A 142340-nucleotide genomic window follows, 5' to 3' on the forward strand; every position below is an offset into this window, starting at 1 on the left:
ATGGTCTGTCCTGCACGGAGACATGGATTCTATTCCCAGAACCACAACTGTATCTATGTGCCTGGGGACCAGCTCTTCCACCTTCACCCCATGGGCAAAGTGAGGTCCCCCTGCTCTGGGACACCCCATCCCACTGTAGTTTTCCCCAAGTCCTGCACACTGGAAAGAGATGCAGTGGCACAAAGTCAGGTCTCAGCCACTCTGTCATCACAGCTTTATATATTCCTTTAGATCCACTCACTTGGCTGCGAGTAGTCAAGGATAACATGGTCTCACAGCACATACAGCTGTGTGCTACCAGGGCTCCTCCTGATTGCTACAGCATCATCAGCCCAAACCTGCAACACCCTATATAGGGCAGGAGCTTAGTGATGTGGTCTTGCTGGCCAAACACACACAGCATCAAGCCAGGCACTGCTGGGGTTTGGCTGGGACAGGTTCTTCACCGGGCTGACTTTGCAATGTTCCAGCAGCCAGCTCCTGCAGTGCCCAAATGGGACTCCAAATCCAAGACCTGCTTCACCCAAGTGCTTGTATGTGTGTGTGTTTGCTGGGTAGTAGGCAGGCTGTGCAGGCAGCTGGCTCTGGGAGAGCTGCAGCCGGCTTCCAGCAGGGAATGTGCTCACAAGTTGTATTTTGTGAAATTGCTAATTCCCACCAGCCTTGTGGTCCTGCTGCCTTCCCCCAGCGCTGGTTGTCCCCGGCTCGCAGCTTCCCTTCGGAGCAGGAGCACCTTTCTAGACTTCACACTTGTGGAGATGGCCTGGGAACCATGCTGAGAACAAGCCTGAACGCACAGAAGCCCAAAGGCAAATACTGAGATTGCAGAAGATGTGATTAAAACACAGAGACTCACAATCTGTCTGCTTTGAGAGGAGACAAGATGCTCTGCCTCGCTTCGCTGGGGCAGTGCTGGGCCATCTCCTCCCTGATGGATGTGGATGCTGCTTTCTGAGGGTCTCACAGAGCGTTTCCACCAGGTCTCTGCCGGCTCTTGACTCCCTGCAACAGCTTCTGCCTTCCCTCATGAGGCCGGAAGCCAACAGTCCACATGTGCTGACAGCATCCCAACATGTGCAGAGCTGCAGGCAGGCTGTGGAGCTCCTGTACTCAGGAGACAATAAAACCAGCGTCACACGAGCATCTTCTTGCTGCTGCTCAGAGAAACCGTGCTGGCACATTCTCCTTTTTCCCTGTTTTTCCCACCTCCAGCAGCACAGTGGGAGTTTTCTTGCTGCTTCACCTCCCACAGCCAAGAGAAGGTGGGGTGTTGTGTAATGGGGCACCCTCGGGGAGGGAAACTGAGTCACGGGGGGGGTCAGGATCAATCCCCCACTTCTAGAGGGTGACAAGGGAGGGCAGTGAGTGAGCCCAGCTCAATCAGGGCTGCATGGTCCAAGGATCCCACTCAGAACAGGGGCTTGGGTGCAGCGGGTGCCTCTTTGCAGCAGACCTCGTTGCCATGGTGGGGAATAAACCTGCCTGGAGTGAAAGAGAGGAGAACTGTGTAAACAGCCATCGCATCCCTGGGAAGGCTCATGCTGCGAGGTGGGAGCATCACATGGAAGAATATATGGCTGGGAATTGGGAGGGAGCATTTTGTGTCAAAAAAAAGCCTGGCTGCAGGGTCAGAGAAGGAAATGATTAAAGCTCTCGTGGTTCGATGGTGAAATGAAAGCAGCAGTTACAATGGGAAAATGTATATATAGCCAAGGAAAACTAGATAGCAGTTGTTATGTTATAGACAATGTGAAATGTTAAGAATGAAAATAACCCAAGATGAAGATACCAGGGAAAAAACATGCCTGGAAGGGCTATGGGCAATAAGAAAGGAGTTTTTATAAAATGGTATTTGTATTATTGCAGACAAATGCTTAATAGAGAGAGTAAAATTGCAAATGATGATACATAACAGGCAGAAACAAGCAGCAAATATTTGTTTGGTATTTGGAAATGAGCAGGCAGCCAGATTTGTCTCATGTCAGGCTGCTGAGGCGCTTTCTAGTTCATTAATGATTTGTCCTTATTAAATATCATCTGCCAGGCATAAACATTGGAGAAGCAGTGGGCCAGGGTGCCTTGGCCCTGTGCCCTGCCTGAGCCAGGTCCCGGGGTGAAGCCTGGAGCTGGAAATGCTGCAGGATGTGAAGGAGGTGGTAAAGGTGAGTCAGTTCATGGAGAAGGGATGAGGGATGACCCAGATCAGTGCTGCCTGCTCAGCCTGGCTTTAATCCTAGGCAAAGTAAAAGATAAGCTCATGTAAGATTCAATTAACAAAGAATTAACAGATAGAAATCTAATTAACGCCAGTCCATGTGGTTTATGGAAAACAATGTCATGTCAAACAAAGCTGATTCCTTCCATGATGGAGTGATGAGTTGGGTGCGCTTGCACCAGCACATGATTTGCAGCGCCCTGGTGTTGAACTGGAGGGTGTCCTAGTGCCCCAGAACTGAAGTCATGCCTGTTAGCAGAAGGCATGTGGCTGGGAGGAAATGTGGGCTACCAGCAGCTCATGGCATGACAGGGGTGCTGGAGGGGAGCACTTCCTCTCTGCATGTGGAACTGGGATGCAAAAGGATGCTGTCTGCAGGGACGAGGACTGTGATGCTGGCAGCAGAGGATGTCTGTCCACAAGCAGTGATCAGTCCCTCCTCTCCTCTTACCCCACCAGCACACATACAGCCAAACTACAGACTCACAGATGAGGCATAGGGAAGGGGACAGGCATCTGTGCTATGTCCATTAGTGCCACACACATCTGGTAATTGGCACAGAAAGTCAACCCTGTAGTTGAGCTGCTCCTTCACCAGCGTGAAGGCATATGGGATGCTGGTGCGTACTGGGCGGGCATTGCTCACAAGCTGCCTCCGTGGGCAGTTGGGTTTACCAGGGAATGCATATTTCTGGCATGCTGAACATCACTCTACTTTCATTCTGGAGGAGGAATTATCCTTACAGGAAAATACAAAGGTGAGCTACACCAGCTGGCCCCAGCTCAGCCGGTGCATCATCCTGAGGGATGCAGCACAAGAGGGGAATGTGAGCACTGCTTGCAGGACAGTGCAGGCTAGAGAATTCCCTATATCAATGGGAAGGGAACAGGAATCTTTTGTCCAAGGCTCATGAGCAGGGGGGAAGAGGGAAGCATCACAGAGGTCCCAGCGTACATGGGAGCATCCTGGTGCCATGAGCCCGGACAGCTGCCAGCACCAGGCATCCCTGTGGTCCCATCCCTGATCCCTGTGTGTCTGTCCCCTCCTCAGAGACCGTGTCCCCAAGGCGGGAAGCACAGAGGTACATCTGCGTCGGTTTGATCTGCGCTCCGATGCTCAGCCCATTTCAGCCTCATTGTGATTCTACATCATCGTGGCATCTCCTGACACTGGATCATTTACAAAGCCCAGGAGGCAAATACAATGAGTCATTATTATTACTTAATGAAGCATCCAAGCACTAAACCCACAGTCTGCCGAACGGATGAAGAGCTCAGGCTGAATCCGATTTACCATGCATCTTGCTGGCTCCTCTAAGCAGCGATGGAGCTGCTGCCCAGTGCAGCACCCCCCAGCCCCTTCCCTGCTGCTGTGAATGCAGGGAGCAGGGCCAGGAGCTTCCACCCCACTGCAGGAGCTGAAAGTGGTGCTGTCTGATCCCACTGTGTCACTTCTCAGACCAGAGACCACCAGTAAGGCACCAGCACCTCCCCTCCTGCAGTGTCATGGGCTTGCAGGGGAAAAGCCCTGACAGTGCTGGCTTCACCAGCCCCAGGGGACAAGAGACCCTGCTCTGCATTTTGCGCCTGCACCAAGGGGACTGGAGGGACATAGGGATAGGGGGAGGCATGAAGGATGTGGCACGTCCTTGGCTGGCAGCACGGATAACTCAGGATCTCTGAGGCTGCATCGCCCTTCCCAGAAGGATAAATATTTGATAACGAATTACTTTGAAGATAAGCCACTTAATCCTTTGCCATGTCTCCACGTTTCACTGTAATTACAGTGTGATTAATTTTCTAAAGAAAAGCTAAACCCCCATGCCTTTCCTCACCCTCTCTCCCCAGGGTACAAGAGATGGGCTCAGCCCTGTGACAGGGGTGATGGGGTCCTGCCGAGCCCACTGATAGTGGCTGAGCAAAGCCCAGAATTGGGCTCGCACACATCCTGCACAGTTCAAACCACCAAGCTTGGAGCAAGAGCATGAAAGCCAGATGTACTTCTGAGGCTGCAAAGGGCTGATACAGGCATGCAGCCCCCCTGGGCTGGGAATGGGCTTTTGGCCCCATGTCAGCTCCTCGCAACATCTTGCCTCAGCCCCTCACTTCCCTTAGCTCTTGTCCCCTGCCCAGAGCAACTGATACCCCATTGGTGTCCCCATTTTAAGGTTGGGGTCTGCAGAGCTGGTAGGATGCCCACCTTATGCTCTCCTGCATCTCCCAAAGGCTGGTGCAGCTCCATACTGAGGGTTTCAGATCTCAGCCCTTTAACCCTCACTTTCATAGAGGCAAAACTATATTATAGTGACACAAAGCTGCTGGTGCAGAGCCAGTGTGGGCCAGGGAGTGGTGCAGGTGGGAGGTGGGGTGGGCTGTGTCCCACTGATCACAAGGATGTGATCAAGAAGTGTGTCCCACTCGCACAAGAAGCAGCATCACCTTTCCTCTCCTTGAGCACTAAACCCAGGGTTGACTCAGTTGATCAAAAATAGAGAGTGAGGGGAGGTGTGAAAGCCAGCAAAACAAAAAGGAAAAAGTGAGAAAAAGAAAGAAAACCCAACCAACCTGACTGAGGCAATCTGCATCCGCCTCCCTGAGGTCCCACAGCCTGGGAAGGGGGAACGTGGCTCATGATGGGGTATTTCAGAGCTGAGCAATAGCTCCAGGGAGCTGCGCTGACATGTCCCTGGTGCTCCCAGACACGGCAGCACTGGTCTTCATGGGGCTGGTGGCAGCTCTGACTCGCTGTCACACCTCACAGGAGGCAGCTGAGGGGTGGGGATGGGGGTGCTGGCAGTGATGCTGTTAGAAGTGGAGGGCAAGACCCTCCCTCTGTTCCTCACTTCCAACTGAGGGGATTCAGACACCCAAAGACACCATGAGGTGCATCCCTTGTTCCCAGCTGTGTCCCTTGTCCTGGAGCTGGTTGCAGTAAAACCAGGTTGGATTTTCTGCTTTTTGCTGGTCAGCATTGACTGGAGTGACCCAGGAAATCCCAGCCTCCCTACGGACCATCTCTGCCCCACATTCAGGCAGTGTCCCTGGGGCAGCACAGGCTGAGTTTCCCCAGCCCATGTGTGCCCTGTGGTCCCACCAGGGTCGAGAGGAGGAGAGGATGGGAACATGGGCCTTGCTGCATGTCACCCTGACTCTAGGTTCTGCATGACCAGTATCATTCATGATAGAGTAATGCTCTCAGAGAGCTTGGGAGAGCAGTGAAGAGCCGTTCTTATCAGATAGCTCAGGCCAGCACAGAATCTAAGGATGCAGATGAGGCTGCATTATTCAAAATATCAGGTTTTGCTATTGAATCCCAATAGCTGGCCAGCACTTCTGAAGCAGAAAACAGAGTGGGCACCTCGCTGCAAGTTGGGATGCTGCCCTGGAGCTGCTCCTGTAGCAGGCACACATGCATGGACATGAAAATCTGCTGAAGAGAAAGAGCCAGGTGGCGAAGGCTGCCAAATTGTCAATGGAAAAAGAGTAATGCTGCTGAAGGATCAGTAATTCAACAGAGACGGCAGCTTCATTGCTGGGATGAATCGAAGAGCCGTGCAGCCCGTGGTGGGGACTCTGACTGCTTGGCTGGCAGAGGCAGTGCGGCCATCGGGATAGGGGCTGCTGGAAGCTGTCGGCACAATGCTGCGCTCTAAGAGCACGGAGTTCTTCCCAATAAAACCCCACTAGCTTTCACATCACAAGGCCCAGGCTTTTCATTAAATCACAATGATAAGGAATAAAACTCAGCACGTTCCCAGTTTTTCCCTCGCAGGGATTCAGCACAGCGCAGTCTGCAAGGTAAGCGAGCTGTGCTCTGCATGCTTTGCTTTTGCTGTACCCCAGGGTAGCCCCGAGGAAGGGAAGAAACAATTGCTTTCATAAGCCTTCCCCACTTCCTCTTTCCTCCTTCTCTTCCCCCCATTGAATTCAGATTACCAAACAAAACTATGCTAGGAAACTCCCACAACGGTCACTGACCAAGCCCTCTTCATTCACCCTGCTGCAGCAGGGAGCTTGTTTTAGGAGCATCCCACTGATCTTTCTGTGTTTTTCTCTCTCCTTACAGCACCTGGATGAGCCATGCAGGAAAAGACTAGAGGAAAAGGGGTTGAAATCAGCATCTGCCTCCACCAGCACCTCCAAAAGCCTCTTGGCAGTGCAAGAATCCCAAAAGCCCTTCCATGACCTTGTACCCTGCCTGGCAGTGACATGCAGGGGACAGGCTGAGCATCCCCACTGTCCCCTGAGTACCTAGATGCCCCAAGGGCTGTGTCCACACTGAAGCACATGGGGATCCACCCAGCAGGCAAATTTTGTATTTATTTCCCTTGGAAACATCTCCTTAACGTAAAGTCCTTAAGGGGCACTTAACATTATGCTTAAGTGACAACGAATTACGCATTTTATTTAAGAGCAGGCACAAGGAACGGAGCAATTCTCTATAGACTAATGGTGCATTTCTCCTCACAGACAGCCAATTAAATATTTAATCAGCACAATAGTCAGTTAAGTATTGTGTATGGGTATAAATACAGCCCAATACATTTCCACGCCACATTAAGCTGAAGCCTGTAGACACTTGTCTCCCCAGCTCAGGCACGACAGCTCAATCAACGCACCCTTCGAAAGCAGATTCTGTTATTGTCTGTAGTATTAAGTAGGCGTCATTTCTATCCTGTCCCAGCCAGGTATATCAACTCTTCAGCATCACAGTATGAATAATCTGCATCAAATGGTGGATTAGGGGAAGATTGCTGCCTTCCTGTTCAGCGGCTGTCTGTGAGCTGGCTGCAAATCTCCACAAACAATTTCTCTTTGAGTCTCATCCTGGAGCTGCAGCAGGCACTGGAGGACCATTACTCCCCATACTCCTCGAATGCTTTAGGAGAGAGAGAAGATTCAGCAATTAAAGACACAAGCTTGAGAAAAAGGGGGAAAGAATCTTGCTTCTCTTCATTTAACGGAGCAGGTTGAGGTTAAAAAGACATTAAAAATTATGTTTTCAAATAGGGCATTGCCACAGGGAGGGAGGGATGGAGCTTATGGCACACTCCAGGGATGCACTAGAGCGCTCAGCATGGGCTCCTGGTGAAGGCACAGCATGGGCTGGGGCTGTGGGCACAAGTGAGGTTTCCTATGGGCGAGAGGAGCCAGCCCCAAAGGACAGCAGAGCTGGATCCGTGTGTGCAGGGCTATGCCCAGTGCCATGTACAGAGAGAGAAACATTCATTCTGTTTTCCCACCATCTAAGAGATCTATTCATTCCACAAGAGTCTTCTTTTGGTCTTGATTTCTATTCAGCTTGCTTTCAGTCTCCACCTCCCAAGCTCTCATCGGCTCGATTATAACTGTAAGAATAAATCCATTTACAGTGCATTGTTGCAAAAATGAATCAATAAGCCTGAAGCAAACGCAAGGCCAAACCCTCAACAACTTGAGCGGGTGGATTTGCGTCTGCTGCAGCAGATGCTGCCTCCCACACCCCCCCTGCATTTCTCAGGTAAGTGCTGTCTGCAAACAGAAGGGTCATTGCTGGTACAGAAAGCCAAGCACGATGGATTATTGACAGTTGATTTACTTTTCCGGCTCCTAAGCAACTTAGTTCTTAGTTCTACAAGTCATGATGATCAGTGCTGATAAAGTAACAAGAGGAGTAAGAGCCCTTGCTTGCGGAGATGAGCTACTCTTGGAAAAGGGGGCTTTGCGTGACTTCAAGACAAGCATGTAATATGGGGCATGCTGTGATATGGCACCTAAACATGGCAGAGATTGAGCAAAAGCAGTTGTAGCATTTTAACTACATTTAACTAGAGGGGCACCAGGGAAAATCCAGCAAAATGTCATTGTAAAGAGGCTTTTCAAGGTTTGTGAGCCACTCTTTGGAGAACTAGAGACTGTGAAAGGGTGGTGTGAAGAGAAAGGTAAAACTATGGGAGGGACGGCATGTTTTGGTTTATTTGAGCTATCTTAGAATAGTTTCTATGGGAATCTGTTACGTTACATGAAGTTTTTGGGAAAGCAAAGGCTGTGTAACTTCCTGGACACCAATGAACAGACTAGGCCAGCACCATCGTGGCCCCATGACCAGTGCTGATGGGCTTGGCTGGGCTGAGCTGGTTCACACCTCCCCAGTGAGCCGTGGTGTCCAGCTGGGGCCAGGATAACCGGCTTCCTGACCTCATGGTGCTTTAATCTGACACGTTATTCCATCCTTGGCTAGGTTGTGAGCATGCTTGTGCTGATTACATCACCTCAGCTTAAGCACAGTAAGGCTTTAAGCCACATGAATGCTCTTGGTTCCATGCCTGTTACCTTAATTGCAGCCTGAACTTCATCAAAGGTTAATTTGATCCTAGACATGTGGAGCAATGGAGCTGGGAATCTGCCCCAGCCACCCCCATTGGTTTCCTACTAATAAATCTCCTTCCATCAGGAAACAACAGACAAGAACTAAGGGTGGTTTCCACTTTTCTATCTGTGTTGCTCTCAGTTCAACCTCTGCAACGGCTGCCAGGAGCCATAAATCACCGAGCACAATCCTGGAGCTGGGAATCACTGTCTTGTAAAACAAATATCTTCCAGATTTTGTAGTGCCTGATGCTTGTTACAAACTGTTGGTTGTTGGGTTCTTCCTTTTCCATTTCTTTCCCAGCCCCGCACGTCTGCTCCTCCTTGTCTGCTATATATCTCCTGTTTATTGTTATTTCTTTGCCCCCTTTGTTTTAATAACTCTTTTACTGTAGATTCTTGTAAAAACAGCTGCTCTAGACAGTAAAAAAAAAGAAAAGAATATCTGGAAACAGATGCCCTGGCATTGCTTCAGCTGTAATCTGCTAGATTTATAATTCCTCTTCAGTTCAATATTGATTCAGAATAAAGCAACTCAAAACACAATGGCAGCTTGAAGCTTTTTGTAGTCTTCTTCTATCTTTCTTCTCTGCCATGACATTTATCTTCTCTTCATCCACACAACTAAAACGTACAGAGGAACAAACCAATACAAGCTGATGAGAGACACCCAGATGCCTGCAGAGCAGAGGGTTTATGTCTGTGGAAGCTCGAAGGAATGTTGTCAGCTCATTTGTTATTGTTATAATTTCTTTCCTGTTTCCAGCATTATCTATCTCCTCTCAGCATCCCTCCTTAAGTTATTCCCCTGTGTTTCAGGGGCTTACAGAGTCCCCGAGGCTCACACAGAGGGGATGACAACCCCGAGCTAGAGCATGGTACCTGCCATAGGGTGCAGTTGTGGCTGTCCCCTTGGTTCTGGGTGCAGGAGCCCAGGGACCAGGCACTGGGGCTCCTTCTCAGCCTGTCTGATGCTGAATGGCTGAACAGGGTTTGGCGAGTCCCTTGACACCACATGGAAATGGAAACACTAGCATTTCCCTCCCATAAAGCACCTCGCGAGCCCTCAGAGAAGGGCAGGAACAAACTATTAGCAGATTTCTTTCAGGTCTATAACAAAAGGCCCATTTAGGATGCATTTATTAAATATACTGCTTATATCCCCACCAGCAAGCACAAGCACCAGGACTCCCTGAAGCCTGCCTGCAGGTGGCTCGAGGGCCACACCATCCATCCACCAGCATACAGCTTTGTTCTGACTTACCCCACACTGACAAGACCTACCTAAGTGCAGAGCAGCAGGGTTGTTTGGAGTGTAAGAGGGGAATCTGCTCCTTTGCACATTTTCCCGCTCATCAGACAATGCCATCTCTCTTTTACATCTCAGTTTGTCTCAGGGCTATTTGGTTTGAATTGTTGGGACTATTTATGGCTGGCTCTTCCCTTCCAGGCCCAGTCCCCCCCTTACTCTCTCCTGACAAAGCTTTGCCAGTCCTGTGGCTGTGTTTTCGTGGCAGAGCTCTCATTTGGGTACCATAAATTAGCCTATAAATGTCTTCTTCAGCAGAAGAGGTAGCCTGGGCTCTCTTTAGCTTGCGTGATCCCAAGAGGTCTCCAGTTATGTCACCCAGACAAACTACCATCTGCACTCTCCAAGCCCAGCACACCCTCTGGGTTCCCCCCACATTCTTCCCTGGTTTCCCCTGCCCCTCTTTTGCCTCTGAGGAGCTCAAGGGCAGCACTTGAAGCCCAGCAGTCACACATCTCTGTGCTTACCTACAGCCAGGCACTAAGAGGCACAAATTTAGGAAGTGGAAGTAAAGGGTCAGTCCTATGATAGGGTAAGAAACATCACTTCTAGCAGAACCACACTGCTGCAGGGCATTCGATTTGGGGAAACAAGCTCAGCCCTCGCAGCCAACAGCCAGGCTGGCTGTCTCCACTGGGCAAGTTCATCAATTCCCCTGCCACATGTCAGTCTGGGACTGGGAAACCCTCAAGAGATCACTTATATCACTCTGTCCGGAATAGCAGACATGCTCCTAGAGATGCTCCCAGAGGTTCTACATCGACATGAGAGCTGCTCTTTGTGCTGTCTGTGTAGGGACTGGAGTGTTCTTTTTCCAGCAGGCAGGAGGGATGGGAAGGTGCATGGTTTTAGCAAGCTCAAAAGCCATCTTCAGCACATTGGCTCAACCTGGAATATGTGTTGGATGGGGAAAATGTCACAGTCACGGGTTGCTTCCTGTGCCGAGAGTCCCCGCGGTCCCCAGCCAACATTGGACACAGCCTGCTGTAACCAGTCAATGTCTCCCATTCTCTGCCCTGTTTGCAGCACACGGGTGATCCTGGAAAGCCATCAGAGAACAGCAACAGTGAAGTAACTCAGTGCTTCAGAAAAGCATCTCAAGGGGCAGAGGTGGTGCTGGCTCTGGTGGTGCACATCAGCACATCTTGAACATGTCAGCTGTGTGACTCCGGGAATGCCTCCCTGGCTCTATGCTCAGCTCTCAACAAAAACGGTGTATTGCATTTTCTATTCTGTCCCCTCTTTCCCATAGGAACAGCTCCAGGATTGAGCCCATATGTGAAGTCTGAGGTCTACCAGCCTCTGAGCAGGACGCGCACATGGGTTTGTGACAGAGATTCATTAAGCTTATTGCATACCCCATTAGACACGGTTACAAGAGCAAGTGGTTCTGATGCAGCTTTCTAGTAAGATTTGCAGTCATGATGCTCTTTCTCGCTCTGTCTTTATTTCTGGGAGGGAAGGGGGAGCTGGGCATGATGGTGGCTGGAGAAACAGCCTGTTTAAGTTCACAGCATAGTTCATGCTTCTGTAACCCCTGTGTGAGGAGCAGGGAAACATGATTTACCAGCTGAGAGCATCTCTTCTCCAGCGCAGGACACATTTACTGCGCGTTTGTGAGGTCCTGCTTCATCGGCAGCAGGTAAAGCACGCTCCAGGGAAAGGAAGGGCAGATCTCTCCAGCTCTGTGTCAGTGGGGTCGCGCAGTGATGGGGCTCTGCCAGGAGCTGGCAGGGACCCAGGGTGGCTCTCAAACCCTGATAAATCACAGCAATTCTTCTCCCTTCTTGGACAGCCCAGCAGCAAAACAAGATGCTGCTCTCTGAACTCTGGTTCACTCCATTCCTCCCTCTCCCAGGCAAATCCATGTGTCAGCTCCAGGCTGGAATCCAGGAGCCCCAGCACTGACTTCTTATTTTTTCCCAGTTTTCAACAAATTAAGCAATCAAACACCAGATTTGCATCTGGATGTGCTGGAGCACAGCAGACCATGAACACTTCCTCTTTGCCTCTTCCTTGGTAATAGGGGGACACCGACACCACCCCTTTGTCCCTGGCCTACTGTGATGGTGATCACACAGCTCAGCGAAGGGACTTCTGGCTGTTATTTCCCATCTGCTGCCTCCCCATGATACACTCAGCTCCCCATGGGAGGATGAATTTTCCTGACTCAGAAGCTTTTAGGTGTGTTTTCCCAGGAGGGAGAGTCTGGGGGATCCCCATGGGAAATGCTTTGTCTTGCAGTGTTATGTACTGCAAGATGATGGTTATTAGCACACTTGAAGAAGCTGCCAGTTATATTTCATCCTGCTGTATCTACTGGGAATAAGGCAGACAGCTCTGAACAGCACCTTGCTCAATAGGCTCAAGTCTAAACAATAGGGCTGCTGAATTATGAATCCTCAGCAATAGCAACAGCGACTGCAGACTGCAGGGGGAGGAGAAGGAAGAATCTGGGATTTTCAGGAAGAAGACAGCACTCTGTGTGCTGAACTTCAGCTCTCCAAGTCCAAGCAACCATTTTATGTAGTTAGAGAAGGTAAAAACACCTCCAAAAGAGCTGTTAGAAATGCCTGTTGGGACAGGGCCTTCCAGAGAGACGAGTGCCTCTTCATTGACCTCCACACTGTCTGTGTGTACTTCGTTATATTAAAGAACAATGGGATTTTGGTCAAACTACAAGGTTCAGCTGATGGGAGGGGAGCTGTATAATTCTTTACACAATGTCTTTGTGCGTCTCAGAGGCCAGAAGCATTAGTAGATTCTGAAGCAATAGGAAGAATGAGAGCAACCCTGGGGACCCTGGGCAGGAGAAAGGAAAAAGGCTTTATGATCCGTGTTCATCTCTAAAAGATAAAAATCAGAAAATATACCAAGCAGCTGAGCAACTCCATCTTTGACTGATGGTTACCCAGAGCCACAAGGCAGCCTTGAGGTGTGAAGCTCCTTGAAGGAGGGCAATGTCTTTGAGACACAGCAGAAGTGCTGACCTGATCTAGTATAACCCATGGTGCAATTATAACCAAGTATATAACTTGCAAGTGACCAAGTATAACCCAAGGCCTGAGCAGCAAGTTCCCAGTGGCACAAAGCTCTCAGCATTCCCAGCCACAGGTCAGCATCACATTGTTGGTGGGCATCTGCCTTCCCAATCTCTTCCTCTCGTTCCATCCCACACCCCATCTGCCTTGCTTTTCTGCTTCTCAAACACTGTTATTCTGCCTTTCTTTTTAGAAATGAAAAACAAAGGACAAAGGACCTGGTTTCCTTCTGGCTCTTGAACACAAGAGCCCTTGGAAAGGACCTATTTTAAGAAAGGAGAGCCTTCCCCCCCCGCTGGAAAAGCAGCTCAGCAAGGGCACGCACAGTGCCGTGCCCTCCATTTGGGCACTTGAGACACCTGCTAGCAGCCACTTCAACCACCAAATGCTCCTCCAGCAGTGGCAGAAATCAGTGTCTGCAAGACATGCTCCAGCAGGTTTCATGGGGAAGGTGGGGAAATTCATGTCCTGGGAAGAGGTCCCCACCACACACCCCCTGCACTGGCTCTCATGCAATGCCACTTTCTCCCTGGTGATGGGAAAGGGCCCTTGATGTGTGGCTCAGACCCTTCCAAGGCTGAACATCTCACGCTCTCAGTTCACAGGGCTGAAGCAGCAGGATGTTCCCATGAGAAGGGCTGACCAGGCTCCCCTCGCAGATGGCAGTCGTTTTTTGGTTTTCAGCATGAAAAATCCTGAAGCTGATTTTATGTCAGATGCAGAAGGCAGGACAGGATCCCACAGAGGCCATTTGGCACATCTCACTCTGTGCTTAGCCCCAGGCTTGTGCTCCAGGGACACATCTCACCTTGGAAAGCCGCAGTGAGCAGTGTGCCCACTCCAGCCTTGCGTGGCAGGTCATTCCCTGCCTCTTTGATTCTCCACTTGGGAGAGCGCTTCTTGACATCTGCTCTGAATTTGATTCTCCTCTATTTATGTTTTATAGCCCTTGTTCCTCTCCCCTTCATGGGGTTGAGCACAGTAACTCGAGATGATATTATCCATATCACTCAAGTTCTTATGCACTTCACTTAAATTTTCTCATAACCAGCTTTATTTTTCCCTTTCTCCTGGCTACCTTCAGCACTAGATTGTTCAGTGCCGGGTTAAGCATCTTTATTCTTCTTTCTCTTTTCCATAAGGTTATTTTTTAATGGTGCAAGCAGAGTTTATCACACTTATTTTAAATGAGATCTTGAGCATGTATGTGTTCTTGATCCACCCTGAAGAATACCTCAGACCCAAGTGATGCTACTCTTGTCCCAGGGCACATCCAGTGAACTGGAAGAAGAGCAGACATCTCCTCCAGGCTCAGCTCAGTGATGCACAAACTACTTATGTTCACAGTAAAGCCTCAAGCCTCCCTTGAAATCAGCTCTGTGTTGCTCTCATGTATGTATTGGACAATCTCTTTAAGTTCTTTTTGCTGAAACCATGCAAGCCCATGGCAAGAGCATTGTAAAAGCCAGTACCTGTGCCAAGCACTAACGGCTGCTACAGGAAACAGTCAGAAAAGTGTGGCTGAAGGCTAAGATGTTCAAAGCTGCCTTAATTATTAGAGCGTGAGCTTCCAAATCCCTCGAGAAGCACAGAAAACATTGGCCTCAGAATTTAAGCTGTGCTCAGAGAAGCAGGAGCCAGGGAGTTTTGGGGACATCTTGACTGCAGTCTGCCTGGCTGGCTCTGCCGGACTTGGAATCAGTCCGATTCATTGCAGCAGCTCGGAATTCAGAGCAGAGGGAGCAGACAAGGCTCATTGCCTATTCCAGCCAGAAAGACTGCAACAACAGTTGTGGTTTTCTTTTTTTCCTTTAAATAAGGTTACTTGAGTAGACAGCCAGGAATAGACCCTCTGTCTGCTCATCACCAAACTGAGCCCCACTGACAATTATGCACAAACTAAGGCTTTGCCTGAAGAAGCAGGGTCCTCGCTGACCACCAAAGCACAGAGGGGAGGGCAGGGACCGTTCAGACCCTGCAAAGTGCAGCTTTGGACTTTTTCTCCTCAATCGCTAATGGTCCTGGCAGTTGGGCATCCAGAGGTGGGCAACAGATGCAGGTCCCTCCTTATGAAAAGCACATTCCCATGCAAAGCAAATCTCCAGGTATGCTGGTGCATCTGTTTGCAGTGCAGAATGCATGAGGCTCACATCCCCCCCTTGCTTCATGCTCTGCTCGGATATTTATTCTCCCAGCAAGCCATCGCTGCCTTGTCCTCCAGGACTGTGTTTCAACTTAAACATCAGCAATTTCCCCTGCCACAGGCGATCAGCGAAATTACCAGCCTGATTTAAGGCCAGGGGAGATAAGAGAGTGTTACACTCCGTGAAACTCTTCCAACGACTTAGTTGCTCTTGTACTGCTCCAGGCTGCAGATGGACGCAGCCACTCCTGCCACTTTGCACCAGGCTGGAGGAGCGACCACTGGTGATGGCACAGCTTTCCACACAAGACCCTGAGCATCCTCCATCAGCATCCCGCTTCAGTCACCTTCTCCTGCCCCGCACTGCTGGGCTCTGTTTATCTACAGTAATTGCAGGCAGATTTCCCTGTTGATCGTAGGGATTTTGCTTGCTCAGGTGGATCCACTTGGAATATCAGTGTTTTTATTTTATTTATTTTACTGCTAAAAGCTGTGCATAGGTCTGTCCTGTGCAGATAAACACCCAGCTCAGCCATGCCACAAATAACTCTCTATCTTGCTTCCCAGCTAGGGGACAAGGATTTATGGATGTTGGTGCTGTCTCTCCACCCCTGGGAGAGATGGGGAGAGGGTTGGATGCTCTCCCGCAGTGCCAGGACTCGCAATTTTCTTCTAAAAGCCTATAATCATCCTCACTTCTGTGAGCTATTGAAGCATTTGCATTGTTTCACAGCATCTCAAGTGTCGGCTGGAGGCAGCTCCAGGTTTGGGGGAGTCCGCAGGATCACTGCGGGATGCGATGCCGGCAGGCATCCCCCCTGCCGAGCAGCAGGGGAGGGCTGTGCTCCTGCCTGCAGGTGAGCCGGTTCCTGGGCATTGCTTTTTATCAGGAAAGAAACCCATAACAAATCAATTCTGTTCACATGAGACTTGAGCTGAACTTCAACCAATAAACACTGAAGGATAAAGAAATGCCAAGGGAAACAAAATCCTGTTGTGGACCAGCCACGGCTGAGGTTCGTCCATTTTTTGAAGATTGTTTTTCCTTTTCTCTTCCTGGTTAAAAATGAGTTTTGCAGAAAAGAGGAAGCATCATCAGCACACAAACATCTGTCAAAAAAATTGACCAAAGGTTAAGTGAAGGAGTTGGCTTTCCCTACGGTGAAGCCATCTTGACACAGGGCACAGTGCAGACATGGAGACCTGGACCGGAGTTTCACGCTCCATCCCTGTAGTGGCAACATGTATCTGCAGCATCCATGAACCCAAGAGAAAATAGGCTCTTGGGTGGTATTTTGGCCCCTATTTCCCCGTTGCAGTATTTTCTTCCCCTAGCCTGTGCTGTTACGCTGGCAGAGTAGCTGGGGCCGTGGAAAGCCAGGTCTGTCTCACTTGTGACCACTCAGCAGGAGAGGGAATCCCATAACCATTCAGCTCTCTTGAAGGGATGCAAAGGACCTTCTGCTTTCCACTACCCACCCCTGCAGGAGTCCCAAGGTCAGAATCCAGCCCTTCACATGAGTCAGTCCTTGCCCCAAGGAGCTGCATCCAGAGGAGACCAGAAGGCAGGAGAGCACTGATTCCCTATGTCTCTGCCATCTCGTTTCCATGCTGTCATGCCATCTGTGGGCTTTATTCCAGGAACTCCTGTCACATTTGCTCCCATTAGCAATTTTTTCTTGCCCATTCCCAGCATCCCAAGTACCTCTGGTCACCCCTGCTCCTCACCCAAGGCTTTATGACACCACTGCCCATTTTTGCTGCACTCTGCCCTGCAGCAACTCAACACATGAGCTGCAAGCAGGGCAACTCAGCCTGCTAGCAAAGAGAGCTTCCAAATGGGGATCGAGCTGCTGTTAATTGATCCTATATTTGTTTTGAAAAGATGCCTGGGGAAGGTACACCATTTCCCTTTCCACTTAGATGCTTAAAAGCCACAGGCTTTCTTCTTTCTCAGAGACGTAAATCCATGTTTATTTTGCATGTACCAAATTAATCCCCAAGGCACTGCATCCAACAGGCCCAAATCAGAGCTCTGTCTGCACCAAAACACTTCAGGAGAAAGAGGGGAGGGAGAAATGCTGGACCTTTAGTAGAAGAAACACATCTATTTGGGAGCTGCATGGCGTATAAATGACTTGGTAATCCCAACAATGCTTTGTCTTAAAGTGGGAAGGAAAGACCTGGAGCATCCATTTCCATTTCAATTCCTATGCGGCTCTTTAGAGGGTTTGATCATTCAGGATGCTCTCATATACAAAATACTAATCTACCTGCAGCATGGGGCCATATTCTGTTCCCAGTTACAACTTGTGCGACTCTGCCGAAGTCAATTTATGAGGCAAACATTTAATTAGCAAGCAGGCTCACAATCCTAAATTTAAACATATGTCAAGCCAGCGAGTAGCTTTGTTTTAATTAACTCTCAAACTTTGTGGCTGTCATTTCTTTATATAAATGAGGATGCTCTGCCAAGGGCAGGCTGTAATCCTATGTGCATACCTAGGAAACCGCCTGCTATTTCACAACCACTTTTCAGAGACCTCTTGCAGAGGCTAGGGGATGGGGATGTTATTAGAAGGGTCCATACGGCAGCGCGCTGGCACTGCAGTATTAAATCAGAGCATTGTAGTTTTCCAGCCTCGATTCTCACAGTACCAGGTAGTGTATATGTAGCTTCATTGTTGTACAATTTTAGGGGCTATGCATTATTCAACAGCAGCCAAAGTCTCCGCGCTGCCGGAGGTGATTCAGTGATGATAAAAGGAATACATTTTGCTCCAAAGGCAGAAGCAGAGAGATTTCGTGGGTCAGTATCTTCTCCACCCACAAAGGAACAATGGAAGCATTAACATCTCTAGTAAAGAAATCAGCTGGCAGCAAAACCTCACTGATAATTAAAATAAAAGTACAAGCTGCCTCAACATGTAGTTAGACTTAGCAAGCGTAACCTGCTCTCAAATGCTTTCCTTGATGATTTGGCTCTAGCAGCAGGCACTGAAATCTGCTGGAAGATGCCATCTAGCGGGTTATGGAAGTTTATTTAAGTTTAAATCCACTTGCTGGTGTGGGGCGACGGTGGCAAGGACTGCAGATGTGGGGTGTGCAATGTTTCTTTGTAGATTTCTGTTGTTGTTGTTGTTGTTGTTCAAGGAAATAAAACATTTCTCTGCGGGAGTTTACACTGGAAGAGATAATATTTATTTCACCGGTCCCGCAGCAGGGCTCGGGGTTGTCACAGCTTTGCTGTTGACACTAGCCGAGCCGCACGGCTGTTCCCTGGCAGAGCATCTTCTCAACGCCAGGGCTGTTTGCTCTCCAGTTAAGGAATTAATGCGTTTCCTCGTTTTGGAAAAGCTGTACCACTGTTGTTTCCTTCTTAAAACACCCCCCTGCATCCAGTGCCTATACATTATCTAGTTTATGATACAGTAAAAGCCACTTAATTGGTACCCCGATGAACAACATTCCTTTATAATGGCAGCCACTGCTGCGGAACTGATGGGAGCGATCCCATCTGTCGGAAGGCCAGGCAATGGGATGTTCATCCATGGAGCACTGTGGACAGTAGCCTTGTCCTGCCGTGTGCCCATGCATCCCTTTGGGAAGCCCATGCATCCCTTCGGGGAGCCCATGCATCCCTTCGGGGAGCTCTGCCCCTCCGCAGAGCCCGACTAGGTGCTGCTGCAATACATTGCTAATTGCCGTGGGCATTGCTAATTGCGGACCCTTCCCGGAGCAATTACCCACTTCGTTTGCCCCCGCCCCATCCCGCTGCGCCCACCCAGGCCCCCGCGGCTGCCAGGGCATCGTTTTAGAGTCATAATTAGAGACTCATTAAAGGAAAGTCATTAGCGAAGGGAGCGCTCGGGGGGTGGGGGGCAGTGGGCGGAGCCTCCCTCCGGCGGCGGTGGGCGGGGCGAAGGAGGCCACGCCTCCCCGCGAGCGCGGAGCGGAAGTGCCGGAGTTGCCGCCCGCTCCCGCTGCCGCCGCCGCCGTGTGCGGGGCAAAGTTGGGCTCCGTCGGGGCGGCGGGGCCGGGCTGCGCTTCCTCCTCCCGCTCCAGCCTCCTCGGGCTCCGATGCGGCGGAAGCAGAAGCGGTTGCTGCAGGCGGTGGGGCTGGCGCTGGCCGCCCTCGTCTTCTTACCCAACGTGGGGCTTTGGTCCCTCTACCGAGAGCGGCAGCTGGAGGGCGGCGGGGCAGCCGGCGGGGAAGGGGCTGTTGCTGCTGCTGCCGCCGCGGGGCCGCCGGGGGTAGCGGCCGGCGAAGCGCCGGTGAGTGGCGGCGGTCGCGGGGTGTGGGGATGTGTGGATAGGGGGAGGTGGGTGCCGCGGGGGGCGGTGAGGGGCTGGGGGCGTCCCTCTGCCTTGTCACAAGGGGGGAGCCTCAGTTGTACGTGTGGGAGAAGCAGCAGCCGCCCCCTATAGAGGAGGGGGTGAAGGAGAAGAGTGCAGGGGAGGGCTCCTGTGCCCCTGAGCAAGGAGCCGCTTTTCCGTAGCGATGTCTGGGTTGGAGGGGGAACGCGAGCGCTTTCTTGCCAGTTCACGGGTGCGCGGACTCGAGGGTCTGCTCGCCTTTTTGGGCTGAGTTTGGTAAGGGAATAACACAAGGTTTTTGGCTCCTTGCTCTAACGAGTAAGGAAGGGGAGCTTGCTCCCTCCTTGCATACAAGAGGACGGTGATTCTGTCTCCCAAGGGTGTGCCTCTTTACGTGCCATTTCCCTTTACCTGCCTTGGGAAGGGGCAGGGAACAAACATCACCTGTTACCTCCGGGTCCCCGCAGCGCTTAAGGCAAAGGCTGGCAGCAAGTGCCAGGTGGAGCTTGGGGATTACGTCTGTGTGCTGAGCCTCCTTTAGGAAGAGAGGAGTGGATAACTCTTCCTGAGAGGCAGAAGATGCCTGCTGGGTACGTGGCCTGACGATATTGCAGCACATGACTGCATTCCTTTCTTGTCCCACTGGAGTAGTAGTAAATTTAACAGCCAAATCTTTCTGCTTAGTGTGTGAGACAGGGAGACTAGATCACCCAAATTAGACGTTTGGAAGCTCGGTTTAGCTGCATTTACTCTTAGCTATGCAATTGCTTTGTCCTCTTCTGGGTTTGGCTTTGTACCATTAGGAATGATTGGGACTTGAAAGCTTGAAATGCCAGTGTGTAACTATCGGTTCGGCTGCTACTCTACAAAGCTCTGCTTGTTCATAACCACTTGAAACTCTTAGTTGTCTAATTCTTTCCCTCCTTGGAGACTTGCCACTATGACTGCATCGTAAGGGTGGTGAAACCTACTGTGGCAATTTATGCTCTGAGGGAAAGAAGGCTCTCGGGAAGTGTTGTAGTCAAACTGAGACTGAGCTCTTCCTTCCCAGAAGAAATGTGTTCTGAAATTCAAGCAATCAGTGCAAGTCTAGTATAACCATTATATCCCTGTAATGCCAGCAGGGAAAGGCATCAGTTGTTACCTGCCATAAAACATCGATTTGTAGTGGATCCTCAAGCCTGCGCAGAAATCCCTTTAACCTACACAGTGATCATGACATACCTGGAGTTCCTGATGTTACTGCCTTATGCTTGTATTTCTATTCGATGCAAGGAATCTGTTTTGCGTGATGAATAAAAATCAAGCCCTGTAGTCCACTGCTCCATAGCTTCCCATGGTATGGTGTTATGGTGAAATGAAGGCCATTGTAAAATCATGCATCTTCCAGAGGTGGTGAGGAGAAAAATGGTAACTATTCTTAGGAGGCTTCAGAGTTCCTTTTTGGAAATAGCAGTTAATTCTGGTCAAATCTGTAGAGTGAAAAAATGGTGAAACTGACTTTGTTGCTCTTCAAACATTGTCCTTTTACTGTGGGCTTTGGGTAGCTGTAAGCCAGGCAGTTCCTACAATGCAGTTCATCACTGCTGTTTTCTGTGTGTTCAGTGTTCTCAGTATTTAGATAGCTCACATTGCCCATGTTGCACAGAATGTTGACTCTGTTTTCTTTATGTCTGTTTAAAGTATGGCAGCTGCCAGTAAATTGAGATCTGCTTTTGTTTTGATGTGTTGAGCTGGGCAGGAAATGTCTGTGCAGCTTACAGGAGAATTCGCAATAAAACCTCTCTGCACTTGTGTAAATCAGAGTTACTGAGGTTTAGGCTGAAGTTTTCATCTTCCAGTCTAATTAAGGTGGAGTTAGAGGCTGCAGTGGGTCTGCGAGTGAAGAAATACTTGTATCATAGGCCTATTTTTTTGAAGGATTTGGCCCTGAAATGATAGTTCCTGTTACACTGAGCAAGGGAAAATATGCTCTAAAGGACAACTGGCTGTCTTGGTAAAAATAACTTCAGATGAAGCAGTATAACGACAAACCAAATGGGTTTGGTTTGTTGTTTTTTTTACTGTTGTCGTAGAGGTATCTGTCAGCTGACTGCAGAGAGGGTTTTGGGCATCCTCAGATTCAATAGTTCCAACCTCTCTTCCTTGTTTTTTGTACTTACTAATCAACTTCCAGCTTGTAAATGAATATGCTGTTTGTCTGCTTGTTCATAAAGCCGTTCTGAAGAGCTGAGTTCTTAATACCAAACCCCTAAATGATAGGAGGCTATCTTATAAAAAATAATACTTACAGCAGTCAGAAAAGATTTTCTTCTGTTTCTGGCTTTAATTTGCCTTTTTGTGCAGGCTAATTTTAAATTGAGGACATTTCGGATGTGATACAGAATTGAGCTCTTCAATGAAATCTCTGTCCAGGCTCATTCTTTTTCTTTAAATGGTGTCTGCTGTTTCAGTCAGTGATTTTTATCTTTCAGAGTTACAGTGAAAGGCGAGAGGGAAGGTTTTAAGGAACAGCAGAATTAAAGCTGGAACATAGAATTGTGATGCTAAAATCTGAAGTTTAAAAGCTGCTAGGAGTTTTTGTACTGCGTGTTACCTTCAAAATGGTGATGTATCAGTGTAGGCGATTTTTGCCTTATTTAATCTTTAGAGTGCCTGAAACAAATGTGTCAGAAAATTAAGCAATCAGAAGCCATGTAAATATATTCTAGGAAAGATTATGCTAAAGGCTTTCTGCAGAAGTGCCTGGGTACCTAATTGCTCCTGTATTTACATGTTCAGGGGAAACATTATGGTGGCTGAAAATAATGTATTGCTTTAATAAGGTGGATTAGGTCTGTGTTCTTCCCTTTGGCCTTCGGGTTTGTTCTTCTGGAGCACCGTTGGGTGCTTCTGGCTCTGCAGCAAAGGGATGGCCATAAGTCATCAAGGTCTTGTCCTCAAGGTCATGCTGCAGATCTCTAGAAAAGCTGATGTGTTGAGTTACTCTTCACTACAGCTGCATGCTAGGAAGTGTCCTTTGTTAGTGTATGTACAGCTCTGCAGAAGATATGAATAGGAGGTCCTTTTTCCATGGCATATGTAACAGGTTTGGCTAGTGTCGTGGCTTTAAATGGGGATGATAGTATCAAGGTACTGAAATGTTTCTGCAGACAGCAAGAATATAGCTTAGAAGCTTCTTTATGCTTCATGATAGCACATTTTTGCTCACCAGTATGTGTATATTGGTGTGCTCATGTAATGCGGATTAACTTTTGTGTAGTTTCATCTTTTTCTTTTAACAAGTATTCAGTAAGTAAAAACACATGATCTGTAGGAATAGAAAAAGCTGGAGAAATGCAGGTGGTATTCTTTTTGTCTCTTGAATCTCTGCTGTCTGCCTCAGAGCTGCTGTGCATCCTCGGCCGAAATGTTTAATGATGTGCCCTGCAGTATGTAAACCACAGATGAGTTAGTTTGTGGGCTAGTGGTTTATGCCTGGGCTAATGCGAGTATTTATGTGACTCTGCAGAGATACTACTCTGTATCTGTGTGGTGGGGCTGGAGATCTGTGCTCTGCATGATACCTGCCATTATGGGAATGTGGCATTTGAACTTGGAGAGATACTAAGCTTGAGCATCTCTTTGAATTGCTGGCTAAAAGCATTGTAGCAAATCAGCTGCCTTTTATTGCATGTGTTTTCATCTGATATGGTGCATGCTTTATGGAGTCACCCTGTAGCTTGTTGTAGTAGTAATTTGTGCTCTATAAATTAACCCGTGAGCATGATGGAAGTATATAAATCACATAGGTGATTGTGTGGTGCCCTCTGCTGCCAGCCGGCTGGAGTGAAGTGGGATGTACCTACTCGCTGGTATGTTCTGAATGAGAAACCAACTGCAAACTTGTGATGGAAAAATGGTTTGCGAGAATGCCCCTTTTGGAAAGTTTTGGATTGTAAAATGACTTTAGTGAAATTAAGCTTAAAGTTTCCAGCTGGTGTTGCTGAAAACAGCAGCCCTAATGGTGAGCTGAGTGGGGAGCGATGCTGTGCTGCCTTCCAGACTGCTGCTGCTCATGTCCTCCTCAGCAAAGGAGGATGATTGGCTTTGCCATTCTGACCTGGGGGCAGCTATGAAGCTGTCAAGGATTGTCAGCTTCATGTTGTGGTTGGCAAAAGCTAATAAGGAAGAGGGTGGTTTAGCAGCCTCTGTGCTGCCAACACTGGGGAGGGAGGAGAAGGGCTCAGGAAAAGTGAGAGGAAAAGCTTTCAGCTCTCTGCCAGCCAGAAGTAAATAGAACAACCAATTTACCATACTCGATAGGCGGATTTCTTTAGCAGCGAAGCTGGTTGTGCACTAAACCTTGCTGCTGCCGTTGGACTTTGGGGCCTGGCTCCTTGCAGACCTCATGGAGCAGCTGTATAGAAAAGCGAAGTTTGAGAAGCTTGTTTTGGTAAGCATAGTGCAAAACAATGGGCACCTAAGGACTGAAGTGCAAGTGCTAGAGCTGAATGAGCCTGTTCTAAATAAAGAGTGACTGATTTCCAGTATGGGCTACTCTGAAGTTGATCACTTCAGTGCTCTGGTGAAATGAACAGGTTTTCCTGTGCTAGATAAGCATGGATCACTCTTCTGATTAGCAAAGTGAGCTGAAGTGAACATGAAGTGGCCAAAACCATCTCACAGCTGTGAAGTGCAAAGTAAAACTTGGAAAATATGTTTCTAATAAACTGGAGCTTTTAGTGTTCTTCGCTCAGTGTCTTGTTATTCCTTCTGGTGATTTTCATTGTGATGGCAGTGAACAAATGGGCTGTGTTTTAGGTCTGTGCTGTGTGAAAGTAAAAGGTTTATTATACTTGCTGTTCTTTAGGGGAGGTTATCTCTGTCATGGAGCAGGTGGTTCTGTTTGACATTCAAACATGCTCTGTATGCAGCTCTTAATAGCTGCAATGATTCCCTTTCTTTCTGGAATGAAGATTTGAGCAGCAAAACTTTTTGGCTCCTGGCATCTGGGCTACTTTTTAGGTCACCAATGAAAACTATAATCATACAGTGATCTCCAGAGCTGTGTGTTTTTCCTGTATAAATATGGATCAAATCATGAAAGACAACAAGATTTAAGAGCAACTATAGTTACGAATTTTGTGGCCATTAGCTGCCATGAATTTGACTAAATGGACTGATTAATGGAAAGTTTCTTACCACCAGAAAAATGCTATTGCCCAGACTTTCAGTTATATAGTATCACCTTCCACTCCCTGTTTAAGTACAGTTACAGGCATCACTATAAAAATGTAAAGAACTGCAGTTTGCCTTCCTGTCACTTTTATACCTTTCCCCGTGGAGCCAACTGTAACCTTACATTGCATAAGAACAGATCCTGTCTAGCTTAATCTTCGAGGAGATTGTTCTTCTGGTGTAAAAGCAATCTGCATGCAGCTCCTGTTCCTTTGCAACCTTCTCCTATACCAGGCAATGCAGGCAGGTAGCATTCAGCTTCTTTCTGGAAAGTAAAGAGCTGGTGGGGTGCCATAAGGAGTTTGTAGGAGGTATTCCACTGTGTGTTTGAAGTATCACTGAAATTCATTTAGATCCTCTCTGGAAGCAGGCGTTTCGACCTGCTGGCTTGGAGTCCTGTTGACTTTAGCAGAGCTGTTGTTCTTGGGCTTCTGTGGAGCGCACCTTAACCAGGGTGATGGTCACGGCGCTTCGGGATTGTGTAAATGTTTATGTAGACAAAGCTGCTGTGGTATTTACCATCAGAGGACACACTTTCTCTAGTGCCCATCATGCTTCATGTTTTCCATCCTGTTAACTCTATAGTTAACAGGTACTCTGTAGAGTAACCTTGAAGCTATGCTGCTTTAAATTGTTTGATAGTAGATAGTAGATGATACTGGGTAGGCACAGGGAGAGAGGTGGCTTCAGTGACTTTGTGCATGTGAAATTTTTTCATAGTAATAGATACTCTCCGGTTAAGTGACCTGAATGTATGTGTAGATTTTCTTCTCCATCACCTTTACCAGAAAACTGAAAAGGAATTTTTCCATGGCTGAATGGGTTAAAAATCAGGTATTCTGATGGGATATACTGCAATGGAAACAGGCATTAATGATTATTTAAATAATCATTAATTTAAATATTACTTAAATGTTACTTCAGTCAGACTGAGGTAGATTGGGTTAAAGCTGAATAGTTACTTTTTGTTAATTTTGTACCTGTCTGTTCCTGTTCTGGAATCCCATTGGGAATGGCTTTGTTGCTCTACACTTGCACTTTGTCCTAACCTGAGCTCATGTCCCTGGACAGAACGGTTTTGGTCAGTCCTACTGTGGTTTGGCCACTCAATCTTTCTAGGTGCAGCTTGGCCTGGGATTCCTCTGCTTCCAGAAGAATGTATAAAAGACATTCTGACGACTTCAGGTCCCAGATTGTTGCAAAACCGATAGCTGCCGGTGGGGATTTTTAGCAGTTAACATAAGGTGTGAATGTGTTTATCAGATTTCACAGACTCCTGAAGAAATCCTTATGCTCAAGTCACTTTCAGGAGTATAACAGCGTCATGCTTTAATTCCAAATCCAGGGATAATAGCCCCTTCTTCCCCCTTTCTAATTTTAAATCTTTATGTTCTACTTTTGGACTGCCTTTGGCCTTGTTTGTGATGAATAAACTTTTTCTAGTTCTCTATCTCTTTACAAGTCTACTTGTGGTTTTAACTTCAGATCTGGCATGCTGCTCACGACTTCTTACAACTCGGGGAGCTAGGAAGTGTGACTGGTCCTGCTTTATTCAACATGAAGCCTAACCTCTCAGTGGTAATGGTATCTCTTCTATCAGTGTGACAAACGCTTGTGGTAGTATTTCCTGCATTTTGTGTTACCGTGGCTGGATGATGAAAAGGTAACAAGGAAGGGGGTGTTTATCTATGCAGCTTTGTTAAGAATATAAGTAGTACTGGATATCAAATTATGGCTGGCTTGTCAGACTGTGCCTCTTTTGTTAGATGTAAAGGGTCTGGCAGACAATTGGAGAAGGCTACAGATAAGTAAATCAATATGTAGCACAATAAGTTGCCAGACAGCTCTCCTTTTCAAATGCCTGGGTAGAAGAGTAACTTGTACTGTGTCTGAGATCTGCTGGCAGCTCTGCATCCAAAGTCCTGTGCACTCCCTAAAATACAAGAAATATGTCATTTGACATGTCTCCTTATGTTCATAAACTTGGTAAAGGCTTTAAATCACAGCTTCAAAGAATGGAGGTCTACCATTTCTTAGTCCTTAAATTTGCTTTTCTTTCTAGATAATTAGTTTTTTGGTTTTTTTTGTCTGCCCTTCTGTGGTTCCTCCATTTTCTCTAATCTTAGCTCCAGGGTTAAAAGAGAGCTCTCTGGAGCATATATCTATAATTAGGGCTTTTTAACCACAGTTACAGTGGAGTACAAGCACTGCTCCAGTGCTGCTAATACCCAGGGAAGAAACTTGCTTCGGTAGACAAGCTGTTGATTTTATTATAACTGAACTCTGCTATCCCAGTCATGGAGTTCCTTCTGATGCTGCTTCATGCCTTCCCACTTGGTAAGTTATCTTTCTACGGCTGATGACCACTAATGGCATATTTTCTGTAGCTCACAAGAAGAGAAATATTTATTCTGCCTGTCATTTTCTTGGAAACACAGGCTGCCAGCTATTGCAAGGAGTGTTCCTCATGAGAAAGCTTGAGGAAATGTCATTTCTAAGGTCTGACTTCTTCGGGTCTTGCTGCGACTCTGGGTATGTGAACCAAAACGCAGCATTCATTGACTGTACCAATGGTTGGTGGTGTTCAGCAGCCTTTCCTCTTTCGGAGGTCATGATACAGACACGTGAACCTGTTGCCACCAACGTGAGGCAGGGATGAAATTCCTCACTTAATCTAGGTGCTCTTGGAGGTCTTGCAACTACAGTGGACAGGAGCACACTTAAAAGCAATTACTGAACAGCAGCTGATGGCTTAAGTTTGCACTCTGAAAGACTTGGTTTATATTGCTGTGTCCTTTGCTTTTCTGTACTACCGAGTCAAACAGAAATAAGCAACTTAAATATATTAAAGGTTTAAAGTGGAATCTGTATTTTAAGCGAGATGCTGTAACTTCTGTGGGTATTATTCCTTCCTTGGCCAGAACTAGAAAGCAAAGGAAGGAGAGGAGGATGAAGCCAGTGAAGGCTTGACTGTGTAGCAATGCCCAGTCCGGTGGAGAAGTTCACTCTTGATCTTTATTTTGCAGCTGTGTCTCCCAGTTTCTCCACTCCTTATTCATTTTTCAGCTGTAATGCTTTTTGTATTACAATTAGCACAAGCAGCAAAAAGCAACTTCTAAAAAACATCTTTCAGAATGGTGAATGATGGCTGAGCATTGCCTCTGCAGCGAGGTAACCAACTTCTGTTCAAAGTGTCTCCCCTCAACACTAATGTGTTTCTCACATGTATGTTCTTGTGTAGCTGATGTAGCAGTGACCTGGCATGTTCCCCTGATGTAGCTTTCAAATAGGGAACTTGGCCCATTCTGCGTGGTTGTGGTTCACAGGGTGACTGCTGAAGTCAGACTTCCAAAAGGCATTTCAGAGTATTCTTTTAAATGCACAGAAACTGCAGCTGTTTACTGAAATACTGGCCAACCAAGGGGTTAAATTGCAAACAAATATTGAAGGGTGGTTTTTCAGGCACAAATGCTTGTGTCTTAAACTTGAATGTCTGTAATTGTCTTCCTGCTGCAGAGTTGTTTGTCCATAAAAATAAAGGATTTGCAGAATAACAGTAAATCACTCTGTCTCCTGCAGGAACTTTCTGGATGCATGAAGTCTTCCTTCTTGCTTGACTACTGCCCCTCTCCAAAAATCTGATTAGAATGACATTTTGTCTTTGTTAGCCTTGTGATGTTTTGGAGCTTTATCAGATCTTACCTGGAAACGCTGTCAGCTGTCCCTCCTACACGCAGAGCTGCTTTGCTTCTGCCTTCTTGAACAACTGTTTTTACAAGATGAAGTTGTTACAAGAAGTTCTGCTCTGTTTGATCTCTAAAGCTGGAAATCCTTTGCTTGCAGTTACATGTGCATGCTAAGGTGACTTTTCAAAGGGAAGTCATCCTCTTCTCCATCCTTGATGATTATTATTTGGAAGATTTAACATTTAAAACCTCTAGTAGCCAGTCTTGTTTGGAAGGTAATACAGGCTTGTCTTTGTATAAATTACCTTGACTTGTGTTCAAATTCATTTAGGAAGTTACTTTTACCTAGTTCATGATGCTAGCGAGAAAACTAGCATCTCCCTGATAGAAAAGAAGTAGGTTGTTTTTTTTTTTCTAGAGCTTACCTAACATTTCTGATCCTTCAGATGAAGTCCAAAGAAGAAATGTTCGCAGGGACTAGTAAGCATGAGCTGTTGCTTAATAAGTGAAACAGAGTTTGAGTGTTCTTAATGTTTATACCAAAGTTTTCAAAGGTGTCTTGGAGTGTGATGTTCCTTTGAAAAGTAAGAGTCGTAGTGACTTTGATCTAGGGTATGATACAAAAATAACCACGTAACCAGGTCTGGCATCCCATAAGATTTTTTTCTTGGTTTTCTCTTTTTTTTATAGTATTATTTTTAAAGGACTGAGCAGCTCCTTCACTTCTGCTCAGACTGACTTTAATCTTAACTCTGCTTCCTTGGAAGGGGTTTTCTTTAGGGACTACTTTCAGCTCAGATAAGTAACAGCAAAATATATTCCCTCATTAAAGAAAACTAGAACCCCCAAAACTAGAGAAATACAGGCATAACTATGTTGTAAAGGGCTTTGGTTAGGAAAGTAAGTTATTTCTTGTGATGTTATTGAAGGTCACTTAAATTTAGCCCAACTGTCAGTTCATGTTAGCCACTGTGTAACAGGCTTATTCTGGATCTCAGAAAGAAGTGAACCCTGTGATTATCTTCTGTCTTCTCATTTATCTTCCAGGTGGCCTGTTCCCAGGGTTTACTCTGTGATAGCCAAATAATAAGGAATAACCCTTTTTCTCCATTCCTGCATATGTTAGTTTTGCTGATCCACCAAATAGACTCTGGACTCCCCATTCTCTTTGATTTTCAGGCTGTGGGTTATTGTGTTAGATATACCTAAAACTCCTATTGATGTTTTGCTGTCACCTGCTGCCTAATTTTTTTGTGGCTGTTTTGGAATCTGATTCAAGGTACTAATTTAGCCTGGGGGGAAAAAAGTCTCCCTTCAGAAAACCAACATCTGTTCACAGGTCTTGTTCACAGCAGTGAAGACATTAAGATTGGTCCAATTAAAGTGTTTGGAATGAGACTTCTCAATTATTTTGCTTGCCTGATTCTGAAGGCATGGAAGTAAGCTGCAAAGCCACCTGCAAAGTACTGGAAAATGTGGGATTTTGATCTAGAGACTGGCAGAATTGTATCTGGTTAGGCATATGGGGACCAGAGGACTACCCAGGTTATGTGATTCTTTCCCTGTTATGCCCCAGATTGTTTCTCATATTCAGCTGTGGGTTATGTGCTCTGCAAATGGGAGTGCAGAAGGTTGGAAAAGTCTTATCTGCAGTGTGTGAAGGTCCTACTTGTGATGTCCTTGGTTTTGATTGCTGCAGACTATCTGTGTATATAACATAATAGGTTTTCTTTCACCGTAGTTGCATATTTTCTGCAAATAGGAACCTGGGCCAGCTGATTACAGGAAAAGAGTCCTTGGCAAAGCAATTACAAACTAACAAGAAAGTGTCTCAAACCTCAATCTGTGCCAAGACCCTTTTCTTTGCATTTTGGCCAAAGCTGTTATGAGCGTTAACTGATAATGGTTACTGTGGGTGGAAGGCCTAAGCTCTGGAAACAAGTGGTGTCTTGTAGCTTCCCAAGTGCTGATATTTTTACCATGAGAGGCTGTTTATAGTAGAAATACATCTGAGAAGCTGCGAATTGATGCGTGTGAGCAGAGAACACTGGCATTGTTGATAAATTAGCTGTCAGTCGTGTAGAAGAACTCAAATATTGGCTTAACCGGAAAATGTTAAATGAAATCTAAACCTACAGATTTTTCTCTCTGGATATTTGAAAACAATAACAAGTCATCTGAAAATATGTATTTTAAAATTATTTCTAGAGGGTATGAGTTTTCAAGCCTAATGTGGTGAAGTCTATTTTTATAGTCCTTGAAAACAAAATCTGACAGACCATATTTGCCAGCACTTATATTGCTCTAGTGACAGTGCTGCTTTTTAAAGAATGCCAGAGGAAATGCTCTGTGCTGGAGCATATGTCAGTGATTAGTGGGACCAGTGCTGCAGGATGAAGTAGGAGAAATATGGTTGTGTATAGGAAAAAAGCTGAATGGACAGAACATGAGAAACGTAGTGGTTCATGGATTGGGTTTACAGTAGGAATGGAAAATAGTTATTTTTAGGGTTATCTATATGTGGATAACGTGCTTTCTTCCAAATCAGCTGAGGTTTAACTAAGGACAACTGGTGCCTGTCTGTTTCCTGTAATTTCCTCTTTATTTAGAGAACTGTTTGCCCTTTGAATCTATCACTGTTTATATAATGCAGGTATTTGCATGCTTTGTTTATGCCAGAGTGAACTGAAAGCCCTAGGAAGTGGGAGACTTTGGAACCCAACTCTTTTTGTGGATGTAAGGGCTCAGGCAGAGACTGATCTGCACATGGGTATGAGTGTTCGATTCTTATGTGATGTAGAAGCCACCCGGTATTTAAGGGCCACATATCTAAGACCTGGAGAAATTGGAAGTTAAAAGCCTGTCTTAATTGTTTTGAATTTGATCCTGAAGGTGCCTACATATCTCACTCAAGGACATAGATCCCACTGTGGGAATGACAAAGCTGGAAGTTGAGCTGCGAGACAAACAGCATTGCAGTATCAAAGTTTCTTTGATAGCAAATTTAGCCCTCAACATCGTAGATGCAGTCATGGCTCAAGTGCGGTAAAAGATGCTCTCCTGCCTTACCCTGTTCTTCATATCTTGTCAGTTACATTGGAGTACAGCAAAATTTTTCTATTCAATATAAATGGGAGCAAAATGAAAATGTACTGTTCCCTTTGTCACAATTGATGGCTGTATTTGAACTTTGCCAGTATTTGTTTGTGAAAGCTGTTTTCCCCTTTGAAGTCTTTGTCAGAGCAGCTTAATACAACTTGGATTAAGGGAAGTCACAAGAGGTTAGAGAATCCCTGAAAACTAGAAAAACAATGTATTAGACTGCTACATTTTGTAGAGTAGACATTTGGCTATTAATGCCCAAAGAAATCCTGCAAGAAGCCGAATTATTTCCAATTAAACCCAAGTTATGAAATAATTGACTTGAGCTTACTACAGCTGTGACTTACCTGTCTTATGCTTTTTTGTATAGAATTTTTCTTCACATTTAAGAGATTTTTAAAGCTCTTTTAGGTCTGTTTTTTTGCTAGTCTGTAAAGTTCTTGCTTTTATGCACCTCTTAGATAATTAGTAAACCAGAATGAAATTTTATGGGCCCTTTAGGGACTGATGGCTTTGTGAGGATTGATTTGTATTTCTATAGCACACAGGAGGCTCAGTCAGAAATCTGCAAGGAGAAAATAAAACACCCAAAGGAAGACTGCTTCCCATAAAGCAACATCTCCTGAAAGTATATTTATTTTCCTTCCCTAAAATTGCTCTATAGAAAATGCCTTAAAAATTAGATTGTTTGCTAGTGCTTGTATCAAAAAAAAAAAAAAAAAGCAGCTTCTCAGCAGTTCAATAACTTGATTTTTATACTGTCACAAATACTGCACAGCTTTCTGAAAGGGACAGATGGATTTTCACTGGTGACTGAATCCGGTGTTTAAAGATCTTGGGTGTTTTCAGTCTTGTGGTGTGTGTAGTCTCTAGGCTTTGTATTTGATTTATACTTGAATCTGCTAGCGCAGGCATGAGATTTCTGGATGCAGTTGCTTCTTCCTTAGCTTGTCAGAGCTGTGAAAGGCTCTGACTTTGAAACCTTGATTATTTTTAATCTCTTCTTAATTCCTCACAACTGTTAAAGGTCTAAACTTTTAAGAGGAGCACCAGTTTACGTCATTTGTGAGTTGCACTTCCACAATAACAGGACATCTTCAGCAAAATGTTTTCAAGCTTATTGAAGTTAGATCCATTAGTAATGCGTTCGTGTGGGGTTTATCTGCAGATAAATCTGGGGTTTTTTAGCAGAAATATGTGTACAAGTGGCTCTTTGAAAGCTCCTGGGTACCAAAGGAAAGGCAATGCCCTTGACTGGAAGATGAGTGGGACACAGTGTTCGTCCCTCCCCTTCTGATGGAAGGCTATTAAAAACTATTTGTCTCTTGCTCATGAAGTGTTGTGATTCACTGTTAAGGTAGACTTGTTCACTGACTCTGACCATCTCCTCCATTCAGGAGGTGGAAAAGAATACCAGAGAAAATTCTCTTCCATCCTATTTATAAGCTTTGTCATCTTAATATGAATGAGTTTGGGCACATGTTCAGTGCTGCTGGATTATGCAGTTAAGATTCTATTCTGGCTTCCTAAAGGAGAACAATGTGTAACACATCACCATTCCGTATGTGTTTATGTGTGTGTGTGTAATCTGTTCTTGCTTCTGTGTTGTGTGCAGTCAGCTAGAAGGGTCAGGAGTTAAAAGAGAGGAGATCAGTTCATGCGCCTGGATCTTGTCTGAAATCACAGGGTGAAAAGCTTATAAAGCCTCTAAAAACTCTCAGTGGCTCCTCAAAAGGGGAAGCTGGTTGGCAAAGACCCTGAAAGCTCCTTGGTTATAGAGTACTCTTCAACTTTAATGAAATGTAATCCAACATTTTAATTGCATGTCTGGGCATATGCATTTCGTGTTGACTTTAGTAACTCTGCTTAGTAACTAATGGGGCTAAACTCTTTGAAACAATGAATCTCCTCCAAAAGATCTTAATCTTAAGAAATACTAATACTACTTTTTCAAGTGGGAAGGGAGAGGCAGCATTTGCAAAGATATCACCTGGTTTCTTGAAGCTCCTCAAGTTCTAAGTGTCTTTGTGGTTTAAAGCAATCTTGGCTTTAGCTTATGTTATGAAAATTTCTCCTTACTAGTCTGCAGAATGGCTTGGACAAACCTACAGCGAGTATGTAAGATTACTGTGGTCTGCAGCCAAAATAATGGAAGCATCAAACAATGCTCTTTAGCAAAAGAACTGCAGAGCAGCTTTCCAAAGGGATTTATTGTACCTCAGCCAGTAGCCACAAATGCTGGCTTGTGTCCCTGGAACGCTGAATGTTTGAGGAATGACAGCAGGAATTAGTCAAGAATTAGTGTAGGTGCATCCCTGCCTTGTAATGCCGTACTGTCACTTCAGCCACGTTACAGGGTTTTAGTTTCTTTACTGTCGACTTTTGCTTACCAACTCTGCTGAGAAGTGGCAATAAGAGAACACAAGGAATGCTGCTGGACCTTTTGTCTTCTGACTGCTGCACATGAGATCTTCATAATTCATCTGTTTGGGGTTGAAAGGGTAGGCAGGGAAGGGCATGTTATTTCTTGGATAGTCAAACTGTTAGAGCTTTTCCTTTTACACCTTTGGTGTGTCGCTATGTGCCCAGTATGAAATTGGATGCTGCTTCAGTGATCCTTGCTCTTCATGGTGGTTTACGTTTAAGGCCAACATAGGACAGTATGAAAACTGATGTGCTCACCAGTTGTATATTCACTGACCACAGGAGAGTCACTAGCTGTGTAGACTGATGTGGGAATGAGGCTGTTTCTCTGGAGCAATGGACTTCAAGGAGAAGATGAAGTAAACATCCATTTCTTCATCTAGATCTCAGACAGCATTCTATCCCAAACCCAGCTGGCAGAATAGGCTGTTTTGCACTGGGCAAAACACTTGGCACTATCTCTAGCAAGGCTGGTGATTTTGCGCTAGACAGCTGGCATCCTATGGATCTGACAGTACTTGGCAGAACTATTAATCTGTGTTAATGGCATTGCCTGAGTGGCCTTCACTTTTCATTGTGGAGTCAGCAAGCTAGATGCATCAAGTCCATGGGACTGAATCTGTGCTCTCAAGGCACCCATGCAGCTCAAAGGTGGGAACTGCATTCTGGAGCAGCAGGTTAACGTGCAGCTGATGCAGGAAGCGCTTGCACTAAAGCAGCTGTCTTGGAGGTGGTAGGTTGTGTCCTGTCTTGCTTTCATGTGTCAGAATAGTTCTGGTTTCTCTGGTGGTCTGTGGCTTGAGATTGAAAGAAAATGTCTATCATGTAGACACCTTTTGCATATATAACAAAGGTGTTTTGCTGTCTTGCAATGTAATATACCATCTAGGCATAGAGTGGCATCAGTTGGATGGGCAGCTTCCAGAAAGAGGGAAAGGTGTGTCTGCTTTTGCAGTAGCTTTGGCTGCTCCATCTTTGAGTTTCTGTTGCTAGAAAGAGACCTGCTGTACTTTGGAAAGGTTTTTACAGTATGCCAGCAGGGTTTAATATTCTCAAAGTAATCTCTTGGGAACTGCATGTATTTGATAGACATTTTCAAGGCATAAGCCTTCTCTAAAGAGTAAAGGAAAGTTCATTGGTATCCAGACAAAGACCCTTTGGCCATCTGAACTTGACTTAGATGTTGTCTGCTCCTTGCTTGTGGGTGAGGAAGTGCTGTCTGAGCTGTGGATATAAGGTCCTAAACAACATATTTTACTAGATCTTAAGCTCCCTTGACCTAATTCTCTTGCTTTTTTTACTGGCGTGCAGATTAGCAATGGCTTGCTAGTGTGAAAGTAAGCAGCAGTAAGTCAAGTCCTGTGTGACTGTGATTTGAGTTATGCCATAGTTTTGGGGAAAAAGTGGGCCATACTCATCAAATGAACATGATAAAGGATAGGTAGGGGTGATCCTGGTGCCAAATACAGGCAAACAGGCAAATTGCATGTTAAGACTTGGGTGATGCTGGCTCCTTCTGACTGCTGCTTCCCTTCTCTGAGTCACGCCTGATCTCAGCTCTTGGCCAGAGCAGGCTTTCCTGGAGGTCTTAACACATTCCACAGGATGCCAGATTGTTCTGAAAGTACTTTCTAAATGCTGTCTTAATTAAAGATTTCTTTAAGTCAGAATTAAGTTATTAAAATGTTCCAGGCATTTTCTAGGAGTCTTTTGAGAGCTGACTGTACATTCCTTTCAGAGTTGATCTGCTGTCTGTTATGGGTTACAAAGTAAGATTGTGCTGCTTGTGGGTTACAGATAAGTTCAAATAAATGTATGATTATCTCTTTTTCCTTGCAGGAGTCTGTCTTTTTGTGAACTGCCATTGAGTCACTCTTTAAGATTTTGCAATTGTGTAGTCGTGGTCCTTTAGCAGCAATGGAAAAAAATATCTAGTGCTCCTGGGAGGGCATTTCCAAAATCCCTGGGTATGTCAGACGAGATAGTGCTGCATAAGACAATAGAATGACTGCCATCTAAACTGCTTTTGTTTTGCTTTGCAGAACCTGTGGCTGCTTCTATAACACTGGCTGATCATACATGATGGGGTTTGTACTTCACGGGAAAATTGCATGGTGTGGAGTTGTTGGCAGCTCATGCAGCTGTGGTGCTGCAAGTATTTAATATGCTGCTTATGTGATTTGAAGATAACAAGTGCTTGAGAGATGTGCTTTTAATGATAAGTTGCACTGTTCTCAGTCTGTCCCTACTAAGATCTGTGAGAAGAGGTGGTTCTCTGCTATCAAAATAGTGATTAGAGCCTCGAACACAAACCCTGTCTTGACTTTTTTAGGTATGTGTACTGACATGGATGGAGTGCTGCTGTTCTGGGGTTTTAATTAGGATTTTAAAGGCACACTGCAACTAACTATTGTGTGTATCTAACTGAAAAGGCTGTGTGTGTTGGAGGGAAGTGAATTTCTGTGATGGTAAAGCAGAGTTCTTAGCTTGAAAGATGTGTTGGTAAGAGAGCTCTGGGTCTGCTCTCTTTCCAAATCCATGTCATGCATAGATTATTCTTCGCATTGTGCAGGTGGTTTGGAGGAGTCAGTGGCTTCAATAGAGCTGTCACCTCTTCCTTGTGAGTGCAGCTGACTTCTGCAGAACATTATATTCAATCTTCCCTTTACTCAACCAGCGTTAGGAAAGCTTGGTTGCTGGTTTGAAGATGAAGTTCGTGCAGAGGTGTCTTTCTGAGCTTGCAGGTGGCCTTTGCCAACTTGCTGCTCGGTTCCATAAAGTTGCAAAAGGCGTGAAAAAAACCCTAAAATCTGAACCTTTGCCAGTTCATGTTGCTTCTGCTGGGACTCACGAGCAGCTGTGAAACTGGTTACCAAGTTGATGTTCAGATCCTGACTGAAATTGCAAAAGCATGTCAGACTAATACTCAGCCCCAAAACAAATGTGTGGTTATAGAGAGCACTCTTGTCGTGCAGACAATTCCAAAATTCTTTACAATAACTGAAATGTTAATAGTTTTCTGTTTGCTTCACAATCTTCTGATGTATCAAAAGCCATGTAATTATCTATACTTATTAAAGGTTCTGCAGTGGGAATGGGTGACTCTCTCTATATTTGCTGTGCAATTAGTGTTAAGTAACAGGAAAGCCTGCTAAATGGTCAGTCAGCGAAAGCATTACTGGGAAACTACGTGGCTGTTGAGCACTTAAAAGCTGAAGACAAATCTGAAGTGTCTTTTGTGTTCTGAAAGAAGGATGGGAGGCAATTCTTACCAACTTTGCGCTGAGATCGGAGATCAAGCAGTGAAGGCAATAAATGAGTGCATTAATCTGTGGGGCTAAGGAAAACATTACTTTCCTAAGAGAACAAAGTATGACAGGGCCATTTATCTGCCTTAAGTTTCCCAGGAGATATGAACTCAAAATATGTTGCATTCAGCCTCTTCTATCACCGTACTAGATAATTTCTTTGTTAAAACGTCTTACCTAGAGAGGTCAGTTTTTCTATCACAAGCCTTGCTCCTCAGCTCCTGCTCTGTGCTGGAAAGCATTCTGCAGATTTGTGTTGGCTGTGAGAGGTGCTTCCTCCAGAGCAGCCTGGGTAAAAGAGGTTTTAGTGCTGTTTGCATGTAAAAGACAAGGCAATAATATAGTTGTGTGACATTTGCTTCTCTCTGACCCACAAAACCACGTGCTGGGACAGAGCAGATGGGGAGGTTTACATAGGTTTTGGACCACTTCACTGCAGTCTGAGCACAAGTGATGTGATTATTCAGAGGATTTCCACTTGCGGGTTATCATTCTCCCAGTGTTCTCACTCTAGGTCTGTGCATTTGACTGTCCTTTAGGGTTGTGGGGCTCTTTGCTCACAGACCACGAAGTTGTGCTTGAGCATTTGTTGTTTGTTTGAGTTGGACACGCTTGCCTGCTTATTGGGCAAGTTGTTTCGCTTGGCTTCAACCACTCCATACGGAAATGCCTGTGTGGGCCATAGGAACAGCTGAAATAGCTGGTTTTCCAGAATGTTTTGCTTGAGTTGTCTCTAAAGCCAAAGCCATGGAAGACTTTTAAATACAGTAATTTGGCATGAGCAAATGCGAGGTTAGGAAAAGCGTGTTGAGCTGGTGGCATTTGGAGGCTTGTGTGGAAGCACTCCCTGAAGGAAGGGAGAGGCTTTCCAGAGCACCCTGGTTGCATGCACAGTGGTGAGACTTTTCCCCCATTGTGTTGCTGGGAGTGAGTCCACAGCCCTGTAAGTCTCAGCTATACCTGAGATGCAAGTTGCTGTGCTTTTCCAGCCTCAGTGTTTGTGTCCCTTAGATCTGTGCTGATTTATATAGCTCAAGAACCTTTGAAGCAGGAAAGCAGTGTCACTGCCTTTGAATGGTTTTCATTCAGGGAGAATGGAAGACCTGGCTCAAAATTGAGTTTCTGACTGGGTTAAAATCTATGCTTTCACTCAGTAAGCCACTATTTATTTGAGATGGAGTTTAAACTTAAAAATCACAATGTAAATTCCTAAGGAAAGGATGTCATTGTGTGCATTGGTAATGGGGATAGCCTGGATAAAACAATCACAGGAAACTTATTTCTGGGGGAGAAGTGAAGAGAGTTATTCTGGGAATGGCACTTTTATGATAACTTCTGGAGCTTACGCCTCTTACCAGAAAGATTTTGGATGTTTGACTGGTACAATCAAAACCGGCTGGATTATGGGAAATTTAAGATTTATTTTAAAAAGCATTTTTAAAAAAAGCCCAAGAAGTGCAATTAGTAGAATTCAATTCATGGGAGTTTAAAAATTAATGGTAAGTTACCTTATAAAATATAGATCACTTGGGACTAAACTAAGAGCAGGCATATGGGTTTGATTTTTCTTTTCCCCTTCAAACATTGGCATGGTGCTGAGGCCAGACAACTTTATTTTCCTGATGCATTATAACCAGCTGCAGATGTTTTAGGCATTATCGCTTCTAAATGGGCTTTGACAAATGTCTCCTGGAAGCCAGCAGCTCTAAATATTACATGCAGTATATTCTGAGGAAATGTTGAAAATAAAGTTTTAGGAATTAAATGTTCAGTGTCTGAATCAAGAAAATTTACCTTCTTCCCTTGTTGGGGGATTTGCTAGCTGAAAGCATTCTTTCATGAGACATGCCCAGATGTTAGCTGGGATGCATATAGAGACTGGAACAAATATTACCACAGATGGTCTTGCACAGTGTGTTATTTACTGGCCCTCTGTTGCTAGTACTGGATGGTGGACACTTGCTTGAAAGGGTACTTCAGTTTATGTCTAAATGCTGAACTGAAATTTGGAACAGACATGCGGCTTATCATAAAGGCAAAAAAAATGGAAGCATGTATTTGAACATATGGAAACACTGTGGTTTGTGCATCACTGACAACAGCATAACCCCGTACTGCAGAAACTTCTGTGATATTTCAATTACTTTGTTCAGGGTTAAAGCCAAGAACTTCAAGTAAAGAAGTTTCTGTGCTTTTTGTCCTTCCTCCATAGCTTTGAATTGGACACCTGGCCAGAAGGGCATTTTCAAATATAGAGAAATATACATATCTATGGGGTACAGAATGTTGCTTGCATGTTCAAATGTATGGCTTTGGGGTGGAAAAGTGACTATATGATTATTGACATGGGAATGGCATCAGATGTCTTTGACTTCCAAAATTCAGACAGCTTGATTCATGACTACATAAACCAGTCACTCATTTTTCCATACCCCGAGAGGCTGGGAAATACTTGTGCTTTGCTGACACCTCATTAAAATGTGACTCAGTACAGAGCACCCTGAGTCCTCAGTGTGGTCAATGCAGGAGGAGAGAAAAGATGTCCTGAGAGCACAGCCTGAGCGCCTCAAGGCTGGATGCTCAAAACTAGGTAGTGGAAGTGCCCCCTTAGGCAGGGATGTGCCAAACTGGCAATACATCTGATTCTTTATGTGTTAGCAGTTCATCAAATAATGATGGTCCTAATTGTTTGACATTGTTGGGGATTTTGCCAAAAATCTTTATAGAATTTTGAAGGGAAATGGGGATGGCTTAAGTGTTATCAGTAGCTTTTTGTGCAAGGATTTCTTTTTTCAATGTAAAAAGGTATTTCAAAACAAGGTGTGTGTCTTTACATATGTAAGATATTAACTGCATATATTTTGAACCACGCAGGGTAACCAACAGGAATCTTCTTGCCAGTCTGTGTTACCCTCAAAGAGCCTTGGTCCAGTTTAGATACAAGCCAGCTTGTGCTCATTGAAATCCCTAGAGTCTGCCTGGCACTGGGGAGCAATTCCAAGAGAAGATTAGAGATGGCAAGCATCAATGGGTAACTACTTGAGCAGGGACCTGCATGCTTTACTTGAAGGGGCATGGCACACTGCCCTGCAGCGGGGAGCCAAACCAAGCAAATGCAAGTCTAATGGTTTGGAATTTTTGCTACTTCACATTAGTGTTTAAAACTGCTTAGATATAATCCTCCTAGCAAATCCCTCCTTGATTTGAGATGGTGAATATTCACTGCTGCCCACTGATTTTGGTATGAACTGGTTATGCTGAATTCTTATGCAGCTGAACAAAGGCTCTCACTGATGCCTGGCAAAGAGAAGAAGTTTTCATGTTCAATTCTATTTGTGCAGGAGCATAAAACAGTTGTGTTGATGTGCTATAACAAATGAAACATCCAGCCAAAGGTTTGGGTTTGATACTTGCCAGTTGTGTAGTGACTCTGGAAAATATATATATCAAATACCTGGGGGGGTAGTTCTGCTAAGTTGCTTTAGAACTACTTGTTATATGTGTTTAGTTGGACATGCATAAAGAAAGTTTACATTGAAGGTTGGCTGTTATCTTTTCTTAGTGGTGTCTCACCTGAGCAATGAAGATGCCTTTTCCCCACTCACCCAGGATGTCTCTGCTATCTCCAGACCTTGCTCTGGTTTCTTGCCATAACTTCTTCAGGAAAAAGAAATCTCAATGATAGCATGTGCCCCTCGGCTGCAGTTACCTTAATGTACTTACACACAGAGGTCCCTTCTCTGAACTGGATATGGAGCCTGAAGTCCTCATGTTTCTGATTAAAAGACAAGCCACAGTTCATCTTCTGAAACATCAGTCAAAAGCATGCAGTATTTTTCTGCAGCACTTGGAAGATTGATCTGAATACTTTTAAATCCATAGTAGTTACGAACTTTGGCTTGCGTCGTCTTGTAAGGGAGAGAAAATGGTCCTACTTTTAATGGGAACTAACAGAAAGTTGGCTTCTGTTTAACTTGAAGGAATTTGGGGTGGTTTCTCATCCCTGTGGTCTAAGTGGAATATCTTGGCTTGTCCATAACAACTGCCGCTTTTTGAAAATGTGTTTAAAGGAATGTTGGAGGTTAAAGTATTGAATTTTCCCACATCACCACCATGTACTTTAGTTTCTTCATACTTTCCCTTCTTGGAAATGAAATGTTTAGCTTACTGTAGTGAGAGCTGCTACGTAAATTGTTCCAGAGTAGTTCCTACTGAGGATGGAGGATTAAGTGATCAAGGCTTTTAGCTACATGAGCATTGGCAGGTTGTTTTTGCACGCAGTGATCCTTCTGAAGCTTGCAAAGAAGATTACTTAAATAGAATGGTGTTGCTGTGGTGGTGTTGTTTAATTGGGATCTTCTTTGGCTGTCACTGAGATTAAAACGTTAGCGTGGGCTTGATGCAGTTCTGAAAATTAAAGCAAGTGGCTGCTTAAAGTTTTATACAGGGAAGGTGGTTTAACGTTCAGGAACCAATTAGATTCAGCTGTTTGGAGATGTTAAACATAGGTGTACTCAAGCAGTCAAAAATGTGTTGAATTTCCCACTGACTAGTAAGCATTGATTCCTTTGAGGCTGGCACTGAGGTTTCCATTCTGTTTTTACAGAAGCAGCTTTTGGCTTTAGAAAGTTTTTTAACTTCTTTGGTTCCGTAAGCCTGAAAGTTGGGGGAAAGTTGAGATTGAGACATGTTCCTGTATGAGGGAGTATGAAATGTGAATTTGAGTTAGAGTGGTAGAGATAGCAGGAAAAATAGTAAATTAGTTGCCTGGATGTGCTCTCCTGCCTGACGAATAATGATCCAGTAACCAAACGGGGTGTGTTAAGGAGGACTTTGACACGAGTTGTCTCAATAATAGAGGCAATTTGATGATGTTACCCCCACTTTGCAGCTCACTTCCCTCTCCATTGGGCTTGTACGGCTCTGGATGGGGACCTACTGTAAACTGACTAGATGAGACAAGCTAGATTTGAAACAAGTAAAAAACCTTTCAACCAAGCTTTGCTCACAAAGATGATGAGTGTAGAATAGCAGTCTAATTCAGCAAACTGATTTTACTGAGCTGTGTAGAGGAAAAAGACTGTTTGTCTCACCTATTTGAAGAATTTGCAAGGATTTACTTCAGACCATGGACAGAAGTGTCAGGATTTATCAATCTAAGGTTAGTATTACTGGAAAGTATGTAGTAGCCTTGATTTTTGTTTGGTTTTGTTATACAAATTGGAAAGTAATTCCACCAAATTATATTTATTAAGATTCTTATTTTTTTACTTTTAACAAGATTGCCATCTCTTCATTACAGTAAGTGTTATGGTCCTTCCTCCTCCTAATGTAACTTGTGAAAATCCAGTCCTATGGAGGCTGCTTCTGAGCAGCTGTCCTAAATGGGGTTGCTGAAATGTTGACATTTATCTGAGCTTTTTACTTTTATAATTCATAATAACCAGCTGCTCTGGCTTCTGCTTTTGGGGATGGTGAACTTTGCACAGTGGTAAGTTTATGGAACTACATAAATATTTCCTAATCTGGGAGCATCATATGGACACTTAAATGTTGAAGTCTCTTTGCTTGTTACTTCAAGTTTCAAGAGATGTTCTTAGAAGTAAGAAAGACTAGTTCATTTACTGTGCTGCCCCTAGAGTATTTTATAACATGAGGCATGGGAAAATAGGTCTAGCTGAAGGCATCTGTGAAGCGGTAATGAGAGAGAAGTAGAAGCTTCAGGAGGGGTGGAAGTATTTCATTGCTCTGTATGCATGCCGAAGTGAATTTAGATGCATCTGAAAGACCACTCTGGATGGCAACTTGCTGTGCAGTCTGAGGCTGACTTTTAGTGTGTGTTAGATATGAATTATGAAGTGATCTGAGTCCATATTCAGTGTGCATCTCTTAATAGCATAAAATTATTCAAAGCTGAGTTGTTTCCTAGCATTAAATGCCTGGCATATTTATGATTCTCTTGCCTTTCTAGCAAAGGTGGTAACTTTCACATGTAGCACTTTACTTGCATTTTCAGAAAGCAGTTGCTTTTTTATATTGCCTTAAAATATGTAGCTTGTCTCCTAGTGGTCTTGCATCCTAGTGCCAACATCCAAAACTAGAACTGTATGTATGTAATGGATTTAGTTTGAGATTCAGGCTAATGTTCTTGGGTAAAAAAAAAAAGCTTGTCTTGTAGCATCATGTCCCATGAACTCATGGAGAGAGGCTGCTCGCAGGTTTAGGTGTGGCTGACTTTGGTTTGGCCTAAATAATCTGCCTATTTATTACTACTAGGTTTGGTAAAAAGTGTGATGTTGTTTTTTCCTGGAGCTTGACAACCATCTTTCCTCTTAAAAAGCCACCTTTCTTACCACACCCTTTGTCTGCCATGCATCCTTTCCCTAAGAGTAGCACTGCAGAGATGATGTTTTCCACAACAGGTTAGTTGATTAAATGCCGTGACAAATTATTACAGCCACTTGAAAGCAGTTGCTGTTGTCTTTAATTTTACAGTGTCAAGTGACTCTGTCTTAAGTAAGTGCCAAAATTCTCCAGCTCCCTTTTGTGTGGCTCACCCACAGACATGTCACCCCCTTATGTCCTCCCCTTTACAGAGGGGAGACCAGATGTTTCTATCTACCGAAACACGCTTCAGGCACTTGCTGTAGGAGATGGTCACCAGGCTGTCAAAAACAATCTTTATGGGCAGGCTGGTCTTTCACAAGGAGATGTGTTTACAGAGCATGAAATTAAGATTTTTGCACAGAGGCAAATAATTGCTTACAACGGAGACTTTAGTAGCAGATTTGAAGCTTGAATGATTATTGGTAAGGTCAGATGGAGCACACAGTGATGTCCACCTCCTGAGCAAAGTCATTCAGAACTTTTTAGGCATTCATTTATGCTGAAAGGTTTTAAGATGTTGTAATGTTCACACTTTGGGCATGTCGCTTTCGATAAAAACTTGTTATAGGCTGTGTTGCTATATCTGTGTTTGTGGTTTGGTTCCTTTGAAATCATTCTGGAATGGAAAACTTTTTTCGCTTGCAGAGAGAGGGGGGACCCCACATTCCCATTATTTTAGTCTTGAATTATTATCTAGCAATCACAGGGGTTTTAAGAGACTTTGCATGAAGTCTCTGTGATACAGGCTGTTGTTATGAGCAAAAGGGCTCTCTGTGAAAGCTTTCTGTGGTCAGGAGATGGGTCTAAAGGTCCAATAGGTCTTGGGTAGTATTGGCTGTCCTGAGCTGCTCTCTCTCTTGTCAGGTCAGGGCTTTTTCTTGAGCAGTATTGAAAAACTTTGTCCAAAGAATGGATATTGGCAAAATTAATCAGATTGATTGTTCACTTATGACACGGATCAAGTCTTGAACTTCAGTCCTCTATGGTAATAAGGCCAGTTCATCACCACTAATTGCATCTCTTCATTCCCGGTTTCCTCAGCCTGCTTACTCCTTCAAGGTGACTTCCCCACTCAGCAGATGTGCATGTCTGACAGAACATTTAAAAACCACAGAGCTTGAAGTGGATGAACTTTTTGTAAAAGAAATTCTATTCAATTGCAATTAAAGAAGTCACAGAATTTAGTGAATCCGATGAATGTTAAATGCCAGCATCCAGTCAGACTTTGAAGTGGAGGAAGCTTTTCCTCTCTGCATACCACATTAGTAACTTGTGATTACAGCTTGGGGAACTCTGTTTCAAAATGTCTGTGCTTCTTCCAAGATGGGGGAAAAGAGTGACCAACATCACAGAGGCTGTTCTGAAAGCCTTTATAAAATGCTGGATGTTACACCCATGATCTTTCATTGCTTTTCTGTAGGACATCACTCTTCAGAGGCAGCGGGACTTTGTTCACATCGTGCTGAACAGCCTTAACCATAACCCCTTTCAGCAGAGTTATCTGTGTCTGTACTGAAAGCCAGTGAACATGTCTCTTAAAAGGAACATCCAAACATCACCTTAATACTCCCCAGAACAACTGCACTTGTCTTCTGAAAACACCCAAAATGTAGGATATAAGGTATGTCTCACTCTCTGCTCACATTAAAAGAAGGCTTTAAGATAGTTCAAGGTACTTCTATTCAAAACTGAACAGAGACTCAGTTTTCAGAATTCCTCCAACTGTGTGAAATGGAGCTCAGTGTTTCTGCACAGCTTATGTAGGCTGTGCAGCAGCACTGTTTTCCCAGCACTGTTTTTGCCATGAGGTGTTACACCGTAAATTTTCAGAGGACATGAGACAGATCGTGCATACAGGGAATTACTTGGATGCCCTGCAACAGGACCCTCTAATAACCCAACCGCTTTGAAATAGTCCTAGCAGCTTTTTTTTCCTGTTTAACAAAATTTGGTAGAAAAACCACCTAAGCAAATCTGAGGTGTTTGTGTTGGTCATTCTCTGCTGTATCTCATGGACAACCATGCGTTTTATTTCTTTGATTTTTTTTCTTTTTTTGTTTAATGCTTAAACAATATTCTTTCAATATGAAGTGAGACTCATAAAAATACTAGATAGAGCATGTTCAAGTCAAATCAGGTACTTTATTCTGGTATGACAAGCTACCACATCTCTGTTTTAGAGAATGGCTGGCTATACAGCAGTTTTTCTCAGTCCCATGGAGCCTCATTACACCAAGGTCAGGCTATGTGCCGTAGAGAAGAGTATTTATATTTTATCAGAGGGCTAACTGCTCTTGTAATGACCCTGAAGGACAGTAAATGCTCCAAATAATTCACTTTCTTTGGGCTATAGTTTTACCATACTATAGGAGCTAGAGTAAATCTAGGAAAATAGGAAGTCATGTAGTATATTTTGTGATTCCTACTGGGTGCTTATGCGACTCTTTGGCTGCTGTAGCCCTGTACAGGAAGCGGACAGTGAAGATTTCTAGAATGTGATGTTGTCAGTGTACTCTCAACAGAGAGACCTCCCTTGAGGCCCTTGTGGTAAAACGAGACTCCTCAAAGTCTAATTATCTCTTGGCCCAAGATGGAACATACGCATTTCTCATGTAGTTGTGAAGTCACTTCTGTAATTTCATATGTTGCGCTTTTAATTTTATGTCTTTCAACTTTCTTCTTCACAGCAGTGTGGAGAAGTGTGAGGACTATTGTAATACTTGCCCTTCCTTTCTGCCCCAGTCAGCACCCATTACTTTCCACTTTTCTATGTATGATGTTTCTGTAAATATCTTGGGATGAAACTTGCTTTTTTCCCAACAGTAGGACACAGATTCATACAGTCTGTGATTTGTCACCACACAGAAATGATGGTAAAACAGCTGCTGAACACCTGCATAAGAAGTCGTTCCAGCCTTGTGTTTGTGCAGTTAATGCCTTCTTTACTCACCTTTTGAATTGTATCCCAAGTCTTTTGATGTGTTGTTCTGTTGTCAGGACCACTTCTGAATTTTAATCCTGTTCTCCGCATAACTGGCAACATCAGCAGATTTAACAAGCATGCTTTTCATTCCGGTATTGAAATCGATAGGTAATTTTCTAGGGTCTAGAAAGATTGTTCTGACACATGACCTGAATGTTTGCATCAAAACATGTAAGTTTTTATTAGATTTGAGTGAATTCCCATCTGGATGTTAACAACAAGAAGACTCAGTTTACTCAGTTTTGCATCACTGAGTGATGCATCCCTCCTCTTGTCTGTCTGCCCAGTTCTTACCTGTCCCACTGCTTGGTTCTTTAGTTTTTAATCCTGACACTGCTGCAGTTGGTAGCTCTTTGTTGCTTTCAAAGTGACATCCAGAAGTGATCTGTTACCTTTTAGACACATACAGATTTTCAATATCTGCATCCCCAGCCCTGCTCTTTCTCATTCCCCAGATGTTTGTTATCTTTCAGCTAATGAAAATTTCATCTGTCTTCCACAGATGCCCTGAGACTTTCAGCCACCTTATTCCCAGGCCTAACCACTTTATGTTACCAGTTTTTACTCTGCCTATCCAGGCGTATGGTGCCTTCTTGCTCCATCGGCACTGTGAGCAATAGGGCAGTTTCTTGCCATAGTACAACTTGCAGCTGCAAGTGGTGATCACTATTAGAGAGCAGAGCATCTCTAGGAGGGATCAATGTACCTGCTTAGGATCTAGCCTCTAGATTAAACATTTCAGTGTGGATTAACTTGATTCTTTCCTGGCCATGGGTCAGCCCAGGGTGGAGACATGGACAATTAAAAGCCTTGGGATGGCATAAAGATGCCTGATATTCCCAGTTTCATGCCGTGTTCCAAAGGGGTGGAGTCAGGCCTCTTGAGCAGCTTGCTTAGGAGAGAAGTATTAAACTTGGGAAGTGTGATCAGATGGCACATGTACACACATGTACTGCGGGGAGTCTGCCAATGCTTTTCTTATGGAGGGAGAAGTGCCGAAAGGGTGGTAGACGCGCTCTTGCTGGGTACGTGTATTTGGCACTTCAGCTTTTAACTGGTGAGAAGTGTCTATCTGTTATCGTAGACACTTATTATTATTTTTAAGGTGCCCAGAACTTTCTATAGGATAACCTTCCAATATGGTTCATGCTGGGATTTTACTCCTTAATAGTGTGATGTGCATGTTCTGCAAGTCATCTTTGCAAATCACTGCTGGTGGCTTGGTTTCTTAGCAGAGGTTGAAGACTAAAGTTGGGATTTTTGTGCTCGGCTTTTTATTCCCAGTGGAATAATGCAGCTGTGCCTAGTCTCAAGGAGCAGCTCGTGATTCCTGATGAGAGGAACTGCTTACAGGAACACTGTAAAGGTACAAGAGTCTCCAACAGCTATTGCCCAACCGCTCTGCACTGCTGTGTGCAGCAGGACTCCTTGCCATCAAGGGCAGTAATTCTATGTGCTGTCTGCTGTATAAGGAGAATCTGGAGATGCAAACAAAGCACAAGAACAGCAAATGAACTGACAATGTTAATGCAGGGAAACTAGTGGTAGCATGGCTCAGAGTAACTGGGCTAATAGCAGTAAGTCTGACTCTGGGTGTGATTAATCCTGGTGCAGATCTGTGCATTTGCTATTGGTGGGTGCAATGTATCTCTTGTCTGAGCAGCAGTTAAATAACTGCTTGGGAAGAAGAGATGTGTTAAATGTTGCTTTTTAGTGCTGATGTTTTCAGTTTAACATAACACTGTCAAGAAGCATCAAGTCTGCCAGGAGGCTGGTAGAGAATTTACTTTAAAATCCTTAAAATAGCTAAAAGGCAAATAGTGGTATTCCATTGCTGAAAACCAGGAAAATATGGTTTTGCTGCTCAAAAAGCTGTGCTGAGATCAGTGCTAACAGTGTGAAACAGGAAGCAAACTTGATTTGGAGCATCACCTGAAGGAATAGTAAATATTTAATTGAAAACAATGGTTTTAATTTTTTTCCCTAAACCAAAGCTGTCGCAGTGATTGTTCCAGGTACTGTTGGTTCCCCCGTGCCTGTAAGGCAAGTGAGCAGTGCTGGCACTGAAGGTACTGCATGAAGAGTGTGGAAAATAAAGTAGTAAAGTGTTTGTGATTCTCTTTCCTTTACTGGAGTTAGCAGGAACTATCTTGTTCAAGTCATGTTGTCCTGTCCTCGCTTCAAAGAGTTTTGGAGTATTAGTACCCATCTCTTTTTCTTTTTTAATACCAGTTTATACGAGGAGTTGCACCAGATTTTCCCAAGGACCTGGTGCTCATGCAGGTAGATTCCATTTTACGAAAGGCACAAATTGCCATGTTCTTTCATCATTCAAATAGCTACAAATGCTGTAATTTTGTAATAAACTGAATGAAGTCCAATTTGCAGTCACACATTTGCCAGGTCCATGTACGTGCAGTGCCAAGCCTGGTTGTAATCCTTTATAGTCTGAGAGCTGCGAATTTCACTTCTGTGTAGTATTTCTGTGTTGAGGATGTTCATTGGGGTGTATCTTTAGTGAGATTTCTGCTAATATGATATATGGCTTGATTCTGTGCTAGTATTCAAATTATTTGCAAGTTGTGTTGATATGAGCAGTCCTTGATTGGTTTAATGTTCCTATAATCTGATCGGGAGTTTATAGCTCCAGTACAGGGAATTCATGGAAATGATGGAATTAATAGGTTTTGTATCCTGCATTTTTACTAAATCTTAATGCAGATTATTCACCATACGCAGCATAATCTGTAAATCTAATTGGTAAATCAGATTTCAGAAATGGTGTTCCAAAGTGTGTCCTTATAGGAAACCACTACAGCTTGCATGCCATTTGCTCATGTTAAATGGAGCATGGATATATGCAGACATCTGGAAGGTTCTGCCTCAAATGTCCATTTCTCAAATCGATCTCCCAAACCAGCTTGTACACTATTCTTTCTGTGAATATAAGGCTTGTTGTATTCAAGAGAGCTTCAGATAGCGCTAAATGCTCTGGAAAACAAATTGCATCTCTGTGGGTTTTATACTCAGAGATTCTGCCAGGCGTTGCGGTCAAAACCCAACTGTTGGGCACGTGATAATCTATGTTGGCTCTTTGAGAGAGCTCACTTGGTTTCCAGTTTCTGGGAAGCATGTGAAGCAGAAAGAGAAGGTGGGAGGGGTGGGTGGGAAGTCTTTAATCCTATTTAGAATGGCATTCAGAGATTACTTTTGTCTACATCTTCATACTTCATGCATCTGCTGTTGGAGCCTCTCCTGGCTGTTGTCCCTCAGGCAGGGTCAGTCGTGGGTTGTCTCCCATCTCGACCGGAGGCAAGCCCAGGGAGTGATGTCTTGTTTGGGAATTTCATAATGTGCTGCTGTATCTTAAAGCAAGGTCAAATAAATGTGCTTCTCACTTGAGGGGGGGGGAAACGAGGAGGTTTCTGATGCAACTAAATGCCTGCAGGAGCTTATTCCACAGTTTTGAACAGATTCCTGAGACATGCTACTATGTGGGAAATAGAGCACTTCTGTAGATGGGAAGGGCTGTAAATGTTTTACTGAACAGAAAAGATAAGGCTGTTGTGGGCAACTGAAAGCAACAAATCCTGTTCTGAAGCCTGAAACTAGGCCAGCTGGGGTTTTAACAACTAAGGGAAAAGTCTAAGACTGAAATTGCTGTGCTGTCACAAGGTGTGCTGCAACCCGGGGAAGAAGTCACCACTGGGTGCTCTGCACTCACTTTGGAAAGGCACTTTGGAGGCCTGGATTGAATTTAGTCAAACAGTGAGTTTACAACAGCACATGGTGCAAAACTGTAATATTATTTCTAAACGTAAGTGAAGAACAGAGTGTAAGGTGTTTGATAGATGACTAAGCTGGATGTTGTATTGCTGTCCTCAGCTGGTGTCTTTAGACTTTCATCAGCTGATGAACCAGGACCTTTGCGAAAGTTTCATTTATGCTAAAGGATTTTCAGCAATTGTGGTTAAATTCCTTCAGTTAACAAGTTTTATTCAAAAAGCACAGAAAAGTTTCAGTTCAATTAAGTACAGTTATAGCACTTGATACAAAAGCCTTTCTGCATTAAATGTATGATCTCAGCTAAAATTGGGCGATGCTCAAGCAGTAGGCTGTCCTGTCCACCAAGGAGCTGCCTGGCATTCTGCAAGGAACATATTTCTTTAACAGCTCTACAAGCAGCTACTGAGTGTTCCTGGGCATTCTGCAGACAAGGCTCTGCTTTGTGTCTGTGTGCACTGATCCCTTTGGCTGGTTCTGGTCCAGCTTTAAGTAGCTGACACAGGGCAAGGACTGACCCAGGAGTGCTCATGGTATTTGTGCTCTGTGTTCTGAAGGAAGCAGGCATGTTATTTCCATTCTCTAAAGTACAGTTTTCTCAAAGAAAAGCACAAATCCGTCCATGTGGATTTCAATGTCACTGATCTTTCAGGTGGGAAAGAAGAGCACGATGGCCAAATGGTGGCATCGTGCAGGAAACTTTTAGGTTTTGTTTGAACCTGTTGCTTGTGTCTGAGTCACAACACAGCTCTGAAGATATACTGGGCTTTTTGTCTTTGAAAGCATTTAATTATTCCGCATGATGTGATGCCATTTAGTTCTGCGTTACTTTTTAGTAGTTCCTGAAATACTGAAGGTATGGATTATGTTAATGTAGCTTTTAAATCTTTGATGGACTGAAATAGCTTCAAAAGTTAACCTTTAGAAAACACTCAGGTAGATTGCACGACAGGCTTTTAGCATTTGCTTTTTCTAGTGCTGTGCTATCTCCTGTTCCAGTAAATGAAGAGCTTTGACTGGGGTGATGAAGAGCTTCCTGACCCAGGACAAATGCCTCCAGATGATGTTAGAGATATCTATGTTTCTCATTAGATCATCTGAAAGTCTCAGCTGTTTCCATGCCAATACAGGGGGTGGAGGTTGGTTGTGCTGCACGGGTGTTGCACCAATTTGTTGTTCAACACATGCTAATCTGACAAACCAAAAAGGAATTTTATTTCTTCATGGTGCAGTAAGACTTGATATCTATTTATTTATGAAAGGGTTACCTACATTTAGTGTGGATGGTCCCATGATCATTAAAACCTGGGTTTCTTCCTGAAAAGAGAGGGAGAGGATTGTTCCTGGTTTCTGACAGACCTGGCTTCTTCCATGCTTCCTGCCTTCTGAAACCCCTCGAGTACTCTAGATTTTGGAAGACTGAAGAGAATCTGCCTATAGATGTTTCTTGTTTCTGCTTTGCCATGGCACAGATTGTGACAACTAGGTTGTACCCAAGATGCATACTCTTGAGTCTTCACTGAGTCCCTCTCAGCTTACAACTTCCTTTAATAGAGGAATGGTTTGTATTTGCTCTCCCTTTCCCTGTTGTTTTTCTGGATTGTTTTGTCATCTTTATCATCTTGTAGGACATAAAAGCAAAATATACTTGCTGAGGTGCTGGGATAAATGAAGAGACCTGGGATGGCACAGATGTCCCCTTTAACACTGTCCCTAGAGATCAGGGCTTCTTGAGTCTGATCACAGCTCCTTTTGAGATCTGTGCAGCGTTATGATTAGTGTATGCACTTCAGCAAATATTTTTCCCCTTGTATGTAGAAAACTTGTGGCTTATGTCTCTATTCACCTGCTTTTACTCTGACAGGAGCCAGGCACACTAAATAGTGATTAAACAGAAAAATTAAAATTCCATTTTTGTGCATTTGGCGTTTGAACGCTGATCAATTGCTTTGGCAGCGTGTTAACAGCACGGTAGACAACAGAAGGGGCTTATTTACAGCAGTCTGTCTAAACCCGTCTCAATGTATTGCTTAATATGCCTTTCTGCTTTAATTCGTTTTCAGTTTTTAAAAAAATGAAGAATGGAAACAGGTAGGAGATTAGTTTAAGATATTGCTGGAGAAGTAATCGCTCCTTAGAGGTAAACAACTTCCCGTTTTTAAGGAAAAGAAAATGTGCTTGAGCAGAAATAGAACTTACGGGCTTGCTGTAGGAGTTGATGGATAAAATTCAATGGCTTGTGCACTTACATAGCTTGACTAGATGATCATAATGAACCCTTCATGCTTTGAAATCTGCTTTTAGCATTGCTGTTTACCACTGACCTTTTCAACAACCAAGGGATTCTTGCAAAATGTGAAGCTGAGGTAGAGCAAAACAGATCATTGCAAAGGCTATAGCCTTCCTGACCTGTTCCATAGGGACAGAAATCCAAATCCATAATGCAAATTTACCCTAACCATGCAGCACTGATAACTGCAATGTTCAAACAATGGTCACTGTATTCCACAGTTAAAATGCAGATAAGGGGGGATGCACTGGTAGCTTTGGACAACAATGTTCTGCATCCTGCTGTGCAGTTAGAATTAATGAGAAATAAAGATAAAACTGAAAATTGATAAGAAATAAAGCATTACATGTAAGATGCAGCTCCCTGCAAATGAGATGCATGTTTAATAGTTAAAGTCAGTCCTAGGAAACTTGCTGTGTTTTGCAGATTGCTTAGAAATCACAGTCTAGAGCGTCTGTTGAAGGGTATCATCAAGTTTTGTAATTTGCATAATTGAGTCAAATCCCATGCAGCATCCCTGAAGGAAACCACTAAAAAAAGCAACATTCTGGTCCCTGTGTGCTGTGTCTGGATTTCTGGAGCTCAGACGTCTTTTACAAAGAGGGAAAAAAGGCAAGAGGAGGGGGAAATAAAGCTTCCAAAATACCATCAATGTCAACAACCTGCCCATCTTCACAACGAGCAAGACTTTTGAGCACACGTATGAGCCCATGGTGGCGTGTTGCCCACAGCTTTGCATGCTGCTCTGCTAATGGTGATGACATGAACGTGAAGATTGCAGTCAAGAGTGGGGAAGACAATGTTTTATCGTTCACGCTGACTGTTCTTGGTAGTCTGCTGAAATTAAGTTGGTCTGGAAAGTGTGATTCTTTACAAGAAATAGGATGCTAATCAGTCTGCTGCAGCTGCACTTTCCCTTTGGGGCTATGTGAGTTGTGGGTGCTGGCAAGGTCACTGAAGCAGAAACACTGATACTCATTTTCTAGCCCCGAAAGTCACTTTAAAATTAACATTGAGGCATTGTTGACAGAACTTGTCAGTGACTCACAGCAGACTTTTCAGCTACGGCGTTTTAATAGCAACCTGCAAAACCAATGTAGGTGTTATATGTTTGCTTGCAAGGGATACAGTCAGAAATCCTCTAACCTCTTAACATTTGCTCAAGTTGAATTAAATGTAACAAAGCATTTCTGAATTGGATTGACAAATGTAGCTTGTCTGCCCAAGACTAAAAAAGCTCCACAATGCAGCACATCTGTCATGACCATCTGCAGCTATGTCTATCTTCAAGATTTTTAAAAGCCACTTAGAGAGGTATCTTGATTCAATAGAGATTGGTGTTGTGTTAATCTTGTGTGAATCTCGTTTGGCTTTAGTTGTACAGGGCAGTAACATCCATGTGCCTCCAAAGTCCAACACTACAGTATGGAGTGATCTGAATAACTGATGCATGTACTCCATAGTTTCCCCTCTTGCTTGGTTTAAAGTTTTTACTAAAGTCAAATTACTGAAGTTTTTCTCTTGACATGTATAACCTTGACAGGGTTTAGCTTAGCCCTGTTCAAAGATGGTTTTGTGTGTAAATTTATTTGGGGCTGAGAGAAGTAATACAACTATCTGCTAGACTTTCTGCTCTCTGCCTGCCTGATCTGGGCTCTGTACATAATACAGTGGCAGTCTGTGATTTCTTCTTTTCTAACAGCACTGGAGGTTGGCGTGCTACTGCCTGTTTTCAGTACTGCGGTGGTTAAATTGCTTGTGTGTGGTTGATGCTTGCTCTGAGGGCATTTGAATACGTGTTGCTGACCTCTGTAAAATGCAGAGATTTCTATCATGCAGGAGAAGGCTAGAAGTTGTCTTCGGTTCGATTTAACCCCTGACTTCATGGGGGCTTGGCACAGGGTGCTGGGTTACCATGTGCACAGTAGGTGTTGCAAGGCTCAGTCGCACTGTGTATTTCTCCTTTTAGATCTGTTCCTAGACACTCTTACAACGCTTTCCTCTTCAGTGGTGGGTGGGATTTCTGGAGTAACTGCCAGTAAGGGTGTTGCATTTGTTGAATTGCAGCAAGCGGCAGAAGGGATAGTGGCATTGTAAACCATTCTCCTGGTGTGCTCATTCACTCCAGAGTGCTATAAACAAGAGACAAAAGAGACTTAAAATACTGAGGTTTCAGACCTGCCAGCTGTTCCTGTGCCCAGTATGACACTTGTGTACAAGCCTAGTGCTCAAAGCTGGCAAAACTCTCCTGGCAAGGAGATACTCTGGTCTGCGAGAGCTTTCCAGGACTTTTCCTGGCAGGGATATATCCTGGAGAGGAAACTGGCTGGTGAGCAGGTCTGAAAAACAGGATCTTGTGAAAAACAGAGGCAAAAATCTCATAGAAGGGTCGTGTGCTCCGTGGGTTATTCAGTGGGGATGATGGGGAGGTTGGAACGTTGTCAGGAAAACTAGAAACCACTCTGGTACCCAGACCAGTCGATGTGTGGACTGTTGTAGCACAGGGCACCTGCTTTGTGGTGCTGAAAGTTTGATCTATTTTACACCAAAAATAACCAAGCTGTTGCTGCTTCTGCTGCCTGTCACACAGCTCTCATCCGGACCTGTTTACATCAGCTGGCATGAGAAGTCAGGTGTAGTTCACATAAATTCATTCATCTGAATGTTAGGTCAGGTGGAGCCATGGGTAGATACTGGAGTTGGGTTTTCCTGTCCCTTGCCCTCACTGTGCCCTGTTTCACCCTACCCCAAGGAAGCACCTCAAACCACTTCTGCTTGCACTCACTATGTCAAAGCAGCAACAACCTCCTGCAGTGAGCAAACACCAGGTTTCTGGCTGGTTTTGGCATATACCCTGTATGTTTTTCAAGGTGCTGTGTGATCATGTTGCTGACACCAACCTCAGATTGACCTAAGGACTAGCAACATGCTTAGTTTTTCCCTTAAGTACTGTTGTCCACTGTGTTCAGTTTGCCCTCCCATTTAGTTCCTGGCCTCACATATCCATCATGATGCTTAGAAGTACTTTTGTATTATGAGCAAGTAGAAATTCACATAAGAACATTGGTGGTTAATGGGATGGTTACAAAACCACAAGGCAGGTTAAGCAATTTAGTTGGATATTTATATCTGGTGAATTCAGATGAACCCTTCCAGAAAGAGATGGTTTTCATCACAGCGCTGCTGCTCTGGAGCTACGCTTATCTTCTCCTGCGTAATGGGAATCGGTGAGGCTTTTGTAGTGCCTCTCATGAAACCTCTTTAGTTCAGCAAATGCAAGTCCTTCAACACATGTAGTCAGAGGTGAACTGAAAACATGGGGTTGCAGGTGGTTATCTTCATTTTATGTTCTGATATAGGTGCAGAGTGACATTCAGGAAAGTACACTGCCATTCTGTGCTGGAACAGAAATAAGGATTTAGAAGACTAGAGTTCATATGCTAAAAGGACAGTAATTAACAACATACAAATGAGCTATTGCTTTTGATTCATATAACTTCAGAGTGGAAAATAAAAAGAACAGAGAATGAAGAAAATTAAGGGGTCATGGGGTAAATAATCAGAAATGGAGAACACCATCTAAATCTACCTCTACTGGGATTTCTCTTAAAGTGGTCGCTTTTCTTCGGCCTTTCCTGCTAACCAGCCTTTATGGCAGTTGTCTGGTTTTTGCCGCTGTTAATCACATCCCATAGTGTGGTCCTGTTCTTCCCATGCTGCCCCAACTGTTCCTTTCCTTCCATCTCCCTGCATCAGAAGTATTCTTCAGAGCATATCCTTGTTAGCTCCACGTGGCACCGGTGGAAGTTCCTAAATACTTGTTCACATCATGAACTAGCTATAACCATTCTGTGATTCTATGTAACTGACTACTTGTCTATCCTGAGTGCCCATCAGCTTTCCTTCAGTGAAAATGAAATGAAATTGCAGGGAGCAGGAAGGGGAATCTTTGGAGTATTGATATTAGTTAATTGATATGTGTAACTGAGTGTCTGGTTTCATGGAGGAAACTTGACTTCTGTCAGGTATGTTGCCATCTGCAAAACATTAAGAAGCTGAGTCTAAATCATGCTATGATCTGTGATTGAAAGCATCTACTGGGGTTTTTTTTTTCACTTAAGAGATTATAAATCAAAGATACGTTCTAATAGTACACAGATTTTAATCAGATTGAGCTCTCTGACTTTTAGACCATTGGTTTATTACCCTTAAATATGGTAATGCAACCAGCACAGCTCAAGGTTTCATGCAGTTCCTTGCTAAGGGTTACCACCCATAACGGAGCAGACAGAGCAGAACATGTACCTGTGTTCTGCAACTCTTGTTCACTTTGACATCTTAGCTGAAACCTGTCTTCAGTGATGGTTTTGTAAGCTCAAACACAGGGCTCCCTTCTTGCCGACTGTTGTAGAATAGGGGGGTGATGCACTGGCGATAATCTGCAAAACCTTCATAGCAAGGTTCAAAGCTCATCTGTCAGACGGCAGTGAGGTAAACTAGTTTAGTGCCTTGGAATAACAAGTAAAATGTCTAAATCTCCTATTTTTCCAAGACAAATCTAGGCATGAAAATGAAGAGTTTGTAATTTAACTAGTCAAGCAAATAACGTCTATGTCCCAGATGCTGAGATGCCTGATAACCCTGCGAAGGTTACTATGCCAACCGTTGCTTTTTGGTGGTTATTTGGTTTGATTGACCCATTAGTGAGACTTTAAACCTCTTGCCCTCCAAGGAGGGAAGCTGCTTTTTCTTTCCTGGAAGTTCTAGCCTGTGGAGTTCTCTCTGCAGGTCACAAGGAATTAAAAGGGAAAAACCTCCGAGTTCTTTGTGTAACTGCATCTGCAGTAATGATACGACAAATGACTTGATTTTATATTCTGCCAGCATATTACAACATAATTGAAAGCTCATTTTCAGAGAAGGAGTTCTCTTCTTGACTCTAAAACCTACTATATGTATATATGTATATATAGCCTTTGGATTTTGGGGATGTCTGTGTTTTAAATGTGTCATGGTTTTCTTTCCACACTAGTATCTTTGATCCTGAATTTACTCCATCTTTCATTTGCTAACGTGCTTCCAAAGCACCCATTCCTTTTGAATTCCAGGAACAACATCCTGAAAAGAGGACCTTTAATGGTGTTCAGTGGAGGCTCATGCCTTGTGTAGAATTTGCTTTTAAGTTGAGCAGCAAGAGTCGTAACAAATGACCTTCTAAATCTTATTTTGATTTTATTCAGGTATAGTAGTGTGCTCATTAATAATGATTCCAGCAGTAGGTCTCCCATTACAGCTTTTTTGTTAATTAAATAGGATGTAAGATGTATTGGATGTTTCCAAAATGAAAATGGGAGGTTTTAATAGATTCACTGATTAAGCATACTGGTCTGCATACATGATGGTGCCCTGAAAAAAATATCACTTAAAAGCTATAGTAAAGTACTGTTCTGAGGCAAGCAAAACTTGCTTCCTCCCTCACTCCTTTCAGGCTAAAAACTACTTCTTTGTGATGATTTTACCCTAAGGAAGATGTTTAATCTCCTCTTACAAGAAGGGGATGCTGTTAAGGAAAGGTTTTGCATGTTGTATATTTAATATATCCAATCTTTTGTTTAAAAGGTATCATATGTGAGGCAGAAGAAAGACCCTTACTTTGGTGATGGACAAAGGAAAAAGGACTGGCATAACAAAGAAGCTATAAGGAGGGACTCTGAGCGTGTAGGTAAGACTACTGTAAGAATGTTCTAATACACACTGTAATTTAGTTTGGTTTTATTTGGTAGGTTGAGTGCAGAACAGCATATTCAAGTTCAGGGTCATGATGTTCTTGACATGTTGCAACAGTTATTGTGTGTTAATCCCAGTTAAAGCCTTTTCCCTAAACTCCACAATAACCATTTTGAGGTGAAAATACCTTGGTAACATTTTGGTATTTTTAGGATAGGTGCAGTGTGATTTTTTAAAAACCTACCAAAACTGTGTGCCTGCACCTCTCCCAAATATGGGAGATCCAGAAAGGAAGAAAAGGAGTAAGAAAAATGTTCTAAATTATAACACTCATGCAAGTTTTATTCCGTAGTTCTGGGTTTTGTCTCACGTTGCATAAAAGGACCATTTTGAACGTCACAGCATTACACTGGCGTGTCTGCAAGCCCTTTACCTCCCCTGTGCAGGAGCTCAGGTTGTTAAATATACATATCCATCTGTGCTGAAGAAAGCAATAGTGATGAGGTATTTAAACCATAAGCATTCTTTCTGCAGCGAAGCAAAAAACATTCTATAGATCCTCCACAGTGTTGCCATAACCCCTTCATCTGTTTCTGATGTTAGAGGGAAGTCTTTTAACTTCCATGGTTTGCACAGCTGAGTGGTTTGTAGCAAAACTGCTTATCAAACAAAATGGTTAGGTTGGCACGGTTGCCCCAGTGCTAAGTATGACAGAGAGCTCAAAACTAATTGAGGAATTCTCAAAGGGCTATGACTGCTTTTCTTCTGATATATGGATTAATTTCTGGCCAGTTAAGCACCAATTAGTAGTGATGATGCCTGTTTCCTTTCTGTCTATAGGAAATGGAGAACAGGGAAAACCTTACCCAATGACTGATGCAGAGCAAGTGGACCAGGCATACAGGGAAAATGGCTTTAATATCTTTGTGAGTGATAAAATTTCTCTGAATCGTTCCCTTCCAGACATCAGACATCCAAAGTGAGTATATAGTTCATATTTCTATGAGTGAAAGTTTACAAGACCTACATTGCCACATCTGCAGAAGTGTGCTCTTTTGTATATGATGAACTCTTGTACCTTTGTTCATCAAATATAGTCCTTTCACAGCTGGGTCCTGCTGTCTGCTTGATAAAGGGCAGTGTATAGTAGTTGCAACAGGAAATAAAGGAGACTCAAGATTTGAGTAGCTCTACTCAATTATGTATGAAGAGTTTTATCAGAAATCCTTCTGATTTGTGGGTCAGTTTCTTAGACATCTTCCTCATAAAAACCATATCAGGGTTTACAAGTAGAAACTAGTTCCAGTTGAATGCTGCCTTTTGAGTTCATCTATTTTGGGACATCATCCCTTCAGATGGTGTCAAACTGGATTTTGCGCAAGCCAGAAGTAGTTTGTCATTATCAAAAGTGCTTCAGTTGGGACTTAACCTTTGTTCATACAAAGCTGAGAGGCTTTTAAATACTGTTTGTGCAGTTGTTAATCTGAAAGCATTGTTAGACATTTGAATGGAAGTTTGTTTTTTGTAAAGCCCCTTTTATCACGATTTAGTGAATCTGAATTCAACATCTCCTTTATTCATGAGATATAATTTCCAGAAGTCAGGTTTTATAATTTATTAGCTGCACATTTGAGAGATTACCTCTTCAGCTGTCACAGCAAACTAATCAAATACACTGGCTTGACACCCTTTCTCAATATATACTCATAAACCAGAGTAGTGAGTATAGCTCCATAAATATTTTAGGCATGCAGCTGAAATATTTAAACATAGAGATAAATCAGGTAACTGAAAATTCTTGTTGATCAGCCCATGCTCAAGCTCTAGGAAATACAGTTTGAGTTTGCTAAGCTAAATTATACCTGGCCTCCATTTACAGGGACTGCCATGGGCCCTGAGAATTTAAACATCAGATGATGCCAGTATTTCCTCATCTGAGGATGTAATATATTACCTCGAACATATTCCCCTTTGTTTCACAAAGTTGCTGACTCCTTGTTGCTAATTCTGCTATTTAAACTCTTTTAGAATGTGAAACTTCTGACTCTAGTCCCCAGTTAAAATTAATAAGTAAAGTGTCTGGGGCACCAATGACTTAAGCTGTGATTAATGATGCTGCTGCAGCTGGTTTGCTCGTTGCTTGACACATCTTTTCCCCCAGTGTAGTGAGTTATAATTGTGGAGGTCTCAAGGAGAGGATAAACAGCGTGTGTACAATGGATGCTGGGATTAGCTGGGCAGGGAGTAGGGCTACGTGTAATGGAGATGCGCAGTGAAGGAATTCATGACTGAAAAGGTCTGTTGTGCATTCCCCCGGCCCATTAAAAAGACATACTTGAAATAGTGTGGTTTGTGTTATTTGGGAGGTTGATGGGGGCAATTTATAATGAAGTTAGGCTGAGACAAAGTCCATAAGGAGCATTCTAGAAGGAAGGGAGCTGTATTTTAGAGCACTTGCTTTACCTAACCTTTTATGTACAGTAAGAGATAATAGACTTTATGTTTTGGAGATGTGCCTGCAGACAGCAGGGAGTATAAGGAGAAGGTGATCCAGGGAAAAATGCAGCATCTGTCCTGTCCTAAGCTTTGGGACCACAGCTGGGATTCTCCCCAACAGCTGGCCTGGATGGGGAAGAACAAAAAAGCAGCCAATGTGTTTCCTCACCTCATAGATGGTTTGTGTGGAGCTTTATATGCCAAATAGTGTCACTTCTGCTTTCTGCTAATCATGGGAATCGAGCCTGGGGGAGGGCATGTACTGGATCTACCTGGTGCACACATATGATGTTTGTTTCAACAGTCACATCTGCTAACATTTTTTTTAAGTGCTTCGGGGTTTTTTAATATTAAATACTAATTTTGCAGGTCTTGTAAAGCAATTGTAGATGTGGTAGCTGGAGGGAAACAATTTCTCTTCATGCTTAATGGGTAAACTTCATAGCTGAAGTTTCCCCCTTGTTAAAGTTAGTCAGAAAATGAGAATTCCAGTTTAAGAAAAGTTAGAGGATATTTGAGGGCTCTTGTTTCATATTGGAACAGAACTATAGGTAGTAGCTCTCTTGGAAGAAGGCAAAGATTGCAATGCCAAGGGCTGGATGAAAGCAGTCCATGCAGCTTTATTTTGCATCTTGCATCTGTGCATTGCAGCCATAGCCTGCAAGCTCTTGGCAGCACCCCAAGGCAATTCATTAGACCCAGAATAAGCTACTGTCCTTTCACACAGGCACCAGAGTAACTTCCTGTAACCACAGATTTATTGAGCTTGTGTAACATAGGTGCATCCTTCCCCATTCCCTGGGAAAAGTACCTGGGAAAAGCTGCACTGCCAGAGCCTATTTCCTTCCCACCTGCCCTTCCAGGGAGCAGGGAGGGAATCGCTGCGTGCATGCTGTGCTATGCTGTGATTTCACTACCGCTGTGCACGTAGTGAAAGCCTTGCTGGGTGCTTATCAGGAGAGAGACTGCAAATCAGTGTTACTGCAGGCTATGAAAGAGGTCCAGTGTTGGGGCAGGGCGGGGAGAGCAGTATGTTTGCTGTATGGCCTTAGATGTTACCGGTTTAACAAGGTTCAAACTCCACTTCGTGCCACGCCTGCAGGGAAATAAACGCTGCACTTCCTGCTGCAGTTTGAGTTTTCTTCATGAAGCTGCCTTGAAAACACCCCCATAAGGCAAGGGACCCCCAAATTCAAAGGGTCCATATGGGGTCTCTGCAGACAACTCTCCAGCTTTATCTAAGTTCTGTGATGCTTTGTGTCCAAAGCCCAGCCTTCTCCACTTCTGTCTGTAGAACTGATCCCATATGTTAGACAAGACATGCTGAAAAATGGGAAGACGAGATTGATTGTTTAGGAAAACTGAACTGGATAATTGTCCAGTGTGACAAAGGAAGCCTTTAGTAGAGGTTGGAGGTAGATCTATTACTGAGGGAAGGGGGGTTTCTTTATTAAGCAGTTCTTAGCATGCAATTATCCTATCTCTTCAGTGTATTATGAACAATGTCTTGAACTTCTGGGAGTGCTTAGGGAAGGTGCTGTCACACAAAATCCTTGCTTCCTGCACATTTTGTGAACTAAATGAACTTAACCAATGTCCTGATAATGCCTGGAAGAGATGCATTCAACTTCTGAAACAATTTTGTAGAAATACCTTTTGCTAGTGATCTTTGAGGTATAAGGACAGTGAAACACATATTTGAGAGACTTCTGTATCTTAGGTTATAACTGGAGTTTTCTTTTAAAATCAGCTTCAGCACCTAATAGATCAGTCTAACTTTGTGTTGCTAAGTGTCAATGGGGCCATTAACAGTCCCCGCTCCATATGGAATTCTGTATTTTCTTTCCTGGTAGACTACATCAGGTCACTACTGGCTTGATATGGCTTGAAAGTTGATGGGTTTTTTTCAAGCACTTTGCCTCAATTTGAGGAGTAAAGAATGCGCTAAGTTACTCAATGGTAATTCACATGGAAGTGGTTTTTTGGCACCACCTTTTGACTTCCTCTGTCTATGTCCAGCTGCAAGAATAAGCTGTACCTGGAGAAGCTCCCAAACACCAGTGTGATAATACCATTCCACAATGAAGGATGGTCTTCCCTCCTCCGAACAGTGCACAGCGTCCTAAACCGCTCCCCGCCTGAGCTGATAGCAGAGATAGTGCTGGTGGATGACTTCAGTGACAGAGGTATGATCATCTGTATGTAACTTCACTGTGCTAACCTACCTATGCTTTCCTACCTAAGGGATCAATTACCTTGCAAATATGTGTATAATGACTTGAAGTTTTTTACTTGCCAACAGCAGAGCTCAGGTGAAACTCATGTTCCATGTTCAGTTTATGCTGATTTAGCTGCTGATGGCATAGGCTATTCTGTGTTTTGGACAATGTGAATAAACAGGGAAGCTGGTTTTAGTATTCTGCTAAGGGCCTGTATAGCCCTTAACATTTAACCCCAGGATTAAACATTTGAAGTTCGGATTAAAAAACAAAGTGGGGAACAGCTCACTCCTCACATTCTGCATTTATTTTTTTTTCCCAGACAGAGAAAATGGTGAAAGAAGCCTTGATAATAAAAGGTTTCCACCTTGACTGCCTATGATTTGGATTACTTTTCTCCTGAATTTTGTGGTCCTGAAAAGTAAATCTGTAACATCCAAAGCTTTGACTGCTCTCACTTCCTTGCAGCTACACTCCTTATTTTGTACTGCATTGCCAGTAGTCACTTTGGATTTGGTTTAAGTGCTATGTGCAAAGACGTGTAGCCAGTGTCATAACACATCACCACAAATGGAACAACCACTTGTAATTGCAGTAGCAGTGTGTAGATGTAGTTTCTGAATTTACTTGTTCTGCAGCAGAAAGGCAAGGGATTTTTTCTCTCAAACATTTAAATGCTATGTGATATAATTAAGCTAGACATTGTCTTGTGGTTTGTGCTCTTGCTATGGTGAAAAAGGCAATCAAGTGGAGGAGGAATGAATGCCTTGATCGTGTAGACACTGTGTAGCTAGAAAGATCACATGGAAGTCCTCTGAAGTAGCTGGTGATCTGTGCTGAGGAGGGTACAGTGATTTTAAGGGGTTATGATTGAATCAGCAACTCTAGTTTCTCCTTTAAAATTAGGCTATTTAGCTTTATGAGCTGCAGAGTTTGAGTCATGCCACTGACACTACTCAACTGGGGGAAAAAGCGTCTCTAAGCAGATGCTAAAGGATACACCTCCAAAAATCTGACATGTAGGAGGCTCCCAAAACGAGCTCGGAAACAAGCTTGTGGGTTGTCAGTGTTCCGACCTATACTGACTTCCAAATAAGCACCATGCAACAGCTATAGTATTTGTTCTAAAGTGCATCTCTAATTAGTTTGCAAGCAAGGCATGCTGGTTTGCACAAATCTATGTTATATGAAATAAGCATTTCTTTAGAGGATTTTCAGACTAAGTTGGGGAGGGAAAGCAAAAAAAAAATCCAAACACCCTCCTAACAAGGTTTCTTTATTGCTATTAAGTCTAGAAGCAAATTAGACAAGCTCATGCTGCAACCACAGCTGAATTGTACAAGCAGGTTTCTTTTGAGGGAAGTGGAAGTAATGAAATCTGGTTTCCTGTGGATCTATTTTCCTTGTTCTCTAAACGTGCCCTTCTGACCAAGCAAAAGAGAGCACTCCTGGCTCCCCACCCCTTCTCCTCATCAGTTTGTACACACGCTGTTCATCCAGCTAGCTCTTGCTCTGTTCCACCTGCCTCTGATAAGATGCAAGCTCTTCTCCATCAGTCATCCATCTTTCATCTGAAGGTTGCAGGAAGTAGCTGAGATTAATTTGTGTGCAGCATCTATTTATAGATGGTTATAAAAGACTACTGGTGTTGGACAGTGAGCTAAATTGTCAAGGGAAGAGAATGACACACGGGCAAAGAGAGTGCTAATGACATTTTTTGTTTTAAACCAGTGTGTTCCTGCTAGCTCAGTTGATCTGTGCTTGTTGAGGCAATTACTGGTTAGGATGAACATCTTTACTTCACTGCTGTCAGTTCTGTATCCGCAATGTAGAGTTTCCTGCTGGCTGCTGTTCCTCTTCCAGTAGTCAGCGTTCTTCCTTAACCATGCTGGGGTTGGCTTCCACATCCCTCCTGAGATTTAAGTAGATCCTTAGTCTTTTAGTGGTGGTCTTGGCAGTCCTGGGGTAATGGTTGGACTTGATGATCTTGAAAGTCTTTTCCAACCTGGTTGATTCTGTGATTCAGGAGGTTGTTAAGTTCTAAACATATGATCTTGACTTGAAAGGCTGCTGGTTATGTATTTGTGGGTTTAATTTATCCATTGTATATATTTAAAAAATAAAAGCCAAACCCCAACACTTCAGTCCAATACTTGAGAACTAATAATTTAATTCATCAAACTGAGCTGCATGAAGGAGCAGAGGCTCCAGGAAAACTTTTAATTTGCATATTATATGTTTGAAAAGGGCACGTTCTTGGATTTGGACTGCTGTGGTTGTTTCTCACGATTAAATTGGGTAGGGGATAAAAACCCTGTGTCCAAGCTGATGATTGACACTGCTGTGCCACAGAACTGGCAAGCAGTAGAAAGAATGAGGAGACATTGTCTGCAAGGTGCAATGCTTTGCTTCTGTTTCAAATACTAGACCCACAGATCTGTTACAGCATCTATCTTCTAAAATTATAGAATCACTGTTAGACGTAGACAGAGTAGAGGCCACATTTGCAATCAGAGAGGCATAGTATGAACAGTAAATGTCAGCTTCTTCCCCAAAGAGATCAGTAAATAGTCGTCATAAACTCCAGTGGAGAGCAAAAGATGAAAAGGATAATCGCTCAATAAAAATCTGTTATTAATTCTTTTATCGAGAGGTTACCCTGACAAGATAAAGTACCAGATACACTCTGCTGTATCTCATGATGGCCTTTCACTTGAGGGTTGTCTAAACCTCTGTCTTAAAGGCCAGACCTCCAGCACTTTAATAACTCTTCAAGAACCTGTCTTTCCCTGGCAAGGAGACTATATTCCTCTTGCTAGCATTTCTCTTATACTGGCCGGTGCTGGGGTTAAATGTACTGGGCTTTGCTGAGCTGCCCTTCAGGTTCTGTTAGTGTTGTGCTCTTATTCTGCCCTGGTCTCTGTAGGTGGAGATGTTAGTGCCAATCCATCAGCCTCTTTCATATGTGTATGTCGTACATGGAGAATCTTTGCTTCACATAAAGAGGATTTTGCTAATAATAGAGCAAGTATGGAAACCTGGCTGCTGCATACACCGTTGTGTTTCGACAGATGTTACTTTCATACGTTTTTCATCTGTTTTTAAGCTTGAGAGTAAGGAATTCTGGGTGTGACAACAAAGAAGGTAGAGGAGTTGGCTAACAAAGTGATAGGAGAGTGAAGAAGATGTATATTGTCTGCTGCATACCTGAGAGGCAGCTGGGTTGCTTTGCATTATTGGAGCTCTTGGATAGATGAATCATCATCTGGAAGTGTCAACAGCCATTTATTTCTTAATTTGTTTGAGAGAAACAATTGTGTGACCTTTAGCAATAAACATTTTTCAACCGAAAAAGGCTGTCCTGATGACAGCAAATCTTAGCAGCCAGCAGCAAAAGCTTTGAGAGCTGGGTTTTTGAAATGCTTCCTTTGCTTTGTATTCGAAAAATCAAATTGTGCTGGAACAACTCACCCTCTGGAATTCTTTTCTGCATGCCTGTAGTATAATGCAAATGATCAAAATCCAGCCTTCAAACAAATTTAGTGTTGGATTCCACACTGACCACAGTGCTCTGGGTCAGGCTAATGCAGTACAGTGGGGCATCAGTTTGCTTTGAGGTGCACACCATGTTGTCACCTCCAGCAGCTGTGTTTGCTGACACCTGTTTCTTTGTGAGGATTCCCTTGTTAGGTTGGGTTAAAAGTTTCTTAAAAGAAGTTGCTTTCCAGCATGTGCCATTGGTCACAACAGAGTAAATATTGTGGGGCTGTTTTCTACTTTCTCTGATAGTATTACCAACATAGCAATATAAGATTGCTATAATAGCTTATTCTTTTTTCCCCACAAACTTAGTTGGGATGTCTGTGATAGAAGAACTTTGTTCTCCTGACCATAAGCATTTGAAAACAACTGTAGGGACTTAATGTACAGAAGAATATAGGTTGTATTGAAGAAGGAGGCACCAATTCAGCAGATGGTTGCTGGAGAATAAGAATGAACCTGCCTGGCGTTGTCTGCCTCTTCCTGCATGCTGCTGGGAACTGCTGAAGACTCACAGACTGACCTCCAGGGACTAACTTTGGCTGTTTTGGGGTGGTCAGAATAACACCTACCCGTCTGGATAAGAAGAAATCAGAATTCAATACATGTGAAGTATGACTTTAGAATTCCTGATCATAAAAGATGCTTAGCTATGGCATCCCATGTGGATTTATGGCTTCACTTTTAATTTCTATAGCTATTCTTTAGTTCCGATCTCAGTTAAATTAAGCCTTTTCATATGCTGGCTTGCAGAGTACTAATTATATCCCTCTGAGCTTGCTGTTACCAGAATGGCTTTAAGTAAACTGAAATGTGTTTTTCATGTGTATCGGTTTTCTTCTGGGGACTGTCAGATGTGAAATTTGTTTGCTTTTTGATTATTTAATTACCATGCAGCAGAGTGGTAAGTGGGTTCTATTATATCATAGAAATGGGAGGAGGGGAAGTGAAGTTGAAATGCAGGTCAGTTTGTAACACTGCAGGTTTTTGTACCGACTCTGAAGGCATTTTATTACTGATAGCAGGCAACAGACAAAGCAGTTTCTGATTTTTCAGGGGCTGCTTCAGTCCGTAGACCTACAGTCTGAATCCAGCTGTGGTTTTGAGAAACCAAGCTGTCCTCTAGTCTGTCTTGTACGAAATGGATTGTTGGTCTCCATCTAATTCTTATAGCTTGTGGACACCTCTGTTGTATAAGCTGTCTTTGTGTTTGCATGAACAAACATGAAGCTGTCCTCTGTCTCTTGTTAGACAGATGAACATCCTTAAGCTGAAGGAACAGAGGGTAGAGGATGGCACACTTTCTCTTTACAGGGTGCTTGTCTAAATGTTCTTTGCTTTTCACCTGATACATATTTGGCAGGTCCGTAAAGCAGTGGAACATCAAGTATATACTGCTACTGGGTGAGTGGCAGAAGTCAAACTCTCCTCTCTAGTGTCTGTTTTGGAGAAGAGATCTCTTTCAGGTGGAGGCTGGACTGGGACACGTACAGCATCACAAATACTTGAGGTTGGAAAGGATGTCTAGAGATCATCTAACCCAGCCCCTCTGCTCAGCTACAGCAGATTTCTCCATTATATTCACTCAGGTTTTGAAAATCTCCAAGGATGGAGACCCCGTAATGTCTTTGGAGAACTTGTTCTGTTGTTCAGTCACTTAGTGACTTAGCTTAAACAAAAGGACATGTTGAAGCAGTATTTCCTGTACATCTGATTGTGCCCAAGAACACTTCTGCAAAGCTCCTGGGTCCCCAGTCAGTACGGGTGCACGGGGTTGCTCCTCCTCAGGTACAGGAATTTGTATTTCCCTTTGTTGAATTTCATGAGCTCCTTCTAGCCCATTTCTCCTGCCTGTCCAAGTCCCTCTGCGTAGCACATCAGCCATGCCTCCAGGCTTGTATCATCTGCAAACCGGCTGAGGATGTGCTCAGTCCTATCATCCAGGTCTCGAATGAAGGTATGCAATGGTATTAGCCCTGATACTGGCCCCTGGGGTGCACAGTGACAGCCCAGGCCTCCAGCTCAGCTTGATGCTGCTGATTACAACCCTTAGAGCTGAGCCAGTTTTCTATCTAGCTCACTGACTGCTTATCTAGCTCAGATTTCATCACTTTGTAAGTATGTTATGAGAGGCAGTGATGAAAGTCAAGGTGCCTTTTATAGGTAAGAAAAACTGAAGAGTGAGGAAATCTAAATGTATTGGAATAGTAGACCTAATAAGATGGGCTGCACGAGCATCCCGCATGCCCCAATGCCATAGTTCCCTTGTCAAGTCACCAAAAGGCATAACTGTCTAGAGAGTACTAATACCTCTAAAACTTAAACTAATTGTTTGGATTTGTACATTTATCTGGAGCAGACAGACATGTATTTCTCAGCCCTCCCTTTAGTGTAAAGCATGACAGGGATTTTTCCCTTTTCATCCTTGCAGCAATCAAATATACTAAATTATTCAAGACATTGTAAACTTCATGTGTGCTGGAAGGCTGTCACTTAGCTGCTGAATGTAATTTAAAAGAAACATCTTGCCACATAGCTGGGCTAGCTGTGTGCAGAAAGGAGAATGTACACACCACACAGGTGGTTCAGAAGTACTTTGGGGTTATCTTATGGCTTAGCTTGGCAGAAATCAGTGGTTGTGCTTATATTTCATATAAAAGTCATGTTTCAGCATTCAGTTATTTGCATATTGACCGACAGCCTGTTCTTACCCATTTTTAAGACTGCTTTTGTTTAAATGACCATGGTTTAGAATAACTGTTGTCTCCAGCTGATGAATACTGCAGCGTCAGTCATCTCTAAAGCATGTGTTACATGCAAAGTGCTATGTTGTTATAGTAATAAACTTGAATGTGGCAGCACTGAAAACACTGCATTCTCCAAACATGAGGATTGCTCTGAAAGTGCGAACCCAGCTGGGCCGTCTGCCTTACAGCATTGTGTGTCTGTACAATGGTAATACGTGAGGATTTACCATCCTTCCTATGGTAACCAGTCAAAATCTTCATCTGTGACTGGGAGGCAGGAACAGTTTCAGCTGAAGTACTTGAATACATTTAACCCAATATAATAATGATATTTTCAAAGCCAACCTTCTGTTTTTTAGGGTGTTAGAGACATCGCAAACTTGGCTATAGTTGACTTTAAGGAGAAAATTTCGTTACAATAAAGGTTATGGGATCTCATTTTCCCATGGGGGGGCTGTTAGGGACGTTCTGGTTTTCAGCTTCATCTTTCTTCCAAGAAGACCATTTCCTTGAGCCTTAATTCCTGAAAATTATACTTATTTAGGACTCCTGAAAATATTTATTTGTCCCATTTTTCAGCCATTTTAAAATCTTTCTTATTCTTTCCCCACCTTTACTGACTTTTTTTCTTAGCTTTGTGTTTTCAGCAGGACTTTGTGTGATAAAATTAAAGCAGTTCTTTGATGTTTGGGAGACAGCAGAGCATTATGAGCTCAGACTCTGGCACATGGCCACTGCTCATCTTTGAAAGGCAGCAAGAGGCTTTTAGGCCTTTTAATAAAGGAGTCCGAGGAGTGTTTTCCCCAAGCAGTGTCATCTCAGCCCTTGGTTTTGACCAGCGTTTTCCCTATCATTTGCCCTCTGCCCTCACATAGGGCCAGTCCTTTGCTTTGCGCTATTGTGCTGTCTCCACACCACCCTGTAGCTTGTTTGAACATTCACTGGCAGGGGAGCCTGAGCCCAAGCCATTCACTGAGTGTCAGAGAGCGCCACAGCCAAATCCCGCTTTTCCTCTTTTAAGATAAATCCCCAATGACTTTTTAAATCTCTCTTTATATTGCAGCACTAGTAATTCTGGGATAATCTGAATGGAAAAACAAATGTGGGTAAGGCTACTTGGCTGAACCACATGCAGCATAATTTGGTCTGAAGGGCAGAAGTCACTAAGTAGCGTACTAAATGGAGAAGGCAAGGGGTGATTAATGTGTCGTTTGGTGCAGCATCAGGTATGTAGCAAATACAACTCGGTTCCATTAACCACATCTGCCAGACCTTAATTGAAAGAAATCATGCTCTTAGTGTCTGAAATAGAAAAAGGTTTAATACTTGAATTCTTTTTGATCTTTAAATGGAACAGTAAAGGATTTCTGCAGCTAAAGAGATTATCTTTTCATCTTTAGGCACATGCATTGTAAAAGTAGGGGGTTTTCTCTCAAATGCGCTGAAGTACATCTGGTTATTAGTACATCTCTGAATATATGGAGTGACTGTGCTTAGAACAAAGTGGTGACAGTCCTTCTTACAGAATTTTTAATATGATTCTTCTAAAGCTTTTTACCTTAACATATTAAAAAAAGAAAAAGCTTTTTTAGGCAACGCTGCTTTTCCACAACCTTTTCTTTAATGTTGTTTTCAAGGTCTGTTGTAGAAGCTGTGGTCACTGTTGTCTCAAACAACTGATAAAAAGATTATTTTTGTAAACTAAGTCACAGAATAGCTTTTTCCCTTGCTGTTAGAACTCATTGCAGACCATCTCAGGTCTGATTTGACTATCATAACAGCTTTGGATTAGCTGTCAGCAAGATCTCCCCTTGTGTAAGTGTTGGTTCTAGGTGGAGAGACTTGGAAGTCTGAGAAAACAAATATACTCTTTAATTCCATTAGAATGAAATTCTGTGTCATGAAACATTCATTTTGATATCAGTATCTCATTAAATCTTTTGATTAAAGGCTTTTGATGATGCTCAGTTTGTGGACCTGGTCGTTTGTCTGGTGCTTTAACACCATGAAGTCCCAGTGAGCAGTTCTCAGGCCCTTGCAGTCAAGTTCAAAGAATTTCACTATTAAAATGCTTCTGATGGATGCCAGTACCAATGTCACTTTTCCATGTAGAAAGTGACTTGGCTTTGGTGAATATCACTGATTCGGGTAGTGGCACAAATATTACAAGGTGACACAGGCTTCAGAGTCATTTAAGGGGTTGTCACCCATAGCCTAGATGTGATGTTTGTTACCCACACTCCAGTGTGAGCCCAGTAGTGCAGCAGAGCTGTACCTGCTGCTGTAGGAGGGAATTTGTGAGCTCACCAATACTCTGTTCTCTAGTGAGCACCAAAGGGAGTGGAGCAATTAAATAAAACCTGATGCAGATGTCCAATTTTTATTTATGAACAGAGAGTAATGTGTTATTCTCCATTTCTGGCAGTGTCTTGTGGGCATGGAATACTTCAAACAATTGTTAGTGACAGAACTTGCTTTGAATCCGTAGTGAAATGTGGACAGGAGTCACTTTTAAGTTTTCCTTTTCTAAGTATTCATTTCTAATGTCTCTAAACACAATTTCTGTACTTGTGTATACCCTTCATAAAGGAATATCTAAAACCTGCATTGTTCATTAGGCACTGGCTGAAGGGTATTAAAAATACATTCTCTAGTGTTTTAAGGGACCTGAGGGCTCATTGTAGTTGTTTGCTTCAGCTTTTTGGTGACAGCCTTAAATTAACCAGTTTACTTTTCATCATCTTGTATTTATTACTCTGAGTTGCTATGGCTAAAGATCCTTCTAGAAAGGAGATGAGGTGGCTTTAAAAGGTCTGGTTTACTATGATCTCTTTCTCAGCTAATTATTGTGTAGTGAAGGATGACCAGCAAACTAAAGTTTAAATAAAGAATTGAGGAGCAGAGTTTCCATTGCAGCTCATTAAATAAATCTGGCTGCATTGCTTGCTACTAAGAAACCCTGTGCTTTTAGCGGAATTTCTTGGGAAAACAGCTTTAATTTTATTCTCCTCACCTTGAAGTGCATGACCTCGTCTGCTAGGAGTCAAAAATGTAGATATCTGCCAGCTGCAGTGCAAATCAGCATTTTAATGCTTTACAGCTGCTTCTCTATAGAAGTTAATTAGAAATGTGATTCAAATACCCTCTGTTAGTGCTCATATGTGATGTCTATTATTGGTAATCATAGTTTCTGCTGTTTGAGCATGCATTTTGGGTGGTATTGACAAAGCAGATGTTTCTACATAGGGACATTGATAAAGGTGGAAACTTCTTCACTTTGAGAAAATTGGAAGGTGATGCTGCTGCAATTTAAAAACAGAAGTGGATAATCTGAAACACATTCCTGTTCTATGTAGTTTTAATTGCAGTGATATTAGTAAAGAGATGCCACACTCATGGTCTCACTGTAGCATCTATTCATAAATGTCACAAGGACTGCTGTTACCTGTTTCCCACAAGCTAACGTATGCATTGATGCCGCCAGTGGAACACAGTTTACCTTGCTGAATGGTGGAAGCCGAGGCTCAAGATCTAAAAGCAGAGTACCTTCAGCTATCAGTACTACTCTCTCCCTGATACCATCCGGCTAAAGTGAGTGTGTCAGCTGAGAACAATATTGTCCATGAGATGGTTTGGTTGTGGTATCAGTACAGCTGGGAATAGTCCTGGCTTTGTGCTTCAGGATTTAATAGATTTATTGACCTTTCTGGCAGATGTCACGAACTTATTGTGATAGTTGCATTTCTTGCCAATGAAGTAAACAAGAGCATTGGGAACCGATGGCAAAGAGGTTTAGAAGAGAAAAACGTGAGTTTGTAAAATGTGCTTCTGACATGCCAGAGTTTGTTACTACAAGTCAAATGTCTGTATTTTTCCTGCTGTATTGGTAATTTTTTAATTTGCCAAATACTCTGTGTTCTGTTCTCTGACACACAGACTACAAGACAAACGTGCTTTTGCTTTGTCATTCATGGTTATTAATGTATGAGCATTATTGTAGGAATGAGGGATTATCAGTTAGTTTTCCAGTATTCCATTTGGCTGCAATGCCAAAGCAAAGATTTTGTAGGGCTGTTCTATTAATTTTAGGCTTTATAGTTGTTCTTCCTCACTTAGCCACTTGAGATAAAAGCCTTTGGACTCCAAAGGGATGCATTCCTACCAAATCAAAGCAACTTTCAAGTGGGTTACATCATGGACCTAATGGAGTAGTCTCTAAGACGGCAAAATTCTGGAGTAGAATTCTGGAATCTTTCTTTTCCTGTTGGTTTGCACAGAGCAAATACTTTGAGGCCAGGAAATTTTTTGTACATGAATGCTGCCGATAAAGGCAAAGCTGAATCTCTGAGGACTGGTTTGGTTTGGGTTGTTTTTTTCATTTATTTTTTGCTTTTGTTCCACAAAAAAACTCAGTGACTTTTAAGGCTTTAATCTTGCAGCTTTGATATGTTCCATGATGTTCCAGCTTGAAATGTCTTTACGCTTCATCTGCCTGCATCTCCCCAAATGATGGCAACCTTTGTCTTGCTGTCAGTTGTAGGCTTTTAGGTTCATGTCATGATATACAGTCCAGTGTATATGATACATATAGCTATCAACAGTGAATGTATACTCAAATGCTCAAGAGAAGCAAACACCCCTCAAGCACATCAGCTTGCTCTGACTCTGTTCTGAAGCCTTGTGGGTTGCAGAGGAGTTGTATTCAATTGGGTTCTGTCTTGTGAGCAAACTTCTGAAACACATTTGCACTCCCGCTTTTCTCTCCAGTGCTCAGAAAGCAGTCAGTGATGCAGATTAAAGGCAATTAAAGACTGATGTGCTTTCTCGTGATTTGTAACTCTAGTGTGGAAAGGAGAGTATAAATTCACAGGATCCCGAACTGGTATGTATCAGCCTCAGACTGCTGGAAGTGGTAATGCTATTGATATGGTAGGTTGTCTTAATGTTTTTCAGTGTTTTCATCTGCCCATACAGTGTTCATCAATTTAGTAGAGGCGTGTTAGCATTAAGCAGGAGCACAGACATTCCCTTGGTTAAACAACTGAATAATCAAAACCACTTATTTGGTCTTAAGATGAGGGCACAGATCCCGCGGGTTGAAGGCAGTATTTGGGACAGCAATGCCCTTCGTGCTAGTCACCATGACTACATCAAGCTTGAGCTGAATATTAAGTGTGCTGCAAGGAGCTTGCTCCTGTTCCAGCAGCTGCAGAGGCTACATAGGCCAAAACCTGCAGAGTTTGTATGTCAGCAGAGCAGTCTCTGTGATGTTAAAAGCAATCAACAAGGAAATCACTGAGAGTCACAAAATCACCTCTTTAGATCAAATGTAGTCAACAGAAGAGGAAAAACCTAAGTGGATGCTTTAATCTTGATACATATTTAATCAAATAGGAAGGGAGAAGAGTAAACTGATGAGCATGATTGCCCTGGGAAATACGGGTTATGGCACAGGAGGAAAAACTGATGCTGTGGGTTGGCTAGGGAGTCAGTGTGCAGGATTTAAGAACTGTGATGCATAACACCACAGGTTGGCTTCACTGCTCCTAATGAACAAAAGGTGCTTAAACCTTACAGCATGAAGGAAGGATGAGTAAATGGATTTTTCTGTATTCCCTCAGGAAGAAACAGTTGGAATAGACTTCCTTTACAAATGAAACTTTCCTGAGAGTTTAAAAGGTGGTGCTGTAGCTGAGATGATTATTCCCTGTGTATTTTCCTGCTTGGAAATGCAGGCTACTAAACTTTCCCTAAGGTCTGGGAGTATTTAGATGTTCATGCTAGTAAATGTGGATTTTTCTCATTTTAAGATTGCATGTTTGTCTCTGCATTCAGTACTAGTATCTCCTGAAGCCATAACTGAGCAGGGTTTGGACGTCTGCTGTAGGGTACAGGAAGCTGTGAGAAAGTTCCCTTTGCAAATTCAGGATGTGATTGATGATACAGGCAAGACAGCAGAAGTTAATGCGCTTGAGTTCATCAAAGCACGCAGCACAGGCTCACACCAGGTCTCTGCCCTAGTAACTTGCAGTCTGGCTTATTTCTTACAGCCCACACTTCCACTTTTGTGCATTTATTGTTCCTAAAATGGAAGATTGGCTTTAAAATATTTAGAAAGGGAACAAAGGAAGATTTTCAGAAACCTAACTCTCTTTGTTACAGTCTAAAGAGTGATGACTGCTGTATTAGCTAGTGGGTTGTACGCTTTCAGTTATTGTCCCATGCACAGAAACCCTTTTTCCCCCACCCAGGTTTTGTTTGTAAAAATGTGCTGAGCCCCAAGACTGATACAGTGAGAACTGGACCCCCTTCCCTTTAAGAGATTACTACAGAACTGTAATCAGTGAAGCAACAGATATTAATTCTCTCGCTTCCAAGCTCTTTTCATCTTTCTTTGTAGGAAGATTCAGCTTGGAAAGCTGTCACCAGCTTAATCAGTTTGCTATTATTGAGACTGGTGTTCATAGTACAATTTATTAAATCAGTTTATTATCCTCCCAACCAACTTCAGTGATCAACTTGTGAAAACATTGGAAGAAATTTAAAACTAGTGTAAGTGCTGCCTGTTTGGATAACAGCACATTTTGCTATTTAAAGGATTACTCATCTGCACCAAAACAGGGAGAGAAGTTAATTTCAGTGATGTAGAGCTTTCTATTTCAGGGAGCCTTGGCTTGCACATTGTGATGGATTCAGGAAGAAGTCTAATTCATTCTTAAATTGTTAAACAGCACGTTAAGGCTGAGTATCTAAGTAAAGATGAATGGATTCATTTGTAATCTTAAACAAGCATGTCTGCATATGGAAGGGTAGGAACAGGAGGCCGGGATAACCTGTAAACAGATGAACAGTTGCACTTCAGGTTTTGGTGGTTGGAAAGCAGTAAAATAACTGCAGGGAAGGGAAACCAGCCCTGTCTGCTTTAACGGGAATTCTGCAGGTGCTCCAGTCCTCTCTGCCTGTGCCATGTCCCCTTCAGCAGGAGGAGGAAGGTTCCCTGGCTTTCCAAAGTGCAGTGGCTCTCCTGTCTTCATATCTTCAGCCTTTTGAGTGTAAACTGAAGCAAAGCACATCAGGAAAAGGCAGGATACTGTAGGGCAGAGGGAACTCTGGTTTCATTGGTGGCATCCAATCTGCAGGCAGCTGCTTTTGGATGACGAGGCCAGAAGGATGAAGTGCAGTCAGACCACCATAGGAGTTTCATATAGAGGAAAAAAGTCTAACAGCTTTGGGACCGCTTATGTTAAGCGGGACTGCTGTTGAGGCTTCTCTGCTATCTTCATACAGTTTTATTTACAGCTCAAAATAAAGCAGTAGTTCTTGACTGGTACTGTTAATGTATACACTGTATATCAAGTTTATTGCAAAGTCTGTTAGCAAGCTACCAGCCTAGTTTTTAATCTGCAGATAATCTTACTCTCATTTATATGCTTGGGCTCTATTACTTTGCCCAGTGTAGGCACAGCCATTGGAATCCATCCAGTTCACCTAACAACTTTCATTAAAGAAAATTGCCCTTGTACTAAAAATTACTCAGTGTGACAAGATTCCATAATATATTTTTTTAAAGCCTCATAAAATTTTGTAGCAGTTAATGCCACTTGTTTGTTTTTCTGAGATTTTCTTTTAAAAGCAGAAATTGACTTAATTGTGACAATACTTGTAATAGAATGAAATAACTGTTTTCTGAGTGTATAGAGACCAGGCTGGATGCACGAATAGCACACAGATAAGGAAATAAGAAGCCTTGTCTTTAAAAAGTATGTTTTATTGTGCTTTGTTCGTTGTTTGTGAGGTTGCTTCACAGTCTGTGACTCTTTAGTAAGGGGAAGTAGATACAATAAATTCTGCTCACTTGCTGTTCATGGTACATTAGTCTTAACCTTATAAAATGCAGTGATCAAGCATGACTTTTTCTGCAGCGATTGGGAGCAGCTCATCTGAGCATCATTGCTCCTGGCTTCAAGGACTTGGAACGTGTGTCCCCTGCATCACACATGGGTGCTGATGGAGTACCTTGCTTCCTCCAGCCATCAATGGCATAAGAAGATTCCCAATGTGTGAGATATTTCTTAACAGTGCAACACAGAGCAGGCTATGTGCTGTGAGTGTGAAATGCTTTGGTATTTCTTTACTACGGAAACATAGTAAGTAAGTGCTAAAGAAGCAAACCCAGCATTTGGGAATGGAATGGGAAGTCAGTGAATTAGGCTACTTGGTGTCTCTTTGCAAAGTACTTGCCTGAGAACTCTGTGGCTCCTATGCTGCCTTTTCTCCTGTCATGCTATGAAAACAGGGAAATACCTCAGTTCTTCTTATTCATTAATAGACACAAATCAACCTGTCTTCAGTTTGTGTGTAGCAGAGCAGCCATCATCATCATGACAAATACAGCCAAGTCCAGTGACTTTTATTCACTTGCTGGTGCATGTCTTCCTGTGTGGGACCAGATCCAAAGCTGTGCTTGTGTTTCCCGATGGCAGGCTTAGCTGGGCCATGCTCATACCCTTGGAGGAATGGGTTAGGCTGCCTTCAGGTGTCATCCCATATGAGAGCGCACACCAAACCAGGACAGTTCAGACAGGTATATGATGCCGAAACCTAAAATGACCAGTACACAGGTGGAAGACAAACCTCTGGGATCTTTCACGGTCTCATTTGCTTGTTTCCAGCAAAATAAGAGTTGGAGAAAATATATACAGATTTTTCCATTGCTTTGGAGCTTTGGATTTTTTAAGACTTCGTAGGTCTGGTTTAGATAATTTAAATATTGTGGGGTCTGATCTTGCAAGTGCTGCAGAATCTGTGGCTATTGTTAGGGGAATCAGACCCTGAGCATCTGCGTGACGGTTACCTCCTTCCTGTGCGTACCTATAATGAGCACCAGCAGCCACTCTCATGTTTATCTTTGGTAGATTCACTAACGTGTACCTTCCGTCTTCGGCTTAGCTGATTTATGCTTGAAGCGAGGGTTGTTTGTTCTCTTTTCTGATGAACTAATCCTCTGTGATAAACTAACAATGGCGAGGGATGAGCTGTGATGTTAAACAGTGGTGGTGGCGGCTTTTCTATTTGTTCTTGTTGAGCCTACCCACTGTTTCAGGATGAAGGCAGCTGCAATAATAACATATCTAGTTTCTATGGAAGGCCCTTATTTGAAAAATCTGTAATTGAGTGGACAAAATTTCTGGTTGCTTGAGAGGATCTATTCAAAAGAGACTTGAAAAGGGTGATGGAAAAGCGTGCTAGACAGCGAGAAGGGCTCTATTGAGCAGGGATACGTAGATATTGTGGGACAATTAGACCTGTCAGGCAAAACACTAAAATGCATTTGTGAGCAAAAAAATCCTGGGGGATGTTAAATAAAGCTTTGAAAAGAGCAAAGTGCTTGGTAGGGATACCTCAAAAGCAAAGTTGATCTGGGTGGTGTTTGAAGGAAGGCAGGTGAGAGCTGCTTCAAAAAGGAGGTGCAGACTGTGTGTTAGTCATAGGGATTTTGCCCATTTTTTTCCTCCAGTAGCTAAAACCCTGAAGCACAATTGCTGGGTCAGCACCGTCAGAGTTTTATGACTTAGTGAAGTTTATTTGCCCCTTTGCTCTTTTTAGAGACTTATTCCAATACCTGGCTTCCCCCGTGCCCTGTTCCGTTCTCACACTGGCTGCCTTTTCAGCCCCTGCCTTTCATCGCTGCTTTGGAAGCCAAGGAAGACTCTGCTATGCAGAATGGAGTGGATGTGTTCCCTGTAGTCAAGGCAAATAAGCCTGTGAGGTTATTTGTATTTGAATGATTGCCTCTATTCAAGTTGTGTTGTGTGAGATTTTAAGATTAGTTAATTGCTTAGATTTGACAAAGTAGCTTTTGCCTAGCAAGGCTCGTTTCCTTGATCAGTTGCTGATGGCAGTGGATAGGATGGTGCATTAATGAACAGTCCCTGGCACGCTGTGAATGGGGTTTGCTGTCAAGTCAGTCAAAACTTCAGATGCCTAAAGATCAACCCATTAGCAGTTAGGCCAGCGTCAGCTTTTAGCCTATTTTTAGGTTTTTCTTTGGTGCTTCACTCTTTGATGTAAAGACAGCTGTGTGCCCCTCACTCTTTATGTAGACCAAGCTTTTTCTTTCCACTTCTAAACAAGCTGTCTATTGTTTTGATCACTCAGTAATCTTCTGCAGCTCCCCTGTTTGAATTCTTGTTAATTGTGGTGACTACAAATGTCTGTGCTAATTCAGATGTGGCTTCAGTCCATATTCAGTAGCGTAAATATTTCCGTATTTAAATGCAAATATCTCCTCTGATAAGCATTTAATGAAGCCATCCAGACACACGCAGTGGCTATGCCTGCTGTGCTGGCTTGGAGGGATGGCTGACTAGGCTTTTTGCTGTTTGTTTATGCATGAGTAGATAGATGGTCATGTATGTTTTGAGGAAACCCAAAGCAACTTAAATCCGCTGAGTGTTTACTTCTGGAAGTAAATTGGCCTGTGTCTCTTCTAAGCTACACTGCTTTTCCACAAAAGTGTCATAGAATCTGCTCTGATAAAGTTCTCCCAGAGTTCTGCTGCCTGGTTTCTTATTGCTCTTCCTCTGCTGCTTTCTTTCTCATCCTGCACTCCTCCATCTTCTCCTAGTTGTTCTTTTTATTGTTTACTGCTTCTAAGGTTTTGGAACATCTTCAGGAGTCGGTTAAGCAGTTATGTTTAAACCCTGGATTTAAAGGAAATCATTCTTCCTTTTTCCTGTTACTGCATTTGTTAACTGCTCAGGCCATACTTCCAAAGATAGCTCTTTCTGGTAAAGAAGGAATGACATTTTTAAGAAATTAATTGTTACAATGATTACATTTCTCATTTTCATGCAGAACACCTGAAGAAACGCCTGGAGGATTACATGGCCCAGTTCCCAAATGTAAGAATCCTCCGAACCAAAAAGAGAGAAGGGCTCATAAGGACTCGGATGCTGGGGGCCTCTGTGGCCATAGGGGATGTCATCACCTTCTTGGATTCCCATTGCGAGGCCAACGTGAACTGGCTGCCGCCTCTGCTAGGTAAGTGTGTGGTGCTGTACATGGCTGAATACTGAACTGCTGAAGAGCTGGCACCTTCTGCTTTCCCCTCATGCTGTAAGTGAACAAAAGGAAGATGAAATGTCTTAAAAGCAAAAACAAACCACCCACAAGACTTGGGTGATTGTTGGAAACTTTTATAGCCGTTAATTTTTTCCATTCTAGAGTCCTGTACTGTATAATAACCCTATCATATGCTTTGCTTAATTAAAAAGCAGAGATCATATTCTTCTATTTCCTTGCTAAATGAAATCTTAAGTCATTTATATCTTGCTAGAAGGCTGAACTATCACATGGTCATTCAACAGCTTGCAGAGGAATGGCTTTATGAATCAGAAAGATCTTTACATATAGTTTTTAAGTAGATTTTAGGTATTTTTTTCTCCTATAGAACTATATTTAACTTCATAGTCTGCAAGCCTGTGGAAAATACTTCTTGTGAATGACAGCTGCTGGTATGTCTTTGTAGAACATATGCAGTCCTTTCCAAGGCAGTGCTTCATCTTTAAGGAGGCATCAGTTTTACGTCGTCAGTTCTTTTCAGGGATGACTAATTGAAAGGACAGTGCCTTCTGTTGGTACTGGCCAGAGGCATGCAGGTACTACAAAACTCCTTCACAACCCTATTGCAAGTGACCTGTCAAAACTCTCTGTGGTGTGACTTCATTGAATGAACTGTGGCACCAACGGTCAAGGGGAGGTATAAGAAAACCAGTTATACTTGTCAGCAGGATTGCTGGATGGTAATATACTGTTGCTTTCACTACAGTTTGTATCTGGCAATAGTATAAAACATTTGCTGCTTCATGAGCCGCGGGGAAGGAGGACAGAATTAGCTCAAATGCCATTTAAATGAGAACATGTAGAGTATGCATTAATTTTAAAGCATAGAAAGGATTTGTTAGACGTGCATTGGAAGCCGAAACATCATTTGTCGCCTCTGCTCCGAAAGTTAACTTCCAACAAGAGACCGTCTCAGTAGTAAAGTATTTAAGAAGTTCCAGATGTTTATGCAGGAATTAATCCTATGTTGTATTATTTGGTTGGAAGAAAAGGTTGAGAGGAGGAGGTACACTTGCATTTCTTGAGCCTGCTGAGAGTAGTAATGCCATTAGTCTGGATCGCTTCCTGCCAGATTCTGGCATAGCAGTTAAAGGTAGGTGCTACGATAGGTTATTGCCCTGGCTTTGAATCAGTGCAGAAAGGGTTCACATCCTGGTTGCTCGTTAAAATGAGGACTGTTCACTAAGTACAGGATGTCTGTTTTCAGCCTGGCAGTTTAGGTATCTGTGGTAGTGTGCCTGTGTCTTTCTGTTCTGCTCCTGGGTGATCATAGAATCATAGAATGGTTTGGGTTGAAAGGGACTTTAAGCTCATCGACAAGCAGGGACACCTTCTACTGGACCAGGTTGCTCCAAGCCCTATCCAGTATGGCCTTGAACACTGCTAGGGATGGGGCAACCACAGTTTCTCTGGGCAACCTGTGCCAGCGCCTCACCACTCTCACAGTAATGGCCACTGTAGCATGAGTGTCTGGTGGTTTTATCTCAGTAGTTCAAGCTTGAATATTTCGTTGCAGAAATACCAGATGAATTGATACAAATTGGAGCATCTGCCCAAAAGAATGAACAGGAAGAAAACTATGTCATTCTTGGACAACTTTGTATTTTGATTACTCTTCTGTAATTTCATGGTCAAAGGAACCAGCTGGTGCAGGTTTTCTAACATGTTTCTCCAATCTTCAGATCGCATTGCCCGAAACCGCAAGACTATCGTTTGCCCTATGATTGATGTTATTGATCATGACCACTTTGGATATGAGACTCAGGCTGGAGACGCAATGCGAGGTGCATTTGACTGGGAGATGTATTACAAGAGGATCCCTATTCCTCCTGAGTTACAGAAACTTGATCCCAGTGATCCCTTTGAGTAAGTTACTGAAACGAAGTGTGCGAAGAGCTATCTAACAAAAGAACACCCTGTTACAGGGTTGGTTTACACCTCAGTGTAGTAAAAGTCAGAAGCTGGTGTTAAGCTACTTGCTTTTTGGCAGCTGTTTGCTTAGTTGGTCTAAAAGAAACGCATTGTGTAGTAGCTGTGAACACTCTCCTTTTCATTGCTATTTTTTGCCACCTTAATTCCCACAGAAGTTAACATTTCATTTAAAACTGTAATGTGTAACATTTAATGTGGTCATTTATTACTGAAATCTTTCAAACATAACTTACTATCGCTAATGCTCTGCCAAAAACAACAAACCAATGGCAGCTTATATGTCATTCCCAGGTGGGGGAAGAAGAAAAACTAGCAGTATAATTACAGCAATTTTGATGATTGCAGTGCATTGCAGAAGTAAATCTGCGATCAAGTTATGTTCTGCTGTTGCTGTGCTTGCCAACATTGAGACAGTTCTGCTGTCCTTTATAGTTATGCAGTGTTCCAACAACACTTTTTGAGGTCAAGCTCAATGACTTGACTGTATTACTGAGACACAGCATCCCATGTGCAGCATATGGGTCCCAATGGGAGAGGTTATATCCTGTCATTTCATGGTGAACTCTTTTGACTGCTTGGAGGAGAGGCATTGACTAGTTCTGAAGGGAGCCTGGTCTCGTCCTCCTCATCTTTAAGTGGGAAATTTAGTAGATAATGCAAAAACAACTGTTTGATGCTCTGATAGGGCTGCAAAGGCACCAGAACACTGGGTGGTGAAAAGAATATTTGTCAAATCTTGCTTTGTTTTTTAAATGTTTAGCCAGAGATCTGTATCTTTGAATGTGTTTGTAATATGGAGTCTGGTTTTTCCTTAAGGTCTCCTGTAATGGCTGGAGGACTGTTTGCAGTCGATAGAAAGTGGTTCTGGGAGCTGGGAGGGTATGATGCAGGTCTGGAGATATGGGGAGGAGAGCAGTATGAAATATCCTTTAAGGTGAGCTATGTTCTCTGGAAATTACTTCTGTTTTGAAAAGTAAGAATTGTTCCGAGGCACAGAATGTGAATGATCTATCTTGTCCTTGCTTTTGTGTGTGATTAAAAGGTGAAAGAGCTGGGAGTAGTAAGATAGTACACAGAAGAAACAGCACTGATGTGACCAGTCATTTGTGAGGGTCAGTTTTGGAGCATGATTAGCTGGGGTGTCCCCCGTTCTGTGGTCACAGCTTCAGATGTGTGCGCTCCTCCCAGCAAGGGTAAGTCAGTTTGTGTGGAGCTCTCTGACTTTAGGCTTCTTAGTACTCACCCCGGCAAGATGATGAAATACCCTCCTTGAGGGGAGGAGGATTCTGGCAGCTCAGTGTTTGTCCAATAGCGTACCTCAGTTCTGAGCTTGAGTTCCCAAAGATGAGAGTAACTTACTGTCTATAGTCAATCCATCTGACTCCTGGCTGCAAGGAACTGAGGCTATTAATTACCCTGTAAGAAATACTCAACAATTGGAATAACAACACTGTTGCTGGCAATGACTTCAGATCATTAACTGTCTGGCTTGGGGACATTTCTGTTACTTACTGATTGACCAAGCTGTTCAGTTGAAGGCTTTAAAATAAGAGTTAGACAACCAAAACTGCATACCAATAGTAACGAGTCACTGTGACCCGTGAAGACCTCTGGTACCTGTGTTACCTTGGAATATGGCACTCTGAAATCTATTCTAGGAAACCTACTGGAATGTCCCAGACCACTGAAGGCAGATGGCTAGTTTTCTCTTCAGTGATGAGAATCCTTTCGATAGTCTACAGAGAACTGAGTAGAGACTTCTACATTAAACTGTTTGGACTGCTGTGTGGTTTCTCTTTCACAGGTTAAATACATAACCTTACAGGTGTTTGGATGCTACTGACCTAAGCCAGTTGACCTCTGCATGGGGCCAGAAGAAGGTAGCAGTGCTAACATAGGGCACAGTTTAGCGTCAGCAGTTAAAATTCCTTATGTTTCTCCTGACAAACGAGTCATGGCTGATCTCTTACAAAACAGATTGCTAAATCCCAATGCCTCTATGCAATTCAAAGGCATATCCAGCTGTATTCTGCAAGCCATGTTACCGTGTATACTCACTGTGTGCTGCTTACCATACAGCAAACAATGGGGAAAAAGAGACACTGTTTTGAAGACAAAGTCTTTTCTGCCATTGTTTGCTCATAAACAAACCTAAAGTAATAAAGTCACATCAGAGGTCCCTTCTCTATAGTGGTAGCAGGAAGGGAGGGGTGAGGGCACCCTCTTTGGAGATGTCATTGCAGTTAGAGCCAGTTCTTTGTGTTGCATGTGATGAAATTGTGTAACGCTGTCATTCTCTGCAGGAGGTGCAGTGGCAATATTCAGCCTCTTTTCCTTGGCCCTTTTAGGAAATGCTGGTTTCCAAGAGTGATGATAGTGGCTGGGGAAGCCCTTTGTCTCTAATGCCACAGCAGACAGTCACACTGCTCGATCTGCAGGAAATAAGACCACTTCATTCATCTGTTTGCTTATCCTCTCTGAAACACAGTGTTTTATTTCAGTCCAGAGATGGTAATTTATGGAGGGATAAATTGGCTTTAATTAATCTCTGCAAAGACCCCCTTTTTCTTTCATTGTGCAACAGAAAAATGAAGTTTTAACTGAAAGAAGCTCAGTGTATTTTCAGAAATTAAGATAAATTGATACATTCATCTGTGGCTGATAGATGTAATAATTCTGCTGGAATTGAAAGAATAGAAGGTTTGTTCACAGAATTTATGAAGCTATGACATTTCCTGGTGAGCTCAGAGCTACGTTTTTACCTTTAGAAGCAGACTGAGATTTTGTAGTTAAAGAGGCACTGTCAAATAATTTAGACCTCTGGGTTTAGATGTGGGGTACCTGCTTTCATATTATTTATTATCTAATGGGAATTCAGATTCTAAGGGTGCCAAATTTACGGCACAGCTTCAACAAAGAACCCATTCCTGGCCTGAGAGTTGTGGGTGCAGGTATTCTTTTTGTACTGCTGGTCTTTGATCCATTGCATCAGATCTGGCCTTCTCCAGCCTCACCAGGAGTAGGGGTCTTTTTTCCATAAGCATGTTCTTTTTCGCCATGTATAGACTGTGCTTTACAGGTTTTCTGCCTTTATTTTAAACCCCAGGGCTCTGTTGCTGAGAGACTGGAAATAAACAAGTTTATTTAGGAGCCTCTTGTCTTTCTGTTTTGAGATCATACGTATTTCTGTCATCACCTGGCTCTGCTTCCTTCTCAGAAGAAACTTTCAGTCTGAAGGCAAGCCATCAGTGTTTAGCACCTCTGAAAATATTTAGCTGGAGGATGCATCAAACTCTATTGATAGAAGCCTTGCTCCTTGTGTGAAATGCATACACCAGACATCACTAGGAAACGTAGCATGCTGGAGGGACCGAAAAATGTAGGTGAACTTTAGATTAGAAACAAACTTTCTAACCATAACTGCTGGTTTGTAGTTTGCTGGGTCTTCTCAATCTCTTAAAACAGAAATTTCTAAATTAGAGATGGAGTCAATCTGTTCCACATTCAAGCAGAAAGCATGGGCGTCTTCCTTCTCTTGACCTGGCTATATCAGTGCCTATAACCCAGTACTTCTACAGGTCAGGGTGTTTCCTCCTTCAGGTCCGCACCAGATGCAACAGAAAGATTTCAGTCTTGAATTTTAGTGGCAGGCATTACCCTTGTTCAAATGAGCCTCACTTTTCCCTGAACCCTGCTTGCAGAATGCTCCAGGCAAACTGCTTTGCAGATCTGTGTGCTATAAGCACCATTCTCCCCCATCTCAGTGGGTTGCCAGATGCTGACCTTTGAATACGTGCTTGTATTTTGGAGAAAGGGTAAACAAGCGTGTACAGCTATTTCTGTGTGGCACTTGGTACCTTTCCTCTCCGCTGCTACTCACTCTACAGCCATAGTTTCTCTGTTCAGTTGACTCCACTGAGGGGTATTTTTGGTTTTGGGGAGTCGCTTCCATACCTCTCCTCTCTTACAGTTTTTCCTGGTCTTTTTGGCTCTTTCTGCAATGATGTGAGCAAAATTGAATACCCCAAATGACAATGTATCTGTCTTCTTCTAAACACAACTTAATAGCTCTGGTTTTCAGTATGTTCCTGCATAATCCTATATTCTGCTGCCTTTGTAACCACTTCATTTTCTTTGAGATTATTGTATTTGATTTGGAGCAGTATCTATGAAGCATTTAAATTCTTCCTTACTGCAAATGCTACCCTGTACAGCAATTATGTACGCTCAGTTTTACTTGTGATCATGTTGCCTCTTTTCCAGTATTTTTGTGGCTTCTATTCTGTTTGGCTTACTCAATCTTCACTAAATTGTTTTATGCTTCTCTTCCTTAAATATATAGTCTCTGATTTTTTGGGTATGGGGAAACAGAAGAGGAAAAAGTGATGTTTTGTATAGGCATAAATATGGATGTACTTTATACCTCAAATTATGAGTGGTTCTGAGTCCTTTAGTTTGTACATTGTACTTCAAGAGCAAAGAATGAGAATCCGGATGTCCCTCACTTACGTGATCTATCATTTCAGTTTGAGAAATGTTTGTCTTGTAATCTAGAGATTGTAAAGCCTTCCTAAAACGCAGAGGGCTTGGTGCAAACAAGCCGTATCGACAGTTGCCCTGAAAAGAACAGACAAGGGGAAGGCAAAAGAGATAGGCAGTGCTCCTGGTCATCACTCCTTGCTTCAGCAATAGGAAACATCCACTGCACTTATTCTGGTGGTTGTAGATCATTGCAATTTGCCAGATCCTTTTCCCAAAGCATAAACATGGTTTGTATAAAACATGTCACATATTTTCCAACAGATCCAAGTGCTCCATAGCTTCTGTTCAGATATGCATCTTCTTTGCCCCATGTCAGCAGCACATTTCTGATGCACATTTTGCCCCTGGCAGGTGTGTGGTCAGGGTACAGCTGCCAACGGATTGCTTCTGACAGCATTTCTAGTTGTATATTAAGTTAGCGCTGATTGTGAGCCTCCACTGCTTATTCCAGGCACATCCTCACGCCACTTTCCAGCAGCTCACGTTTGCCCACACTGAAACAGGCCGGGCATCCTGCTGCTTTTTTTGTGGTTGTTTTAAGCCAGCACATGCTGCTCAATTCTAAGGCGCTCGGCAGCAGTACAGGATGGCTTCCTTCTCCCTCCCTAACTGGGGATGCAGCCATCGGTTTCAGACCATTGACTTGAATTTTTGGCCTCTGTTCACGCTGTGTGCTTGGTTCAGGCTCCAGAGTAGCCTCCTGCCAAGCAGCAGCAGGAAAGTGGACCCCTCCACTCTCTGGAAGGTGATTATTGGAAACTGCTCTCATTACTCTCAGATACTCCAGACGGTAAGGAGGGGCCGTGCTGGTGTACATTGTGTGAGAGCAGGCGTTGTGCAAACACACAGATCCCAGTGCCTTTTGAGCTACCTTAATCTCTTATAGAGCAATAAGTCCCAGCTGCAAGAATAGCTGATGCTTACAATACTGAGGATTATGATTTTCCTGCACTATTGGATGCCCTTGCTTTCATCCTCTCACCTACCTTGTTATGCAGAGAACCCCCTTGGCTTATCTGCTGTGTCCTTCCCACCTTGCAGGGTGTGCTCAAACAAGCCAGTTTCTCTCCATTGCTCCATCCCATGGTCTTTATTTCTGTTGTGGCTTGCAGACAGCTTTCTTTTGAAGGCCTGACTTTTGCCTTTGTGTGTTTTCCCTCTCTTGGGAAGCATTGCCTCATCATGGAAACCATAAACCTTGTATACCCGGATAATGGCGTTCACACACGAACTGCAGTATTGTATTGGGTGCTTGAGGGGAGAGGTTCAGCTCTCTTACATGACATTGTTTTCTGAAATAGCAGGAAGGGAATTGGATCAGCATAACATTCCCATGTAGAGAATAGGTGGCATATTATCTTGTGCTTTCATAGCACACGAGCTGAGTCAAAGGCTCTTGAGTTGTTTTATGAATATGGAGTTACAGCTCTCCCGGCCACTGAGAAGATGGAAGTAATATCACTGGTATTGTTATTTTACTTCCTTTGTATGTGTTTATTTTATTATGCTGAGATTGTGCCCGAAGTAAAATCTGTTGCAGTGTGCACATTGACCTCAATGTCGGCAGGCTTTCTCTTAATTTTAGCAGATCTGTCAGCTCTTAGATTCCTAGCTCAAAATGTAGATCAGTAAAATTGGTGCCTGAGGAGGAAGAGAAATTTCCTGTTCTCTCTTAATGAGATCTGATTAGATCATTGTATAAAGCCCTGTCTGCCTAGCCAGCTTTAGTTCTTGTTCTTATGGCATTTTAGTAAATGGCTGATTGAGATTAAGTGCGTGAAGTTCGGGCTCTGATGTTTGCAGTCGTGTCAGCCAGGGAGATGAGGCATCATCTCACCCTTCTGTAAAACAACACGAAACTGGCTCCCCTGGCCTAAGGAGAACACAATAAGTGTCAGTCAGTGTTACCATGAAGGCACAAGGTGCTGCCCCACAGAACAGTGCTGTTTAAGTTGTTTGACAAAGCTGTATTTATAGCGGTGTAAGTTCTCTTGTGTTATGCTTGTGAGCTGTAACCTTGTTTAAAATCACCCAAATACCACTAACTGAGTGGAAGCATCCTCTCAGCTATTTTGGGTTTGCTTCACTAGCAGTTATTCCTTGACAGACCTCTGGATGTGATTCACCTGACCTTTAACTCTAACTTTCTAATGCTTTTGTTAGCTGTGTTTTACCAATGCATGTCATGTTCTTTCCCTCTCCCCCTTCTTCCAGTTTTATAGATAAGGACTGGTAATTGTCTTTATGGAGGTTGTAATGAGTTCTGTCACCACACAAAGCAGCTCACTAATAACATAAATCAAAGCAGCAATGAATGAATGGAAAGCATGCTTTTAAAATTAGATTTGTACTGCAAGTGCTATACTGTCACTTGCAGCATGAGACAATGGTAAAAAGGCACGGAGTTGGCAAAGTACCTCGGAGGGTCACTCAGCTCTGCTAGCAGGCATTAGGCAGCTTCCTGGTGCCTCCATGCAGCACTGGTAATCACAGCATCATTTGGGAGTAAATATTTTAAAGCAAGATTAGAAAAAGAGCACATAAAACTGATCTTGGATTGTACTTGTTCAGTAACTCAGTTAAGAAGCTTTTCTTATCGTATCATTACATGTGTTCATGTAATGTCATCTTCTGTGCCTGGAGTTTTGTACCTGCTTGGAGCTCCTGGCCCAACATAGCATCAGTTTTATCTAGCTTCCCATAGCCCCTGCCTCTCCAGTGTACTGCTCAGCAGATAAGTGCTGCCTCCAGTATTGCTTCACAAGATCTGCAGTGCAAGGACAGTGTTCTCTCTAGCTGCGTGTTGACTGCAGGGGTCTGTTTCTCTCATGAGGGAAGTCATGTTTTCAGAGATGTGTATTCAATGTGGCCTGCCTGAAAGCCTTCCCTTAGAGATCAGGGGCAGGTGAGGCAGCAAGGATCACGAGCTGCTGTTTGCATTCAGTCGCTCTTGTGTTGCACTAAAATGCAGCTGCATGTGAACAGAAGGGGCTTTCTTGATGCAGGGTGCAGCGCACAGGCTCAGAATGCGGGTTGTTGAAGAGCGTGTGTGCCTGTGCAGCTGAGCTCTAGGGTCCTTCAGCTATTCCTGCAGTTTTTTTATAGTTCCCAGATCTATTGCAGCTCTTGCGCACACCATTTCTGTCCATAGAAAACATGCCCAAATTCTTGTTTTCTCAGCATATCTGTTAATTTCCTAGCAGAGAAATCACACTGTGGCCCTCTGCAGCAAAAAGCACAGCAGCTACAGAACAAGCAGCATTTCTAATTCCACTAGAAACTTCAAAACCACCGGGTGCTAGTTTCTTTTTTCGTCTTCATCTCTTCTGTACCAGCTTCTCAAGGCACAGCAGGGACAAAAGGAATGAAATTCTGTAGAAGGAGTGTTTGTCAACTTGCTTCTTGTCTCTCTCACTATAACGACATGTAATTAAGTACCTTGAACTTTAGAAGTTGCCTGTGAAAAACAGTCCCCTAACTGAGAGCAACCAACCTCCATTAAGTTATACGCAGTCAGCAAATGACTATAATTATTAGGGCCAGTAGACAGAGCTGAAACTCCAGAGGACTTTAGTGTCAGAGCTAATAATTATGCAGCAGCCTTGGCCAAATATTTCTCTTCTGAGCTAAGTATTTAATATTGTCACTATAGAATATTAATGGAATTGCCTGCTATGTGTGAAGCTGTTGACTAAGCTCATTGTACAATGAACTGCGGTGGCTCAAATTAGCCACAGTGAATGGAGAGATCAGGAACACCGCATCAGCCTGCAGCACCAGCAGACCTCCTTAAATAGTGCTGCCTTTGGGGCATTAACATAAGATCTGGGGACAAATTGAAGGGCAAGACAGTGTCGTGCTTCAAGAATTCAGTAAGTTGGTTGTTTTGCATACTGAAGGATACCCTTTCTTTTAAGTATTCATTAGATCTCTCTGGGAAGCACGTATGAATGTAATTCTTAAACCTAATGAAGTAGATTGGCTGATTCAGAAAACATCTCCTTTGGTTTCATTTGGACGAAATTATTACATCCATGACATAAATGAGGAATAAAAGAAGGTTGTTGCAGTGCGTTGGCAAAGAATGAAATCTTCCCAGGTGGGAAAAGAAACTTCTGGGCCTAAATCTAGACATTAACCAAGCATCAAGGTAGTTCTCAACTAGCAATGTGCTCCAGTGACTTTCTGAGGGTTTTCTTAAAGCTAATTATGTTTTTACCAGGCAGGGATTTCCACTTAATTGTAAGGCTGCAAAGCAGTGAGTGCATGTCAGCAATGAAACCATCTGAGAGCAGTGATAACCACAGGAAAACGTAGCAGTTTCTTCTGGTTTCTGGCACTTGAACAGGCTTCTGAATTCCCTGGAGTGTCTTGCGTGACACAGGACCTGTACTACAGAGATGGCCTCCCTTTTACACAGCCTACACCCAGGTCTTGTGTGGCAGTCTAGTTTAACTATAGTGGTTACTATTGCTGTAATAATGTATATCAATTTAAAGTGTGCTGTGTGCTATTTTCTGGGTGCTTGGATTTTTTGTTTCTTTTCCTTTCTCTAAAGAATGCAAAATTGAACCGTTTAGCTATTGGGCTTGATAGCACTTGTGCTAAATCAAGGCTTGCCGCATGGCTTTAAGCAGGTAGTTATAGGATTTGAGGCTAAAGCAAGGAGGGGAGAGGGTGTACTTTAAAGTAAAAAATCCGGGTTAAGCTTTGTCATTACTTGAAAGTCTTTTTTTCTTCTTCATTTTTTTCTATATAATCAAGACTGAATCTGTATCTCTGCTGTTCCACAGGTATGGATGTGTGGAGGTCGCATGGAGGACATCCCTTGCTCTAGAGTTGGTCATATCTACAGAAAATATGTTCCATACAAGGTTCCAACGGGAGTCAGCCTGGCCAGAGTAAGTGGCAATGGCATTACCCATGACAGATGTCTGACTGCAATGTGACCGTGCTGTTGTCTCCTCTCACCCCACAATGAGAGGCAAATGTAGGCTTTGTAGTCTATAAATCTGCTTTTACGGTGGTCAAATTGTGCAGTGGTAGGTGTGTATCACAAAGGGAAGAGAGCCCAGGAGCTGCAGACTCATGTGCAGGCATCTGATATGCTCCAGGCATCAGCCATGCTCCAGGCATCAGCCATAGCTGGGTGTTGGGAAGGGACTTTTGCAATCAGGCACTGGCTATGGAATCACCAATAAAAACAAGATATGGCTTTATCTGTATAATACTTCAGTCATTTTATAGCTGTGTTCCCCAAGAGCAACAGGCTTCAGCAGTGTTTTGGAGCTTGAAAGACCTCTCAGCTTCAAGCATCACAGACCACTGAATGAGCAAGCTGTAATTTTCCACAATAGAATGTTTTGTGCCATCCTATTTCTTAATCTAGTGTAGCCCAGAGAGGAAAGAGCTTTTTCCTACACGCACTAGATTTCTCCAGTTAATTTCCAAATTAGGAAGGGATTGCATTGCCCTCTGGTGGGGGAAAATATTCATAGGAGCAGGAAGGCTGCATGAGTAAAAAACCACAAGATGTGCCCTGCTGTTCTGCAGGCTTGTGGCTTGCACAGTGTTAAAATGCTTCCCTGTTTAATGGCATCACCCTAGTTATAGATTTGGATTTACTACTCAGCCCAGCAATGACCTGTCAGAGCGATAGAGTGTTCTCCTCTCTGTGCCATCCCTTCAGGAAGGAGCTATATTTCTTTTGATTCAGTATTTGGCTCTTGCATACTCACACAGTGCTGGAAGGGGATAGTAGAAGGGTGCAGGAGAGGCTGTCTCTTGGCATCTAAGGTCATACAGTCACCTTAAGTTGTATGTAGGCTGCATTTGGGGCAGGGTCAGCACACTGCTCATTCTCAGTGTCCTCAGGTTTTGGTAGTAAATGGCCACTGCTGGCCTGCTTGCCTTCATGCAAGGTGGGCAGTGCTGCTGGGTCACTGAAGCCATGACTGCACAGGGCACTGTGTGGCACCCACAATGTACCTGTTGTTGCCAGAGAACAGTGAAGGTCCAACAATCTCTTGTGTGTTGTGATGAGCAGTAAGGTGGTTATTTCGACAGGGGGGTGTTCATTGCTGGCTTGGAATTGCAGAGTGGATTAAGCTTTATTGTGATACGTGAAATACACTGCTGCTAGGAAGTAAAGCCCTGTGAAGGGTCATTACCTGAAAGTTGTGTGTTCCTATGGTATCTCAGAGTTTCTTTTAAACAGCTTTTTACCAAAAAAACCTGAAAAATAGTGGTAAGAAAGAGTATTGTGAACTGAAGCTTTCCAGAAGGGAGTATAACAAATCCCATTCCTAGATGGGTTAGAGGATGCAATAAGAAGGATTTAAGAAAGTAGCTTTTCGTCAGGGACCTTTGAATGTCCAGTGGTATTTACCAGCATCATTTTCTGACTAGTTTCTTCACAGAAAGAAGAAAACAAAAAGAAAAGCCTTTGATTAATGTTGTTTTTCTTAGCCACAAGGAACTAGATATAATGGCCAAGTGCCAGGATTCAGTTTTGACCTCAACTGAAAATATGTTTCGAAAAGTCCTTTGGAACTAGAGAATAATAAAAATAATCTTCATCCTGAAGCTGGAGAGAAAGAGTGGATGTGCATGAAAATCCTTTCCGAGCACAAGCAGGAGAGCTGTTCTGAATGCTAATGTCAGTAGCTTGTGCAGAGTGTTCTCAGGTGCTTTTCCCTCTGGTTTTCACACGTGGCTGTTGCCCACACAGAACTTGAAGCGGGTGGCAGAGGTGTGGATGGATGAGTACGCAGAGTACATCTACCAGCGCAGACCAGAGTACCGGCACCTTTCTGCAGGGGATGTCGCGGCTCAGAAGGAGCTTCGCAACAACCTCAACTGTAAAAGCTTCAAGTGGTTCATGAACGAGGTCGCTTGGGACTTGCCAAAGTTCTACCCACCAGTGGAGCCTCCAGCAGCTGCTTGGGGAGAGGCAAGTTTGTGCTCTGGAACCTGCAGTGGGCAAACAGGTTGCAGGTTGGTTTATTTAAGGTTGCCTTACCCCTGGGTTTCTGTAAGCAGTTTGCTGTGAGGTGGCAAGTGAGTGTTTAAAGATCCTGCTTGATATGTTTCAAAGACCAGAACTCCCCTACCATTACGCTGGCCTGATCAAAGGCGGCAGTTAGGCAGCTGTTTCTATCAGTGCACAGCTACAGAGAGAATAGAGACTTGGCTTGTTGTGCATGTTATGTACTTTGTAGAAGGCAGAACATGCCAACAGGGAGGGCCAGGGAGAGGCAGCAGCTGAGCAGTAGTATTTCCAAGAGCTACACAACTGTGTTAAGCTACTCTGCTCCTTAGCTTTCCCATCTGAAAGCCAGGAAAACCACCCCTGGTTTTGAAAGTCGGCTATGTTCTGGGAAAAGAATCACCCCAGGAGTGAAGTCGTGGATTATTACACACAACAACATAGTGAGCTCTGCAGTCCTGTAGCTAATGGGTTTTGCTGTGTCCTGGAGGTTACTGTACCTCCATTTTTTGAATTCCTATGCTTTCTTCTAGCTGTCATCTGCCAGCTCAGATACATAGTGAAGTGAGGGATCTTAAAGCTATCTTCATACAAATACTGCTGCTGTTTAAGGCAATTTAAGCCGCCTTTCCTGTCACTTGGTAAGAGTAGGAGACTCAGTGACTAATTTACTATTTCAGATACGCAATGTAGGAACTGGACTGTGTGTGGATACTAAGCATGGAGCCTTGGGATCCCCACTGAGGCTGGAAAACTGCGTGAAGGACAGAGGAGAGGCAGCATGGAACAACGTGCAGGTAACGGTCCCTCTGATAAATCATCAGCCCCTAAATAAATTTGGGGAGGGAGAAGTTATAAGAACAAATGTTGAATGTTTGAGAAGGTCATTGCAGAGCTCTGTCAGGTGAAGAGAGGGTGTTGTGCACCCCAAGGCTCGTGTGCTAATTATACTTGATGGGCTTGCAGCAGGATGTGGTTTGTGCTTGTGGTGAGGTCTGGAGCCTGGTAGGCTTTGTGCAGAGCTTTCACCTCTGCTTTGAGGTTATGGGAGCGAACAAAGAGAGCACAAGAAAACAATATGCCAAAATAATAAACCAGTAACAAGGCAGCTGTAATATGTAACAAAGTGAATATTAACTTCAAAGGTTGTGCTGGAAGAAGTGATAGAGGAGCATCATGCATATTAATGAACCCGCAGGAGCATTCAATAACTGCTTACTATCATCCTTCTGACAGGAGGCAAATGCATTATAAACACCCAGCCATTGCTGGCGAGAGATGAAACCGGCCAGGCTATAGATTCACCCTCTCAACATATAAGGTGCCAGAAACGACAGCTTTATTGTAAGAAAAGGGAGGGAAATATTAGTTTGTCTAAACTGTGGCAGCTGAGCTGAGAAAAGATCAAGAAAACAATGCCTCTATTACAGAGCCATACATAACTCTTCAGGGGGATGGCTCCAGTGGTAGGAGACAAAGGGTTGTTGCATATCAATTTTGATGCGTGAACGCTAGAAACGAAAACAATTTACTCAGGCAGTCCAAAACTAAGCCTCTGTTCCATGCGGAGGATCTTGAACAATTAGTGTTTAGGAGCATAATGTGATTGAACTTCTGTGTAGCGTTGAGCCTAAATGATTGTGGTAATTTCTTTTGCAAGAGAGGCTTAAAACAGAAACAGGAACAAGAACTGCGGCAAAAGTTCTTGGCTGCGCTGCTTCAAATAGTAGCACCCTGCTCATTACTGGTTTGTCTTACTGCCCCATGAGACATCTCTGAAGAGAGGACCACTCCTCCACCTGGTTCCAAAAGCAGCCCACAGAACAGCTCTTCCCCTCAGGCACTGGCAGGGGGCTGTGCTGGCTAGAACCACGTTGGCTAGTGCTGGTCACAGAGGACACTTGCACCCTTGCCAGAGATGCTGTTGTCAAAGCAGAAAGCAAAAGGTTGACACCAGTGCCTGCCTTTAAACAAGTTTATCTTTTGTGGAATTTAGTCCTATGATGCTTAAAACATGTCTTAAGCCAAGCCATGCTCATCAGATTAAGTGTGCAGCTAGACCACTCTGCTGTGTCAAGTCATGGCCAAAAGCCAATGTCAAAGGGGCAGGGCAGGGAGCAGAGCCATGGGATGAGGTGGTACTTCACCAACGCTTCACCCATGGTCCAACCCCTTGGTGCAGGGATTTCCAAGCCACATGTGCTGGCATCTGGCAGTTTTCATCAAGTCCATAGCACTGCCAGGCATAGGATGTGCCTAAGTTACTAGAGCTAGAAACCTTTCTCTTCTGTAGTAACCCTCCTTTCATTTCACCTGAAAAAGATCATTGCAGGGTCAGCAGAAGAGACCACCAGGAAGCACTGCCCTAGTGTTTGCCCTTCTGGGGTGGGATGGAGAGCTGTTGGCTCCTGCTCTCTTGTCCCAAAAGACGTGGGACAGACTCTTCTCAAGGTGACTGCAGGCTGTCTGTGCAGACATAGGTGTTTACTGCCAGTGTTAACTCAGAGCTCCTGTAGCTCTCTGCCTTTTTTGCTAGCTGTGAAAGGCTGTAATTGGTCAGCTGCTCACTTAATCCGTGATGTATGTCTGCATTGCAGAGACATCCAAGGCTGCTATTAGTACCCAAGCTAACTAGCATGGCTGTTTGCAGCAGCACAGTCTCATTTAGCATGCTGTGTGGCAGTCCACGGGGTAGCTCTTAGACTCCCCTAGTTAGCAGTCCCTGTCCCCAGAGGTAGAAGTGGTTTTTCTCTAGAAGATACTGTCATTCTGCTGGTGAAAGCACCGTGCCCAGCACCGGCCACCCTGAGGGTCCTGTTTGTCCTGGCAGGTATTCACCTTCAGCTGGAGAGAAGACATCCGTCCCGGGGATCCTCAGCACACCAAGAAGTTTTGTTTTGATGCCATTTCCCACAGCAGCCCTGTGACCCTCTATGACTGTCATGGAATGAAGGGGAACCAGCTCTGGAGATACCGAAAAGTGAGTGTGTTCTGATTTAAAGTGTCAAACTGCCTGTAGGCACTGAAGTTTCCTTAAAATGTCACCGCTCATGTTTTATTCCTTCTCTTCGTGTAGCTGCGAGAAGACACAATCTGTTGTAATTGTGCCATTAACTATCCTTGCTTAGAAAGAGGTGGCTCCCCTGTTCCACTGATTAGAAACGGTGAGGATTGCTTCTGTAGGGCTTGCAAAGTAGGACGCTCTCCTTGCAGTCCTGTCCGTGGCTGGCAGTAAGGTGATGCAATACCCTTGCAAAACCCGTTTGCCAAGAGGTGTGCTGTGCTTATTGGTTTGTTCTGAATACTAGAAGGTCATGCGAAAGTAGATAAGGATTTATTCATCCTCCTATTAAGAAGCACTTTTGTGGGCAACAGGTAAGGAAATTCTTGACTAAATGCCCTGTCCTAGTAATCTATACGCACAGTGTCAGGAGCAACTGCAGCAGTGACTGCACTGGAGCCTGGAGAACCTGGTTTCAGACAGAGCTTTAGACCTTCCCAGTGGAGGTGTGAGATGGGCTGAATGCTGTTGCAAGGGGTGGGAATGGACCTTGACACTTGCCAACCAATTCAGTGTGGAACAACTTGTTCAGGTACATCCAAGTGACAAAATAGCTTGCCTTGGGTTTCGTTGTGTTGGTTTTAAAACAGCTTTGCTTCTCTGCTCAGCAAGCTCACATCAGATTTCTCCTTTCCAGGACAAGACCCTCTACCATCCAGTAAGCAGCAGCTGTATGGACTGCAGTGAGAGTGACCGAAAGATCTTTATGAATAGCTGCAATCCCTCATCTCCAACACAGCAGTGGATATTTGAACATACAAACTCAACCATCTTGGAAAAATTTAACAGAAATCTTGATCTTTAAGAGACTGAGAAAATACATATATATATATTTTACAATTATAGTTTTTACTGGGGAGGGTTACAAAAACTTTTTTTAAGAGTACTTTTTTTTAAACAGTGAATGAAGGTAAAAGGGAGACTCTCAGGAGAAGGTTAACTAGCAGGCCAGGCTTTATTGTGAAGATGCTGCATCCTTCTCTTCTGGGGATGGTGGAATGTTAAAGGCTTTGCCAGAGCCACTTCTGTGCTGGGATTGAACTGAAACTCTGTTTTTAGAGGAGTCTGAATGCGATTCAGATTGCTTTTTGTTTGTTTTATTTCCTACCTGGGTCTGGTGTTAAATGATTTTGTTATCCAGGACCCTCCAGGACTCTTTGTAGCTGCTATAAGGGAGGCCATGAGGGAAGATCATGAGGGGACAGGAGGGGTGGCCATGAGGGGAGATCATGAGTTGAGAGCAAGGGAAGCCATGGGATGTGAGGGGTCACTATGAGGGTTGAGGGGCAGTCATGAGGGGAGAGCAGGGGCAGCCATGGGACATAAGAGTGGCCATGGGAGGTAGGGGCAGCAGCTATACAGTGTGGGCTGCTATGGGGGGTAGATGAGGGGTGGCTGTGGGTGGAGATCATGAGGGGCAGCCGTAAGGGGAGATCTTGAGGGGAGATCAGTTTGCCCTTAGTGACATGGTTTAGTGGTGAGCTTGGCAGTCCTGGGGATTTGATGATCTTAAAGGTCTTTTCCAACCTAGTTGATTCTATACCACCCACTGAAGCATTCCCACAGAGGTGCTTTATCTTCCAAAGTCCATGTAAGTAAAATCTTGAAGATTTAATCCTCCCATCAAAAGAAAGGGCCATCAAAATATAAAATTAATTTTTTTTTCCTTGCCCTAAACCAAAATATATTTCAAACAGGTGAATATTATCACTTTCCACATCGCAGCTCTGATAAAAGAATGAGCTCTAGTGGAAGTGCAGCCAGGTGTTGGGAATAGCACTGTAGTTATTAGCGATGAGGAATCTGGCTTTCTGGTCCATTCACTTTGCAGTCAGTTTGTCACTCACTGTTGAATCTTCAAGGTGAAAGATGAGCAGCAGAGGGGTTTGAAGTAAGCACAGTTCTTACAGGTGAAGATTTTTGCTAAGAGCCTTTGGATATCAGGTTCCAAATTTGCCTCTTATTCAGAATCTTTTTAGCATGGACACCTCTAGAGTTTTTCAGAGTTTAATCTATTACATGAAGGCAACTTCCATTTTTCCTTTAGAGGTTTGAAAGCTAACTTAATTCACAGTTGGTGTGAGCAGATTAGTTCAGGATAATTAAGTCAGGGCTGAAATTAGCTGTTGGTCTTTATCCATTTGTTCATCAGTGTGCGGTTTGTTGCAGTGGTGAGTCCTGTGGTCGCTAGTGTTCTAGGCTTGTGCTATTAATCTCTCCTCTTTTCCTAGCATCCACAGCACTGTACAGTTTACTGTGGCTGGAAATCTGTTTGCTTAAGCAGAGATGTGGGATTGATGTGCCCGTTTCACTGGTACCCTAACCTCCAGTTAGCTGTGCAAGGTGTTACCCTTCTGGTTTGGCTGCAGGATGTGCCAGACACTGAACCAGAATAATCTCATCCCAGGAGGGGTGTCTTTCTCATGTGAAGGCAAAGAGATTTCTGCCTAGTGTCAAGAAACAAGCAGGCTGGCTCCCTCTGCAGAGCTCCAGAAGAAAGAAGCCCTTTCTGATGTTGCCAATTGTAGGACCATTGCCCACGTTTCAGATGTCTTTGAGGCCATGTAGTGCCGCGTCTGTCAACTGGGAGCAAACTAGGACACAACTATCTGCTTCTCAAGCCTGATGTGTTGACTGTGAGGCTCAAAATCATTCCCACCTCTCTCATCCTCACAGCTGAGGCCCCGTGCCGACTTGGTACATGCACTCATGAAGCAAGGGGAACATGGGCACTGCATTACAGCGGGGACCAGGCTTGCCAAATGCATTGGTGTCTAATGTTTTTGGAGTGAAAAAAGGCTCTAGGCTTTCCTTGTGACAGTTGTACAGCAGTATTGCTATGGAAGTGAGACCAGCATCAAACAGAGTTGACATCTTGTGTTCTCAGTAACTACAATATGTCTGTTATTAGGATCCCTTTTCATTTCTGTGGGAGACAGAGCCACTTCCCAGTGCTTTGTGTCTGATTGTTGCTTTCCTTAAGTTATTAATGGTCTCATTAGTCTGCTAGTGCTGACTATGGATCACTAGATGGCCTGACTAGATGTCTTTATGAATGTTTGAATACCTGTGGAACAAGAAGCTGTCCAGTGCTAGTTTTTTACAAGTGGGACACAATCAGCAGATTATAGGAATGGACTGTAGGTCATTCTGCTTGCAGCTTGCAACTGTGTGTGTCTTAGTTTCCTAATGAGAGGATTAGCTTCCGTTTGGGAAATGCATGGCTTGCTTTGTACTTGGGCTCACCTGGTGCAGAGAGTCCTCGCTGCTTGGCTTGCTGGGTGCTTGCTTCAGAGAGCTGTGGTAAGGAACAGGTCTTTTACCACTTAGTGGTCTTAATTTGGAGGGAAAGGAAAGCTCTTAGCAGTTGGCACTGAAAGATTAGATAATTGTTGAGGCAATTCCTGTTGTCAAAACCAACCACCAGGACGTGGAAACAGGAGCTTCTGTGAGAGTGGCCCTCCTGGGTCCTTCTCAGTACGGTTCATCTGATCTGTTCTCTGACGGTTTGGGATCTGAGTGTGAGCAGTGCCTCGCAAATTCTGACTGGCTCACTGGGCTTTGAGCTATTAATTTATTTACATTAATTATACTTTTCAATACCCTAGAGGCTTCGCTGACTAATAAGAAGACTTAATTTAACCAACCATCCACTGATTGAGAAATAGAGGCTGTATTTCATCATCTACATCTTTAATTGAGCCTTTACTGGTTAATTATTCCAATTACTTTTGGTTATTTGTAAGCAGAATTGCTAAAGCATGAACACATAAGCCAATCTTCACATCTGCATGCAAGTCAAGACTGGAGATTAAATATGCAAAATAAATGTTTTCATATCTTTCCCCCCAAAAGTATTCAAACTCTCCCCATGGCTGCATAAATTCTGCTGCTTTTAAGTATCAGAATCCCAGACAACAGGGGGATCCCTGGAGGTGTGTTATGTTGCATGATAATACTTCGATTTGCTCTTGAAGCTGTTGTTGATTTAATACTGGTGCTAATCTCTCAGGCCTACAGATAGAGTAATAGGTTTGGGGCTCTGATGTGTGCAAGGTGGCTTTTTTCATGCCTGGGAAATTAACTTTCTTTTCCACACCATAATAGAAGAACGTGTGAGCCTTACTGAAAGGGGAATTCAGCATCATTAAAATAAAGATGTGCCTTTTAAAATGTAAATGTACAGCAAATGCTTAAACTTGAACCATTTCCTAGTGCCTTGCTGGACAAGAAAGGAGAGAGGAAGAGGTTGGGAGATAAGGATGTCAGAGAAAGCTTGACTCGTGCAGTGTTTGTGTTTGTGTGTGTTTTCTAGTATGTCCAACTTGAAAGTGCAAGATCTGTGTGAACGACAGTAATTCTGAAGCTCTGGGGTTTCCTTTGTTAAATCAATACCAGTAATGACTCGGGGAAGGGGGATGTCACTCCTAGTAGAAAGACTTGGAAAGGATGGCAGCTTCTTCTTGGTACGCTGTAACAACTAAAGCTAAACCAGGGGACGTCTTGGTTAGCTGTTGGATGTTTCACCTCATGGTGAAGGCTCATGCATTTCACCAGCATGCAAGATCCTGCATTTTATTTTCTGAGTATCCAAATCAGAAATCACAAACAGTCCCAAAGGCATTATAAAGCCACTGGATCTACGTGGCCTTAAATCTACTAGTCCAACTCTAAAATCCTAATCCAAATTAGTGAGCAAGCAAATGTGAACTTCAACCACAAAACAAGATAAAAACTGATCAAACTAATAGACTAAAACATTGTGATACCAATAACAAATAGCTGTAGCCTCTAGGGTGGAGAAGGGAATTGGTTTCAAAATGCATTCTCCAGGATCTCGGTGATAGGTTTGTCTATTCCTTGTACTGCATGCGTTTTATCTGTAAAACTGGATGGTGCCTCTTGAATCAGTGTATATTTATTTTGTGCATATTAGGACAAACAGCCTAATATCTGGGGGTGGTAAAGGACTTGTAGCACTTTAATGTAGTAGCTTTCATAAACTGGGAATCATTGATAGAATGCCTAGTGTTTTTAAAGTTGAATGGACTTCCTTTTATAATATATTTAAAATAAATTTTTAATGTGTTTTCTGAACACTGTGTGTGCAGAAATGACTGTCCCTGCCTGGTTTGCTCCAGGGATTGATTTCCCTTCTCTCTGCTTCTTAGGACAATAAGCTCAGTTACCCTGGTCTGGTGTTTCCCCAGCACAGGCTTCCTGCTACATAAGGGACTATTCTCCTTCATCCCCCCGGGAAGCATCCTTCCCGGCTGCCCTTTGCATCAGGTATTTACTGTGCAGGGTTTACTGTGGTCATGCCCAAGCGCTGTGTTGAGCAGACAAGGCAGATTGAGGCAGCTGGGGCTGCAGAGATGCTTGTGGGCACTTCTCTGTCTGTCCCTCACAGCTGCTTCCCTCTGGCTCCAAGGCCATCAGGATCAATCCATGCTGCCCCAAAGCTCCAGCCCATCGCCAGACCCTCCAGCATTTCAACTCAGACAAGTTTAAAGAGCCACAGCCGTGAGGGGAGGAGACACGTGAGGAGAAATGTCAGATGTGGACAAGGCTGGAGGAGATTCGGACGGAGATATGTTTGCGTAAGGAAATGCTCCGTGCCCAAGGGCGCAGTCTCAGGGGGACTATGGCCATGGTGGGTGACTTGTGCTGAGGTAGGACACCCCCAATGGACGATGGCCATGGACAGTCCTTGTTGGTAGGGCACAGAGGAGCAGAGGAAACTCAGCCAAAGGAAGGAGGAGGAAAGCCATTTATTGCAATGTGAATGTTTCTTAGTAACTAAACCAGTGATTAGAAGTTTTAGTTAGCAACTAAGAAAGTAAAAATCCCCTAGGTTGATGCAGTTGCAGATGACGCAGTGCTGGAGCATCACCTGCTGCGGTGAGTGCCTCGTGGTCAAAGCCACGGCTGGTTTTCCATAGGGAGCAGGTTTGAGTGTAGTTGGCGGCTGCCCCATGTGGGTGAGTACTCCAGGCAAGGGACTCGGGCAGTCTTGTCCTCCAACCAAGCACTGCCATGCCTGGCCGGTGACGCTTTGCTGTCCTCTCCAGAGCCTCAGCTCGCAGTGAAGTGACACCCAGGCAGCAGCCCCCACGCCAGGGATGTTCCCTGCCCATAGCCTGCCATCACCCACGTGTGCAAAGCAGCACAGGAAGCTTTTCTCAAAGGCAGTTTGTGTGTTTACTGCTGAGATACATGGCCATGAGCATAAGATGATAAAATGACCTCAGCTTACACGTGTGTCTTGTCTGAACTACCTGTTCCTGCGGTCTGGGGTAAAGCTGTCACCCTCCTTTCTCATGGCATCTGCCTCAGAGCAACTGCTGCAGATCTGTCCTACCCCTCGGTTTGCAGGGGAGGGTTTTGAACCACTCACTGCCCTCTTTGTGTTCTAATCTTCCACACAGGGAGAGCTGTGGTTCAGGTGGGTTTACGGACTGCTCATGGTCCTACCCGTGCTCCTGTTGGGACTCTCAGCAGTTTCTGCTGTCACTGTACCTGCTGTGGCCTTCCTGGTGCTTCTCACTTAAATCGATGGGGTGAAAAACTGTGAAATAAGAGGACAAACAATAACACGTGGAAAAATGTGCATGTGGGAAAATCAGCAGGTGGGAAGGGAAGGGAAAGCAAGGGAAGGGAAAGCTCTTTGTGGGGGGAGCAGCAGTCAGCTGCAAGCTTGGACTTCATGATCTTAAAGGTCTTTTCCAACCTGGTTGATTCTATGATAACGTATGGTCCCAAGGGAAGACACTGCTGTGATTCGTGGCCACAGGACCATTTCCCAGTGGGAGGGTGTGCCAAAAGCCGTAATGGTGTGTTTTAGCAGGTTCAGTGTGTGCCACCCTAGAAAGACACTGCAGAGTGTGTGAGGCTGGGTGTATAAAAACAATACAAAAGGACATTTTGTCAGCAAAGACCTTCTGGGGGGTGTCATTTCTGTCCCCGGAACCCCAAATAGCTCCATTAAACCACTAAGTTCCAAGTGACAGCTACACTGCAGACCTGTCTTTAGAGGGTAGTGCTGCTCCAGCTAAGATTTAAAGGCCTGTGCAGGCTCCCCTCCTTTGCTTAGGGGGCTGCCTCGGCTGGGCAGGACATTACTGCTTCCAGGGCATTAAAGCTGCCTGGGTGATGATGGGTTTATGAAACACTGTTTCTCACTTCATTGCAGCTCCCACCAGGAATTATTGGATGGCATTAGTGATAGATACCTAATAAAGATTGCCTCTATGATGCTGTTTATTTCACAGCAAGCTAGTTCTGGACTAGCAGACTCTGAAATCTTAAGGTTTTCCCACGAGGACAAATGTGCTGAAATAAAGTGCAATTACACAAACACCTCCATGCACCTTGCTTTTTCTTTTTGAAAGACTGAACAAGGTGTCATTGTGTTAGCTGGAGCTGGGGGTTCTCAGCACTGAATTAGCAAACAGTGACAAAAGCAGGGGTTTGCCTTTGGGCATTGCAAAACGACTTAAAGTCTTCTCATCCGCATAGGCTGAGAGGTTGCAGCTCAAGATGAAATACAACCTGGTAGTGCCAGTGGTTCCAGCTGCTCCCAGCTTCCCACAGAATAGCCCAGGGAGCACCTGCAGAATCTCCTCATGGGGACAGGACAAGTCCTGCATGTTATGAGCATGTTCCTTTTATCTACTGGCTGCTGTTATCATCTGTCCCTGCAGTCTGTGCTGTCAGCTTCCCGAATGGCAGGAGGGTCCTTCTGTAAGATCTCCTCAGCCCGTTGTTTGAGTCTTAGTTGTGATAAGATTGTGGTGGGTTAACCCTGGCTGGACACCAAGTGCCCACCAAAGCTGCTCTAGCTCCTCATCTGGACAGGGGAGAAAAAATAGAGTCAAGGACAGGGAGAGGTCACTCACCAGCTTCCATCACAGACTTGACTTGGGGAAATCAGCTTCATTTATTACCAATGAAATCAGTGGGATAAGGAGAAATAAACCCAAATCTTAACCCACCTTCCCCCAACCCTCCATTCTTCCTGGGTTTAATTTCGCCCCCAATTTTCTCCACCACCTCCCCCCAGTGCTGCAGAGAGATGGGGAATGGGGGTTGTGGTCACTGCATCACGTTGTTTCTACTCAACACAAAGACAAGCCTTGAAAGCTTGTGAGTGGGAGCTCCGAGATCACTGTCAGCCTTCTGGTGTTTTCCCTTTCCCAAAACCAAGGGACTATCTGTGTGCGTTTTGCCAGGAGGGTGTTGAGACAGGCAAATCCCAGGTAATGTGGCCAGCAGCTGTTTTAAGTGTTGGCATCTTGTTTTTTTTAATCTCTTTGCTGTTCGCTAACTGCTTCTTGGTCTGTGGGTAACTTGTTTCCACCTCATTCCCACTGGAGCGGCCGGCTCACGGCTGTGGTGTCCCCAGGAACATGCATTGTGGTTCTTTCCATGTCCCAGGGCCAAACAGAAAGTAATTGCCTGAAGGCACCAGCAGTAAATGTGAGGCAAGAGGCAGAACTGTCCCTGACTCTCCATGTTTGTTCTGTGTTTGGTGTTGCAAGGGCTGCCTCGGTAATAGGGATTTTGGTGTTTCAGTCTCTTTGCAGGGACCAGGCAGAGCTCTGAGATCTCTGTTGCATGGAGCGGGATCAGCCGAGGGCTGGAGGAGTCTCTTCCAAAGCTATTCTGTGTGTGTGACTTAGCACGGTTCATCCCATGCTAACGCACGTTGTTCCGCATCCAGGCTTTCAGACTTTGAAGCTATTTTAGTCTATAGAACCTTTTTTTCCTGTTTGTACGTAAACTCCTCTATTCAGGAACATGAAATCCCTTTCCATTTACAGCTGCTCACGCAGCTCTGACAGCAGCATACGCTGTCTGCATTAGAGAGGTCACCGCGCTTCCAGAACCAGCATCTTTTCCCCACGGATCAATAGGAATTTCTTCCCTGCTCCCTTCTTGCCCCTTTTTATAGGGTTGGTTTTTGTTCGTTTTGGGTTTTTTTCCCCCTGAAGGTGACACAAACGCAGAGCTTCACCTCTGCAAACGTTTTTCCAGCTCCAACTTTTCCCTTATCCCTGCCTTAGGAAAACCAGATCCGCTATTTCAGCTCTCCTACCTACGTGCCATGCGGTGACCGCAGCCGAGAGCCGCCGCTTGCCGAGCACGCCGGTCCGAGGTAGCGGGGCCGAGTCGTTGCTCGGGCGGGGCGGTCCGGCTGCGCGGCGGGTCCCTATGGAGCTGCTCCCCGGTGAGGCGGGCCGGGGCCGGGTGTCACCGCGGTGCCCCGGCAACGCCGCACTCCCCCCCTGCTCTCCCGCCGACCTTCCGGCTGCCGTGCTCCAGGGGAGGCGGGCCGGGGCTGCGCTGTGGCGGCGAGACAGGCGGTGCCTCTCACCAATAGGAGCGCGGAGCGGCGTGTGTACGCCCCGCCCCTCGGGCAGCACCGCCCAACCAGCGCCCCTCCTGCAGGCGCGGGGGGCGGGACTTCCGCTGCCGGGGAGGCGGTTTTGTGTGTGTGTGTGAGTGAGTGAGTGAGTGCGAGCGGGGTCCCCGCGGGCCGCGGCGCTTGGGGGGCCCGGCGCGGCCTCCGCTGAGGGGCCCTCCCGCGCCCTGCCCTCCGCTGCCGGCGGCGCGGCGCCTCCTGCCGGCGCTCAGGGGGGTCCCCCCTTGAGGGGGCCCCTGCAAGAGTGGGGGGCCCCCCGCGGGGGTGCCGGGGTTCCCCCCCCCCGCCTCTCCGGAGGGTACGAGGCGACGGCGGCGGCAGCAGCGAGTGTTTCCCCCCGGTTGTCGGCTCCCCGGGCGGGGTGAGGGGCGGGCAGGTGGGCGATGAATGGTTTCAGCACCGAGGAGGACAGCCGGGATGGGCCTCCCGCCGCCCCCTTTTACGGCCAGAGCTGCTGCCTCATCGACGACGGGGACCGCTGCGTGCGCCCCGCCGGCAACGCGTCCTTCAGCAAGAGGATCCAGAAGAGCATCTCGCAGAAGAAGCTGAAGCTGGACATCGACAAAAGTGTGAGTTGCGGCCAAGGACGAACCCCCGGGGACACCCCCTGTTGTTTTTATGGCCCGGCCCCGCACTGCGGGGAGGCCGCCGGCGGGAAGTTGCTGCCCCACAAGGGCGAGCGGAGCCCTCCCGTGGCCCCGGGGCGGGGGGGGGTGTCACTGTACCCCGGGAGCTGCGTGTGTGGGGACACGGGTGCGATGGTCTGCGGGGCAAAGGCGGTTCGTCTACACCGCGGTTTCCCATCGTTACCACGCTGGGGCTCGGGAAGAACATGCCGGGGTAAAGTCACGGCTGTTCCCCTTGGTTGTGTCCTGAGGGTTAACGAAGCAGCGCTAAAAACGGTGTTTGGGGGGGAAGCTTTCATGCGGTGGGAAGCAGATGATGTTGGGGGGGGGAGGGGGGCGAAGGGACCTTTGCTTCAGAGGTAATAGCGCTGGTTTAATTTCGGTTTCGTATTGAAAGCCGCCGCTGCAGCTAGGTGGAATCAGCGGGATGGGTTGCTGTTGCAGTTCGGGCTCGCTGGCGGTATTCCTTCAGTAGCGGAGAATTCCTGTTCTCCTGAGGCAGGTTATTACCGCATCTAATGGGAAGGGTGAGGCGTGCTGTCTCTTCACCAGGGCACCTGCATGCTTGTTAGCTGGTCGGCACTGAGCAGCTCGATTTGCTGCTGACCCCTTAGTGACATTAAGTGACAGCTGTCAGCTCAAGATAGAAACGGGTCGCTTGCCAAGTAGAGAAATAGGTAGAGCAGAGCAGCCTGTCACAGAGTACAGAAGGAATTTCTCAGGAGCGGCTCAGTTAACGGAGTTCTGCTTTTCTTACCTCATCTTTGAAGGTTAAAACTACTAAAATAAGAAACCAAAAGGCGAAGTTTTGTGTCGGACTGTTTGGCAGCTTCCCTGCTTGGTTGGGTCCCTTTCTGAGAGCCTGAATACATCACATCATGGGAAGAGAGTGACTCAATTTGAAATACAGTCTTATTAAAACCCAGATTGTTTGTCCTCGTTCTAGTCCTCAGCAGAATTTTCTTGTGGAATAGTAATTTCATTCACTTTAGGAATGATTCTTTGTTGACAGATGTAAGGCTTTAGAAATAAAAAGAGCAGATCAGACTAATGAACTCAAAATGAAGGGAACGTGTGAAGCTGGCTGCATAAAGTGATTTCGGATGTTGGGTGTCTGTGTCTTTTGCCTGAGCAAGTAATTTTGATCATTTGTGGTTCTTTTTTTCCTATATGCTAAGTTTAGTGAGATAATGTTTGTTAAAAAGGGGAGATAATGTTTGTTAAAAAGGGGGTTCTGTGGCAGGATAAGCTGTAGGAGACATTTTCTTTTGGTTTGCTTGTTTGAATTGAGGTAATTACCCAACTTCTATTTGGTCTAGATTTTAAACCACTTGCATTAATAATCTTCTGTAGTATTCAAACCAGAACATTCAGAAAGAATGGAACAGAACAATGTTTTTCTTGGTAGTTACCTGGTAGTAAGTCCTGAAGCAAATGCTCTTCCTCCAGACAATTACCTATGGGGGGGATTTCCGACATACGATTGCAACCATAAAAAGAAATGTATTATCTGCAGAGGTTCATGTTCAGCTGGAGCTCTCGAGTCCTTCATTTTCCTTGCCTTTTGTCTTTGTAATGTAAATTATCTCGAACTCAAGAGGACGATATCAGGCCTGGGCTTTAAGATTAGAAATTCCTTGCCGTCATGAGGCAGGCGGTCATGCCAGTCACCTCTAATGCTGCTGTGGAAGTGGCTGCTGCTGAATGCTGTTCCTGCAGTACTCGCTTTGATTGCTTTTTCACCACTTCTGATTCTTAGGTGAGGCATCTGTATATTTGTGATTTTCACAAGAACTTCATCCAGAGTGTCCGAAACAAAAGAAAGAGGAAGACAAGTGATGATGGGGGTGACTCTCCTGAGCATGAAACGGATGTCCCGGAGGTTAGTAGGTGCCAAGGGGATGCAGGCTGCTTTTGAGCATGTTGAAGTTTCACTTGGATATTTTCATGTATCAGAAAATACTTGTATTTTAAATTGCAGCTCCACTGAAACTGCTGTGGAGTTACTCTCGCTTTTCAGGGAGACTTTTTTTTCTGATGTGTCAAAATGTCCCAATTTTCTTCTTCATTCCTGTGTGAGTTCTTTGCCCATGGAAAGTTTTCTATAAAAAGAGGTGTAATAAGATAACTGCACAGCTTCATGTATGTCCTGCTTCCAAACAGAGCTGTGAAAACAGTATTTGATACTAATGCTTATTTTCATTGGTGGCTGAGGCCCCGATGTGGTTCTTTGTTACCTTCCTGTGCATCGGTTTGCAGATACACTAGAGAATTCACTAGGTCACTCTCTGCATGTTTGGGTATTTGTTATCCAGGGATATTTAGCTTTTCCAGACCTTTGCATAAATGGTATTTTTGGCACTGTTCAAAACTACCATCAGATAATCTGCAACCTCTTTATTTGCAGGAAATAGGCCTGGGGGAGGTTCTCTGTGTTGCAGAACTCTAGAATAACCTCTTCTCTGGACCACCGTGTGCTCTATTTGCTTTGGTGATGTTTCTGGAACTGCTGACATTGCAGAAAGTTGTGCAGAGGTGATGTTCAGAGTTCTGGCCACCTCAGCAGAGCCCTCTGCTGGAAATGCCACCTGGAATGGCAAAAAGCATTTTAATTTCAGGGGGGAGAATCATCTTGCATCGGAGCTGTGCCTTGGCTGCAAAGCTCTGTCCATGCACCTCCGGTGTGGGAGTGTTGAAGGAATAGAAAGCTTTTTGTTTGTGTGTTTTTTTTAAGGATACCTCACTTTTTGTTGTAGCTGTTTGTATTTCCATTCTAAAAGGTTCTCCATGAAACCTTTCCTATACAGGCTTTATGTTAGTCGCCAGGATGAAGACCCAGCTGGCATCTAAAAATGTTAGTGCTGTAGAGCACGCAGGGTATTTGGTGGTTAAAAACTGAGGGATACACGTCACCTAACTGAACAGGGAGCTCTGCACTGTGTCAGCTTTAGTGTCATTTTCTTCTTGGTTTTCAGCAGAGATTCCTTTTGTCTTTGAAACATGGCATTTTCCACATGATTTTCATCTTCCTTCCTGCAGCCTCCCCCAGCTTTGCTTTTAAACTGTGCACTTCCCATTTAAGTATTTGAATTTCATTTCTTCCCTGTCTCTGTACTCTGCTTTATGTCACAAGCCATTTGTTCAGTGCCTGCTAAATTGATATTTCATGTGTGAGCTTTTTCAACCTTGTGGGAACAAAAAGTTCCCCTCTGCTTGGAGGTTGCAGAGGTGTAATTGAGAGCAGAAATTGGCCAGCAATTCTGTTGACAGCATGTGAACCAGAACAAAATTTTCTATTTCCCTGAGGCTGTTTTGGTCCTTCAGCACTAACAGATCCAAAATATACTTAGATTTGTCAGTAAGGCAAGTTGATGTGGTGCTGAATGCAGGCAGGGAGGAGTCCTGTTGAGGAAGGAATCGTTATTTTTAGGTAACTCAACATTTCTGCCTGATAACGAGCAAAAGGTGGTGCTCATCCCCTCTTCTCTGCATCACTTCCAGGTTGACTTGTTCCAGCTCCAGGTGAACACCCTGCGACGTTACAAGAGACATTATAAGTTGCAGACTAGGCCTGGACTCAACAAGGCTCAGCTGGCAGAAGTAAGTGATGACAGAGATAGTATTATCTTTATTATTAAAACACTTTTTATCTCCTCTGCTCACACGCTCATTTTGTGGACTGTAGTGACTCTCTCACTAGTACGTACTGTGTGCTCTGTGAAAGGTTTCAGGAGATGACACCGACAGAAAGCTCTGTGCTTGCTTTCACCCGAGACAGTCATGGAAGACGTGGAAGCTGGCTCTTGAAAGCATGTTTTAGTAACTTGCTGTTCTCTGCTTCCTTTCCCTCCTTGTTCATAGGCACACTCTGTTACCTTTAGGGTGCAGAAGCAGAACCTAGTTTCCAGTGGCCGGGGTGTTAGCTGAAGATGGCTGTTCAGCTGAAACTCAGACTTACACACTGCTAGTCACCCCCTGTTAGTTTTTCTTTCCTCACAGGCACTTGAACTGGTTGGAACTGCTTATTATTAAAGGCAGAATCCCTGACCATGACTTCAGATTCCTTATTTCCTCCCTTGTCCTGATGTCTGATGATTCTGTATTAAGTCAATAAAAGGCTCTTTCCTTAAGGGCCTCTACTGCTGCTTTCTCACCATATGGGGTACTGCTTAAGAAAGAACTCTCTGTATCTCTCTGTTATTTGAGGTAGTTGTACTTGGTGTGCATCTGCTCTGCTCGCTTTCCTGACTTGATCTGAAGGCATTCAGTGAGAAAAGTCTTCTCTAAACTGTAAAACTGAAAAATCTGTAGCAGTTGCTGAATGGTAACAAGGTTGATTTTGTAAGCTGAGGCTGTCACAACTGCCCAAAACTGTTTTGTTTTAAAGACAAGAAACAGCAGACCAAAAAAGACAGCAAAATACCGTCTTGCTCTCTTTCAAAGTCAACTAGGGCATGAATATACAGGATATAGAGAATGTGTAGTGTAGTGCATGTAGGAGTACGTTAAGTGAAGCAGGGTGGGTGTATGTCCTCAGTAGTAGTTCCGATTTGTCATGTTTTACCTAACCAGTTCATTGTCTCTCAGCTACCTCCTGCCATGAAGGACTACTTACTTAGGCAATTTACCATGAATGTGCCCAGGAGTTAAAAAAATGAAACTACTGTGCAAGCAGAAAATAAAGGGAGCCTAACTTAAAGTTGTCACACACTTCCCAGATTTCCTGTGAAGTCTGAGCAGCTTTGACCCTACGCTGGATCCTCGTCCAGCTCCCATGCTTGAATCACTGCTGCCTGAGGCTCTTAGACTCCTGCTGCTACCCCACCGTAAGGAAAACTCAAACTTCCATAAATCTTCTTGGAGTGACTTGTTGCTCAGCCTGCATCAAAATCCAGTTCTGGAGCTGTGTTGGGTACCAAAAAAAGAGCTTCTTCCATATGAGAAGCAGATCTCATCCAGCTCCATGTTTTCTACGTTCATTTTTTGAGGAAAAAAGCAGCTAATGGTTCAGGGTTTATGCCAGTGTCAGAAAGGGGTAGCCCTAACCAAATCCTAACCCTCCCATTGCAAATCCCCTGGTGTTCCTCTCAGTGAAAACTTACCCAGTGCATTTTCCTTTGGACTCTAAAACTTTGCTACATCTGGTTCACACAGCAAAGTGTTGGAGTATTTCTGACACTCTCCTTTAGAATACTGAGCCGCAGGGAGAACTTGCTCCCCAGATAATCTCGGCACGAAATGTCACTTAGGAGAGGCCATGCTGCTTTGGCAGGAGGACGTTCTGGCTTCCAAATTCCACTTGTAGGTTGGCTGCAAATACTGCTGACATAGCAAAACTCTGCTGTGTTCATAGGCACATTCCAGCTGTAAAGAGAGAGAGAGGTAAACGAGGACTGACAGTTTGAATTGGTGCATGTTTGACTAAAAGTATGTTACCCTCAGTGGCCATTAAATCGTTTTTTGGGAAGTGAAGAGAAATCCTGTTCTGATTATTTCTACTTTTTAATTTTGGAATTTCTGTCTCTTTCCATGTTGTCCTTCTAGACTGTCAGTCGTCACTTCAGGAATATTCCTGTGAATGAGAAAGAGACACTTGCATATTTCATCTATATGGTGAAGAACAACAAGAGCAGGCTGGACCAGAAATCAGAAGGTAGCAAGCAACTAGAATGAAGATTAACAAGACTTGGGATAAGAGAGACCTTGAAGGAACAGATGGTATTGTGCATTTTAGGTATATGAAAACTGTTGAAGTATATTGTAAATTCTTCTTTTTTTTTAAATGCAGTAAGTCTGGATGACAGAAAAAGAGATAGACGTTGTTATCAGGAGTATTTGAAAACATGTGCCCAGCATGTTTCTGAAGACTTCTTCCCCTCATTTCAAAGTCACATTGGAATAGAGAAATGAGGATAATGCAGAAACCAAGTAAACCCATAGGACTGTGGAGTTGGTCAACTCAATGTTTTAAACCATTTCTGGAAATCTGCATCTCAGTGCAATTCAGATCACAGATGGAATTTTCCCACTGAATTCAGACTGCATCACAAGCCACCATTGCAGTTTGTCTTGGCCGAGGACTGGAACAGCAACAGAGATTAAATCCATTATCGAGGTGCATGGGCCAGAAGTTTGCCTGAAGCTTGCTCCCACCCTACACAAGCTCTGTGCTGCCTTGAGTCAGTGCTTCAGGTCCCAAACTTCTACAGACGCTCCAGCTCACCAGATCTGCTCCCGTGAACTCTACGTGACTAGTCCGAAATTGATTTATTTTTCTTTAACCACTCCTCCTCCCACCCCCTTCTGACATGGATGCCAAACAACTCTCTGCAATCTCTTTCTCCAGTTTCTTTTATTTCAGAGCTCACTAATTGATTGTCTGTAAGCATTTAAAAACTTCTGCATTTCCTTACAATGTGGTATTAAGGCAAATACAGCTTATCTGCTGGGTCTGGTCCTGTTGGTAGAAAAGCTCATTTAATTCTTTAATACTTACGCGTATTTCTCTTATATTCAAGGCTCAGTGATGGTAGGTGAAACAGAGACATCTGTCTCTTGATCTCTGTGTCAGATCAGGTATCGGTCACAAGTGATGTGATTTTTATACTGAAGCTGCTCTTCAGCAGGTGTCACAGAACTGCTGTGTGCACCAGCGGGCTCAGCAGCCTCTCTTTAGTAAAAGCAGACTTAATGCTGATGGGTGTAGCACCGTAACTGGGGGAGTGAACCGAGTGGAGCATGATGCATTTCATCTGTCTTTGCAAGGGGCAAGAAGTATCAAAGCACTTGCCTTGTGTGAGCATCACATGTGCTTTCCTAAGAGCTGTGTGAGGGGAAGATGCTGCCGCTCTGTAACTGGGCGCTGTAGGAAGAGATCGCTCTGATTTTGTTATTTAAAGCCAAGGTGTCCTTACAAATAATGCAGTGGTTATTTTGGCAAAAGGAGCTTATAAAAGTGTTGGTTGTGACTGACTGTTCTCCAGTGACCTCAAATCTCTTCAAGGGGATGTCATGATTTAAAGCACCACTCTTTTTTTGCTGTTTTGATGTCTCCATTCTGTTACAAGATGCCAAGACTCCACATAGAGAGTATATTCTCAACAAGCCTTAAGCAACGAACTGAACAGTAGAGAACTTTGGCTAACGTTTTCTCAATGGCAGGTTTTACTATTCCAAAACTGGATGAAGCTTTGTTGAAGAGCTAAATACACGTCATGATCCCAGCTCAGTGCTGCTTCGGAAGGTATGAAGGGTTCACATGGTGAAGCTCTTGTTGAAGCTTTCCCAGGGTCTCTTTAAAATTCAAGTCATAATTTAGAGCAAGCTGTTCACATCAGCTCTGCAGCGTTTGCTAATACTCCAAAAACATGTTCAACAGACTTTGACATGTCTCAGTCCTGTGTCATAGGCAGAAATACTCTGTTATGGTACACGTCCCATTTGTGAGGTTTTGGGGAGTGTGATTGTTTCAGCATTTCCTTGTTTGGTCCAGTATGGATTTTAAGAACATCAGACAAGAGAGAGGTTCAAGGAATGAGGAGAGAATGTCTTGTGTCAGTATTTCATGAATGTTTAAGAAGTTCCTAATTACTGGTCCTTTCCTTATTGAAAGGGTGGAGTAATTCCCACATCAGTCACCGTGATCTGGCTTCTCTCATTCAGGACAGATAGCTAAAAGGGTTCTCTGACTGCACGGTAATCCTCAAAGTGCTTGTGTAAGCAGAGGATCTTACCAAGGGAAAATGAGTCTCTGAGTTGAGAGGGTTATGCCTCGTTGTAACTTCTAGACCAAAACTGTAAAAAAATAGAGTTTGGGCTTTACTTTTTCTTTTGTTGTCGTATTTTGTTTTCTTTTCTTTCTAAGAGTAAATAAATCTGTTGGGGTGTTTTAGCAGCCAGCAGCAAAATGATTCTTTTCAAGGGAATATGGTGGCAGGTTCCATCTGTTCAGGTGTATTCACTGGAATGCTTTTGTGCAGAGGTGGTAGCCAGGAAACTCTTTTTTTTTAATTTTCCTTAAAATAGTCAATTGATGTGAAATGTGATCCTGTGGGGTCACCCTTAAAGCAATTATACCTTTTTTTTTGGGAAGACAAATGAAATCCTTAGTGAAGTGTGATGATGAAGAGATGTTTACCAGCCATTAGCAGTTGTTTATAAGGTGGAAAGCTTGGAGGCAAGACACCAAAGAAACAGAAGACTCTTTGGCTGTCGGACCCCACAGCCTTATAAACCCTTGCAAATGCCTTATTACCTTGTTCTCAACTGAGCTGAACGCCTTGAGCAAAAGGAAGCCGATGTCTTGTTGGAAGGGTTAGCCACTTTATGGCTCCCATGCTATAAACTGAAATCACACATCAATTCAGTAGCAATATCCATGTTCAGGGTGCCTGTGATTCTTGAAAAGCATTTAGTGTCTAATAACCAGAAAACGTAACAATGCAATTGTCGTTCTGTATGAAACCATTCTGTGTATTTGATTCCTTATGCTGCATGCCAATTAAACAACAAAAGACTTTCCAACTTTATTTTTTTTTTTTTTTTGGGTTTAAACTTCCAAGTAAATGTGTTGGCACCTCACACTTGTGAAGCCATGAGGTGGGACAATTTGCTCAGCACTTTTAGACGTGACTTGTTGGAAAGGTGGAAGACCCAAATCGCTTTGGCTGGTTATGATGAGTTTGGGTTTTCTTTTTTTTTCCTTTTACATTTTTGCTTTTCACAGATGGGCCTTAAATTCTGTCTAGCTTTGAACCATGGAGCACAAGCCTTGGGGGCATGGAGGATGACCAGACGTCATCTTCCATTTATAATAGTGGAAGCTTATTTCTTACAAGCCTGCATAGGTGACATTCACCCTGGGGCAGAGGAATCGTCTTTGAAGCTCTCCAGCCGTTTTAGAGCCTAATTCTATTACGTTGCCTAATTCAATTCTCATTGAAGAGTTGCATTAACTTCATTAGACTTCTGAATAGATCCAAAGCCATTAGTATGAGATCCAAATAATGCAGAAACATCTCTTCTGGGGTTAATTTCATCCTGTATGCTGACCCTCTGCTCGCTTTAAGGGAAGAAGAAGAAATCATTGCTGGTAGTTATCGGCTTGAGCTCAACTCAAGGGAGTTGGAAGCATGCAAAGACTCGAGTCAGTGGCAATCTGATGGCTGACAAGTGCAAATATATCCAAGGAGGCTGTGTTAGAATGCAGGGTTTCTGAATTTCTGCATCTCGAAGAGTATTGTATAACAACATGAAGTAAGCAATGGCATTGAAAGTTCATGTTTCTTTTGCCAGGCACTTTAGATGCTCAAGCCTGAGAAAAGCAGAGCGGGCAGGTTTGCACCACTTGTCCCCAGTACTCTGGTGTCCCGGTTTTCCTTAGTCATGTGGCTGTAAACCACTAGATGCCCTGGTGTGCAAGACTTGACCACAACATAGCAAGTCTGGCATTTCAAGTTAGTTTTAAGTGCAAGCTGGATTCAGAGAGGCTTTGAAAACAAGAGCCAAAATTATCCACAGTGAGTGTGTATTTTCAAAGGGGTCATGGTGGCACAGAGATGAAACAGGACATGGCCCACAGAGAGACTGAACAACAGTTAGCAACGTGGAGGAGGATTTGTTCAGTGTTAGCTCTTGTAATGGATGTTTTATGAGAGGGGAAGAAGGGAGGAGCTGCGCACTTTACATCTTTTGGTTGAGCCAAATGTAAATATCAATGGGAGAGCTTCAGCAGTAACTGCAGTTGGAGGGGAGAGAAATGGTCTGCTGGGGGACTGTTTGTTTAAATCTGCAGATCATACACTTCCCTAGAGCACTAGAGTCACTTTGCCTCTACAGTTTAAACGAGTGGGTAATACAAGGGGGCCTCCTCTACAAAAGGAGCCCTTGTACTGCCCCGAGTATTGACTGAAGAGCCCTAAAGGTGAAGGAATGTTATTGATGCCTCACTCCTCTTGTCACTGCTGCCCTTTAACCATCTCTAGCTTATCAAGTCAGGGAGTTCTCATGTTCCACTTTCAAAGTGCAAATGAACTGTTTGGGATGTTAAGATACTCCTTGCACTTTTCACAGCTATCCCTGGTCTCGCGGGTTGGACTTGCTGGTGAACACATCTGTTTGGAATGAATTAAATGGTTTAAGAAAGTGTGGGGAAAGGGGGAGGCTCCTGCCTTAAACCTGAACTTGCCTTGCAAGCGGCTCTGCAGCCACCCTGCGCATCAGGAGGCTCCAGGAGCCCCTTAGCTGAGCCCAGACAGGGCTGGGTTTACTCCACAGCTAGAGCGCAAGGGAGGTGAATAGCAGGTAACTTGCAGAATGGCTTGAAGTCTTTCAGCAGGCTTACCAGGAGAGAAAAACTGTGTTCCCTCTTCTGTTTCTTGGCCTCCATGTGTTGTGCTGATCTTATGCCAAATGTTTTGGACACCTTGTATTTTTAACTGTGTAATATAGCTGTGTATTGTTAAAGCAACTTAGTAACTTATAGCAAAAACTGTAGAACTCATTTCTCTGAGGTGTAGGAAACATCCTGCTTCCACTGTGTATGAGACTTTAACTCTGTACTGTCTGACAAAGATAAAATGCTGAATTTCACTTTAATAAATGATCTATCTAGCAACGAGGCCTACATTCCCTTCTGTTTGCCTTTCTGCCCTTACCACTTTGGGCTCCAGAGCCGATGCAGTTCTGCTTTGCATGACTGTTTTGTGCCAGGCTTTTCCGATGCACTGTCATTTCCCACCTCCCCAGGGCTGGAGGGTTGCAGAATGGAGGGGGACAGCACTGCTGACCAGGGGATGTCAGGCCTGAAGTAGAAAACTCAGGTGATGGGGTGTTTTGTGACAAACCTGTGTGGGTTGTGCGGGTGTAAATCATGAGGACTTGGAATGCCACAGAAGGACGACTCACAAGAAAGAAGGAGGTTGTTGGAGAGCCACGTGAACTTGCATTTTGGGGTGTTGGGCTTTTCTGTGCTGGGCATTCCCCCCCCCGTATTATGAACAGTCAAGTGCAGCATCTCATTTAATTGATGTTTCCTAATGAATATTCTTTATGTCTAGTTCAACCCTGTGCTTCTGCTTCCTTCAAGCACACCCTTGGCTCTGTCTCCTGCTTGCTCCTGTTGTCCAGAGTTGAAGCTGCACCCCAGCTGATGAGGTGGGTGCTACTCCAGAGCAATGCTGTCATGTGGCATCCTAATGTTCAACCCGTTATCTGCAAGATCCTGTCCTGTGTAGCGCTGTTTCATTTCTTTTTCCCCACATTGCTCTTCCTCCTGATGCTCAGCCTGACAGGCAAAGATGCAGTGAGGACATGAGTGATGCCAGAAACTGGGGCTTGGATACTTGTTCTCCTGAACCCTGTCATGGCATTTCCTAAGGCTCTGCTGGCACTGCCTGAGGCATCCTTTAGCCTTGATTTTTAGCCAGGAAAGGGGTTGTGGTGTAGCTTTTCAGACACTTGGGTCTCACAAAGGATGTCGAGAGCTTTACACTCAAAATACATGGAATTTATCTCTGTCAAATTAAATTACACCGTTGATGTGCAATAAAGATTTGCACAGATAATTCTCCCACAACATCTCCTGTATCCTTATTCCTTGGTGCTGTCCTACAACCAACTGACCTGTCTCCCCATCATCATTCAATTCATGGCAAGGGATAAAATGTCCCCTGGGAAGAGGTTGCCAGCTTATGTTGTGGCTGTGTGGGGACTTCCAGCCATGCAGAACGTGCCTATTGACCCTGCCAGGGCTGCAGGCAGGAGGCATTTGGTGCCCTGTCCTCCATCCCAGGGCATTTGGTAGCGAGGGAGTGGGGACTGCAGGGAAGAAACCTTAGAGAGCTGAATTGAACTGTGTTGGTGCTTTACTCTGCTGTGAGAAACAATCAGTGATCAGCAGTTACGTTTGAGACTGATACTCTCTTAGCTAAAGACTGACCGTGGTGTATTGGAGGGCTGGGGGAGACCGAGCTGGCACATCGGAAGCAATCCCAGTGTTCTCAATGCCTGTTTGTGGCCATATCCGGAGGCCTTTGCAATGAACCAGGATCTTTCTGCGTGAGGCAACATGCTGTCCTGCTGCCCAAGTCTTGTGCCTGTCTCGGGGAGCTCTCGGCTGAGGAAGCTCAGACCAGAGGGAACACAGAAACACAGAGCAAGGGGGGACCACTTCACAGGGCATCCCCCTGTGTGTTGTCAGGCTTTTTGAGGAGGTATCAGGGAAAAGCCTTCAGCTAAGGGCAGCCTAACCCAGTGGGAGGGAAAAGCCCTGTCATTCGCATTCCCAAACTGGTGAGTGTGGGCTCTTCTGCCAGCACAGTGAGGAGGCATCCTGCCTAGGGAGGAAGGGCAGCAGGAGGGGAGCTGTGAGCAGCAACCTATTACGCAGGCACCTCTATAACATGAGAGAGTATAATGGGAACTCTGGTGATACAAATACACCCTGCCATCTAATCTGTTCTTTCTGTAGACTAATGAATAATGCCGCTTAACCTCATGTTTGCCCCCTGCCAAGAAACCCGCAGATTTCAAGCCCAAAACCAAGGAGGAACCTGCTCAGTCTTTAACATATTCACACCGAGAAACCAAGCAACCAGCAGATTGGTGTGATGGGCCTGCAACTGCGCATCCCTGCGCTCCGTGCTGCCGTGCGAGGGCAGTGTTAGCTCAGGAACCCAGTGCTGGGTGCTCTGCAGCAGCACCTCGGAGCCCAGCACGGCTTTGGGGGGGCCAGGGACCATTGTCCCATCCCGAAGATGCCTCCTCGGTAGGAGCTGGCTGTGCTTGTCGGGTACCAGAGGTGGGATTGTGCTGCGGTGGGATGTGGAGATCATAAAAACGGTTTGTTTGGGGCTGGTTGTGGGGTTTTTTTTCCCCTGGTTGGACATTGAAATTGAACACGTCCGATTCTCTGTGTGAGCCGTCCCGCGGCCTCCCTGCAGCACTGATGGAAACCAGGCTTCAGCTCCCCGCTCCCCAGCAGAAAGGGCAGCGCAGAGGACTGGGGAATAATGTGAATGTGGATTTAATGGTTTTATGGTTTAGAGACATGGTTGAGCAGGCTGAGTGTGCAGGGGAGAGCCCTAGGGCTTTTTTCTTTCTTCTTTTATTTCCCCTGTATCCAATAAGGGATGACTGCACGGCTCTGCCAGCACTCAGTCTCACTTTGCCAGGAGCTGGAGCCCATTTCACATCTCTTATCCTTGTATGCTTGTTTCTTAAGTACCTCAAAGCCTCTAAAGTGCTTTTACCCAGTTGTTTTTGGAACTTGCTCCAAGACCTTGTTCCCTTTCTGTGTTGCAGGAAGTACTCCGTGATCCCTTCAGCATCCTCATCAAGGAGCACCATGGTGCCTTGAGGAAGACCAGAGGCTGTGAGACAGGGGAAAAGGGAAGTGTCAGGTAGCTGAGATAACTCTGCTGCTTCTCCTACCTCCGTATGGACTGCCAGGAACCAGAGAGCACAATGATGGGCACCACATTAGCAAGCTCACTAACCCAGATTGTGGTCACAAAGCAGAGAGGAGGTTCTGAGACCAAGAGGTGTGTGAGCATTGCCTGCGTCTCTTTCTGGTCTCCACACCTGGTGAAGGTGAGCAGAGGAGGGAGTTTCAAGGCTGACACCAGCCTTATGCACTAGCTCAGACTCTTACCTCCTTCCAGCTCCTCAGTTTGGGACGAGCTGCTGGCCGAGCAGTTAAACCAGCCTGCTCTGATCCCGCATCCCCCCCGGCTGCTCCTGCGGGTCACTTACAGGCCATGAGAATTTTGTCAAGGTAGCTGCAGTCTAAGGGGCGAAAAAAACCCCTTTTCCTCTCAATTCCTCAGCTTTCAGCCACTGGTGACGCCATAAATTCCCTGCTTCTCTGGTTACTGTAAAGTCTTTCAGGGTGGTCAGGACCTGAATTCCTCGCCCAAAAGAACAAGCAGGGAAAAAGGAAACTTTGCAAGCAAAGACTTTCCCTGCTGCAGGGATCCGTTGTAAGGAATCAGCAGGGCTCTGAGTGTGTGCTCTTGCTCAGCAAAAGCCTTTGGGTAACTCACTCGCCTCTCCCCAGTAAATATCCTCCTCCCAGCTTGTGCTCCCTCAGCTCTGCCTGGCTCCTTGGCTCCTGTGACTGTGGCAGTCGGGTTTGTTATTGTAGTAACCAGCAGAGGCAGAGCTCATCCAGCATCACACAGCATGGAGATGGCACAGAGTCCTGCTGAGCAAAGGGCTGGTTTTACCCACTGCCCTGTATAGCACTGATCCTCTACCTGATGGTCCCAGCTTCCAGCCACTTCCATCCTGGATTGAAATCCAGAGGCTGCATAGGACACCAGCGGGCTGCTGTGCCACCCCACACCATCCAGCGTCACATAAGGGCTCTGCTGAGATGTTGTGGCAGAAGATCAACAGGGAAATGGCAGCAAAGTGTCATCGCAGCCAGAGAAGATGCTTGCTAATGGGATTGCTCCACCACTGAGCAGGACATGGATGGGTCATTCTGCAGAAAGCCATGGTGAGCACCTCTGCTAACCCCACACCACGCACTTGAGTCTTGTGAGAGGAGTAAATACTCCCTTCTCCCAACACCCTGCACTGGGGAAAGGGCCTTCACGGAGTGAAGCAGCAAAGGCTGGCTTTGGAGAAGTAGGGGCATGGGGTGGACAGTGAGTTTGTCTGTTGTTTGAAGGATGGTCTTGAGAAGGTTGGCCCAGGGTACAGTGCTCTTGGTCTGCTCCCAGCACAGCATGAGAAATACACCTCGGGCAGAGCTCAGTGCTAGCAGCCCCAAGCAGGGACAGCCACGGGGTGAAAACCCAGAGAGTTTGGATTTGGTTTAGAAAATAACTAAAAAGAAAGGAAAAAACAAGTTGGAGGCTTCATCTCCCTTGTGTTTCCAGTCTTCCCATGCTTGGACATCATTTCTACAGCTATGGGTTGGAAATGCATCTTCTCTTTCGATGGGTCTCAGGATTACATGGCTCCAGGAGCATGGAGATTCAAGGAAGAGCTATTGCATGTCATGAACCAGAAAAACCTTCCCACCAGAGCGGTGTTCCCAGGAGGCAGCCTGACTTGGGAGCCAGTGACTGGGCTGAGAGGCTCCGAGTGTTGGGAGAGGATCAAAAAGCTCCCCTGGCAGTAAATCTTTCCCCTGCCATGGTACTCACTGGGGCTTGTGGCCGTTGCTCCGAGGTCGGCCCCGGGTCAGGATTTCTCCTGTCTCCTTAACCCCCAAACCTGGAGATTTTTGTCTTATCTTTGACGCCATCTTGACACCGAAAACAAATTATGGCCCAATTACCCCTACTGAGAGGGGCTGGGGCTACCTTAAATGGCCAGAACCATCAGGCGCTTCCTTAAGCGGGGTAATTAGAGTGGGGGGGACCCCAAGCACGGAGCTGCCCTTGCCCCTCTGCTTGCCATGGCAGGTGGGGGCATCCCATCCATCCCATCCCATCCCATCCCACCCTGTCCAATCCACTCACTCTGGCCCAGCCCTGCTGCACCCTTGGGGTCCAGAGGGGCCAGAACAGAGATGGGGCTCCCTGCTGAGCCCCACAGTGTCCAGGGGTTCCCCTCACTTCAATGCCCTGTGTCACTGGCTGGGGCCAGCCCAGAGAGGCTGGTGATGGGAGGCAGCAGCCCTGGCCCTGGCCATGACCTTCAGTGCTGGTGACCAGCCTTGCCTCTCATCCAGAGCAGGGACATTTCCCTGCTCACCCCAAGGAAGCAGCAAACAGCAGCATCACGGACAAACTGCTGTAACAACCAACATGAAACTTTAAACATGTCTTTTTCTTCCCTTATTTCAGTGACATCAAAGCCGAGTGCGGGTGTTTCTTGCCTGGAGACAGCCATTTTGGGAGCCAATGTGTGCTGAGCTGGGTCCCAGCCTGTGCTCATCTGGGAGCTGCTGCTCCAGCCCTTCTGCCCATGGAAAGTGTGTGCAGAGCCGGGTCCCTTCCAGGATCCAGCCCAGGGAGCAGGGAAGAGGAGCTGTGCAGAGATATGGGACACCCTCCTGGCCCTGCAGGTTTGCTCCAGGTACCCTCCGAGCGGGCGGCTGGGGCTGGGTGTTTCTTTCCCTTTTTTATCTTTTTTTATCTTTTTTTCTTCTTTTTTGTCAGATTGGTATTTTATTTGGCTCCATACTGTCTACCGAGCTGTCCAGTGTAACCCTTCCCTTGCTGCTTCCGAGATAAGAATAGGCTCCCCCGAGATCAGATAAACAGGCCCATAAATACCTACAACAACAAGAAGCAGGGTCTGGGCTTGGCAGGAAGGGAGGGAAGGGAAAAAAGGGAGGGGAAAAAAGAGCCATTTCTTTGCACGTAAACCCCAGGGATGGGAAGAGCCCAATGGCCAAGCAGGGCAGCCGAGTCCCTTGGATGGACCCTCACGGCTGGATTCCAGTGGCAGGGGACACGGCACGTATGATGCTGCCCCGGGGCCAAGCGATCCCTGTGTGCGTGTGCTTCTATCCAGGCAACTGCAGATTGAATCCTGCATGCCGGCAGCGCGCTGCTTCCCAACGGCATCAAGTTCATGGCAGGGTCGAGCCGTAGCTGTGTGCTGAACCACCTCCCCTGGGTGATGAGCCAGGCTTTCAGATGGCCAAAAACCCAAAGCTGGAGCCCAAACTGTTCTTCTTCCGCTGCAGTTTGGTGCATCCAGCCCCGGGAGCCCTGCTCCTGCCTGCCGGAATGCTGCTGGGATGCAGCTCCCGGCCACACGGATTTGCTGCCTGAGGAAGAGAAGCTGCCCTTGTACAGGGCTCCCACCTCCCTGCAGCTTCTCTCTCTTTGGGGGTGAAGGGGTGACCCCATCCTAAGCTGCTGAGCTCAGCATCAACACCTTTCCCAGCCCCGGAGCTGAGGCAGGGATGGAGCTCGCTGCTTGCAGATTCACCCCTTCCAAAGCGTGCGTTTTTGGGAGCGGTGAAGCCCAGGGAACAGGAATTGTTCACTGATCTTTTTCACCCACCCTCTCCCAAAACGCTGAGCCTGTATCTTGCAGGAAAATCCCCTTGCCAGGCAGGGAAACCCTCTGCAGATGGAAACTGAGAGTGTTTTTCCTTTGCAAAATCACGAAGGAGTGAGGGATGCTGGCGTGGGAGACACCCTTCCCCAAAGTTTGCAGCCAGCAGGTACCACCACCAGAATCTGGTGGTAAGAAAAGCGGATGCAGGCAGAGCATCCCCCGGCTCGGCAGGGTGCCCCCTTCCCAGAAGTAAAGCTGGAAATTCATAGGGAAAAAACACCAAAGGTTCTTGGTGAGGTAGAGGAGGGTCCTCAAGCTGCAAACCATGTTCCAGGCAGAGCCCGACTCCTGCGCAGAGCCTCCAGCCTCACGCAGCAGAGAAATCCCAGGTCCCTCCATTAACCCTTTCTCGCATCCGATGAGAGCAGCCCTGACCAGTGCCGTACGGATGCGGGGATACAGGCGCACATAACCAGGATTGGTGCTGAACACATTTACGGGGCACTGGATTACAGTGTTAGCGATGGTTTAGGAGCCTTCCTGTAAAACCCCAGCACTTTCAGGGACTGTGAAACTCAGCCACAAAATAGGATATTTGGGGCTGATTTTCTGTACTTTTTTTTTTCTGTCTTATTTTTTCCCCTTAAATGTATTTGGGTTTAGGAATGCCCTGTTCTAAATTCACTCGTGGCCTTGGTGCCGTGCTGAACTTCTTATAGCCCAAACAAAACTGAAACCCAACCGGTGTGGCACTGCTGCGCTCAGGCAGTCTCTCCATCCTCATCTCCACCTCATTCAAAGCAATCAGAAAACACATCGGGAAAGCAGCGGTGCAGCGGCTCCCAAACACGGGAAGGCTGATTCCCGCAGCCTGATCATTCAGGGAGCTTTTGTTACACCCCCCAATATTTGTGTGTCCATCCGGCTGTATTTGTACACACACACAAAGTGATTACAAACCCCGAGCTGCTTCCCCATGGGTGAGCTGCAGTGTTTTTGGTCCATGTGGCTGCACATGCACACATTGATCGATCTATCAGTGATTTGCTGATGTTGCATCACTATTTCTATACCTTTAGTCGCAAGCAAAAGCTTGGATTCAAATAGAAAATGTAAATGCTCCCTGCTGAGCCCTTGGATTAACCTTCCAACCCCATGCTGGTTTTCTTTGCCCCGAGCAGCCAGCTGAGCGTCAGGGTCTATCCTGGTGTCTCTGGGACCAGCGGCACGGCCAGGCAGGATCAGGCCCTGAGCCCATCTGGGAAGCCATCGCTCAGTAACAGAGCTGAGTGTGCACAGAATAAAGAAATGAGGATTCAGCTTTAATCGTTAAGCATTATTAAGGATTTAAGCCTAAGAGGTGACAGGACTTTGGGCTGCATGATCGTTGGTGTGTCTGAGGCTGGTGGTATCCGTGTGTTCGATGGCGAGGAGGGAATGTTGCTCCTTCAAAATGCAGCTGAGGCAGCGGCTAAGAGGGGATCCCTGTGAGAATGGAGTCAGGAGCTGCCGGGGCAGGGAAGGGGAGCTGAGCCCTGGTTCTCTGCACGGCAGCATGAAGACTGGGGCTCCACAGCTCTGCTGTGCTTGCGCCATCCACAAGCTGTAAAGGCCTGATCCTGCCATCCTTCCCCATGCCGAATAGAAGTCCAGTCCCTCTAGCAGGTCTCCAGGGTGAGGAGGGAAAGGGGTTGTAGGGCAGAGGCAATTTGTGCCCTGGGGTGAACAGCGGGTACCCTTCACAGAGCCCACCAGCTACCGGCATGAGCCAGCACGGCATAAACAAGTCCCAAATGATCCCACGGGAGGGAATTCCCTCGCATGGATCAGCCCCATAGCAAGGTACTAACTTCAGGGGAGTCCTTAATCCCGCAGGACCCCTTATCCTGGCAACCAGCGGGATCTGAGCCGGCAGGGAGGGCGCAGGGGTCGGAGCCGAGGCTGTTTGCATAAAGTTTAAATTTTATTTAATTTTTTTGTTTGTTTGTTTGTTAATTATTCCGTTTTAAATACGTGGTGTGGCGCGCGCGGTCCCTCGGGAAGTGGTCATGCAGATCTGAGGTAGAAAACCCGGCACAGGAGTGTTCCCAAATGCACCTCTAGGTAGTTTCACCGCAGCCACACGTCGGTCAGGCAGCGGACGGGGACGGGGTTTGGGGCTCGTATTTACAACAGCAAACGAACTAAACCGCTTCAGCCCGGCCCGGGGCGGGGGGAGCAGGAGCCGCCGATCGCTGCTGGCAGCGGGAAAGAGCAACGATTACTGCAAACCGGGGAAGGGGCGAGGGGGGGAATGGCCCGGCCGGCCGACGGGGCGGGCAGGATCCGGCCCCGCAAGGCGCCCGTCGCTTGTCTCCCGCGGAGCATCGGCCTCGGCGGGGGCAACAGGGCCGGGGCTGGCTCCGGCGGCCGGGCCGGGCTCTCTCCGGCATTGCACATGGAGGGGCGAGCGGGGAGCGCCGTCGGGGGAAGCCCTCAGGGGTTCAGTTCCAGAGCCCAGACCTGCTGGGGCCAGCCCGTCCGGCCCTTCAGCTTCTTCTCGCCGTGGCCCAAAGGCTGCGAGTAGACCTCGGGCTGCTGCGGGAGAGGAGACGGGGAGAAGGGGGAGAAAGGAGCGGTCAGAGGCAGCGGGGGCCCGGGCACCTTGTGCCCGCCTCGGGGCTGCAGGCGAGCCCGCGGCTCCGAGCGGCTCCTACCAGCCCGAGGATAAAAAAGGGGGTTTTGGGGTTCCCGCCCGTGCACCCCGTCCGCTGCGGCGGGGGGAAAGCGGCCGCCCTTGCCCCGAAACGCGCCCGCTCCTCCCGGGAAAGCGGCCGGGAGAGGGGATGGAAGGACCGGGGGTTCATCCATCGGGGAAAGCGCCCGGGAGCCGGGACGGGCTTTTCCCTGCCGAGGTACCCCCCATGGGTGTTTGTTTTTAAGCTGGGAAAAAGAAGGGCTCCAGCGGGACCGGGAAGGGTGTTTTTTCCGCAGTCCCGGGGCTTTCCCCGCCCGCGCCCGGCCCGGGGCAGCGGGGTCCAGACCCGCTTCTTACCGTCTCCCTTTTCCTCTTGTTCTCCCTGCCGTCGGCCTTCTTGAGCTCGGCTTTGAAGCCCTCGGTGTCCCCGGGCTGGCTGTCCTTGGCCAGCACCTCCATCAGGTAGGCGATGTAGCTGGTGGCCAAGCGCAAGGTCTTGATCTTGGATAGTTTGGTGTCGGCGGGCACGTTGGGGATGCACTCTCGGAGCTCGGCAAAGGCGCTGTTGATGCTCTCCGTCCTCCGTCGCTCTTTCTTGGGTCCCCCGACCCCTTTCCGTCGACCCAGGCGACCGCTGAGAGCCTCCAGCCGCCCCGGGCCGGCCGGGCCGTACTCGGCGGGGCCGTAACTCGGGCTTTGCCCGGGGAGCTCGGGGGTCACCTCGGCCGGGCTGAGCACCCAGCCGGGGAAATAGGCTCGCTCCTGGTGGCACCGCGCCGCCGGCCCGAGGAGGAAGGGGTCGTGCAGCATGTGGTGGTGGTGGTGGTGGTGGTGCTGGTAGCCCCCTACCAGGTTCATGGTCCGCCCCGCTGGCCCCGGGGGCCGCGCTCAGCAGCGCACCATGGCCGGGAAGGGCTCCCCGCCGGGCGGGCAGCGGGGAGGCGGCTCCGGCGTGGGGCTGTGGTGCTGGTGATGGCTTTGGGGTTTGGGCTGAGGCGGACGGCGTTTGGGGTTTTGGGTTTGTTGGGGTGGTTTTTTTCCTTCCTTTTTTTTTTTTTTTTTTTCCTTTTAACCCCTTCTGAGGCCTCCCAGACGTTATATAGGGCCGGGCCCCCCCCGCCGCGGAGCCAATGGGCAGGGGAGGATGCTCGGGGGCCCCGGGGGGAGCGGGCGGTGGAGGGGGCGTGCGCCGCGCTGTCGAGTCGGTTTATTCGGGCTCACACCTCCGCTGTTCGCTGTCGCCCCCCGCTTGCTCCGTGCTTGCAGGGAGAAGGGGTGAGGAGGGACCCGAGGGGGGACCCCAGCTCCCGTCCCGCTTCCATCCCCTCCACTTCCCAGCTCCCGGGGCTGGGTGTCCACGCAGTGAGGGGGCTCGGAGCACCCCAAACCAAGGCATGAGCAGCGTCATGCGTGATGGGGGAGCAGGGCAGGGGAAGGCACCGGGGACACTCCGAGCTGGGCATAGGGGGGTGAGGGCAGGGGGGGCTCCCTGCACATGGGGCACATCGCCTATGCATGCCCTGTGTGCACACGTGTGTTGCACGGATGCTGTGCTGCACACAGATGCACACTACATGCCTTCAGGCACACTACATGCGTGTACAGCACATGTATGCAGTTAAAACACACATATGCTGCTCAGACACACTGGATGTGTTGCCTGCACATACCACAAACACAGAGATGTATACACGCACACCACAAATAGGTTACACACATGCACCATATATATTACATACACCCACCAGCAGCACACATATGGTACACACACAATGTCACCATAGATATGTTACATGCACACACATGCTGTGTATACACATACACACATATTGCATACATGGCATATAAACGCACACATGTATACTGCACATCCATGCACAAACACTGCACACACATACATAAATGTATAGAGATTATACAATCCACACACACAAATACATTTACAACAGGGAAATGGGGACCTGCCTTGCGATTCCCAGTCCCAGCCTGGCCACCAAAGGGCTGGGGGGGCCCGTACTTCATGCAGCCCCCAAACCCAAGTCCATCATGGGGCCCTGCAGTGGGCAGCACATCCCTCTGCACCCATAGGACACAGATCCCCAGGGTGATGCCACCCAGACCCCGCTCTGTCGGGTGACGTTGGGAACAACCCCTGCTCTCACTCCCATTATTCCCAGTGCGGACACTGGGCACGGCGGTGGCGATCACAGCGCGGCGGGGCAGGAAGGGGCTTTGGGCCCGAGGTATGTTAGCGATTAACGGCGCTTTGCAGCGATTCATCTTGCAGCGGAGGGTGGAAACGTTGGAGGGTTGTTTGCAGGCGCTTGTATTAATCATCCGGGCTAACACACCATTAACGTCCTCCTGCATTTTAAAGATGACAAATTTTATTTGACTTCTCTCAATCACGGTTCCCGGGCGGATTCGGGAGCCACTTAAATGCCTCGGATTTTCCATCGTTAGCTGTTACAAGGAGAGCTGCAAAGGCAGGAGGCCGGGGGGGCTGGGGCAGGGTGCAAGGGGGTCTCCGGCAGCCAGGGGGTTTGGGGGGGGTGAGCAGCCGTAATGGATCTGCCCAACCTCGCTCCCCCCTGCTTTGTTCTTAGCTGCTGCAACGCGCCCCCCCCCCCCCTTCCCACCCCCTTTAAACAAGCGCCCTGAAAACATTTGCAAGTGATTACTCTTCGTTAGAGTCAGGCCTTGGGCAGGGTGTTGTGTCCGTGATTGCCTCTAACCAAAACACCCATGGTTGGGTGGGATCCCTGAGCCCAGCTCAGAGCTGCTGGGGGCCTGTGCCCGCCTGGGAGAGGTTCAGGGGTCCCCCTTCATCCCTCACCCCCCCCATACCAGCAGAGCATCACCTGCAGTGCCCTGCTTCCTCCCATGAGCTAGCCAAGCTCCTCACTGAACCTCTCCCCATCCCTGTATAAGCCCTGATGGGGCTGGGGTCTGTGCCACCCAAACCCGTCCCTGCAAAACACACCCCCCCCCCCAAAACCAACCCTTTCATCCCAAAAACAACCCTTCCATCCCCATGGCGCTGCATTGCACAGGCCACTCACAGCCACGTCCAGCTTGGAGCCATCGCCTCGAGCCGTGCACCAGAGCCACCTCCAGCCTCTGAGCCAGGTAAGCACAGCCCAAGCCTGGGCATTATCTTGCCTTATTCGCACCCCCCCTCAAGGTCCCTGGACCCTGTGCAGCTTGGAAGTGCTCAGCTGAGCAAATAGTGGGACCCGTGGGTTGATTTTCCTTTGGAAAATCGTTCTAATCCTTCGTGTTTTAATAAAATAATAAAACCAGAGCCCTTTTCACGCCGGCACCTTCTAAATCAAACCAGGCTGCCTTTGTCATGGCGTCCAAATTTAGCACTTCTCCAACTTTTGGTGAGTTCCTTTAATTTCACGTCTCCCCATTGCGCAGGGCAGGGAATGCCGAGCGGTTCGGATTAGGGGATTTATGGCTGGTGCGGCGGGAGGAACCACATTTCTCTCCACCTGTTTTCCTTCAAATCCTTCCCAGGGAAAGATTTCCTGCCCCTCGATGATGGTGAGGGGGTGTCAGTGCTGCATGTCGGGGGGTGAGGTTATACCAGGTCTCCTCAGCCCCTTGCACCCCGATCCCATTAGGATGGATCCGCGTCCATCCCCTGCCCTGGGATGGGGCCATGGTTTTGGCCCCGGCCCCTCGGCCACCTCCTTATCAGCTCCCGGCAGCCCGGGGTGTCCTGTGACTTTGACGCCAGCTCTGCTCCCCTCCCACCGGCCCTGGCTCCCTTATCTAAATAGGAGCGTAAATCAGGGCCTTGGCAGATGCCCTGGCAGGACAGGGACTCCATAAAAAGGGGCTCTGCTCCAGCTCTGTTTACATTGCAGCCCCGTAAAGTATTCTCCTTGTCTTCCCTGCAGCATCCCAGCACCTTCCTGCACCCGCATCCCCCCTCCTCAGGCTCCACCACAGGGTGCAGCCAGGAAGGTCCCAGCCCCAACACCCCATGATACCCCATTGGGTCCCCCACTAAGTTATGGCCAGAGGTACCTCGACACCCTGCGATTCCCCCCTCTGAGAGCAGAATAGGGCTGAGCCAGCTCCCCCAGGCTGCTGGGTTGTGTCTAAAGGTGCCCCTGGGTATTTATAGCACTCGCCCAAAATAATGCAATAATAATCACTCAGCACCTTCCTAACAGTTCTGCTCCCGGAGGCCTGGGGGGAATGGTTGCAAAAAGCCTTGGGAAACTGAGGCACGAGCAGAGTCTGCTTCCAGGGGAGGTGTGTGGGGTCGGCATCATGCGCAGGGCTGCTCGGGGGGGATTATTTTCCTTGTGGTGATGTGAGGGGGGAGAGAACCTGCAGAAGGGAAATCAGATCAGTTGGATCGTCAGTGAACCCAGCCCCAGGGTCATGGCCAAGGCTGGGCTATGAGCACCACTCAGGACATCCCTCCTTCTGGGAGAGTTTGCCACATGTGTCTTGCGCCAGTATAGGTCTTGTCAGGGCAGGAGGACCATTGGGATGCAGGGGAAATCACACCCGAGTCCTCCCAAAGTACATCACTGGGCCTTGATCCTACAATAACATCACACAAGCAATCCCCAGTAGGGTCCAAGCTGTCAAAGCCCCTCCAAAGGAGCAGGAGGAATTGGGGTGAATGGGTACCCATGGCGTGGTGAGCCCGTATGCTCCCGTTCGCCACAGCAATCCACAGCATCTTCGTACATACACCTCCCGCGCCGCCCCTCTGGCAACACAAAGGATGATTGCAGCCATTGCCTCTCAAGAAATACACCCTATTTATGGCCAAACAGCCGCTACCCTGCCTGGATAAATCAAAAGGGAAACAAAGCTTTACGGAAAGAAAGCATTAATTTTTTCATGAAGGGATGCGCCAGGCGCTCGCGGGTTATTTTTGGTGCTCTCTCTTTGCTGGTGCTGTAAATGACACTGTGTTTACCAAAGTTTTTATGTCATCAGAGCGAAGTCACAGCTCGGCTTCCTCTCCTGTGTATTTTATGTAGATGGATGTGCCTGTGAGGAACATTCAAACTAAACAGAGCACTGGTTTATAGGAAAAAATGTATTTATTTGAAAAACCGTAACTCACAATTGGGGCAAAACGGGGCTCCACGTTTATTGCCGCTAATGGGGTGTGGCGGCCATAAATTAACCTGGAAAACTGCTGGGGCCGGATCAACAACGGCTCATTGTGCTGACAGAGCAGCGCGGGGCTCCCCAAAGACTGCCCATGTCAATGTGCAATTAGGTTTGGATGCAAACAATAGGCAAAGGGAAGGGAACAGCAGCCTCGCCGCTGGAACCAGCCCCAGAATTGTTACACCAAGCTGGTGTGGGTGCCCTGTGTGAAACAGCGCTGCTCCCTCATGTGAATGCCACAGGAATCAGCGCAAGGAGGCTCTACCTGCCATGAAGGGAGTATCTGTTTGTGGTACCCATCATGGACACACAATTGGAGATGATGGAAGAAATGAGCCCATGAGCTCTGACTGGCTCAGGCGACCCACATACATGGAGAGCCCCAGCTGACCTCTCTTAAGCCAGAAGAAACTATTGCACCGATGCAGGAGTGATGCTTCTGCCCTAAAACCTCTTCTTTCCCCACTCAGATTCCCTGCTGAGACCAACACTGACCCCCAAAGCCCTGGGGCCAGGAGGCAGGAGGTGCCACCATCATCCCCTGATGCCTTGGCTTGTGGTTTGAGTGCTGACCCATGGTGGCACCTCTCCACGCATGTGGAGAAGCGGAGAAGAGCTCCCTGACGAAAACCAGCGCCTTCCCCTCCTCCGTCCACTTTCCATTCCTGAAGCAAATTTACAAGGGCTCTAAAATGTCCCGCTCCAGGGCATCAGCCAACTGCTAATGGCTGGGGATTGGGAAAGACATTTCCTCCGCGTGAGAAGGATTGCATAAGCGCTTATTAAGGCAGCTCCTGGCTTTGTCTAAAGCATCTGGTTTGGGGCATAGCTGGAGACAAACTGCTGGATTTGGATGGGGCAGGGCTGGGCCCAATGCTTCCAACTTCCCCCTCATGGTTCAGGTCATCTCGATGTGCCAGTGGGGAAAAGGGAGGTGGGTTGTGAGGTGAGATGTGTCTTTGTCCCCCTCGTGGCTCCTCCCGTCCCACGCAGTGTTGTGTGTTGTGTGTATCGCAGGTAATTGGCTTTGCCATGGGAGAAAGCTGGTGACAGTGGTCCAGACCACCAAATCTTGGGATGCTCTAATGGGGCTCCACTGTGCTGCAGGTTCAATGCAGAGCACTGGCACCGGGGAGTAGCATCCTTCCCTATGATGGGACCATGTCCCAGTATCCATACTTCCCACCCTCCTCTCCATGCGCATCTACTTGGGGGTTTTAATTCACTTTGTCTGCAAGCTTTTGGGGGCAACTCCAGTTCTCATCGCGCAGTGCCTTGTGCCGGGCCCAGCTCTGCCTTCCCAGCACTGCCAGGGTGGGAGGATGAGGGCAGTTAGTGGTGCCTCATTATACTGTTGTCCCCAGCTCTCCCAAATTCCCAGGACTTCCCTCTCCCTGGGTGCAGGAGTTACTAGTCCACTCCCAAGGGCTGGTATTCCCTTGGTTCCCCTCGCTGCATCCCAAGAGGTCCATGCAGCCACTGGAGCAGCCACCAGATTATAGAGAGTTGCAAGATGGCTTTCTGAAGGTTGGGTTTGTTCTCTGCAGATTGAGATGGTTTTAAAAATTAACAAGCATCTGTTAAGACTTTTTTGGGTTTGCAACTGAAAATTATTTGGGGCTGGAGGTTTTAAACCATTTTAGTGCTTTTTTCCCACCCTTTTTTCCCCGTTTTATAAATGGGAGGCGGCAGCAGCAGGAGTGCAGCCAGCATCAGGCTGGGGCTGCAAATAGTCTCCTTTTAAGGATGCAAGTTTTGGGTCAGTTATTTGTGTTGTTTCCTTGGGATTTTCTTTATGCCCCCCCCCCCCCCAAAAAAAAAACAGGGAGAAAAACCGGGAATCCTGGAAATCTGTGTCTTTCATTAAAAACAACATTTTCTCACACAAAGCTGCTGCTGGCCATGGGCTGTATCCAACCACACCAGCACAGCCCATGGAAGACGGTGTTGTATGGGGGTGCTACAAGGGGGAGGCAGTGTGGCCTAGGAGGGTGGTTGGGCTCTTTGCCGAAGCTGCCATCCCAGCACTGGAATGTGCTCCCAAAATACACCATCCCAAACACATTGCAGAGCAGCCAGCCCCATGCGATGCTGGGGGACACCTCCTGTGCCTTCCACCCCTGGCCTTGTATCCAAGAATGGGTGGTTTGGGGCAAGAAAACATCTTTTTCATGACATTATTATTATTATTTATAAAAGCTGCCCCCGTCTCACTCCTATCATCCCGGCAGCCCCTGGGTTTGGGCTAAGGGTGGAAATTTGCCTCCCAAGGGCTGGATTTCCCCCATTCCAAGCTGGCATCCAGCACCCAGTGCGGTGGTACCAGTGCCTTCAGGGCACCCATGGGCATAGGAGGTGGTGGGGATGTTTTGGCAGGGAAAAGGCCCACATACACAGGGTGTCCTGTTGTCAGTGTGGGCCACAGTGCTTGCTTTCAGGAAGTCATGGGATAGGGATGTGCTGTGAAAAATGAATCCAGACCCACAGAGAATAATGGCTTTATTTATCATATATCAATATGCGACTGCTCCTAACATCCTCTGGAGTAAAAACTGTTTGAAATGGAGCTTATTGCAAGGAAAAAAACATTTCTCCCATAAAAATGCCGATCCCACCCCAATCCTTGAAACTGAAACAAAATAGTTTGCTTTGAGCTGAAGACATGTCTGCTCTTGGCTCCTTGTTTCCCAAGCAGAGCAGTGAACACGAAGGAAAAACAAGCCTTCCCCATTAAAACATGCTTAAGCGAAACTCCAGTTTTCTCTAAACCTTTGCTTGGAAGCATTTGGAGCAGCTTCGTGCAAACCAGTTCTGCCCTTTGAGAAGCCATTAAAGTAAAAACCACCCAACCCAAAACGCCCATTTCTGCAGGAAGCATCTCGTTTGGACAAAAAGGGGTTGTTTTACACCATAAATCCAAGAGCTCCCGGGGAAGTGTGGCAAAACCCGCCCTTCAGCGCTGGCGGTGGAGCAGCTCCAGGGATGTTTTGCAGGACACATCCTGGTTGTCCCAGCTGATGGAGCATCTCCATCTTCAGCATGGTGTGTTTTCCATCGGGATGAAGGCTTGCAGGGGTGTATTCTGGCAGGGAAGAGGGTTTGGAGCAGTGTTCACCCCAGTGCTCCTGTGGGCTCTCCAAAGGGCCCATCCCTTTGGAGATGAGGACACTCACCCCAGGACAAGTAAAAACTCTTCCCCAATGCAGTGCCAAGGGCTTCATAAAGCCCTTTTATTTTTCACTGAATCCATGTTACTCTAAAGCACAGAAGAAAAAATCCCAGTAATTCCTAAGCCAGTCGCATACACACCAGCAATCCCCACATGATATTTTATACATATACATATGTTTCTATATATTTATGTATATATTATATGTAGCATATATTGTGTATTTGTATATATATACACAAAACATGTATGTTGTGTATATATATGTCGTGTGTATATATTATGTGTATATATATATGGTGCTGCTTTTTCTGCTAATGGCATCATCAGACTGTGATTTAAGGACAATTATTCCTATTCCAGGGTCTTCTGCAGTGGATTTTTGACATGCAGCTGCCCTCCCTATGCAGAAAGCCCGGCCCATTGAGACCCTCCCAGGCTGCTCAGCCCAACATCTGTGAAATCAGGTAAAAATTGTTATTACTTATGGGTTTACATGAACCTGCCCTTTATAAGGGGAACTGGGATCCTTCTGGATGAGCACTCCTCCTTGCCATGACTTTCCTCAGGAGGGAACAGGGAGGGAAGGGGCCACGCTGCTGTGAAACCACCATTTGGGAGGGTGGTGGTGGTTTTCTTGAGCCAAACCGGCAAGAAACATCATGTCTAAAGATGACAGGCTTAATTTGCAGTGTCATTAACCAGAGCCGAAACCCTAGATGGGCTGGGTCTCCTGTGAGCAGCGCGCTCGCTTCCCGCGCTGCAGCTGATCTTTCTCTTGATTCTGCCAGATAAAGGCCTTTGAGGGTGCATTTCACTCACTCAGACCTTGCTTTTCTTCACATGGATGTTATTATTTAATATGTGGGATGAGGAAGTAATTTTTCCCCTTCTCTCAGACACATCCATAGTGAGTGAATGTACCCCCTGTATTGCACTGGCTCCCCAGCATGCTTGTGCTTCCCCATGTATTTGCAGGAGGTTCAAATAGGCACACAGCATGACCCTCGGAAAGCATCCCTTCTCACCAGGAGAAAAGCTTTCATTTCCAAGCTGCCCATAGCTTGGAGGTCTCATGGAAATAAACCCCAGGATCTGACCCATGGGTAATGTGTGAGGCTGGTGTGAGATGCAGGTAGGCAGAGGGACAGGGAAGACCCACAGAATCCATGTAACCATCCTTCTCTCGGCCCTGGTTGTGGTTACAAACCATATCCCCACTTACAAGCAGCGCTGGATGTGGAGAGCAGCCCTGAGCTGAGCAAGCTGCGCTTTAGCATTTGGCCACACCAGTGGCTCTGCTGTGCTTATGGATACCAGCACTTAAACACAAACTGCTTCTTCTAACGCACACGGTTGCTCTGGGCTCAGCGAGCAGAGGCAGGAGGCAAAGGGGCTCACATGAAGCTTGCTGGCAAGCGAGCAGTGGAGCTGAGCGTGCTGCCTGCCTTCACACGGGGCCAGAGCACAGTAGGAAAAAATACCGCAATAGGCAAAGCATCTCCCGTTTGCCCCTAAGCTCCGGCTCTTCCTGTGCTGATAACAAGCCCAGTAAATCTCCCTGCAGCACTGAGGCATTTTTTCCCCCTCTCCTGCCCTCGCGGCAGTGCCTTGTCAGACACGGGACCCATGGCAGGGCTGCCTTTCTCTCTGCTCTGTGGGGAAATACCCCAAAGCTGTGCAGCCCCCTGAGCATCCCAGCAGGCCCCCAAGCCCTGGGAAGGCAGCCGGGTGCAGGCAAGAGCTGTCTCCTCTCTAATTGTCCCCCTGGAGCTCTGTGGCTGATATCTCTGGCCATCAGGGCTGGTGCCGGGCTGACTCAGGCAAGATGCAGACTGATACAGCCCCTCTGTCCTGTTGACAGGGATGCAGGCCAAGAGCTGGGGAGGAAAACCCGGAGTATGTGTCCAAACCCTTCCTTGTCTTAGTGCTTCAGCTGCAATGGGGAGCTTGTGCGGTGAGCAGGCTGGTGCCCAGCCCTGGGCTCTATGAACCTGAGCCACTTAGAATCACAGAATGGTTTGGGTTGGAAGGGACCTTAAAGCTTATCCAGTTCCAACCCCCTGCCATGGGCAGGGACACCTTCCATTACACCAGGTTGCTCCAAGCCACTGGTTGCACCACTTGCTGGATGTGGCTTGTGGCTGGATGCATGGCACTGACCTGGGAGTGCTTGAGCCTGCTCAAACCCAGGTGAGATGCAACGTTGCTGCTCTGGAAAAGCAGCTCTGCATGTGCTCTGCAGCAGGATGGGGTTTTCTCAAACTGGGAGCCATGCTGGGACCACAGGGATAATCATTTCCCTTGCAGAGAGCCACAATGTCACCTCTTGATCGCTCACTTATGGGTGACAAAGAGCCAGGACTCCTCTTTTGTCCCACCATGGTGCTGTCCCCTTCCCGCAGCCAGGCCCCTGCCACCAAATACATACCACTGTGCCATGGCTGGGCTGCTGCCCCATTGGGACCTTCCTCCGTCCCACACCAGCAAACGCTGTTGGTTTTCCTTTTCCTCTCCTGAATCCCTCATAAATTTCCCATTGCCGGCTCTGCCAGCGCCATGTTCCCATTAAACCTCGCAGGCTGACTGCATCTGTCAGTGTCACTGTCTGGGGCTGGAATGTGTCACCCTGCTCCAGAGAAGTCATTTATTTAGCTGTAGTGGAGCATTTCAGGACAAAGTGCTGGGTTGGATCACGGTGGGACAGTTTTCCTGTGGTGGCAAGCGCTGATCCATCTCGCGCAGAGGGAGGAAAGCGTCGCTGCTGGATTCTTTCCTATTTAATTTTCCTAAACAGAGGGCTCAGGAGTGCGAGAGCTGCCCATCAGCAGGATCCTGCGCTGTGCTGGAGCGACCTAAGGAAAGGAAAAAAGGGAAAACTTTTTAAAGTTTGCTTTAAAAAGTCTCCAAAACCCCTGAGTCTGGAGCAGACGTTTTTAACCACCATCCCCATCGTGTCTCACTGCTTCTGTAAGGACCCTTGGGGTTTCTGGCTGGCAGCAGGAGTGGCCCCATAGTTGGGTATGCCCTATGTGGTGGCAAGGGCTGGGGTTTGTAGGGTCTGGGATGTCCATGGTGATGGAGGAAGCACATACAGCTGTGTTCCAGCACAGCCCCATGTTCCTGCAGGCAGCATGGGCAGGGAAGCACTGGTGGTGACAGTGTGATGACGATGGGGAGCAGCCAGCCATGATCTGCCCTTGCCCACACCATGCACAGCAGGTCCCTAATGTCGAGGAGGGGGTTCTCTTGTAGGTATTAGACGTGACAATGAGACTTTCAGCATTAAAACATAAAATGAAATCACGCACCTGCTCTTGTTGCCCATCTAAGTGTGCAGCTGCATGCAGGAACCCCTGGTGCTGGGAAATGCTCTGTCCTGACCATGGCATCCCCTCATCCCTGATTGTAATGGGAGGGATGTGTGTTTGGGGGGACATGGAACCAAAGGGACAGCTGGTCACCTCAAGGATGGACACCGTTCTTCTTCATAGCTGTGCAGCAGGAGCAAGCCATCCTCAATGCAGCGATGAAGGACTCGGCTGTCTTCCTTCAGGATACATGCCTTTGGGTGGTACTGTGCCACCAGTGAGAGGTTTCCTGTTGCTTTTTCCCAGCTACCTGTGCTAGTATCCTCCAGGAGGGCTCAGATGTACTGGGAAGTGCCTCTCCTTAGGGTGCTGCCCGGTGACCTGCGCATGGTAAGGGGTGGAAGAGACAGTCAGTCTGTATTGCTTTGTTTACAAGAACATATTTGCAGTGATTGATGTCTGAGCTGGGGAAGTATGCTTGCAAGTGAGACTTTAAAACATGAATCAAACAGTGTTTGGAATACGTACGCTGCTCTGTCAAACATTTCTCGGTGCTTGGAGTCTGCAGAGCCTGCGCGTCCAGAGGTACCCGTGCCTGCGCGGAGGAGTCTGGAGGCGAAGCAGCATCCTTCAGCCTCGGCATCACCTCTCCACACCGAGAGGCTGCTGGGGATGGGTTGGGGTCTGAATCCATGGTCACTCTGCCGAGGGGTGCATACAGAGGTGTCCCGTTAAGCGCTGTCCATCATGGGACATTCCTTGCGACGCTCCTTACTGCCAAATCGTTCCCCAGGGCTGCCGAGGAATGAGAGCAGCCCTGGAGGACAGAGTCAGCTTTCAGGCTTCCTTCCCCTCCAGATAACCTGATTGCCCGTAGAGAGAAGAAAGGTCTGGAAAGGGCGGGCTGTATCCAGATGTTCACTAAGTGCATTAAGACCCTCAGCCAGAGGAGCACATGCTTCAGGTTAAGCCCCTGAGCAGTCCCAGCTGCAGCAGTATTAATGAAGTCTTCAGTTAATCGCTTGCTGAATGCTCTCCCTGATAAGGGCTGGAGTGGTTTATAGGGGACAGGGAATCTTCTCAGGCTTTCTTTTTGCACATCCTGCTTGGAAAGTTCTGCATGGGCATCCCTCCATACTGGCATCGCTGCTGCCATGCCACCTCCTTTGCCTGTGGAGTGAGATGGGTCTCCCAGTTATAAGGGTTTCCCTGTTGTACAGGGATCATGGATCTGTCCCCACATTTTCTGGAGCTCTGTTTCTTCCTCCATTCATAGGGATGTTATCACGGTGGTACCAGGTGATGTGCCATGCTCAGAGGACATTCTTACCCTGGTGAGCTGTTCTTGTAAGCAGATACCTGGGGTGATGCCAAACTTGCCCTTCCTGGGAAAGGGGTGGGCTGGGGACAGTGGTACCAGACTGTCCAGGCTCAGTGACATAGGTACCAGATTGTCCGAAACCAACATTTCCAGCCCTGCATTTGGGACACACAAACTGGGCATCCCTCCAGGATGGGCAGGCCTTTCTCCTCCAGCTCTCTGCCTGCTGCAGCCCGTGGGGACAGAGAACTGCCCGCTTCATTCCTCCACCCAAACAGTATTCATTTCTTTTCCCCAGGAACCCCAAGAAAACCATTAGACAGATATTTTGGATCGATGAGAACCAGAAGGACCTCTGCTCCTCCACCCAAGCGAGGACTCTTTTAACTGCGCACACGGAAAACGCATCCCATGAGCAGATCCCCTCCTCTCGCAGGTCCGCTTTCGTTGCCTTTTAGCACAAGGGAGATTTATTCACTCTGTGGGTTTTTTAAAAGGTGTTTTCTTTATAGCCGGGCTTCTCCTGCTTTAGGTGAGATTAGGAGGTCGTATTTCATGAGTGCTCATGGATCCCCTTTCTGAAGCCCTAATGAACTATGGATGAGTGACCGCGGTAATCCAGTCTGCGCAGGAGCTCATTAAAATCACCGAGTCCGTTATAATAACGAGCTACATCTGATCAGATTACTTCTTTAAGATGCTGATTCTACTGGTGTACAAGAGCCTGCTCTTATCCCAGTGTGGGCAGCAGGAGCCTTCCTCTGGGCTCGGTGAGTGAGGAGCTGGCTCTCACCTCGTACACCTCTAACAAGGCACGATATGATGAACTCACATTGCAGAAAGGCCATGGGATTTCCCATTGCTGCTTTGCTCGGCCAAGCCCAGCCGGAGCAGCCTCACATCCCCCTGAAGGAGAGCGATTGGCACTAAGGAATGATCCAGGCATTTCCCAGTTATAAATAGAGATTTTGGGAAACGGCTGGCAAAAGACTGCCCGGAGCCACATCCAGCCCAGAACTGTGTGCATAGTCCCGGTAAAACAGAGCTCAGCATACTGGTAAAATGGGATGCCCTCCTGCCCCACACTGAGGTGGTCACCCCAAACCCTGCCCATATCCCTTCCTTACCAAAAGCAGAAGCAGGCAGCCCTGCAAATATCCAGAGGAGGGGATGAAAAAAAGGCCAGATCCATCTGCAAAAGCACAGTCAGAAATGTTTCTTTGTCTCAGGAAGTGTCAGCGAAAGAAATTCCCTTTGAGGATAGGTTTGTGTTTGCAAGACTTCAAACCCCTCATCTGGACAATAACAGCTTCTGTCTAAGGGAATCAGGCCCGTAAGGTACAGGCCAAGCCTGGGGTATTAGACTGGACGGTAATTAGGGCTCTGGTGCTGATAAGGGCGCAGAGCTCAGCCACCTTCTGCTCTGCTCATGCCAGAGGGGTGAGTGTGCATCCCGCCCGGCTGCGTGCGGGGCTCCCAGCGGCACAGAGGCACCGGGGGATGTAAACAACGAGTAGTCTGGCCTGGCCAGGGCTCCCCATCGCTGCTAGAGCTGGCGGGAGGAGCGATGGGGGAAGATGCTGTGCCCCGAGCCTAGCTCAGCACCCGCATCCCATGCTCAGCAATAGGGGCAAACAAGTCCCTATTGGCAACATAACGCCAAACCTGATGTAATTCGGGGTGAAATGATTGTTTTCTCCTCGTGACTGCCCCTGTTCATCCATGGGTTTGCCATAGGACAGCATGTGGGTCCTTGATGTGCAAGCGCACCCAAACACATTCAGGACTAAAAAATAGCTATAAAACCCGAGTTTCCCTTTGCTGCCTTCTCAGTAGAGCACCAGGCTCGTGCCAGCCCCACGCTGCAGAGGAGAAGGTTGATGCACAGGTCTGCAGGCAAAGGAAGGCCGCCGGGGACTTCTGATCATCTCGTTAGCTCACGAGAAAGGCAGAAAATAATTGCTGGGGGTTCAGTGCAGCCCATCTGTGTGGGATTTTCTCAATAATAAGTGCATACGGGCTGGTTTTAATGCTTTTCAACATTTTTTAGAGTGAAACATTTCCTAGTGCCAAAGCCCGGGCAGAAATCAGTTCCAGCCCTGAGGGCAGCGAGGGGATTGAGAGGGACAAGTCTCAGGTTGACTTTTTAACAGGGTTCGTACAAACTATCCTGCCCGTAATGTTCGTGTAATTGATGCTTTTGAATACCCTGAGGAGGCTGAGGTCCTCTGAGGCTTTGAAAGTGTGTTTTACAGTATTTTCTGATGTGATATATATATAAAAAATCCCTAATCATGAGTCAGGCAAGCAAAGCTCCTGAGACTGACTTGAAATTATTTACACACACACACCCCCCTTTTTAAATGATCGCATTTAAAGCTTTTTGAATGCATTATTTTTAACAAAAGCTGATTTTTCACACAGTCAGAGGACTCTGGCAGGTTTGGTGTAAAACCTGCCCCATAACTGGCTGCGGGGAGGGTTCAAAGCTGGTTTGTCTTATTTCCCTGCAAGATGTGGTTTGAGCCTTAACTCTGGCCAAGCAGTGAGTGACTGCGAGGAGTTTTTGTTATCGGGACAGATGAAGAGATGGGCTCAGCCCTTTCCAGATGTGGAGTGTCCCAGTCCATGGAAGTGAAGCAGGTAAATGGAGTGATTTCCCTGCATTAAGGGAACTTCACAGGCATCTAGCAACAACACACACACTCTCACTCATTAAAGCCAGTGCTATTAAAGTGACGCTGTGACCCCTGCCAAAAAG

At 45.7% G+C, this 142340-nt stretch overlaps 3 protein-coding genes across 4 annotated transcripts; 2 read left to right on the forward strand and 1 right to left on the reverse strand.

The window, feature by feature from the left end:
• The first annotated feature begins 19000 nt into the window (after positions 1 to 19000).
• Positions 19001 to 102029, forward strand: GALNT10 (polypeptide N-acetylgalactosaminyltransferase 10). The gene is made up of 12 exons (XM_030504654.1): positions 19001 to 19331; positions 58176 to 58278; positions 59124 to 59262; positions 62799 to 62965; positions 80143 to 80328; positions 82092 to 82275; positions 83158 to 83275; positions 91677 to 91784; positions 93614 to 93835; positions 94552 to 94668; positions 96702 to 96851; positions 97570 to 102029. The coding sequence occupies exons 1-12, from the start codon at positions 19137 to 19139 to the stop codon at positions 97735 to 97737; spliced, it is 1857 nt and encodes a 618-aa protein (XP_030360514.1). The 5' UTR covers positions 19001 to 19136; the 3' UTR covers positions 97738 to 102029.
• A 4527-nt stretch (positions 102030 to 106556) lies between these two features.
• Positions 106557 to 117597, forward strand: SAP30L (SAP30 like). 2 transcript variants are annotated; one of them, XM_030504588.1, is made up of 4 exons: positions 106557 to 106925; positions 108742 to 108864; positions 110484 to 110582; positions 112527 to 117597. In XM_030504588.1, the coding sequence occupies exons 1-4, from the start codon at positions 106740 to 106742 to the stop codon at positions 112653 to 112655; spliced, it is 537 nt and encodes a 178-aa protein (XP_030360448.1). In that variant the 5' UTR covers positions 106557 to 106739; the 3' UTR covers positions 112656 to 117597. The 2 variants fall into 2 exon arrangements, with proteins under 2 accessions (XP_030360448.1, XP_030360449.1); XM_030504589.1 differs by lacking the exon at positions 112527 to 117597 and adding an exon at positions 111570 to 111692.
• Positions 117598 to 126424: 8827 nt separating this feature from the next.
• HAND1 (heart and neural crest derivatives expressed 1) lies at positions 126425 to 127485 on the reverse strand. The gene is made up of 2 exons (XM_030504648.1): positions 126985 to 127485; positions 126425 to 126527 (listed from the first exon to the last, which is right to left on the reverse strand). Exons 1-2 carry the CDS (start codon positions 127483 to 127485, stop codon positions 126426 to 126428), a joined length of 603 nt encoding a protein of 200 aa, XP_030360508.1. The 3' UTR covers position 126425.
• Positions 127486 to 142340: the final 14855 nt, after the last annotated feature.

The sequence above is a fragment of the Strigops habroptila genome, chromosome 12 (genome assembly GCF_004027225.2).
Source record: "Strigops habroptila isolate Jane chromosome 12, bStrHab1.2.pri, whole genome shotgun sequence".
NCBI lineage: Eukaryota > Metazoa > Chordata > Aves > Psittaciformes > Psittacidae > Strigops > Strigops habroptila.

What these genes read in the sequence shown, in the direction of transcription:
- GALNT10 (XM_030504654.1), top strand. Translation starts at nt 19,137, where the DNA reads ATGCGGCGGAAGCAGAAGCGGTTGCTGCAGGCGGTGGGGCTGGCGCTG. An exon ending in TAGCGGCCGGCGAAGCGCCG is followed by an intron (nt 19,332 to 58,175) that starts GTGAGTGGCGGC and finishes TTTGTTTAAAAG; the next exon opens with GTATCATATGTGAGGCAGAA. An exon ending in CGGGAGTCAGCCTGGCCAGA is followed by an intron (nt 91,785 to 93,613) that starts GTAAGTGGCAAT and finishes TTGCCCACACAG; the next exon opens with AACTTGAAGCGGGTGGCAGA.
- SAP30L (XM_030504588.1), top strand. Translation starts at nt 106,740, where the DNA reads ATGAATGGTTTCAGCACCGAGGAGGACAGCCGGGATGGGCCTCCCGCC. An exon ending in AGCTGGACATCGACAAAAGT is followed by an intron (nt 106,926 to 108,741) that starts GTGAGTTGCGGC and finishes TCTGATTCTTAG; the next exon opens with GTGAGGCATCTGTATATTTG. An exon ending in ACAAGGCTCAGCTGGCAGAA is followed by an intron (nt 110,583 to 112,526) that starts GTAAGTGATGAC and finishes TTGTCCTTCTAG; the next exon opens with ACTGTCAGTCGTCACTTCAG.
- HAND1 (XM_030504648.1), bottom strand. Translation starts at nt 127,485, where the DNA reads ATGAACCTGGTAGGGGGCTACCAGCACCACCACCACCACCACCACCAC. An exon ending in ACAAGAGGAAAAGGGAGACG is followed by an intron (nt 126,528 to 126,984) that starts GTAAGAAGCGGG and finishes CCTCTCCCGCAG; the next exon opens with CAGCCCGAGGTCTACTCGCA.